A 142522-nucleotide genomic window follows, 5' to 3' on the forward strand; every position below is an offset into this window, starting at 1 on the left:
GCTTCATTTAGTATTGATTCAGATTTGTTGCCGTGCTTCATTTAGTGCATTTTATTCATCACATCCGGTGTTTTAAGCGTGTGTTTTAAATTACATCCAGAAGCCATGTTCCCTTACAAAGCATTTCAAAACCGCGATTGAACCATGTGCATTTTCCAACAAGCACACACGGTAGTACCAGACGTAACCAGCTCCGAATGTCTGCTGCAAAGAGGCGGACGAAGGGAGTTTTTTTAGGAGACGTCCATCTGAACATCCACTAAACGTTACAACCAAAATATCCACTTACCATACATACAAAATATCCACTACACATAGAATCGCTATAAAGATGCCCCTAACTAACATGTCCGGTTCAACAAAAGGGTCGAAAACAAGCGATTAATAACACCGTGTTTGTCAATGGATTTGCAGCTATTCGCATGACACCACCTCACCCCTCCACTTCTTCAATCCCGATTAAAACATGTTCTATCTAGAGCACATCCACATACCAACGAAAGCCAACACAGCAAGAACTTGTTTTTATGTCGACGACACATAGACGGTTCTGTACCCAGATGAAACGGAGACAATATTCTGTGTACGGCTACAGCCTACCGGAGAATGTGAATGGATTCGACCAACCTACCGTTGCAATACACAGTGGTGATGACTGTAGGCCGCCTTTGCTCAATCGGTGAGAGACATGACAGGCCCGGACGTGTTGGTCCCAGCGAAGTCGCTGTTAGCAAACCCAGCCTGCGTGTCACTATCGGAGCATTAGAACGAAGGAATCTCGGCGGTCGCATACACATCGCCGGATTGGTTATCATAGAGCTGACACCAATGCGAAAAACAAATGATTAGAACCATTTAACAGGGCAGAAAACTTAACTAGATCATCTATAAAGTGACTAACCCACCATGTTAGTGTCCATCGAATCCATGTCATCTGCAACTGCACTGGATGACTCCATCGTGCGGCGGACTGGACAAGTCGTCCTGTTGTGTCCCACCTCCCAGCACAAACGACATCGCTGGGTTTTCTTTCCACCATGAGCACCGTTACCCTTTGTATTGCGCCTGGGTGGATTCCGCGCCGGGCCTCTGCCATCCTCAGTAGGTGGCCCCTCAGGTGGAAAACGGGTGTCCCGTGCATCTTCGTTCTCGAAGTGCTTCAGCATCAGCATGGCAATGTCTCTTACAAACTGGAACTTTTCAGTGTTGTGACATGCAATCTTGCACACTTTCCGGTACCAATCCATCAGGCACCAGTGTTGCGTCAGTTGCACAGAATCCCAAATCACGCCCATCGACTGCACCGCCACAAGTTTTGCATCCTTGGTCCATCTCTGCAATATCAGAGACCTCGGGATCTCATGAACATTGTTAAGAACAAGCACCGCAATTATATGTTCGCAGGGGACCCCGAAACATTCCATTCTCATGCACGTGCATCGGACCTCCCTCGTATCAGACGTTGCAATAACACGCCAATCCTTCCCCGGAGTGCCGTATCGAGAGACGGTGTGGATAAAATAAGAACCGTTGTCTTCAGAGTCAACCACCCTCATTGCACAGGCCCTGTCAAGAATGGGAACAAACAAATAGAATATCGCATGAGTGTAGTTCTCGGCTGCACTCCGCTCCAGCTGTTTCAGGTTGGTGGTCATAACAGGGTCACCCTTTGCACACTCGACATCAGCCTCCACCTCCTTTGCACGCACGAACATCAAGCATCGATGGAAATGACGTAAAAACTCAGTGTAGCTGTATCGAGACTTAACATACCGTGATATCACAGCGTGCAAGCCCTCGCACCTTGATGTTGTTCGAAATCCGGCAAAGAACTTTCCCCGTATGTGTGCTGTGGCCCAACTGTGCCTTCTCTCGTACATGTCCTGTACCCATCTTTTATCGGCGACGCCAAATTTCTCAACCATCTCAAACCACTTTCTCTGGAATGTTCGGACCTCGTAGTCGCCAAGCATGCAATCCCTAAGCATCCTAGTGAATTTGGGCTTTCCGATGTTGCTCGTGGCGTTTCGGAGTAGATGCCAAGCACAGAGTCGATGGTGAGCCTCCGGAAAAACTTGCTCGATCGCAGACTTCATTTGCCTGTCACCGTCGGTTATTATGGACACCGGAGCCTTCCCTTTCATTGAAGTTTGCAACTGTTGAAGCAGCCAGACATAGGTCTCTTCTTTCTCGTCTGCCACCAGTGCAGCGGCAAATATAACCGTTTGGTTGTGGTGATTCACACCGGAGAATACTACAAGAGGCGAAAGGTAAACGTTTTTCTTGTACGTTGCATCAAATGCAACCACGTCTCCAAACACCTGGTAATTAATTTGGCTGGTGCCGTCACACCAAAACAAATATTGCAACACGCCCTCACCGTCAACAACTTCCTTGTAGTACAGTGCTGGATCATTTGTCTTGCACTGTCGGAGATACCTTAGGCACGATTCCGCATCTAGGACACCCTCCCTTCGTTGCTTCGCATTTACATGGTGCATGTCCCTTGTTGTGTACGGGACATTATGATACCCGCCGGCTAGGCTCGCCATAAAACCGTGGATTCGGGAGACGCCAATGCCCCCTTTGCGCATGTCGTTCATCTGCTCGATGTCCGCTTCGCTCATCCTCCGATGGCCTGGAAGCATGGAAGAAAATCGCAGCTCAAGAACGTGGTGGTTATGCGCGTCTGAAAAGTACGCAACGTGCCAATGTCTTGATTCATCGTCCATGCGGAGTAGCATCCTTGCAGGGCATCCACAACGTGTCTCGGCCCTCGGCCTCTTTTGCCGGTTAGGCATCGAGTAGAACTTCGGGGATCGGTACCCTTGTCGGTGGCACACGAACTCCTGCCGTATCCTTACTTCACCGCGTTTTTCGCTTCTGGAACGTCTCGCCCCGAAGCCATGGTGCTTTGCATATTTCTGGTAGAACTCAAATGCAATGTCAACGTCGGCAAAATTAAACCAGAAAACATCCTCCTCGCTCAAGTTCAAAAAATCAATCCAACCTATCGACTCCACAGAATTAACAGCGTAAAACTCGTCTTCCGCATAATTGTCAGACATTCCTCCGGCGCCGTCTAAACTGTCTTCCAATTCAACCGCATCCCTGTTGTCGACATCGGCCTCTGCATGATGGTCGTGTTCTGTTTCATCTTCCTGAAAGTCGTACTCGTCCGACTCCATCCCTGCAGAGCCTTCGCCCTCAAACGATCCAACTCCGTGCTCTGCGCCGTCAGACATGACTGGTTCATCGGCAACGCGCACGCCCCCAGTGGTATCTTCATCCCCGGCAACCCTGTGCCAAAACAGCAACAATGCGGTAATTTAGCGAAACACGCAAAATTGGGGGGATGTCCTCCAAAGAAAATTGCAGTCCTATGTCGAAGAAAAAGGGGGATATTTGTAAATCAAGTGAAGGGTGATAATACAACGGGTACCTTCTTTCCGTTGATGGAGACGGCGAAGCCATCAACTGCCGAAGACAACCGACAATGCAGATCAGGCTCCGTGGTCGTCAGAGCTGAGGCTATTTGTCGGGGGGAGAAGAAGTTAGCTGAGTTGGGAGGTTTCAGTCGTTCACGGTGGTGGAGATAGGAAGGGACGGTGCGATTGCGACGGAGGAGAAGGGGAGGAAGAGGGTGCGATTGCGATGGAGGTAAAGGGGAGGAAGAGGGTGTAGTTGCGACGGAGGGGAAGATGAGGAAGAGAGTGCGATTGCGACGGAGTGAAAGGGGAGGAGAAACGAAGGAATACGGCGGCAGTAATAGTTGACTAATTCTAACAATTAAATTAAGTGTATTCATTTTAAAAAACTAAAAAGTGACCCATATAGTTTATATAAAATTGCGAAAAGAACCCACCAAAAACATGCATTTTAATTCTGGTCTCACATGGCTGACCGGTGCGCCAAACAATAAAATAGCGTTTCAGTGCGCTATCTTACCCTGCGTACCGAATCCGTGCCCCTCTTTCACTCTCGTCTCACTCTTTTCTCATTCACTTCCAAGTCCCTAACTTCACCTTCAACTCCACTCATTTTACTCTCCATTGTTGAAGAAATCGGACCTTGAGAGATAAAAAAAAATTAGACCACCAGCCTTTAATAATGCCAAAAACAAAAAAAAAAATAAAAGACATCAATCATTTGAAATTCCACATTACTAATTATCTTGATTATCTTGTAAGTTTTAATTTTTAAATATTTTGATTTAATTAAAATAATAATAATATTAGAAATCAGTAGAAATAGATAGTTTAGTAATAATTTTTATTAAGATTATAGGTGTATGATAATAAATTAATTATTATTAATTGTGATTAATAAATTGATTGTAGTAATAATTTTTATTAAGATGTAGGTATGATAATAAAAATATTATTATTAATTGTTTTTAATAAATTTATTGTCGTAATAATTTTTAGGGTAAAGTATATTTTTTGTTATTGAAGTTTGATAAAAATTTTAAAAATATCCTTAAATTTTATTTTGTTTCAATTTTGTTCCAAAAATTTTCGATTTGCATTAAATATACCCCTGACAGCTAATTTTTCAAAAAATTTAAGACCGATTCAAGAACAATTTTATAAGAACAACCCTCAACACAAGTAAATCAGGCATAATTTTTTGTAGAGATAATACTCAATTTGGTCCCTGAACTTACACGCGAGTCTCAATTTAGTCTATGAGGTTTCAATTGCCTCTATTTAGTCCCCGAAGTTTATAAACGTGCCTCGTATTAGTCCCTGAGACCATTTTTAGTATAAAAACGTTAATAGAGCGCTGTTATAGACTATCACATGTCACGTTAAAACTTGTAAAATGATGCAATTTTGGTTTTGATATTTAAATAGCTCAAAAAGGGCATCGTATTACTTATTTTGTTAGGTAAAATTTTAATAAACACCATTTAGGATGTTGTTTTTGGGTTATTTGAGTACCAAAACCAAAACGATATCATTTTACAAAGTTTAGTGTGGCATCCGGCTGTTACGACAGTGTTCCGTTAACGTTTGTACGTTGAAAATTGTTTCAAGGACTAACATGAGTTATGTTCACAATGTTTAGGGATCAAATAGAGGCAATTGAAACTTTAAGGACTAAATTGAGACTCGCGTGTAAGTTCAGGGACCAAATTGAGTATTATCTTTTTTGTATTATTGTTAGATATGGTCTTAAATTTTTTGAAAATTTAGTCGTCGAGAATATATTTGATGCAAATCGAAATTTTTTGGGACAAAATTGAAACAAAATAAAATTTAAGAGTATTGTTAAAATTTTTGTCAAATTTCAAGTAAAAAAATATATTTTACCCTAATTTTTATTAAGATTATACATGTTATAATAAATTAATTATTATAATTGTTATTAATAAATTTATTGTAGTAATAATTTTTATTAAGATTGTAGGTATGATAATAAATAAATTAATTAATTAGTATTAATTGTTAGTAATAAATTGATTGTAGTAATAATTTATATTAAGATCTAAGTATGATAATAAAATAATTATTATTAATTGTTATTAATAAATTTATTGTACGTAGTAATAATTTTTATTAAGATTATAGGTGTGATAATAAATTAATTATTATTTGTGTGTATAAAATTAGTGGGTCTAATTTCATTGTCTAAATTTTTTTTTGTAAAAAATGCAAGAAATTTTGTCAATTATCTGTCGTTACAACACTGTAAAACATCCCTAACTTCTATAACGCGGCATTACACCAACTTATGTCATATCGAAAAAAATTAGTCGGGCAATTTGCTTAAATAAAACAAATGAAACAAATGTTTACCCAAATATAACAATTGAGAATTGATTACTTACCTGTGCTATTTACATTATATGTAAACCGTGGAACCCCTTCCACTTGTTTAAAAAAACACATAAACAGTACTACCCCTTCTACGGTTTATGAACAAGGCAAAAACACATAAATTGTGGTACCTCTTCCACGATTTATGAATAGTAGCCATGCATACATAATCCTCTCTTCTCCTACTACTGTTTATGAGGAGTAAAAAGTATATATATATATATATACGGTAAAAGCAGTTGTGTAGAAGAGGATCATTTTTATAATGGCAAGTGAGGAAGAGAGTTTCCTAGTACTAGTGCATTGTTCTGGAAAAATTCATAGAAGCAAAAAATATGGCGTGAAGTTCATTGACAGAGAACTCTTGAGTGTATTTATCAGTTCATCGAATACCTTGTTAGATCTAAAGAACAGCATATTGCAAAAGTTTGGAGTGTTTAGGAACAAGTGGGTAAAGAAGTTATTTTATAAGATCTCTATCACAGTTGTGTCAACCGGTGTGAAATATAATATGTTTGTGATAGCGTCTGATGAAGATCTTTGAGTTCTGTTTCATTGTCATAGGAGTTTTCTAGAGGTCAGAACGCGAGCTGTATACTAAGTTGGACGTCGGTGTCGACAGTTTTGGGGCATCAGCTCCGATTCCTCACTCGACTGCCATGGGCAGTGCTTCTAGTTTAATGGCTGCGGTTGCACCAGCTCATCCGTACGTTGCATCTCTTTCGTTTGCGGCCGATTTAGACCGTACGGTGGCAGTTGATTTTGTACCATTCGAGAGCTGTTTGGTTCGGCAGCAAACATATAAGGTGGCTAGTGGTCCTGCAGAGTGATGGTACATTCTCCAAACAGCACGTGGAAGGTGTGCGTCTCAGAACGCCACCTCTCAATGAATGCACTAAGTAGAGGCTCATCAACCTAGAACCAGCGATTGTTCAGTCCAGCCAAGTGATACAAACCTGCAATTTTTAAATACGGTATAATCTGTTTATGTAGAGACATATTTTGTTGTCTCCTAACACAAGAAATACACCTAGTCAGCTGCAATATGTAGAAGACAATATTATTTCGACACTCTTCCACTTTTAAAAACATACGATTCACTAATGAAAAGATTAATTCCACACTTCAAATTTAAAAAAATTACGGTTCATTAACGAAAAAATTAATTCGACACATATAAAATTATTACAAAATATGATTTACTAACAAAAAAATTAATTCGCAAAAAATAAAATTTTAAAAAGAATATGGTTCTTTAACAAAAAAATTAATTCCACACATCAAATTTTTAAAAAAATTTGGTTCAGTAATATAGAAAATTAATTCGCAAAAAATCAAATTTTTAAAAAATATGATTTATTAACAAAAAAATTAATTTGATACTAATAAAAATTTAATGTTCAAATCATTACAATGTAAATTACTTACGAATTACACAAAGCACACATAACATTCTAATATATAAATTAAAAAAAAATTAACTCCTTACTAATAAAATTTTAACATATAAAAAACTAACCTCTTGGTCTTTCATGGTTCCACCACTTCGGAGTCTTGCTGTCCCAAATTCTCTCCCAAATGCTCACCTTCAATAATTCCAACCTTTAACTATGTAATCCGTCACTTGATCTCGCGGCTTATGTATATATATATATAGTTATTCATAAATCGTAGAAGGGGTACTATGATTTATGTCCACAACATTTTCTTCTAAAACCGTAAAAGAGTCCCATAATTTATGCCTACATATTTTTTTTATAAATTGTAGAAGAGATATTACAGTTCATATATTTTTTCAAAAAAATGGAAGAAATTTCACAGTCTATATATAATATAAATAGAACAAGTAAGTAACTAATTTTCAATTATGTATTTGCATAACATTTGCTTCATTTATTTTATTTGAATAAATTGTTTAAATTAACCCTTAGTCAACACTCTTTTATTTTCTTAAAAAAATTTTCTATTATCCTTAAATCTTAAGTTAGTGCAATTCAAAAATCCCCAATTATCTTTCTATCTTAATTTGTAGAGACATTCAAAAAACATGACGGCCAGAGCATCAACATCAAAATGGGACTCATGAAAAGTTATAATTTTAATAAAGAAATGTTAACATTTATGAAATGAAATTCACCAAGAATCTGAAATACAGGAAACATTGCATTGTTTTATTTTAAAATAGATATTATCCTTGTACCCAAAATATTTTCAAGAAAACACTGCAAGAGTAGCTAATGATCACTTAGAGCCAAGGAAAAAGTTTGTCTCTCAAAAATTCTCTAGTGATCAGACACTTTAATTCTTAAAAATTTAAAATATATAAATCAATTGTAAAAAGTTATCGTTACGATAAAAAATTGACATAACTAATCATAGATATAATTAAAAATTAATTTATGTATTTTAAATTTTTAGAGACTAATATATTCAATTTAAAACTTGTGAGATTTGGGGTATTAGTCATTCTTTAAAGCTGAATAGAGATAATGCTAACAATACAACATGATATAATTATAGTGAATAAGAATCTCAGCATTTTAAATGTTAATAGAGTTAAATATTAAAATAATTTTTGAAATTCACGAAATGTACTAATTTAATTCCTAATTTTTTAATTATACTATTTATATTTTCGAGATTAAAAAAATACACTTATTTAATTTTTTTTATTTTTTCATCCAAACTGCTTTCTAACGACAGTAATGTGGCAATAGATTACCACGCTAGTACGCAACGGTGCCGTTCTCCCATAAACTACTAAATTTATTCAAAAGCAACCTCCACCAGACTGCTGCAGCAATTCTCTCATGACTTTTATGTTTTTCTGCTGCTTTTTAGAACGTTTTCTTTTTATTGCTTCCAACCTTTTCACTGTAACTCTTTTTTTTTCCTTCACTCCTTCTCTGTTTCCATTGGAAGAGAATATGTTTTTATCAGATTCGTTGTACAAGGTATTGGCATGCTATTAAAGTAACTCCCAATATTTTGATTATTATTATTGCTGTTGTTATTATCTTCATTTTTGGTGAGGGATTTTGAGAATGAGAATTCGGATATTGATGTTCTCTTGATCTTCTTCGTTGTTGAGTCCACACCAAAACGACTGTTTATTGAAAGACAAAGGCTCAGCTCAATCTCTTGTTCTGCATCTCCATCACCATGGCGATGTTGTTGTTGTTGTAGTTCATGATGGTAATGATGGTTCACGGACATGAACCTTTTTAGCAGATCTCTTAGGAAATTGCTCATGCGAGTTCTGCTGTTCTTTTTTTCTTAACAATTTGTGCTATTGAAGAATTTGGGATTGAAACAACAACAAAAAAGAAAGGTTACCTTTTTTAAGAAAGTAAGAATATCCAGATGGCTCATAATTCACGAGGACTTGAAAATTAAAGTTTGGTTTTAGTAAGTAATTAAAAATTGATGATGATCCAGAAGAAAAATAAAGTCGAATTAAATGATTTTTATATCCATGCAGTGAGTAAAAATTAGGGTAAAAAACCATAATAAGCCAACTGGCTCAAAAAATTACGTAAATACGCCAAAGCAAAAATCGTTTCAGCAATAAGCCAGATCGCATTTTTATATAATTCGAACCAGGTTGGTTCGAACTCTAGTTGTTAGTAAATCGAACCAGGTGAGTTCGAATTAGGATTTTTTGTTGGTACTAAATCGAACCAGCCTGGTTCGAATTAGGAATGAAGGTAATTCGAACCAAGATGGTTCGAATTATAGAGAGAGAATGTTTGCATGTAATTCGAACCGGGCTGGTTCGAATTACACCAATCATAGTTCGAACCAGGCCGGTTCGAACTATGTGTGAGACTGAGCTGTATATATATGGTTCCAAACGTGAGTTAGTATCATTAGAGGGAGTAGGATGGCTAGTGAGGAGAGTTTTGTGGTTTTGGTGCACCACAGAGGATCTGTTAATAGAAAAACTCGTTCCGGAGTAAAGTTCACAGATAAGAATCCTCTATGTATTGTCATAACATCAACGACGAGTTACGATGACCTTGTTAGCGCTGTACTAATGAAGCTCGGTCTGGAGGGTGCGAAGCGGGTAAAGAAGTTTTTCTATCGCATTCCAGTCACGGTGCTACAGAATACGGTGAAGTATGATTGCTTCACAATTAATAATGATGCGGACTTGCAAGTAATGTTTCTCTGTCGGCGGCAGTTTCCGGAGGTGAGGACACCGGAGTTGTTGGCCCGGCTGGTTGATGTTGTATCCAGCTCCGGCGGTTCGAACAGGAATACGAACACTATAGCGAATGCAGCAGGTTCTAGTTCCCGGCCTGCCGTTGCTTCCTCGTCCGTCCCTGTGTACGAACCAGTGGTCCAACATGTCGCCTCCCCATCTTTCGCTGTTGACCTCAATGCCACCGAAGGCGACGAGGTAGTGGAAAGGGAAAACTTGCCGAACGCTTTAGTGGGAGTTGCACCTGTTGGCGTAGGAGACGGTTTTTTGGACGATGAAGACGAGGATGACGTCGAGCCGGATATGATTGACGATGATAGCGCTGATGATATTGGAGCGACTGGGCCTGCGTTGGAGGTAGGTGGTTCTAGCTCTGGCACACAGCAGTATCCACCACATTTTTCCTCGTTGGACTTGGACGCCATGAGACATGAGGGGGTTTTAGGGCACGCTGTTGGATTCGGAGCTAGAGATGCGGAATGGACTACTGGTCTGACAGAGTTCCAGGTGGGTTAGCAATTCCAGGATAAAGATGAGGCCCTTTTAAGTGTGAAGACTTACAGCATCAGGCGAGGGGTACAGTACAAGGTGGTGGAGTCCGATCACCGCCGGTATGTGGGCAAGTGTTCCGAGTTTGGGAACGGGTGCACATGGTTGATTCGACTGAGTCTCCGGAAGCGCAAGGGCATTTGGGAGGTCAAACGGTACAATGGACCTCACACCTGCCTGGCCACATCCATCTCGAGTGACCACAGGAGTTTGGATTATCATGTGATTTCGGCGTTCATTATGCCAATGGTTAGGGCCGATGCATCCGTGAGCATCAAGGTGCTCCTGAACGCCACGGCAGCGCACTTTGGTTTTAGGCCGACTTACCGGAGGGTTTGGATGGCGAAGCAGAAATCTATTGCCCTCATATACGGTGACTGGGATGAGTCCTACAACGACCTGCCTAGGTGGGTCTTGGGTATCCAGCTGACGATGCCTGGGAGTGTTGCGGTACTGAAGACGAGCCCGGTTCGAGTTGGAGGACAGGTGGACGAATCTCAAGCGTACTTCCACAGACTTTTCTGGACTTTCCCGCCCTGCATCGAGGCATTCCGTCATTGCAAGCCGCTAATCAGCATTGACGGCACACATTTGTATGGGAAGTATGGGGGAACGTTGCTCATCGCGATTGCACAGGATGGGAACTCCAACATTCTACCTGTAGCATTCGCACTAGTAGAGGGTGAGAATGCGGAATCCTGGACATTCTTTCTCTCGCACCTTCGACAGCACGTGACCCCGCAGCCCGGTCTGCTGGTTATATCGGACAGGCACAACGGCATCAAGGATGCGCTTGAGGCTCCTGACAGCGGTTGGCTACCGCCATCTGCGTACCGTGCATTCTGCATACGACACGTAGCGGCTAATTTTGCCCTAACCTTCAAGGGCAAAGACGCTAGGAGGCTACTAGTCAACGCGGCGTATGCGAAGACCGAGGTTGAATTTGATTACTGGTTTGATATCCTGCGATCTGAAGATCCGGCGATGTGTGAGTGGGCGAACCGGATTGATTACTCGTTGTGGACTCAGCATCGTGATGAGGGGCGGAGATTTGGTCACATGACGACAAACATCTCCGAGTGTGTGAACTCTATCCTGAAGGGGGTCAGAAATCTCCCTGTAGCATCCCTGGTGAAGGCAACATATTGTAGGCTTGCGGAACTGTTTGTTCGCAAGGGGAGAGAGGCTGAGGCCCAGATGGGAACAGGACAACAATTCAGTCAGCATTTGGTGAAGTGTATTGAGGCCAACATGAAGACGGCCAGGTGCTTCACGGTGACGCTGTATGACCGGGATAACTCCGAGTTCACTGTAGTAGAGACCACTCCGACTGGTTCTTTCTCCTTGGGTACTTACAGAGTATCACTTGCCTCTCGGACATGTGACTGCGGCTACTTCCAGGCTCTTCATTTCCCGTGTCAGCACGCACTTGCATGCTGTGCATACTCACGGGTCACCTGGACCTCTTACGTTCACAGCGTCTATCAGATTAGCTCGGTGTTCAATGTGTATCGGATGGGATTCACACCTCCGATCCCGGAGGGCTTCTGGCCACCTTACGACGGACCCACGGTGATTCCAGACCCTGACAAGAGGCGTGCCAGAGAGGGTCGTCCTAGATCCACTAGGATACGGACGAATATGGACCAGGCGGATCCGAATCGGCCAAAGAGGTGCGGCCTATGTCGCCAACCCGGACACACACGACGTAGTTGCCCACAGGTTGCAGGCTCGTCTCAGACAGGACACCATTAGGATGCATGTTGTTAGTGTTAGCATTATCTACATTAGTGCGCATCTTACTAGTCTTAGAGTTATTTAGATTATTTCCCATGTTGTTAGTCTCAGTATTATTTACATTAGTGCACATGACTTTTAGTTTGATTGTTGCGAGTAGTAATGAATATGGCTTCTTTAATTATGTATTTTTTTCTTTAAAGTTCAATCAAGTATCATAGTGGTTTGTACTTTTTTTTGTTATTTTATAGTCTGTTTACCTATGTTTTTTTTTTTATTTGTGTTCTGGGACATTCATTTTGTATGATCAATGAATCTTGAAACAGTTTAGTGTTTATTTTTTCTTATTAAATTGTGTCCGGGTTGGCGACATAGGCCGCATCTCTTTGGCCGATTCGGATCTGCCTCCTCCATAGATACATAGCTAGCTCAGTCTCACACTAATTCGAACCGGCCTGGTTCGAACTATGATTGGTGTAATTCGAACCAACCCGGTTCGAATTACATGGGAACCTTCTCTCTATAATTCGAACCAACCTGGTTCGAATTACCTTCATTCCTAATTCGAACCAGGCTGGTTCGATTTATTAACAACAGAAAACCCTAATTCGAACTCACCTGGTTCGATTTACTAACAAATAGAGTTCGAACCAACCTGGTTCGAATTATATAAAAATGCGATCTGGCTTATTGCTGAAACGATTTTTGCTTTAGCGTATTTACGTAATTTTCTGAGCCAGTTGACTTATTATGGTTTTTTACCCTAAAAATTATTAGACATTTCAGCGAGACAATCTATTGCCACATCACTATCACCTATCGCCGAGAAGTAATTTGAACCAAAAAACGAGAAATGACTAAATAGATATATTTTTTAAATCTTGAGGACATAAATAATGCATTTCGTGAATCCCAGAAATTACTTTGGGTTTAACTCGATGTTAATATGTTATATCAGCGTGAAATGGAACGTAATTCGCCATGATTATCTTCGCCGAAGTGCAGCAAACCAGTGTCTGAGATTTTATGTGGAATAGAATTGTATTGAAATAAGACACTTGAAACAAAATTAAGGAAGAACTGGAATATTTATCAATACATAATGGAATGAAGAGTGAACAACTTACAATCACAACTCACAAGGTTGTTTCTTCACGGAGCTTCACACCATATTCCCAGATACAAGCATATACACCACAAAATGTCAAAATCCCATGATTCAAGGGCTTGAATCAGTGTAGAAAGAGTACCAAATTGAGATTGCTGAAGAAAGCAAAGATGAAAGAAACGCACAGAACTTTATGGAATTCAATTCAAACCGTTTAAAATGGAATTCAAATCTACGAAATTACCGTTGTCTCTTTCACGGAACACAAAGCCGCCACGTTCCTCCGCCAAAAAGCGCCATCGCGATCTCTGTTATATGAATGACAGTTAGTGTTCGCGTTGGGACAAAATTGTCATTTCATAATCCTAATTGTTAATACTAATTAATTTAGTTAATTTAATTTATTAATTTATTATTTGTTTGAGGAGAATTTCAATTTTGCAATTGCGTTTGTCTGAATTATCTATCCTTCGGTAGAGTCATATTCAGACACAAATGGAGAGGAGAGGAGAGTAGAGGAGAAGAGTCTTACTCAGAATAAACAAGGTTGGTTACCTTTACCTCACTCACTTCCCTTTTCTTCACTTCATTCTTTCTAGGGTTTTCCTTCCAATTCTTTCACAACTCTTTTCAATGCTCTTTTTCTTCCCCTTCCCCAAACACATTTTTGCATTTCATTTCACTTCATTTATACGTTACGATTACCCCAATTTCCACCTCCTTATCCTCGATATTTTTTTGTCTTGAGTTTTGATGTTATTTCCTCAATTTGCATTTTTTCAAAAAAGAATATTGACTTCTTTTTTCTTTGGTTCCAATTTTCTCAAGAGGGAATCTAAGTTTGGATAGCAAAGGTTCGAGCTTTTGTTTTTCAGTTATTTGAGTAAACTGAAGCCAGCTTGTTCTACTGTCTTAGTTAATGCTGTTCGTTTCTTTTTCCCCCTTCTAGATTCTACATTCATGAGCTTGGTCTTATAGGTTCATCCTCACCATGTTGTTATGTAGTGGTAATCAATTATAGTGTTAAATTGAGCTTATTTTGTTCTCAGTTGAGGGGTGAAGAGAAAGATATTCATTTATTCAGCTTATTACTTGTCTGAATAAGACCTAGAGTTTTAACTGGAAGCTAAACCATTTCTTACTTATGATTATGTGTACTGACTTTGGATATTAGTCTGAACAAAGTTTAGAGTTCTAGCTATAAATCAATCATTGCTCTACCTTATTCTTAATTTCAGACCTTGTAGTTTGCATTTTGTAGTATATAGCATGCAATTTAATCTGTTTAATGTTTATGTACTTCTCATGCAATGAGTTTGAGTTTGAGTTGAATTTATTTTAGCATGAAAAAGTATTGGGGCCTTGTATGGTTTACAAACTTTTATGGTTGGCTTGCAGTTACAGACTTCCATATGTAAGACAGACGGTGAAGATAGGATTTATTTGTGCTGTCAAATTACCTCCTTTTGTGGTTTATGATTTTGTTGAGTCTTCACTATGAGTGGTGTACCTAAGAGACCTCATGATGAGACTGTTCATCAATCTTCAAAGCACCCACATGAAGATTCTGGTGCATATTCAAAGTTAATTCCATCAGTTTCCGGTGAGCACCATGTTCCTTATGATATAGGTCAAGATTCCCGTGCGGCAAAGACACTTCGTGCTGAACCGCGTGATGCAGATAGAAGATCACCTCTTCACTCAGTGTATCGGATGCCATCATCTTTCAATGATTTCCATGCAGATCATGCCACTGGAACTGAGAATAGGATAGAATCAAAGGATCTAAAGGATAGTAGAGATCTCCGGTTTGAGAATCGTGATACAAAGGCAGAGAAGGAGTTGCCTGGTGAAGCAAGAAGGGATTCTCAGATTGCTAAGAGTGAGAAGGATGTGCGTGTTGAAGGTAGATCAGATGACAACAAGGATACTAGACATGATCAGGATATTTATAATGATTCAACCAGTGACATTAAAAAAGACAAGGATGGCTTTGGTGTGGTAAGCAGCCACTTGAATTGGAAAGAATCAAAAGAATACAGGGGGAAAAGATATCCTGATGTTCCAAGTGGAAGTTTGGACCCTTGGCATACTTCACGGGGGAATACACCAATTGAAGTTGGGAAGCAGAGGATGGACAGCTCGACAGCAGAAGAAAGGGACTATTTGGAAGCTCATGAGGCTGTTGGGGAAAACAAAATTGACTCTAAAAGCGAAGATAGATTCAAAGACAGAAAGAGAAGGGATGTAAAGCATCGCGAGTTGGGGGACAAGGAAAAAGAAAGAAGTGATCACAGAAATATTATGCAGGTTAACAATACTAGTGGTGAAAGCAAAGAACCCTCCAAAGAAGAGAGAGATGTAGAAAAGTGGGACAAGGAGAGGAAAGATCTTCCAAAAGAAAGAGATAATTCAAAAGATAGAGAAAAAGATAATCTCAAAAGGGAATCATGGAATGGAATGGAGAAAGAAGTTTCAAATAATGAGAAGGAGCTTGGTGATGGATCCGCAAAAATCACAGAGCAAGAACCAGAACAGAAGAAACTAAAAGATGCTGACAGCTGGAAAAATGTTGACAGAGAAGGTAGAGAGAGGAGGAAAGAAAGGGATGGTGATGTGGAGGGAGATAGGCCTGAAAAGCGCAGTAAATTTGACAAGCAATCAGAAGATGGGAGTGCTGATGGGGAAGGGACAGGAGATAAGGAGAGGGAAGTCCACAACTATAATGTTCAACATCGTAAGAGGATACAAAGATCAAGGGGAAGCCCTCAGTTGGTCAATCGCGAGCCTCGTTTTAGATCCCATGGCCAACATGATGACGAGTATTTTTCTTCCTCCATTTTTCCTTGTTACTCATTGTTTGGAATTATGTATATTTTCTCTTCCAATATAGAGTTTCTACACACGTGTTTTCCCTGGATGTAAAAAGTGGAGCCTCAGAGTCCTACTAGAAATTTAGAATGATTTGATAATTTTTTCAATCCTTTATTTAGTTAAATTTTTTAATTTCATTTGGGAGGATGCCAAATGCCTCCCATTTTAAGAGTTAGTAGTATCTTTTTGGGAGTAGCATAGTTGTAGTCAACAATTGATCATCGTTATTTCACTGGCTTAACTTTTCCGGTTAATCTTTTATTTTATTTTTGATAGAATTCTAGCCTAAATTTTGTAGGGATAACAAGTAGATTTCAGCAATAATTAATCTATGGCAGGTAACCAGCTTAAAATGAATGAGTTACATGACAATAAGGTTATATTTTACAAAGGTTTTTTGTCCAGTTTTTCTTTTGTTGTGTTACTAGTCATTGTTATATATGGACATTCGAAGGAAAAGCGTTGTCCATTTGATCTACAGTTATGTGCATTCTTCTATATAACAAAATCTTCAATTTCGTTTTTGAGGGGGAAATCTAGTTACAGACCAATAGTATGCCATCAAACATGCATATGACCTTTATAGAAATTCAAGTTGTTGATGTAATAGTCGATTTTCAACTGAAGAGTTTCATTCTTAGAGGATGTGGTTGTTATCGAACTTGTAACGAACTTAATTTCGTGTTGTTTTTATTATTTTGTTGAACCAACATTTCAGTCCTTTGCTAATGCTTTATTAATCCTTTGTGCTTTACTGCACCATGGTTATTGAATTAATGTCTTCTGTTTGATATTTGATTTAACCCAACCATTTTTTATTTTACGACATTATTTCTTTAGGTAACTACTTTCTGTTTCATTATTTTGCAGGTCTCAAGGTATTCTGTGGTATTTGTTTCACTGGTGCTCAAAGTCATTTGGCTTCTTATAGATTTTATTGGAGTGGAGAAACTTAGAGCCCGATATCTCTTTTTTTCCCCCTTCAGTTGCATGTGCATTAAATAATTTCTGGTATTTCAGGTAAAACAGAAGTAACTTCTGTAGTTTATAGAGCTGGTGAAAGCATGCAAGAGCTGATAAAGTTGTGGGATGATTATGCATCATCTCAATCTCAAGTGGAGAAAAATGGTGAATGCTCTAATAGTGGCCCTACTCTTGAGATCCGGATACCAGCTGAGAATGTTACTGCTACAAACCGCCAAGTAAGATGAAGTTATTGATGTCACTTTGATATTGTAATTGATAAATTAATTAGTTATTTGAGAGGCAGTTTGCTGGCTTACTTTCCCATCCCTATTTTTGATTGATGACTTTTATTATGCTTCTTGTTGCTGGTAAAAGTAATAATTTATTTTGTGTTCTGTTAGTTTATTTCTTCTTGCTTATTCTGATGTTGTAATGTGTAACTTGTTATTTATTGAGAGAACTTTAAGATTTTTAGTTTGATTCATTATGGCTGCTTGCTATCCTTGCAGTCAATGCAATGTTTACATTCCGTTTGCCAATGTTTTATGTGATTTTAATGCATACTTTTCACTAATGCTTCCTTGATGCTGGCACGAATTTTTTTTTTTTTTTTTTTACATTAATCCAGTTAATAAAATGATTTAATGAGATGAGATGAAAATGTTCATTTGTTCACTTTGCTATTAGAAAAGTGTACCTATATTTTTTATTTGGAACCCAATGTATGAAATTAAAATATGCCTTTAGCCTCTAGTATCTGAATTCTGATGCTATACCAAGTCTTGAGAGTTAATATTAATATGTTCAGGTCAGAGGTGGCCAGCTATGGGGAACTGATGTCTACACATATGACTCAGATCTTGTTGCAGGTAGGTATTATTATAAGAAGGGGGATACTAGTTTTGATTACTAAGTGACAAATTTGACATGCTTGAAATTAGTACTGATTTTGCAATTTGTTATATAGTTCTCATGCATACAGGTTACTGTCGCCCAACAGCTTCTCCGCCTCCAACGGCTATACAAGAGTTGCGTGCAACCATTCGTGTGCTACCAAGACAGGATTGTATGTAATGTAGACAGAAAGATGAAATTTTGCTTGACTTCTTAATTACACCTTTGCAATGTTATATTTGATAACATATAATTGCATTTAACTAGTCTTAAAAGTAATAATCGAAAATGAATTTAAAGCATAATTCATAATTTACATGTATGATGAAATAAAAATAAAAAGTTTGTTTAGTTGTGCTTCTCGGAGAAACAAGGTACTTCTCCCTTTTTTTTTAAAAAAAAAATATTGGACTTGTTTTGCTTGTGCTTTTAAAGAAAGACAGAAACAAAAATAAGTAGTTTTTTCTGTTTATTTATTTTGAAAAAGCACGTAAGGACTTGCTTCTTCCAAAAGCAAATGCAAAAGAAGTGAGAGAATTAAAGTTTTTGTTTTTAATATTATTAAGGTCTAGTATAAAGTTAATTGCTTCTGTTACAAACAGATATGCTTACTATGTGAATCCCTTGGTTTGGAAATTTATTAGTCGGTTATGTTGATTTATCTTGCTCATTTACAGTTACTGATATCATTTTTACCCTTGAAGCCATTCATGGATAAAATCTAAAGACATTGTTTGTGCAATAAATATCAGGCTATATTTCTACCCTAAGAAACAATGTACGTTCCCGTGCCTGGGGTGCTGCAACAATTGGTTGTAGTTATAAAGTTGAGCGGTGTTGCATAGTGAAGGTAGTATCTAAGTCCTTATCTACTATAGATTCTTGTCACATGATTTATTTCACTATTATGCTTTTTAAACGAGATGTCCTCTTTCCTTTTGAGAGTAAACCACCATTTTATCCCCCTCCCAAATGATTCAGTTTCCGGAAAGAAGACAAAATGCATTCAAACTTTTGGGGGACCATTTTGTCATAAATTGAATCTTGTGGGAGCCAAAATGGTAGTCTACTCTCCTTTTGATGATCTTATGTCCTTCTGGAGAAGTTGCTGACTATTTTTCACATAAATGCTTCAGTTTTGATATTTAGATAACATGAAAACTCTATAATGTGGGCATATATCTTGGATGGAAATTGTGATTAAGAACTTAATAATGGTGCTGAGTACTGACTGTTTTCTAATTTATGGTCTTCAGAGAGGAGGTGGAACGATTGATCTTGAACCGTGCCTTACGCATACATCAACCATCGAGCCAACCCTTGCACCAGCAGCTGTTGAGCGGACAATGACCACCAGGGCTGCAGCTTCGGTTTGTCTAGCTTCTAATAAACAAACTCCTTTTCATCCTAAATTGAATTGATAGTTTTTTTTTTTTTTGGTAAGTTGAATTGATAGTTATCTCATGTTTTATGTTACCATCTTACTTATGTGGACCTTTTCAGAATGCATTGCGGCAGCAAAGATTTGTTAGGGAAGTCACAATACAGTACAACCTATGCAATGAACCTTGGTATGCTACTTGTAGTTACCAAAGAACATAGATTCATAGTTTGCAGCATTTTTTTTTCTAGTTTTTTAAAGTATCTTAGCTTCTAAAATTGCATTGCAGCTTTGCTTAAGATATTTCTGGAGTGTACCCCTTTAGACAGATGCCATACTTCTTTCTGCAGTTTATCTTGTTCTTAGTATTTACTGTTTGTAATCATCACAGGATTAAATATAGTATAAGCATTGTTGCTGACAAGGGTCTCAAAAAGGCACTTTATACATCTGCTCGGTTGAAGAAGGGGGAAGTTTTGTATCTAGAGACGCACTCATGCAGGTACATTCGACACATATTATGTGTGAATTGTAACAGGTTTTATTTATGATTTCTTTGTCTGAAAAGTAGTATGCACTAGCTAGCAAATGCTGCATGCAAGTGGAATATTATTATAATTATGAAACCATGTTTGTCCATCTGCTTCTTTTAGTAGTTGCTTCTTAATATCCGTAGTATTATTTCCTTCTGTAGTCATTGTTTTTCAATCAAAGTTTGCTCACTTAATCCATGGAACTCAAAGGATTCATGATGACAGCCTTCAAAAGAATTGTCTTTTTTCATGGCCATCTTAGAGTCCGAAATATCGTTTCAATGTTTAAGTCAGGAAGTCGCTATAATTTTGTTAATTTCTTTGCAGATATGAACTTGGTTTTGCCGGAGAGAAAATGGTCAAGACTACACCCAGCAGTCAGTTGCATAACCCAGATGCAGAAAAATCTCAAAATCACCATCATTCTGCAAATGGGGACAAAGCTGATTCTGATAGCATCATGATTGATGTGTTTCGCTGGTCTCGGTGTAAGAAGCCTTTACCCCAGAAAGTTATGCGCACCATTGGCATCCCTCTGCCTCCTGAACATATAGAGGTATAGCCAGTGTGCCTATACTTTTACTCTTATTTCATCAAATTAAACTCTGCTTCAGTTTCACCATAATTGAAAATTTGCATTTTCCAATATAGGTACTGGAGGAGAACCTAGACTGGGAAGACGTACAATGGTCGCAAACTGGTGTTTGGATTGCTGGAAAGGAGTATACACTAGCACGGGTCCATTTCTTGTCAATGAATTAATTAACCTCAGGTGGAAAAGTGGTGTCAAAATGGTGAGGGGTGATAGAATAGTCTTTTTTATTTATTTGGTGGGTGTGGGGAGAAGTAATACGTCGACATAACACTAACACTTGCATGTAATTAAGTTATAAAAAGAAAAAGAACAAGACAGATATAGTCAGTTCATGTAACTAGAACATGTTTGTTTCCAATAAAAATGCTTTGCATTGTTTATTTTCGTAGCTATGAATCTATGATTATGTCCCATTGTTGGGAATGCCGTATTCTGACACCACTTTCGTTGCATGCCTTCAATTTAGTTAAAATGGAAAGCTAAGGAATGTGATGTGTTAAGGATGGTTCTATGATGAAGCTCCATGGCAAGCTAACAATGTGATTATGCCCATAGCAGTGTCTGCATTTAAGTAACCCAAGCAACCTCCATAATCTCATTTAGTAAAAATATAAGGGCCTATACAAAATTTCATGTTAATAAAATATGTTGAGTATTGGCCTAACTATCAAATCTATTGTCAGTGGTCTGTGGTCATCAGTATTGACCTAAAGTCCAAAAAAGAATCATTCACAAGGTTGTGAAATTTGGGTGGCTAAGAATCACCACTCGTCCCATTTATTAAGGAAATCATCCCACATAGCTGCAGCAATTGAATCCCTTAACGAGTACGCAAACTGTTCTTGCATTGAAGAGAGAAACTGGACATCAGGTAGATCATCGGGGTCTGACGGTTCATCCACTGGTGCTGCTCCAACGCTATCAAATAACCACTCATTCCTTTCCTCGCGGCGGATGAAGTTGTGCAGAACACATCCAGCAATGACTATGTCCCGCTGAATCTGAAAGGAATACTGAGGAGCAAGTTTAAGGATAGGGAATCTAGCCTTCAACACATTGAATGATCTCAGGATAGCATTCCTCAGAAAACAGTGCCTATGGTTGAACAGCTCCTTTGCATTTCTGGGTAGCTGATTCGCACCTCTGAACTCGTATTGCTGGTATCGAACACCTTCAAAAGGAGCAATAAACCCTCCTGTATTGAGGTATCCCGAGTCTACAAGGTAGTACTTTCCTACAAGACCAATACAAAGGATATAAATAAACTCAGCAAGTTATTACAAATGTAATAATACATTGCATTAACAGATACTGAACCTGAAAATACAGATCACATACTGTCAAACCTTCAGGTATTTGCGGGAAATTCTGATCTGGGTTGTCAAGGACTGCCCTTAACACATGCGAGTCTGTGACAGAGCCTTCCCAACCAGGATAAATGAATATAAACTGCAGGTCAAATGTGCAGGCTGCCAGTACATTTTGAGATAGGATACCTTTCTTATTTCGAAATCGAGATTGATCTTTGGCTGGAACATGAGCAGGAATGCTCATCCCATCAATTACTCCTATGCAATCCTGAAATCATAGAGGAGTAAGGGGAAAAGGTCAGTCAACTATCACAAGTAGTAAATAAAGGAGTCAATTTGAATTGAAGAGAGGATACCAAAGTGAAGAAGCAAAAAGGTCATTGGAAAACCTTGAAATACGGGAAAAACCTAGCGCTGTTGATAACTTCTGGAGGTGTAGTGAGCTGAGGAGGCTGCAAGACTTCACGAGATAGTGATTTAATAGCCTTCAATACATTATTAAAATGGCGGCTAATGGTTTCACCAGAGTGATGAAACCGCTCTTGAATCACTCTATTACGTTCATTGTGGCCAATGATGTTTAAAAATATTGCTAATTGCTCCTCTATCATTACACCTGCAGTATCACGTAGCATGGCTCGTTGACGGAGAATGTCACACAACTTGTGAAATACATGCTTGTCCATCCGCAACATTTCCCGGCAGTAGTCATCATGACCATTCAGCACTTCTGACACAAATTCGCATCTCCTAGGAGATAGACAACGAGAAGGTTGCTTGGTTAGACAGCTGTAGTAATAGTAGCCAGCAGCAGCCGCAACTAGTTCCATCTCATCCAATTCTAGATCAATGTCTTCCATGCTTATTGGTGCATCTGTAAAGATAGAGTTCAAGGGTTCGAATGGTGCAAGATAATATATCTTTCTCATCTATTGAGTTCAGAGCTCTATAAAGCATTCTAATCATGCATAATACAAGTAAAAAAGTAGTTTGAAAGAAAACTGCTCTGTTTTTGTTTGCATTCAGAACTTCAAATTGATAAACTTGGAAACACAGGCATTACCCTTGTAATCTACTTAAACTGTACAAAAGTATTGATCATTTAAACCAAAAACAAAAAGTTTTCTCAAACAATTTGTGCAGAGGAAACCCCACATTTGCCCTGCAACCATGGCAATCTTTTCTCATCCTTAAGAGAGATGAAAACCTCACGGGCATTGGGGTGGTCCTCAAACAAATCCAAAGCAAGAAAGTATATCCGATCATCAACACCTTGCGTCTCATCCAACAATTTGATGCACTTGCTTACGGAGAATCTGTCCTCACTCTTCATAATTGCACTTGCCCTCATCTTCGAAGCAGCAGCTATCTCCAGCATGGCATCCACTATAGCACCACCAGCAGCTTTCCTTCCTCTCTTCCGGCTGGCACCGGAACTAGATGGCACGCCAGCATGGCGTTTGTGTCCATCCAACATGATTGCATCGTCTCCAGAGCCCGAAGAGCCATCCTCATCCGCATAAGTCATGGCCACTGCAACACCAAAATGCACACAGCTCAGGTCTCTATATCACAATGTATGGCATTGCAGAAAGGAAAAAAATACACATAAATTCGAAATCACAATAAAGGGAAGGCTCCTGAAACATCAATAATCTCAGAACTCAAATTCGTCCCCACCCAGAAAAAAAAAATTCAAAAAGCCAGTTCCATAGTAGCAAAATTTCAATTTTCAACAACATTTTTTTTAATATGGCAAAAACGAAAAGGTTTTCTTCAGTAGCCCCAATTATTAGGAAATTTGGAAAATTTAGCAGTTAGTAACCAATATTAAGAGAGAAGTTATACTTGCTTCCTTTCCTTTTCTTTTTTTTAAAGAACAAAAAAGATTTTTTTTCATAGCTAAAGAGAAAGTTATTCGACCTCGGCATGCAAAATATTTAGAAAAAATCGACCTTTTGCATTGGATTGGCATGCTATTTGACAAATGAGAAAGGAAGAAAAGCTTCGTACCTTTTGACAGAGCGAAAGGAGCGCGGGGTTCTTTCGATTTCTGAATGAAGGAAATCGGTACAGTGGGAATAATGTGGGGTTTGGAAGAAGCGCGATTCGAATAAGAGCGGTGAAATCAATAATAACTGCTGAAAACCCTAACACAATGGAAATCGTAGAAGAAGACAACGACGAAGATTACAGAATCCCCAAAACCTCCGCCATTTAAGTTTAATCGCATTCGTTTCACTCCCTTGTACACTCGATGCCAGTGTACTCTTTTGGTTTTTGACTCTTGACTATTGAATCCAATGTTAATAGGGTTTAATTTTGATGCATAATCTAAAATATTTTGTACAATTGTATAATTATAATTATTTTTTAATAATTATTTATATAATTAATATAAAAATAAATTATTTTTATTAATTAAATATTATATAATTAAGTGTACATATAAAATAATTATCTTAAAATTAAATTCTATTTATTAAAGTGAAAATTCTGTGTAAATATCAAATATTTTGGTATTAAGACACATGAGTTTCCATCTTTTATTAATAAGAAATTTTGCATTCATTGTGCGATCATTTATACAAATAAAACATCAAGTTATATATGTATATAGGTTTTACAATTTTATAAACCATTAGAAAAAAAATTAAATAAAATTTTTTTAAATGTGTTTAATTGAAATTAAAAAGAACGGATTTTTATTTAAATTAAATAATTATATAATTTGTCAATATATATAAATTATTAAATAATTACTTAAATAAATAATATATCATATTTCGAGTGTTGTGACTTAATTTCTATTTTGATTATATCTCAGGTGTTAAGACTTAAATCATATTTTAAATGTATTTTAGTTTTTGAGTGTTTAGTATCTGTTTTTTAACTTATCAGGTACGTTCAGAATATCATAGCTTATAATCTTAGTATTATTAGACTCATAATATCTAAGATGTAGTATGTTATTTACTTAGATAATTATTCTATAGTTTATGTATATCGATAAATTATATAATTATTTAAAATTTAAATAAAAAATCCCTAAAAAAAACCCATTTTATCATGTTTTGAAAGCCATGAAAATTTATTTAACATTTTAAAACAAATAAACATGGTTGATTTAATTAATTTATAAACCACTTTGTTAGAGTTCAATTTTCAGCACGAAGAATAGTACTACTTAAGTAAGGTCATATTTTTAACATAAAAATGCTTTCAAGTTGAACAAATTATTTTTAATAAGGATAAACCTATAAATTTTTACTAGAAAATACCTTCATAAACTTTATACAAAAATAAAATTCTACACTATTTTATTTTATAAAATATAATAATTTTGATTTCTTTCTAAAAAAAAATTAATGCTAACAAAATATGTATCAGTAATTTCATATTAAAAAAATTAGGAGGCAAAACAATATTTTATAAATATTTAATCATATGTTATCAAATTAACTAATTTTTTAAGATGTTATGTGCTCAACAGTCAACACACACCAAGCGAGTTTCTCTTTCAAGTTTGAACTGTAAGCCTGTAACGCAGTCCATTCAATACGATGTCGTTTCACTCAAAACTACTCAACAAAACCCTCTTTTATTCCCTCTTTACCCTCCGTCGATTCACTACCACCGCCACCACCACCGCCAAGCAATTTCCCGCTAACCCAACCTCCACCTCTTACGACGAACTCACCAATGCTGCTGGAAGCTCCGGCGACTTCCATGCTCTTCGCGATGCCCTCAACAAGCGCATCCAAGACAACTGCTTCAACACCAAGTCCACCTTCAACTTCGTCACCGACGAAACCTTCTCCTCTTCCCTCCTCAACCACCTCCTTCAAACCCTATCCGCCCTCAACCGCGGCGTCACGCGCAAGAACGCGTTCGATTCCCTCATCACGCGCCTCTGCAAGCTCCAGCGCGTCGATGACGCGCTCCACGTCATCGAATATATGGTACGTATCGACGCCGGGGGCTGCCGCCCCAGTGCGACCACCTTCTACCCCGTCCTGAACCTCCTAACGCGCCAGAAAGCCATAGACCACGCGCGGCGCGTGGTAGATTTCATGTCCACGCTTGGCCTGAATCTGGATCTGACGGGACACAACTACTTCCTCGTTGCGCACTGCTACGCCGGAGACGTGGCTGCCGCCGCCGGAGTTTTGAAGAAGATGGAGGAAGATGGGATTGATGCGGACGCGCGTACGTTCGACGCGCTTGTGTTGGGCGCGTGTAAAGTTAAGAAGGTGGACGGTGGTATGATGCTTGTGAAAAGGATGGTGGATGATGGAGTTCCTATTTTGTATTCAACGCACATGTTTGTGATTAGGGGTTTGTTGCAGATGAAATGCTATGAACAAGCTTTGAGGTATGTGAAGGGTTTTGGTGGAAAAGATAAAGCTTTGGATGCTGAACTTTTTGGGTATTTGGCTAGCCAGCTTGTAGGGTTGAAGAGGATTAAGGAGGCAGTGATTGTTTTGGAGGAAATGGACCAAAGGGGTTTGCCAATGGGTCACAAATTGAGAATCTTTTATGAGAAGAATGCTGGAAATGAGGATAAAGGGGAGAAGAAGAAGGAGAAGAAGAGGAGTGGTTGATGGGGTTGAAATTTTCAGAGTGAATGTGAAAGTGTTGGTAATTACTACAATTTTTTTTTATATTGTGAAAATGAGGGGCTTATAGTTTGTTTAGTGCAATGATTGTTTTTTAGTGAGAATTCATATTTTTGAGAGTTCAACATTGGGGAGGGAATTTGAAACATGACAATCAAACAATTTATTAGGAAATACTTGCATGCTAGTATTAGTATTTATTACTTGTAGTTGTAGGAGAAATCATAGGATATAAACTGATGTAGTGTTGTTATTGTTAAAGTTGAGAGAAAAAAAAAATTGAAAATTTTGTCTCTGCAATAGTTTGGATTGCATATCAATTCATGTTAGTAGTAGATAGAATAACTGAATCTAGACTTCTAGGGTGAAATGGGTTAACATGAGTAGAATTATGGGTATAAGGAAAATTTTGCTGTGTTCGTTATAGTTTTACCAATATGCTGCTTTTGACTTGAAATTGAAACTTGAAAGTATTAGCTCGCTAATTACAAACTACTTTTGTATGTGGTGAAAATTCCTCCATTTTCTTAGTTTTAAGTAAGTGTTTGTGATGATACGTGGCAGGTTAAGGAAGTTTATTGTGTAAATTAAGAGTTTCGTTTTATTTTGGATTAACTATTGTTCTTACTATTTACTGATTTAAAGATGATGTGAATTAACCAAAACAAAAGAAGAAAAAGAATGACAAAAGATAATTCCTCTTTGTAACTCTCTGTTGGTTCTGTCTTTGATTTTTATGCTCCTTGATTTGCTTTAACTTATAGCAGGTTAGACAATGCTTTAGTATAGCATTTGCATATTATGAGCTTTGAATGTCAAAGTCCTTAGCAACATGGATCAAGTTTAGAAATGCTGATGAGGTTTTCTGTTTTAGCTATAATTCTAGGAATTATTTGCAAGAAAATTTTCTACTTATTTTATGGTAATTGCTATAGATTTTCAGTCTTTTATGTGTGGATTAGATAAGTTGTTAGGTTTTACCATGGTTATAGAAATCACATGCTATGAATATAGAATTAAAACCCTAAAATGGTTCTTGAGATTGGTATTGTGCACTAAAATCGTCCCTGAGAATCCAATTGTATCAATTACATTATTGAGATTGACAAAAATGCACCACGTTAGTCCCTGACCCATTTTCCATTAACGACGTGATGACATGGTTTGATGAAATGGGCTGATAGAGACACGTGTCACTATGATTTGACCACGTGTAATGGTATAATGATGTATTGACCAGTGACATGTGGCATGCTGATGTGGATGGTTGTGCCATGAGTCACATGTCTGTTTGTGCCACATATCGCAACAGTATTTGTCCATGTGTCATGCATTATGTCATCATTGTAACTGCACTAAATTAGCCCCTCACTTTGTTTTGGAAATGAAAGGGACATGAGAGGCTGAAAGTTTTCATGTGGAGAGCTGCTCACGGGCGACTATTCACAGCAGTAAGAAAAGCTAGAGTGTTCGGCTCAAATTCAAAGTGCCCCCTTTGTAAGGATGTAGAGGAAACAACCTTATATGCACTTAGGGACTGCTCAAGAACCGCTTGGATTTGATTTCAATTCATTCTACCTAGTGTGATTCCCATATTCTTCTCTATGGAGTTTTAAGACTGGATCAACTTAAATCTGAGGAATAACATGGGAAGAAGATCTCAAACATGGCGAGAGGAGTTTATTACTACATGTTGATGGATTTGGTATTGGAGAAACAAGAAAGTTTTTAATCCACCTTTCACCAGACCACCAAATGCTGTCAAGGTTATAAAAGAGGCGATCAAAAGAAGCAAAAAAGCTTTTGACAAAAAAAAGTGGTATCCAGTGAAAGATGACATACTATCCTAGTAAGATGGAAGCCGCCAAAATTGGAATGGGTAAAGCTTAATGTAGATGGAGCAAGAAAGGAGGAGGAACGTGCTGTTGGGTGTGGGGGTTTGATTAGAAATAATAAGGGAGAATGGATTGGAGGATTTGAGGCCAGAATAGAAGAGCAAGGCAGCATCACCCATGTTGAAATTTGGGGAATACTCAAAGGAATGAAAATGGCATGGGATCTCGGTATACGGAGGATAATAATTGAAACAGACTCGAAAGAAGCTTATGATTGTATTAACATGGCTGAAGAAGAAGGACGATATCAAAATGCCCTCATTCGGGACATTTTCAACCATTAGATACATGTATCTTATTCTTGGACATTCCACCTGTGTTTTTTTTTTTTTTTTTTGTTGGTCAAGTGGATTGGACAACTTCCAATTCTAGGTTTCACAACACACACCCACGCATCTACACTTTGAGGTTTTATCAAACCTTATCTTAGTCTCAGCTGGAGTTCAAACTTGGTGCAGCTTGTTTAAGGGTAAGGATGTACATGGTCCGATGTAGCTCAAATATCCGTGTTGGACATGAATATTTTAGGTATTATTTTAGTGTGATTTTACTAGGTTTAAGATTAAATAAAAATCTAAAAAATAGATTCGATTATTATTTAGGTTTGGGTTCGGGTTAAAATGAACCCAATTTTATTCAACTTATGTGCACTTTAAAAAAAACTAAAAAAATAAAAAATATATATTTTAAATTAATTTTAATATTATATTATATTATATTAATTATAATTTTATTATTTTATTTTTAATCATATTTATTGAATTAGAAAATAGATAAAAGAAGCATCAAATTAGAATTTATGGACAAATTTAAATATATATATATATATATATATATATATATATATATATATATGAAAAAAGCTTAGTATACAAGCGATTAGGGCTTGTAACTATTACAAGTTCATTAACGCCTAATCCACTAAAACGCGCTGCAACTCCTACGTCACTTACACGCGCTATACAAAGATCCCGCGTTTGTATAACTACCAAATTTAAAAGATTTGTTTCCTTCTTTGTTTTCTTTCTTTTTAAATTTCATCGTTCTTCTTCTCGCGTGTCTTCCCCTGGTTTTTCGATCGTTCTTTTCCTCTCCTTTCTCATTGGTTTGTTCTTCGTCATTGACGTTAGTTTTTCTCTCTATAACTCCAGCTTCGTTTTGACATGGTGTATTTATAGTTTTTGACATGGTGTATTCTGTAACCTCTCTGTTGTTGATGACCAGTTTGTTCCGAAGGTTCGAATGACATTTACCACCCTTGAAGATGTTGGAAAATTTTACAGGAACTATACCAAGGTTGCAGGTTTTTCTACAAGAGTTCGGAGTACAAATAGAAAGGAAAACGAGATTAAGAATCAATTGATTACATGTAGCAGAGAGGGAAAATGAAACTCTCATAGCAAAAACTCATTTGATAGGAATTGGAATGATTTTCTGCTAAACTTTGGTCTTGTGGACAACAAGTGGTTTTCATGTAGTGTTGGGTTAAAATCTGCAGCAGAGGTGTAAATTTAATTTTTTATCAGATGTATTTATAGTCTGTGTTTGGGTGTATTATGCAAATCTCTATGCAGACCGTCATATACGGGTTTCAATCTATCTGATCACCACTTCATATTATAGTACCTGTAAATCAGACATTTTGAATACATCAGAGAGAGTTTAATTAATTTTGGTCTTGTGGACAACAAGTGGCTTTCAGGTAGTGTTGGGTTAAAATCTGCAGCAGGGGTGTAAATTTAATTTTTTATCGGGTGTATTTATAGTCTGTGTTTGGGTGTATTATGCAGATCTCTATGCAGACCGTCATATATGGGTTCCAATCTATCTGGATCACCACTTCATATTATAGTACCTGTAAATCAGACATTTGAATACACCAGAGAGAGTTTAATTAATTTTGGTCTTGTGGACAACAAGTGGCTTTCAGGTAGTGTTGGGTTAAAATCTGCAGCAGAGGTGTAAATTTAATTTTTTATCGGGTGTATTTATAGTCTGTGTTTGGGTGTATTATGCAGATCTCTATGCAGACCGTCATATATGGGTTCCAATCTATCTGGATCACCACTTCATATTATAGTACCTGTAAATCAGACATTTTGAATACACTAGAGAGAGTTTAATTAATTTTGATCTTGTGGACAACAAGTAGCTTTCAGGTAGTGTTGGGTTAAAATCTGCAGCAGGGGTGTAAATTTAATTTTTTATCGGGTGTATTTATAGTCTGTGTTTGGGTGTATTATGCAGATCTCTATGCAGACCGTCATATATGGGTTCCAATCTATCTGGATCACCACTTCATATTATAGTACCTGTAAATCAGACATTTTGAATACACCAGAGAGAGTTTAATTAATTTTGGTCTTGTGGACAACAAGTGGCTTTCAGGTAGTGTTGGGTTAAAATCTGCAGCAGAGGTGTAAATTTAATTTTTTATCGGGTGTATTTATAGTCTGTGTTTGGGTGTATTATGCAGATCTCTATGCAGACTGTCATATATGGGTTCCAATCTATCTGGATCACCACTTCATATTATAATACCTGTAAATCAGACATTTTGAATACACTAGAGAGAGTTTAATTAATTTTGGACTTGTGGACAACAAGTAGCTTTCAGATAGTGTTGGGTTAAAATCTGCAGGAGAGGTGTAAATTTAATTTTTTATCGGGTGTATTTATAGTCTGTGTTTGGGTGTATTATGCAGATCTCTATGCAGACCTTCATATATGGGTTCCAATCTATCTGGATCACCACTTCATATTATAGTACCTGTAAATCAGACATTTTGAATACACCAGAGAGAGTTTAATTATGGAAAAAAAATTTACTTATAATTGGATCAAATATATTTACATCATGTGTTCAATTTCTTAGAACAAGAAGATCAATAAAACCTAGAAGAACATATAAGAACAGTAAAACATAGTTCTTCGATTTCGAAATCAGAAACAGAAATATGGAAAATGTACAAGATGAGTAAAACAATAACGTACCTTGAATAATATTTTGTTGATGGTTTCTGCTATTATTCGCGACGAGTTCAAATGTCTCTTCAGTTTGGAATGTTGCTCGAAACTTGAGGATTTGTGTTATCTTTGAAGGAGAAGAGGAAGAGTGAGCCATAACGAGCGTTTTTTCGAAGCGTAATCGTTCGAGTGACGCACGTGAAATTGACGCTTCATTTAAAGGGAGGGAGTGCGCGTGGATTAAACATGAGTTGGGCCAACTTGTAAGGATTGTATGCGTTATTTGCTTGTATGTGTAGCGAGGCCCTATATATATATATATATATATATATATATATATATATATATATATATATATATATATATATATATATATATATATATATCAATTTTTCAGTAATAAATTTCTTTTTTATAAATAAGAACATCATAAATAAATTTATTTATAAATTATTGTTAAAACTTTAAAGGTCTAATTTTTATTCGATTTAAATTCGATATAATTGTGGTTTAAAAATATTTAAGTTTCATCATGTCTAAGATCGAGTTATAATCTAAAAATTAAAGTCGATATATATTTAGAACTGGATATATATTAGGACAAACCCAATTTTAATTGGCCCATGTCCAGTCCTATCTATTAGGGGTGTAGCACATATTTCAATTAAATCCAGTCTTAATTAAAACTGAGGACAATTTACCTAATTAAATAAATTGTGTGAATCGTTTACCTGTATACACAAAATAGAAATTTCTTACGTGCATGTGCAATTTTATTTTTATGTAAACCGTGAAAATCTACCACAGTTTCTAGTTTCAATGTAAACCGTTGGAGGCTAAAAGGGTTTATGGTTAGAAGAGATTGGGCATAATCCGTGGCTACCTACCACAGATTAGAAAGAAAAAAACTTAGGCATAAACCGTGGTTGCTTCCTACTGTTTATGAAGAGGAGGTTTTGAACGTAAACCATTATTCCAACTCTCATTTTTGTTTATCACTTTGATCCATAATTACTATTGTGTTAATTTTCGAGTTATTAAAAATTTGCTATAGGAATTTTTTTTCTTCTTTGATTTAGATATCTAGATGTATACCTATTATATAGATCTTTATTATTTTTCAGACTTACTTGTTAAGTCATATTTTATTACTTTCAGACAAAATTTAAGATATCAAATATTCATATTTTTTGTTAATCAAATTATAAAATTTGCCAACAATTATAAAAAAATAATATCAAATATTTTATATCTTCTTAAAAGAGTAATATTATATGGACACTACTATTTTAGCTACTATTAACATGTACAATTGAATATAAAAATATTATATTGTTGTTGAATATCTTTCCTATTCTTAACACTTATTTATAATAATTCTTAATATTTCTCTAGATCTAATATGTCAACTTCTATGTCTCTAATTAATAAAATTATTAAAATTTTCTTAAAATTTTATTTAATTTCAAAACAAAATTGTAATTTTGTATTTTTTATTTTTTTCTAATATTTTTAGGAAATTAATTTTTATGTTTTTTAAATTATAAATTTGAGATAAAAAATAAAAATTTTAATAAATAATAAATTATTAATAAATATAAATAAAAATAAAAATCTTATAAGTTATTTATTTTTTAATGTATAGAATAATAAAATTTAAATTAATTTAAGTATAATACTAAAATTATTATATTGTTATTATATGTAACAATTAAGATAAAAATTTATAAATATTTATAAATTTATTTATTTTTTTAATTTTATTTAATTTGAAGCAGATATAAAAATTTAAATTTAAATAACTATTTTTTTGTATAATTTTAATTGCTAATTTTTTTAATTTTATATTTAATATGTTAAATCATATTTTGTTTCATTATTTTTTTAAAAATTTTCATTTTTATTTTTATTATTTTTTACTATTCTCCATACACATATTTATCATTATTTTTTTAATTAAGTAAAATAAAAATAAGTAAAGAATACTACATGTACTCCATAGAACAGAGAAAAAGACAACATGAGTAGAAGTTATATGTAGAATAAAAAAAAGTAACTTTACAAAGAATACAAAAAAATTAACTAATAATTACATTTTTGACCAAATTTTAAGACGACAATTATATTAAACACTATTTATCAATAAGATTAAGGTGGAAAAATGGAAATTGGACACCAAATTCTCCTATTCACTTTTATATATTGTTATAGATTGTTATTGTTAGTAGAATTATTCCTGTTGGTATCGTTGTTATTTCTATTGTGACAATAATCTCTTCACCAACTTGAATCTCACTCACATATATATAGAATTTCTCTTCTCATAAACCGTTGCAGCTATGCCTACTCAAACTCCTTCATAAACCGTTGTTGCTTACCATGTTTTTGGTGCATTTGCCTCTCTTAGTAAACCGTGATAGCTTGCCACGGTTTATGATACATTCCATTCACAAGTAAACCGTGTCTAGTAGCCACGGTTTATGTAATAAATTGAAATCGTGGTTGACTCTAACGATTTACATAAACATAAAAATGCACATGCAGATAAGAAGTTTCTATTTTGTGTATATAAGTTAAGGATTCACTCAATTTATTTAATTAGGTAAATTGTCCTAAAACTAAATGATCTCAATAAAAAATTGGTTAAAGTTAGTCTGAGTAAATTAAATCTTACTCTTACTAAAAATAGATTAAATCTAAAGTGAGCATAAAATAAAATTTTTTTGATGAAATTCTCTCTGGAAATATTTCTGGAGTCTCTAACGGAATTATTATTAAATTTTTCTTTAATTAGATTTAGTTTTTATAAGAGATGACATTTTATGTATGTATGACTGTATGTAAACGATGATAAGTAACAATATTTTAAATAAGGGAAAGTATGAAGAGTTAATGGAATATTTATACAATGTGTATAATAGAAGTTTATGGAGTATTAGAGATAGGAAAAGTCTAGGGGACAACAATTTTATTACATTTTGGCCAGTATGAAATCTCACACCAATCTCACACCATCAAATCATCATTGATGGCTAATTGATGGCTACTAATCACAAATGTTGCTAGTCCCCTAGCATTGCTCTTAGAGATATAATCATTAGTGTTACCTTTTTTCATCAGTTAAAACTTTTGAGATGAGTGGTATCATGACATGGTATTAGAGCGTTAGATCTGAAAGGTTGTATATTATCTCAATATTCATTTTATCAATAGCTCATTGTACACATTATACAAATAATCCATTGTCTCCCGGGATCCAATAAATAATTATTAGATTCAAGCCTATTTTATTCATTTAAAACAATATATTATAATATTTTTAATGAATTTATGTATACCAAAGAAGTTATTTTAATGTTTCATGACACTTATTCTATTGACTTAAATTATTGTTAATTTTATTTTTGTAGCAAATTTAAAATATATGTTAGTTAAAAATATTGATATATTAATGTTTTAGTATATTTGGATAGATATTATATGTAGGTCAAATTTTGAAAATACCAGAAATTTTAAAATGAAAAAGATTTAATCCGAATTTTGCTTTCAAAATATGAAAATCATTATTACTTGAAGGTTGTTAAGATTCGTAAATTGAAAATTAATAGTTGAATATATTATGGAGAGGATACTCCCATAAAAATGCTCTAAACATCTTTTTTTTAAATTGTTGATATATTACATTTTAATTGATTGTATTTAAAAAATCGATTAATAAATTATTCTTTAAATTCGATTTTAAAATCCAATTTGACTCTGTTCAGTTTACATAAACCGAACCAGGTCATGCTTAATTTTTAAAAAAAAATTACTTATACGACATCGTTCAGGAATCCTAAACTCTACCTTCTCCTCGCTCAACGTCAGTCTTCACTGAAGCTCTCGAGCTCTCTCATCTCTCTCGCTCGCACCCAAGCTCTCTCCTTCTCTCGTCTCCGGTCTCCCTCACTGTCTCCGGACTGGCACTCAAGCTCGTCGTCGCTCTCTCGGCTCCGGTCTCTCTCACGGTCTCTGGTCTCTCACTCAATCTCGCTCGCTCGCCTTAGAAGATCCCGGGACTGGTCGTAATCGTCTCTCCCTGTCTCGTCACCGTCTCATCATATCGCATCATCACATTAACGAAGTCTAGGCCAAGTAAATATCTCTTTGAATATTGCAATGAAGATCAGATATAGTTGTGTTTGGTTTTTACAATTTACTGTGTTTGTATGCAAAGGATGCTAGTTCGCTGGGTTCCACCGTCTGAAGGGGCTATCAAACTCAACGTCGATGGAAGTTCAAGAGGAAACCCTGGAAGAGCCGGATGTGGTGGCTTGCTTAGAGATCAAGATGGCAACTGCATTGCCGGATTCGTCAGTCATATTGGTTTCGCCGGCAGCGTCGCAGCGGAACTAGTAGCTATTCGCCATGGTTTGTGGTTGGCGTGGCAGTTTGGGTACAGAAAGGTGGAATGTGAAAGTGATTGCATGGTGGCTCTCGAGATTATTCATCACAATGCCGGAGATGTTCCGGAATTCGCAGACATTGTGGAAGAAATTCATCAGTTCATGCTTCTTGAGTGGGATGTCACTATCTACCATGTCATGAGAGAAGCAAATTCTTGTGCTGATTTTCTGGCAAAAGTAGGTTCTTTTTCGAGTTCTGCGTTTTCTCTTTTGAATAGGCCTCCGCCGGAACTCACTCACCTTCTTCTTGCCGACTCCAAGAGTGTTCTTTATTCTAGGGCTTAGTTGTACGAGGTTATAAAAATTGTTGAGCTTTTTTTTCATTATTCCTTAAATTATGCATGGTTGATGTACTCTTTTTCCTCTATTGGATTTTTTCCCAAGCTCCAGGGGTTTTGTCCATAGGGGTTTTTTAAGGAGGCATAACCTACATAAGCCAAGTATTCATATAGTCGATACCAATCTTGGTGGAACAATGTACTATTCAGAACTATGTAACATATTCAATTTCAATGAAATTACAAAATTTCTGGAGAAATTATTCAATTCTATATTAACTTTTAATAATTGTCAATTATGTTCCTCAATGCTAATGTAATATTTATCAAACCATAGATATATAAATACATAGATCATTTATTTGTTTTAAATAAGGCATAGCTAGATCCTCCAATTCAATTTATCTTGCGGCAATTATCTCTAATTTGACCCTTAGAACCTTCTTTGATATCAAGCAAGCTCATTTTGACCATGGCTTGTTGGAAATCCAAGAAGAACAAGGCTTGGTTCTGTGCATAAGAGTTGACAAAATTCCTAGTTCTTGGACTAGTGAACAATGTTTGATCGGATGTGAGAACCCCATTGCCGGAGACCAAAGCGTCGAAGTACAAGTTGTCGAAATCATCCCTTGTTTCATCGAACGGCTGCTCAGCATTGTCACCGGCACTGCATGTTCTAGACAGTGTGTTTGCAAATTCTGAGTTTAAATTTGGATCCACTTTTGTTAGCCTGTTCTTGAAAGAAGAACACCTAGCTACTCCTATTGTGTGAGCCCCTGAAGATTCAAAACCACAAAACATTATTAAAAATGTTTCCTTGTTGCATAATCTCTATCAACTATTCTATCTGAAAATTATATGCATTAATAGTTTAATATATAGATATTTTGTAACAGAAGGAATGACATAGTGAAAGCTAGTAAATTATGAATTTAGAAGCCTTTGTCAAAAAGTGAAGTTTCACTTAATTATGATATTCATTTTTCATGAAGAAGCATGTATAGATAGAAATAGAAGCATAGGGACATATATGTATATTAATTACCAGAGAGAGCCACCATCTCTTGTGCTGAAAAGCCATGTTGGGCAAACATCTTGATGAGATCAGAAGCATTGAAGTTGGGAGATGGCAGATTAATGGTATCCTCAATTTTGGACCTTGTTCCATCTTTTCTTCCCTTTGGTATGTCATAAACTGGTCCCCCTGCCTGCTCATTGTGCCATTCATAATGTATATTAGTATAAAATTAATGGTAAATAGAAAAATATATAAATAGGTTGATCTTACAAAGAAAACTGCATCTCTAGCAGCTAAAGCAAGAATATCAGCACATGAAACTACTCCAGGACATTGTCTTTCAAGCTCTTCTTTGATGTCATCTATGATTTCATAGCCTCTCAAACTCAAATTTGCTGGTGAATCCTTTTCTGCTTTGTTACCCTTTGTGGAATCAATCAAAATTGATCCATCACATCCCTAGTAGCAGATCACACAACCATACATATATGTTACAATATTTATAATCTGCAATATATGTTCAATTTTATGGCAGAAAAATGGATACAACATGCATGACATTTTTTTGGTGAGTTACTTATTTACTATACCAATTGATAATAATGACACTTTTTTTTTATGCATTATTCCAATTCATATATAGATACCCTATCCACTTTAAAGTATGTAAATTTAGCTTTATGTATATAACTACATCTATTCTTATCAGTTATCACTACTTTTTTTTATTTCTGCACTCTGTCTTTCATTGTTTTAGAACATTCAAGTTCTTGTTCACTCATTCCATTCAATTCTCAAAGAAAATCAAAACATGTTAGTATATTAAGTTTCTCAATTAAAATGATAACATATGTTCGATTTTTTTTAAATATATAATTTATTGATCACTTACACTCACAAAAAAAGAAGCATGTTTGTTTTGCAGTAAAAAACCCTTCAAAAAACAATGATTTATATTAATAGGGCAATATTTCTAATTTTTATAACAAATTTGATATTTATTCCAAAAGCATTTATAATTACCAACTCAATAACGTTATTCTTCAACATTAAAAAAATGAAGAATTATAAATATTTTTAAAATAAAACGTACATTAAATATGTTTTAAGAACATGCAAGTATTTCTCTCTCACTTAATATATTACTCACAGAAACTCCAAAACAAAATCTCCGAACATGATACTGAGATCCTAACAACAAACTCAACTAAGTAATTTCGCCATACAACAACATGATCATTATTAATTACCACAAACTTAATCAAAATAGAAATGAAATTAAGAACCTGAATGAAACAATCATGGAAGTGCATTCTAAGAAGAGGAGCAGCAAGTGAAGGATCATCTTCCAATGCCCTATTGACAATGTCCTTAACAATAGATTCAACAAAAGGGCAACTAAACAAATAGTAATTCATGTTCAAACCATCTGCTCCAATTCTGAAACCACTCACTATAATTCCCATCACAACAAACACTGTCACCAAATTAGCCATCACTATCCTCAAACACTTCAATGGCCTTTTGTACACCATATTAATCAATGATACAACACAACTACTATATATATCAATATATATATATATGTGTGTGTAGCACTAAATTAAAGAACACACTTTACTTAGTGGGAAAAAGCTGGCAGAACAATACATTCATTGTAGAGTGGGGAAACTGCAATATACTTATGTGCTATATATATAATGATTGAAAATATATAAAGTAAGCACACAATTAGATCAAGATGAGATTGAAAAGGATAAAAATAAAGTAAATAAAAACAATAAATATCTGGATAGTGGTTTATCGTTTACTTTTGTTTTCTAAATTTCTTGAATCCTACGTAATCACATTGGTCAATATGAATGCTATATATGTATGTGTATATGGATGCATGGTGATTGCATGTAAGTTGACACGTAATAAGGGTGTTCACCATTCCATCACTTGAATCTACCTTGTATGTATAATTTTATTGAGTTTAGTTTTGATGTAAGTAAATAATTCTATAATTATTTAATTATAATAAAATTTATTTTGAAAATTAGTTATTTCGTTATAATTTTTTGAAATTACATATCTAATATAAGAGGTCGCATTCAATACAATCATATAAGTTTATCAAAATTTTTAGAATAATGCTGATCTGTCAGAAACTAAAATTTCATAAAATAAGTAAAATTGTTGAAATTCAGAAAATAATTGTAAATTATTTTTACAGTAGAAAAAATGAAATTGTGGAACACTAATTAAGGGTTGACAACCAAATTAATTTAATCAATTAATAGGGTTTAATCAAGTAGTACTTTGACTATGAAACCTCCATAATACAGTGCAAATTGACTTGCATGTTATTTGGAATTGGATGAATTGTAAGAAAGTGGGAAGTGGGGTGGTTGTGCGTGTATATATATATATATATATATATATATATATATATATATATATATATATATATATATATATATAGAGAGAGAGAGAGAGAGAGAGAGAGAGAGAGAGAGAGAGAGAGAGAGAGAGAGCATTATAGCTGGCTGCCATTCAAGTAATGTTAATGTATGTGGCATGTTATTGTTATTGTGTGAGTTAGTAAAGTGGTTCATACGCGTCTAAGTTACATGTGGGAGAGGTCTTTTATTCCGTATGTATATGTTATGAGCATCAGCATGCTACTCACTTTTTTAATTTGTATCAAATGAAATGAAATAATATGTTGAATTTATGCATAGTTATATAATCAGATTTGTTCCATTCAAGTGTATATGTAAAGGTAGGATTATATACTATTCATAACTTTGAATTAGAATATAGTTTATATATAATATATGAGTAAGGATCAAATAACGTAATTTTTTTAAAAACTAACCATTGGATTTGAAATTATACCTCATAAATCATCTTTAGGAAATTTTATATCAATTCAAGATATATACATGATAATTAACATAATATATTTATTCAAAATATAAATAAACAAGAATTTTTAATTACATGCTTATTAATGTCTATTTCCAAAAAAAATTGGTATAAATATTATTCACCATATATTATTATGATTCAAGGGTTAGATAGATACTCATAAGTTTATGGTATAATTTTTTGGCATTTTTTGAAGGTGTCTAAATTGCGATGGTAATAAAAGAAAAATGGGGAACTGCTTAATATTAACTCCAGTAAAGAGCAAATATAAAAAAAAAATTATGAATCACTTAACATTTCTCAAAATTTATTTGAACTCTAAGTGCCATTATCCAACTAGAATGTAAATTCAAAGATGGTCCCATATTCAAATCATTGGCCAACAATTGGGTCAAGGGTCATTGTCATTCAAACATATGGATGTCGCATTTAAAACCAAGAACATACGACAAATTTTAAAAAGATTATCACTTCTATCATGTGTAAACATCATAAAAATCATTTGCGCTAAAAGTCACAATTATTGTTTTAGTTTCACACTATTATTAAAGCATCAATGGATTTGTTCTTGCATTCCAAGATCAACAAATTACATGTTATCCCAAGTTTTGTACATCCAACTCATAATCCATAAATTTTGCCAAATAATGTCGCAGTGGAAACAACAAAATTTAACACTAAAAATGGATCTCCATAAATTCAACAAAAATGAATACAAAAATACATGCTAAGCACAACACTGATGTGCCTTCTCTTTATTGACATAAGCCTGCTTGCATTCACTATAGGAAACCCCCTGATATTTCATCACAAATTTTAAGATCTTTGAATCAAAGAACTAATGGATACAAAAAAGAAAGAAAAATCATAGACTTGATACAACAATTGTGCAAATCCAAGGTAAGGTTACAAGATGAATTTTCACTTTATAGTACAATCAAGATTTGCAGAGACAAAATATCTCTAGTAGTAACAACAATCTTCTAGGTTGGCGAGATACATCTTGTTCGGATGCCGGATGGAAACCAAAACAGCTTATTAATGCCTTCAATCAGAAACAATGATCTAGTCTAGGTATTAAGCTTTCTATCCGAATGAATTTTCAGAGCGTTAGCAACTCCAAGAATTATGTACATGAAATGAAAGAATAATGCCTCCATTTTCACTAGTTTTCACCTACACACCTGAAACACAGTTATAGCAATCTTAGGAGGAATTTGGCTTAAGGAATAACACACAAAGGAACACCACACATTTCCTTTTCATTTTCAGAATTTAGCAGAAATAAGTAAGGAATAATTGAAATGAACTTAATTCCCTTCACGCAAAGTTGTCAAACTCGCGAGTCTAGGTAAACTCGTAGAGTTGACCTAGACTCGACTCGTAGACTCGTACGAGTTTACCTGTTATAAATTTTTTGTAAAAAATATATATATCGTGTATAATATATATGTTTACTCAAATATACGCATTCAAACTCAACAATTTCAACATCAAAACACATAATAAATTTACATAATACTACAATTATAACAAATACTCTAAAACACACATTCAAATCCTTCACAAGTATGCATCTAGTTCAACACAAAACACATCACACAATCAAAGCTTCATATAATACAATTGAAAAAAACAACAAAGCAAAAATTAAATGTTCTAATAAACTAAAAGTCTAAAACTGAAATCCTCTAATATTTTCATCTTCCATGGCATCAACATCATCTTTACCATCTTACCTGAACCAACATTCTCAAACATTTTGTATTTTTGTCCCTGAATCAACAAATCAACAAACCAAATAATTGATGTAGCAAAGTTATCCACTTATTTTTATCCATCTCTAAATAATGATTAGAAATTATTTCAGAATTATCCACTATATTACAGAGTTTCATATTCAGTTGCAAAGTTATCCACTAAACTAAATAGTTGCAAAGTTAGTTATTATATAGTTATCCACTAACAATTACAAAGTTATCCACTATCAAAGTTGATAAATTCAGATTTGAGATTTCAGAGTTTTAGACATTCAAATTCAGTAACAAGCAACAATTGACTATAACTAACAAGTAACAACTATAACATCTACAACATGCAACAATTCAGTAACTATTTTTTTTTTTTAAAACATACCTGAATCTGAATGGCTGAATGGAGTAGGCTCAGTTGAGGAACCAAGCGTTGTTGTGCTGTGCAGGCAGACAAGAACGAATGGTGGCAGTGTACACGATGAACCAGCAGAGGACGCGACAAACGACGGCAGCGTGTTGACGGCAGAGGCTCCACGAGTCCATGAGCTTTGATGCAGAACAGAGTCAACAGTAGAGCAGAATGAGAGAATTGAGAGTGAGAGAACGGCAGAAAGGGAGACAGTGACGAGCTGTTTGGGGAATGGCAAACGGCGGCGAGGGACGGACGACGGCAAGGGATGAACGAAACGCGAAGAGAGCTTGGAGAAGAGAGTGACTGAGTGAGTGCGGCGAGCAAAGTGAGGGATTTAGCTGTTTAGGGTTACGTTCATACGTTGCTCCCTTTCTTCCTGTTTTTTTTGTTGGGCCTAAAACGACGCCGTTTTGGCGAAAAAGACCAAACAAATCAAACTCGCTGACTCACCCGTAAACTCGTGAATTTGACCGAGTTTATGCGAGTTTACCCGAGTCTACCCAGAAACAAGTTTGTGTCCAAGTTAACTCGATTCCACTACCTAAACTCGTACGAGTTTACGAGTTAACTCACGAGTTTGACAACAATGCCTTCACGTGCTTTTTCCTATTTATATATATAAAAATAAATGAAAATACAGAGGGATTAGCTATAGCCCTGTTTCTTGTTTCCTACAATGACAAGAAAATTATCACAGCAGGAACAATGACACTAATCGCAATTCTGTTAGCTTAGAATCCTCATCTAGAATGGAAAATACTGCTCATCAAAGCATGCATTCAGGGTGGGTTTGGTAAAATTAGCTTTCAGTAAGCATACTCTATAACAATTATGTTCGGTAAAATTGTTTAAAAACTTCAAATGACTTTAATATACATAAAAGTAAATGTAAAGAGTAAAGCATAAATCTAGAAAATCATTAATATATAATAAGATTATGTTAGACTTGAAAAGAATAAGCTAGATTTAAAAAATATCTTCATAGGTGTTTTAAAAGCACCTATTGCTTTTAAAAACTAAAAACAAGCACATGATCTTTTTGAATTATCAAACACAATAAGCTTTACTAAACCCACCCTCAATGCGAAGAACATCCTTCAAAAGTAGCCAAGGGAGACAAATAAAAAAAAAACAGCATAGTAATCAAAATCAACGCCTAAGGCGTCAATCTATCATAACAAGCACATAATCAGGAAGAAACACTACTAGTGTCACAGAGATAAATACTGAAAAAATACTAACAAGGAAGTAAGTGGTAGTGCAGCAGTCAAAAGTAATTGCACCACAAACTAGTGAGTTCCCAATCTTCTTTAGACATGTCAAAAATTTCAACACAGCCATCTTCAAACAGGATCTGCAAAAATTTATTGATACATGAGCACAACGTTGATCTAAGCTTTTAAAGCCCAACCAAAGTTTCTCTCACCAAGTGTTTTCGGGAATATTTGTTAAACCATTTAATAAGCCCAAACCTGTAACATAATAAGAACACATAAGAGTTGAAGTTGAATTCTACACATAATGTGGATAAAGTGAACTTGTTGATTAAATACACAAATATCAAAAGCATATAATTCAGAGGCAGAGTATCTAGTACCTCACATGTTCAAGGTGTTTTATCCTAATAACTTCCCCAATGCAAACTTTTAAGCTTTTTGATTGCGCAAAAACTTGAGAACTGCCTGAAATTAAAGCACAAAAGGAAAACTAAATGGATATGACAGCTAATTTTAAGCATAAATCAAATAGTATTTTAACATGTTTGGTTTAGTTTTCTGGAACCACAAAACCATGGCTTGAGGCATTCCAAAAGCTTAACTAAACATGCTATATAACTCAAATGTAATAAAGAGTAAGAAAGACACAAGCTTACCAATTTGCAAACCTCCATTCTGATATACCTTTAAAAAATTGAAAAAAGAGAGTTAACATTAGTCAACCAGGCATATCTTACTATTTGATACACATGTAGTACATAACAAATGCAATTCAAGAAATACACAAGGTTTAACATAGTAGGATACTACGACATTATGACCCATGTAGCCAACTTTGCCAATAGGATAAGACCTGATTGTTGTTGAGGCTATACTTATAGTATGATTGAATGAAATGAGGATCAGATGGAATAAGAATGAGAAGGAATTTAGAGTCTTGAAAGTTAGGTAGCACATTTCTAGTCGGAACAATTCCATCAAAATGAAGGAATGATTATTCTCTGAGAAAATGGATTGGGTAGGAGGAACTAGAAATCTACCTAATATCAGAAATAAAAACTCCCAACTCAATCATACTTTCCCTTAATGCCCTACATTTGAGTTTACCCTGAAACTTGTTATACGAGATAAGAAATGGAAAAACTTAGAAAATTATGTTTCTACCTATATGCTGTAGCGCTATATTCAGCACTACAGAGCTATAGTGCAGCTTTCCTAAAACAATGAGAATCCTGTTGCATTGTGGATTTCATGTAGCAACCATGGCGGCTGCTATTCCCTGCCACTACTGATTACACTACTGATCATTATAGGAGGTTAGAAAGGGAAAACCTTAGATAAATATGTTTCTACCTATAAGTAATATTGGTGCATGAAGGAATTTTAGATACCCATCGGTTCAGTGTTATCAAATAGCCATATCAGCGCACATTTTCTGAAAAACACAATGAGAATCTGTTGAGTTGTGGATTTCAGGTCACAGCCGTAACGACCGCTTTCTCTGTTGCCAGTCGCAGGAATGGCGACAGGATTCCTTTCGTTTTTTCTTTTAAAGAAGGGAAGATTTGTGAATTTATGTTTATTAAAAAAAACCCTACCCTTCCCTAATTAAATATGCCCTCCCTCTGCCTTTTCTGCTATGGCGACAAGCTCCACCAATTTCAGTCCGCCAGCGAGCAGCTGTACCCTCCCTGCACTATAATTCTATCTTTATTTAATTAGTGATGTATTTGATGAATTTAATTTCCTAGAATTTTTAATATATCTCTAATCTTGTTGTTCCTAATTTATGTTAGACTTTTTATGAGATTTATGTTAGACCCTATCTGCTAGTAATTACACAGCATAAGGGAAATTAGTAATTGTAAGGGGGACACATTTTGTGATGATTTCGTTGCTCAAATTACATAACGGAAATATATATATTGCCAAATTATTCTTCCTAAATTGGCAAAAAAAGATACCTCTTCAAAATGGAGATTCGGTCAGTATATGAATTTCCATCCTAGACATATAAATAAAATAACTTTTGTATGGTAAAACTTAGGTAAGAAACTCGTCCTTAGCGACAAACGTTAGGGCATACCTTTAGACTCAACAAGAGCTCATAAAGGTACTTTCATACGATCCACCTACAGGAGAATAAAAATTCAAATCTAGGGCATGACAGTACATAAACAACAGGCTGACCTAGCTAGCAATTGTTTATTTTTTATTTTCAAAGTGAGATATAAGCTTAATTAATAAGTTATATATATATATATATATATATATATATATATATATATATATATATATATATATATATATATATAGCAACTAATTACTTAAATATTGGAAGCTTTTTAAGAAATGATGGCACCCTACAGAAACACACTCCTCTGAAAAGTGAAAACTTGATGATACATCGGGTTTGGTTCAGAAGATGACAAAAGGAAACAGGGAAAATTTACCAAAAAGGATTATTAAACAATGATTAACTCATAAGTAGTTAATAAACACTATGTGGACATCTTGACCACTATTAGTTCCTAACGCATAAATTTTTTATGCTGATGCTCGTTTGCACGAAATTGATTTCGTGAATCGATGCATAAATTGAAATTTAATGCAGGTGTGTGACTTGGTTCCCATGCGATAGTTGGCAACTATTTTTCTCTGGATTACAGTTATGCCACATCATTTGTGGAACAATTTCATGAAAAGCTTTTTGTATGATTTAGCAATGCTCATGTTTTCATCAAGAATTTCAGCTTTGTGATATTCCTAAATGTAGATAAATAAATGTGGTATAATCAATCCACTGTCCCAGCTACTTTTTAAGCCTATGGCTGCGTGAAATCTACATTTACCGTATTTAATTTGAAAGATACAGATTATAAATATCTAAGATTGTTAAATTAATTCATTATGTTTTATTTAAACAAAGTGTTCCAAGCTTTTATCTTTTGTCAAATTCACTCCTCTTTTACAAGACAAGGATTATGGACATTCCTTTCCCACATTCCAAAAAGAATTACCAAAGATGCAGAATAAATGAGTAAGCTAACATAAAGGTAAATGAACAAAAGCATTAAGCATTAAATATCAGTTGTCAATATTAAGAATCCAAATAGAATCAAGAAGTAAATAAATATAGATGAAAGCACTCAATTGATGTGTATGTCATTTTATCTCAGGCAGGCAAATAAAAGCCCCTTTAAACTAATTTACACACACAAGGTGGGGTATAGGAAGTGCCAATGAACAAACTCCTCATGATGAGGTGGTTGTTTTCATCACTAGAACCCATGACCGCCATGGCACGAGCATCAACCTTAACGCTATACATTCGACCTCTAAAAACAATATTCATATAGATTTTTGAGATTTGATCGATTTATATATTCTAAACACATTTTAGCCAGTTTTGAGGAAATTCAGAACCAAATTCAAGAATTTAAAATCCTTTCACTAATGTTCCAAACATTTTGGAACAGTCCATCCATTTAGACCAATTTTAGCTAAAAAGTAGAAATTAAAAAAACATGTTGACAAGGTCCACATCAGGTAAGGTATTTCAAGAAATTCTTAGATGCTCTCAAAGTGGGAAAAGAATTAAAAGAAAATAGCAAATAGGACTAAAATGGTTCTCTAATCCATTAAAAGTTTAACACCTCAGCTATTGTGGGTTAGTGTTTCTTATTTTTATTCCTATATCTGAGCTGTTTAACAAGGAATGGATCAGAGCTCAACTCTTTTTCTTGCTCGAAAAGGCATCTATTCTCAAGTAGTCCACCTTGGTCTTGATTTTAAGCACCATTTTTCTAACTTCCCTTGGAACAACCACGTCTCAATTTTACTGAGAAGAGTGGCTATCATGTTATATTCCCCACACCCCAATTTTTTATTTAATGAAATAGCCACTCAAGGGTAGTTACTCTCTTGTGAGGTATGTGTATCTTGTAAGTGTTTGTATTTAGAAATCCCAAACTGATGAGTTTTTCATCAACTGTTGAGATTGTGTATTTACCTTCTAAGTGCACCATGCACTTCAAAGGAGCCAAATTTATTCTGAATGTAAATGCAGCACTAACCTGCGTATATGGAAACGTATTTATACTTCTATAATAAATGTAAACACAGCATCAAAATGGAATCATGTGCCTAATGAGGGATCCATTAGTACTTCTACAATAAAAAGAAGGATCACGATAGTCTATGGGACCAGTGCCTATTGGGCTGTACAATTCTAAAATGTGAGGTGTGGCAGCACCAACCCATTGACCACAACGTGCTATCTCTGGGAATACAATCCACAGACAACTAGACTGATCTAAACGAATACATTTATACTCTTAAGATAATCAGCATCTTCATATTTTAATTAAAGAATAACAAATACAACCATCAAACATGAAAATACATTTAAGGGTATACACACATTTTTCTTTTCTCTTTACTTCAGTGGTACCTTGAAATCTTCAATGTATTTGCATTCTTCATTATACTCAATAAGTCATTGAATGGATATGTAAGCTAAAGTTACATATCCTTTGCCAGAAAAAATATATACAAGAACTAGATCTTATTCCACCAAGTGGAGTTGGCTACATAAATCAGATGACTCCAGCGTCACCAAGAAACCAAGGAAAGAATGACTTCAGAAAAAACCTATAATCATGAAATGTGAAGTAGCAACGTTCTATACATTGCAAGGCTAATTAAAAGTTGAGAGAGTTTATTCCCCTGATTCAGATCGCATTGTTTTGCAATAAAATAAAGATGACGAAATTTAAGTTTGGTTCTGTGCTTAAAGAGAAGATGAAGCCACCTGACATTTAACTGACATTTTAGGCTTTGTAGGTTGGACACCAAGCTTACGCCTGCAGGCAACAGCACCGCAGTGACATTCTTGGTCTGCGCCAAATTGGACAAACCTGCTATATTGTTAGAATCCACCATCACTAACATAGAGATATGAGTATCATTCTGGTTTCTGGAGACACCCAAACTTTCCACAGGAGTGTATACTACTAGTAATATATTAGAAATAGTGATATAGGCAAGTGCTCATACCGGTAATCGTAGGTGAGTTGTTCACCCTTTTGAATGTCTCGTGTAGCAAAAATGGCTATTCTGGTTTCACCATCTGCTATCCTTAAGATAGAAAGAAGAGAAAGTGTGTTAGACTGAGTAATTAACTTAGCTGCTAAATGTCAGATACCTAACACTAACAAAACAATTCATAGCCAACCATTTCTGCATCTCTGTATTGGGACAGCAACTATGATTGATATATCTAGATTTGTTTCCCTTATATGTGGCATCAATCACAGTATCTCGATTGATTTCACATAAGTAAAAGTTTGAATCCCCACGATGCTTCATGTTCCAAAGTCTTTCTTCACATGTTTTGTCATCAATTACTGATAAGACAGGTAATCTATAAGTGGCTTTTAAAAAACAAATAAACTATCAATAACCTTTTCTCAAAATTTTATAATGCATACAAGCGAAACTAATTGCTTATCACCTTCTCCAACATATTCTATAACAAACTCCCCAAGCTTAATATCTTCAGCAGCTACAATACCAGAGCCACATTTCTCAGTCTACAAGCAACATATTTACACAGAATGTTAAGTGCGAAAAATATGGGGGATATCCATGAACAAAAAGTTAATAAGGCAGAGGTAATTGAATGATAGAGAAGTGGCACAGATAAATAAAGGGGAGAAAATTGATTTTCCAAAGCAAAAGAAAATCCTGGAATAATTTGTAAGAAACACAGAACTCATTTCAAACATTAGGCGGACGAAGAATCGATAAAAATAATAAAACAGATAAAATGATGCAAGAAACTGAAATTATAACATTGCAAATTACCAACAAAATAATCTTGAGGAGTAAATCATCAAAACAGTATCTAAAAGACTTAGCAAACAAAAAAGAATCTGAGAATAAGTCTCCTATGGCCTCCAAAACATTACATATGTTTGACAAATTTTGATCCAACCATGAGTAAATTCAAGGCTAAATTCATGGTTGGACCATTTTGTCAAACGTCCATAATCTTTTGGAGACTATTTTTCCAACAGCAAAATCTTTCTAGTATTGCTTTCGTGGTTTACTCTCATCCTGAGCCAAAAGTTGTACCTGAACTAATTTCATCTTTTTCACCCGACGATGCTGAAATGGTTTGTTGAGACAGGAGCTCCCACATTTACAGGCTGAAGAACAGCAAGATAAAAGCACCCTATAGGGATAGAAAACAAAAGGAACAATGAGCATGGCTGCACATAATGTAATAGCATCTACAATTAAATGATAAAAGACAGCATACCCCAGGCGCCATATAAGAATACTTACCCACAGTGGCAATCAATACCACACACATTCGGAGATTCAGGTGAAGGAGTACAAGAACAGAATATGCCATCATCAAACCGTCTCTTAAACTTCTTTGAAGTATATATATCTTAGATTGGATACATAAGAACAAACAAAGGAAGCTTTTCTAAAGCAATAGGACAGCCAAAAGAAAAATAAAGATAAACAGAAAAACAAATTTAAAAGTGTAAAATACTTCAAAACAAGTATGGAAATTGTGATTTATGAACAACTTAAGATTTTAATGTTAGCTGGGTCCACAGAAAATGCCGCTTTCAACGCAAACACTGCTATTGAGAACATTTGATCAACATCTATAAAGGATACTGCGCTTTATGGATCTATACTGCACAGGTTTATTCTTGGTAAACGAATCTGGAAGCTCAAAGTCAACAGGTTCCTCAAGCTGCTTAGCCAAGTTGTTGAATACAGATCCAATCTCACTAAGGTCAGAATTCTGTTAAAAAGAAAAATCAAGGAACTCACTCAGCAGCTCAAACGCTATTCCAAAATTGCATCAAAATTAATTTCGAAGATACACACCCACATCCACAACATGTAATCTCAAAGGAATCTAAAAACTAAAGATAACATCAAGCCACCTTTTTCATCGTATGCATGAAATCTGATGAAGGACTAGATATTTCAATGTGATAGCTCCCAATCTCAGATTCTCAATAGAGGCTCCTAATTGAATATTGAAAATAATATCACAAAATCCACATACAAGACTTGTTCAATTTCTTCATATAAGACTTGTTCAATTTCTTCAATAACACGCTTTGCCTACACATGAACAATTTGTCAACTATAAGACAAAAAATTTAAGACATCAAACCTATATCTCTATTGAGGTTCCGAAATCAATAAAATCAAAATCAACATGCTCAATTGGATTTGACAGACAGAAATCAAACAGGCTGATTGATTAGTGGACAGATGGTACACTTTGCCTTTGGATTGTCAACGAAAAAAAAAAATAATTCACAATTAGGCCAAATTTGTCCCATAAAAAAGGTATAAAAATAATCCAATCTTTAATGACCTTATATAAAGTCCATACAGTGCCCTCACGTATCTCAACCATTTCAACTCACTTACTTTGAAAATATTATGACTGTTTCTTATTAACCACTTTATTCTGTTCATCCATTTAACAGTTTTGAATGCAGAAACAACTTAAGAGATGTCAGCACTGGAGGACAGTAATGTAATTTAAATATGTGGATAGGAGTAAAAAATAAAGGGGATATTGGCACATAACAGGGTTCAGTTCAAACATCGACTGAAATTTAAAAGATCAAGTCCACAACTTTCAGAAATCTTGTCAACCTCAATTCTTAACAAAACTTCTCTGTAAATATCTATTCTAATCTAGAAGAAAATCCCCAATGCACAAAGTTTCCGGCTTTCAGTGTAAGTCCTTCTGACCAATACCACTTTAATTAAGACTCCAAGAATTCCAACTTCTCTTCCCACAGTTCCTCCTGTTAAAGATATAAACCATTCATGTGTTTATCCGCTTACTAGCTTAAGCTTTTGAAATAAATAGTTTAATGATACGTCCTCCTCTTACTAAATACTTCAAATTCTTGCTAACAAAACAGCGTTCTTCGATTATTTCCAAATAATGCACTTCATTACAGCATCATGACGATGACGATGATGAAAACAACTAGAATGTGCATATCATTCCCAAATCCATAAATAAACAGCAGGTATTTTAAATTTAAAACCCCAATTCTATCACTTTCTGTCTGCATAGAACAAAAAGGACAAAAATAAAAGAGGAAACAAAGTTCTAGGATTTCTACAATGATTGAAGAAGATTTCAGAATCATACAATTTCGAAACAAAAAATTCCCATTGAATCCAATTCCAAACACCAGAAAAAACTTCACATCAAACAACAAAGAAGCGAAAGAAAAGAATTGAAAAATTTCATTTCTCTCCACCTTTGACTCATAAGTCAAAAACACTAGTGTGAGAAAACCAGTGAATAAATTATAATTATTAAAAAAAGAAAAAATAGACATACGTCGGTAAAAATCCAAAATCTCATCAAAGATTGTGCGGAATGAATTGGCTACATTGAAGAGTGAAGACACAAGCGATGGAAAAAAAATTCGAAATGTAATCTGTGAGAATCCACAAAAGGGAAATCGTCAAAGCAGAACAAAAGAAGCGCAATCACAGAGCAAAGATAGTGAAAGAGAGAGGGCAAATCGGTCACATTTGTAATAATAATCTGAAGAAGAAACACAGAGAGCAAGCAAACCTGGAAACGAAGTTGGAGTAAGAAGAAGAGAATGAATGAATGAGGCAATGAAATGGGAAAAACGGATTACGATAGAAATTTTGATATATATAGTGGCGGTAGCCGCTTATAACCAACTCAAACTGACGTCAGAATTTTCTTTTTAATATTTTCTATTCACTAATGTTATTTTGTATTAATTATTTTTCAAAAAAGGAAATTTTGAATTTTACCTGAATAACGCCACCTTAATAAAATACTCAGAAATTAAACTGTTTGTTGTTATAAGTAAATACTTAATATTTTATTGTTCAGAAAACTGTAGATTTTGAAGAAACAAAAATACCGTTGACTTTGACTTGTGAATGGAAAAACAGTGAAAAGAAGGAGAACTAACCACGTGTCACTTTCATGTCAAAGTAAACACCAGTTCTGTCTTTTTTTCGGCGGAAAATCACACGTCAGTTTCAGTTGGTTGATACACGTGTGGCAATTTCTGCTTTTCCCCAAAGTCCAATCCTAACCCCAACAAATAAAACAAAAAAATTCAAATTATTTTCATGTGAAATTAAAGATTGAGAAAGAACAACCATTAGATGATGATTTAATTAAGTTTATTAAATTATTTAATAATTTTTAAATATAGAAAATAGTTATATGCAAGTTTTTTTCAAAAAGAAAAAAAAGAAAATTATTTCATGTTAACACTGAAGATTTGGTTTATATGTATTATCACTGTAAATTTTTCTATCAAAATATCTAATAATGTATTATTAGTCGACTCCATCTAATAGGAAGACTTTCTTTCTTATATCCAATATGTATTGTTGTATTAACAAATGTGTTTTCTTTTTATTTAAATTTCAGTTTTTCATAAGTCTTCAAAATGTAATTGTACAATTGAATGACAATTAAAATGAAAACTATTTTACACTATAGTTACTTATTACTAATATAAAAATATATAGGGATAAATAAGCTTTTAGTGCCTATAAAATATCCATTTCTATTTTGGTCCCTATAAAATTTTCCTCGAGTTTGGTATGTAAAATTTAGTGTTTTTCTTTTAATCCTTAATTTACTCCATTAAATACAGACATAATATATTAAATATTGATGACACGTCTTTGTCATATTAATCCTTAACCTGTCGAACTAAAAAACACCATGAAAGACAAAAGAGTATATATATTTCAGCTTACTACATCAGTATTTAATATAGTATTTCACAGAACAAATTAATGATGGAAAAAAACACCTTTAAATTTTACTAGACTAAAATAAAAACTATATATTTTATACAGAACACCAAAATAGGGGTACATCATAGAAACCAAAAGCTTATTTAGTTAGATATTTCATTCTAACAACATATTAAAATTAAGTTCAATGTGTAAATTTCAAGTGGCAATTCATTATAAAGGTTTTGTTAAGGATTATGGAACGACAAACGTTTGATAGAAAAAGTATTTTATAATTTTCAATGCATTTTGAATCAAATTTCATAATTATAACCTCCTAACAAGTGATATAAAGGCATTCATTTGCAAAAATCCTTTTAATAAACTCTAAGTCATTTTATTTCAATATCTGCATCTAAAATATGTGCATACAGTAGATTAATAAAGGGATTAGGGTATTAATAAAGACTTGTCCTGATTTTGTAACACAATGGAGTGAGACTCCTACTAACACAATTGGATAAAAGATGGAAATTTTAAAAATATAATTTTCAAAACCTAAACAAATTCTTGTGAACTTTTGGTACCAATCTACAAGTTAATGAAACTCTAGTGGATGTTCTTGATATATCCTTACTCTCTTCCTTCCCCATTGTTTCCACTGATTCCTCTGAGCCAAAATAGGGTCTATCTGATTCATTGTGTTTCAAAGCTTCCATTTCATTTACAGCCTAAAAATGACGAAGTTTAATTTAAAGCATGAGATACAATGAAACAAGTATCACATCTTTTCTTTTTTCTTTAGGGCGATTATTCAATCAGCGAAAGTGAAAAGTGGTTATTTTTTTCTTATTTGACAATACATGATTGAATGTGTGTGTTACTATTAAAATATTTTTACACTAACAGTACATATAAAGTTAAAAATCAAGGTAGCTTACCCCATCATAGCATTGTACCGCACAATCTTTAATACCATGCAAATAATCTGAAATGATCAATTAGTGAATGTTACTAAAATTTTAGGAAGATTAAAAGAAGATATCACAAATTCAAGGGTTAACCATAGTTCATAGCAGTTGAGAATAACAACCTGAGTATGCCTTATCCTTGAATATCAGTAGACTGCGAGGCATCAATAGAACAGAGAATGGGAGGTAATCATCATCAAGCCTTTTATCTTCTCCTCCATCAGAATCTTTGCCATTAACATCTTGCGGATCTAGTTTAAATCTAGCATGAGGTGTAAAATCCATGACGACAGGCGATCCGAGTGAAAGAATAGCTACAACTGGAAAGTAAGCTGGACCATCTTGATGTGGCTGTAGAATTTGAAAAAATAAAATAAAATAATAAAACCAGAGTACATTTGAAAAATATTAATGAACAGGAATTGCAAATTCCATAGTTAAGCATTTCCGCCAATATCTATATAGTAATGCTAGAAGGAAACAAACAGGAAGTGCAAATGAATATGGCTAGAAGCAAGCACAGAGGTGAAGGACAAACCATTATGCCTTGGTTAGGTAAGTACTCATTGATGAGAACATGATTGATTGCTGATGGAAATAGTCTTGATTCTTCTGATATCTTTTGTGTAAGATTTGTTAACCATGGAGGCACTGCAAGACAGATACAGGTATACTTAAATGTTTGAAGCATATTAAAAACAAAAATATCTTAAGAAAGAGTGGTAGAAGGAGTTCAATGTTACATTTTTATTCATTAAATTAGATCCATAAGTATTATGATATATTCTCCTCATTCCATGATTAGGTCAGTTTCAAAACCAATCAGTATAGATCAACAATAACAATGGTTCAACAATCCTCATATTTGAAAGTCACCCTCACAAATTCAGACCTCACAGTGTATGCAAGACAACAACATAAGAATTCAAATTCAATCCACATCCACTTATGAAGCAACAGGTATCTAATAACATAATGTCTGAAGCAATTGCCATCAAATCAAAAAATGCTACAGGAATAAACCTACTGTTTCAGGTGTGCGACCGTTAAAGCAATATTTAAAGGTGGTAAAACCTTTAAGTGCATTGCAGGAGTTACTATACTAGTTATTTCAAGAGAAAACCGGCCTAAAATCAAATTGAAGATGGACAAGAATAACTTCTATAACATCGAGACCTTTCAGTTGCAATAACTAGCATCATGCGTAATCATGCAGACTGTAGATTTGGATTGTGGAAGGAGAGATATTTTCCAACTTACATGGTTGAGGTAGAAGGCCCTTCTCATGGACAACGCCACCTGCCAATGAACAATATTAATGAGAAAGAAATTTTTCGTGTCATTTCTGCGGTTCTGCTAAATACTATTAATTTGATTGGCTGTATGAACGAAGCAAGAAAGAAACATCATTGACATGGGCATGTTGAAAATTTGAAATTACTTAACAAACAAGACTCTCCTTAACCCACCCAAAGGAAAAAAGGGATCTAGTGAGATTTACTGTACTCATAAAACATGTTCAGTTCCTCAATTAAATTCTTTTGTATCATGTTTCACTTTCTGTCAATTCAAACATTCCGAAAATTTGAGGATTTGATAGTGCAACTCAGAATCAATTCTACATTTCGAATCAATTTTGACTATAAGTTTGGTTACTAGTTTGCAAAACCAACTCTTGCTTCTAGAATTGATTCATGCAGACTAGAAAATATCTGACCAAATATACATCACTTTACATCAAAATCAAATCTAAACTGAACCAATTCTGTCAGAAGTAATTCTAGCTAAAATCAGTTCTACAAAAGCAAAACCAAACACTCAAATGGTTTCTGAATTGACTTACAATCTACACAGTTAGCACACGGAAACCGGATATATAAAAAGTAAAAGGCCATCGTACCCCAATTCTGTAACCTCCTATTCTTCAACAACTTCCACTTCGATGCAGGGGCTCCATATATCTAATAACCATCAGAAAAACCAATTTAGAATACCCAAAACACTAAATGAACACAACAGTGAAAAGAAAAGAAATAGGAAGTGTTACATTGCTAAGAAGAAAGTTTTGTTCACTATCTGTGATGAAATCAGGTATATATATTACAGTAGGCAAAGATCCAACTTTGTAACTATCTAATTTCTCTTTCTCTTCCATCATTCTGCAAAATCAGGGTTTTAAACATTAGTTTGCATTGCATTATGTATCAAAGCATCCCAATCAACAGAACATACTAAAAGGTATAACGCACTACTCTCCTTCTAACATAATCAGCTGACCTAAATTTACTTCTTTTTTTCGAATAACTGAATTGATTGGAACTTAGTTCGGAATAGAAAATTAACAATGAAAATAGTCTATAGAAGAAAAGAAAAAAGCTGAAAGGAATAAAACATACTACCAATGGTGTTGTATTATGTGAAAGTTGCAAGCTTTTTAACAAAAGTCTGATGAAGAATGGTGGGGAGGGGTTAAGGGTTTGAAGTAAGAGAGAGAAGGTGTTCTGCAGCGGAGCTCTGGAAGAACCTAGCCAGCTACCACTATGGGGTATAAGTATAACATTAATATTTTAATATTATTAATACAAGAATAAAATGACAATTAGGTTATAATTGGTTTGTATTTTTATTTTTCGTTTTTATTTTTAGTAATTTCTATTTTTTGAATTCTGCAAAGAAAAAGTAAAATCAGCAGAAAATAAGATTTAATTACTATTACTTTTACTATTTTTAAAATCTAAAAAATAAAAAACAATGAAAATAAAAATACAAACTAAAAGCACCTTTGAATTCTCAAAAATTTTAATTTTGAATTAATTAGTCTTGAAGAAAAAAAATATCAATTTAGTTATCATCATAGTAAATAATAGATATTTTATGTCATTCTATCAATTTATCACGTAAAATTTAAATATAATGTTTATATGTTTAACGTGTCTATTTATAAAAAATTGTTATGTAGATAATAATTTTTAGAATGAAACTTCACCAATTTTAATAAAATTTGTGATAAATAAAGAGTAGATGATAAATATTATATAAATATATCTTTTTTTTATATTCATGTGATAACAATAACCATGTATCTATAGACAACTAGTATATGTTCCCGTATCTTGTACGGAATAATACATAAAATTATATTAAAAAATTATTAAAAATTAAATAATATATATAGTAATTATTATTATAAATATTTTATAAAGTTATAATTAAAATCAAACTCTCAAAATTTTTAATATTAAAATATTAAAAATAATTAGTATTTATCTTAATCAAATTGAGTTTGTTAAGTGATCATCTCACTCGTCCGCTTAAACAACTATTAGGAGTTAGAATCTCGCCTTGTGTATATAGCAATTCATTAGCTAGCGATAAACCCTTAATAAAAGGAGTATCAATACGTGATTAGACTTGGCAGGAGTTTTCGAATACGCAGATACCCGACCTGTCCATACTCGAATGAAAGAGTAATAACTTGACCCGAGTCGGGGCAGATTTTGCTCAAGATAGGTATCGTCGGGTTTAGGGTGTACCCGCCCTGAATATATACATATAAACACTTTTTAGGAATTAAGATTCGTCTCACATCACACATAATTCATAGCTTCAGTCTATACTCTATAGCTATGCAAGATAAACTCAATCATCCTCACCTAAAATCTTCTTCTTCTCGACTTCTTCACAAAAAACCGCATAGTTCCTATCATGTTGTTGTTGAGTCCGTCACCGCTTACCTATTCACAACTCCCATCTTCCTTCACAGCCGGAGACGGACCCACGTTTAATATAGAGGGGGCATTTGTCCCACAAATTTTTTTTAAAAAAATTAATACTTATATACATATATACCACTTATTATATTATATTTGTCTCAAAATAAAATATAAATAATTCTTTTGTATTTTATGTTAAAAAATATTTTGTTAAATTTAACACATAATAATAATTATATTGTTAAATTTGATTTAATACGAAAAATAAATAAATACACTCAAAAATTAGTGATAATTAATTATATTATATTAGTTAATTAATTAATAATTAAATTAAAACTTAGTTTCTAATTAAATATAACTTAAATTATTAGTAATTTTTTAAAAATTGTTTAAGATATAAAAATATATTATCTATGTATTAATATACTGTAATTATTTTTGTTAAAAAATTTATTTATACTATAAAAATTATAATAAATAGATTTGACAAATAAGTAAAATAATTGTTTAAAAATATATATAAAAAAATAATATTTAATCATGTTAAAAATAAAAAAGGTCCTTATAAATATTTTTTTTTATTTTAAATATTATATTATGCGTATGAAATTATATTTTTATTATTTTAAATATTATAATAATGATCGTGTGTATATTTTTAGTTCTTATCAATATGTATTAGATAGTTCTAATTTTAAATTTTGAATATATCTAAACCAATTTAGATTGATCAAGTGATCGATTTAGTCGTCAGCTTAAATAAGTATTGAGAGTTCGAATTCTGTCTCGTATGTATAGCAACTCGTTGTCGGCCAATTGTAGATTCTTAAATGGAATTCAAATTCATGACGGATTAGTCCTTAACTTTTGAATATCGTGGGAAGCAAAAAAAAAATATCTATACCTAAATTTTATTATATTTTTGTCTCCATTACTAAATTTTTCTGGGTCCGTCACTTTTCACAGCTTATGTCATCATCGCTACTCATCCCGTTACCGTTGTTGTTGAGCCCGTCACCACCATTCTCATGCGAGTTTTTTTTTTCTCTAGGTAAATTTCTCTTTCTCTCTCGTCTGTTAAGTTCTTCTATTCAAATATTGATATTTAAATTATAAAAAAATTGATTTTCATATTTTATAAAATATCATACTGGCGGTAATTGTAAATATGACGCTACTTAAAATTAAATAAAGTAACATAAATAAAACAAATAAAAAAATAATTTAATTTTGTATAAAATTTACCTATAAAATTCGGTACCAAAAAATGAATTTAATTTTAGTATATTAATAATATAAAATATTTTATATAATCATTCAATTCAATTAGATTTATCTATTTAGGTCATTATTGAAAATAAATTTAAGATACCAATATACAATTACTTTAAATTAAGCAACAATTATCAATACTATATAAGAGACACACTATTCCACTAAGAATGATTGTCATAAGGAATGATTTTCTAATTTTCTATACTAATATTAGAAAGTTTATATAATACTATATAATAATATTATCATGATCAATACTATATGATATCAAAACAAAAATAAAAACACTGTGCTAATATAATATTATTAATATTATATAAATCATCTTTGTATTTATTTTTCTGTGCGTATATAATATTTAATTAACACATTAAGACGTATATAATATTTTGTTAATACATATATAATATAAAGTGATTTACAATTTATTATTGATTCGTATATAATGTATAATTAAATTTAATAAATTCAATTAGAATAAACAATAAATTATTTATTTTATTTCAGATTTTATAAATGAATAAATTAATTAACTAATATAACAAATTACAATTAATGTAATAAATTTAATTAAGTAATATATATTATAATAAATTATATTAATATTTAAATATCTAATCAAATTAATTAGCTAATATAATTAAGTCATGGTAATAAATTGTATTGAATGAGTTAAAATAATTAAATTGGGAAACACTCTCCAGAACTTGCCACGTCAACTCCATCATTAAGTGCAGACATCCGATTTTTATATAATAGAATAGATAGATTCCATCTGGTCTGACATTATCTATAGAAAGATATATATGTTTACTGTCTAAGTCAACATCTTTAAAAATTTAATTGGCACTTTATTCTTAATACAATAAACAAATTATTAAGTAGGTTATGGTTTGATTTTTAGTTGAGAACCGTTAGATAAAAATTTAGTTAAATCAATCAAATCATTTAACGGCTATGCGTTATTAACTTTACGTGAAGTCGATTGCACCTAACTTTCGACCGATTTTCTTTTTCATTTACAAATTTGCCGCTATTCAATAGGTCACATGCACAAAACCAATTTTTAATACTTGCTTAAGCATGGGAGCTACTGACAAAGAATATTTAAGGTTATGTTTAATTGAAAAGAAAAAAATAAAAAAAATAGAAAAAAAAAAAAAAAATTGAATAGATTTTTATTTCTTTAGATGTGTTTGAATAAAAAAAATAAAAAAAAAGAAATGTTATAAAAAAATAATTTTATTCTTGTATTATAAAATATATTAAAAAAATAAAAAGATAATATTAAAAATAATAAAAAAAATAAATTTTTCCTTTTTTTTTTACATTAAAAAAATAAATTTTCTATTTCTTTTCTTTTCTCTCTAATTTCTCTTTACAACCAAACAATAAAAACTAATCAATTTTTTCTTCCTCTTTTCTTTTCTCTCTTTTTTTTTCCTTTCATTTTCTCATCAAATAAACATAGCCCAAGTTCAAGAGTTAAACATTGGTAGTTGGTAACCCCATATATATATATATATAAATGATAAAGCGAAACCAATGCTCCTTCTTCTTCTTCTTAATATGAATGGCTCACAGAATGTTATTATTCATATGCAAACCAATTTTCCTTCTTCCTCTTAGAATCTTCGCTTCACACTCTTATTCTCTTCCATTTTCTCAATCACAATCACTGTTACCGCCGTTAACAACAACACCTTATTCTCTTCCATTTTCTCAATCAAAATCACTGCTACCACCGTTAACAACAGCAACTAGAAACAGAATCAACAACCGACTGTGGTGCTCCACCACCGTTGATGCCACCACCGAAGATGTTTCCAAACGCTACCTTGAGCTCACTGACGACGAGCTCATGCGCCAGTGCGAAATGGGAACTTTCAGGACCTCCGGCCCCGGCGGCCAGCACCGCAACAAACGCGACACCGCCGTCCGCCTTAAGCACCTCCCTACCGGCATCGTCGCTCAGGTATGTCATTTTACCCTTTTGCCCCTTCTCAAAATCTCGTCTTGCTTGGTTTATTCCTCAATTTCGGTGTTGTTCTTGTTTTGCATAGGCTTCCGAGGATCGCTCTCAGCACAAGAATCGCGCTTCCGCTTTGAAACGCCTTCGTGCTCGTATTGCTCTCAAACGTAAGCTCTATTATTTATTTGCTGTTCCAAGCTCTGGAATTTGATTGCTTGTTTCATTGGGTAGGAAAACATGTTTAGATAAATATATGAAATTGATTGAATTTACCAAGGGAGTCTCTGTATGTGTGTGTTTGGAGTGTTGGTGATCGAAATGTGTCTGACACATGGATACACGTGGATACGGCAACTCAAGGAAGCATCTGTTCTTCACAGTGAAAACAAGAGCATTTTTTCTTTAAAGAAAATTGAACCCTAACTGGCCTCAAGCTTAATAGTACAACTTAAAAGAATCAGCACTGGATAACTAGCTTCGTAAATAAACTAGCAAGTAGTGGATAAATATATTTAATTTCACAAAGTTGATCTAGGACTCTAGAGAAGGTTTTTTTTTTTTTTTTTCTCCATTACATTCTTAGATGAGATTGAAAATATATATTAACTAATAGCAAGCAATGTACACAGATTTTTTTTTCTCCTGATAGATAAGATAGCATTTCTTTTGTTGGGCTAGTTAGGAAGACAGTGGATCTTGAAGCTTATTCGCCACCAAGGGAGCTTCTTCAGATACTTCCTCCCAAGTCATCCATTAGAGGTTCAGATTGTGGTCCACAAATTGGACCCAATAACCCCAAGTTTTTGCTGGTATGTTTATCTCTGCTCCTTGTGCCAATGTCTTTTGCTTTTCATTCTGTTCTTCATTATCTCCAGGCATTTTACAGAATTTAAAAACTGATTGTGTCCTTTCCAACAGGGAATGCAAGCTCTATTGGATCTCATTTTTGCAGTTGAGGGTTCCGTCTCAGATGCTGCAAAATATCTTGGGTACTTCGCTCATATTTTCTGTCAGATTTTTGTTTTCCCATGTTCTGAGCATGTGAAACTTCATCAAATGAGATATGGAATATTTTACCAGCTGATGGATGTATAGAATACCCACAAATCTAATTGAAATTTGATATGAAACTAATGAAGGAAATATAGGCTAGTTTCACTCATCTCATGAAGCAATTTCTCGTTTAAGCTGGACTGTTGTGATAACCGATATCATTTATTTATTTATTAGACAATATCTATATTGTTATTGTAACTACTGACTTACCTTTTATATTTATGTGAAAAGTTTATAATTGTTTTGGCTTTTATTAAACATATTGCAGGTTAAGTACTGGGGCACTGTCTCGGTTAATTCTATCAGATGATTCACTTAGAATGGAAGTAAATGAACTGCGGGCATCAAAGGTATGCTTTTTTATGTTTTCTCTGGAATAGAATAGTTGTATTTTATCCATCACTTCAAGTTTTGTATAATTAGTTAATAGCATAAAAAGAAACAGAATGAACAGATAAGACATGTTTTATTCATGTTTTATCTAACAAATAGTAATTTGGAGTCTGCTTTTTGGTGCTTGAGCAGGGTATGAAGCCTCTCAAGTAGAATCTCTGAATTTTCACTCCATATGCAGGTACAATTTATTCTATCTGCTGCTCATAGTATACAACCCACCAATTTGAGTCAACATTTTGGGTATATATATGCAGTTGAATAGAGAAAACCTCCAATATGCATGGAATTTGGTTAAATAATGGAAAATAAGTTGTTATACATTGTTATTTTAAGTGGTACTTGACACAAGAAAAATGGGACATTGTCAATAGGAGTTTATTCTGAAATTTAACTACAGTTATGAAGATCAACAGTTCGACCCATCATTCACTACAAGAATTTATAGAAAACAAACTACTTAATTTCTACAACAATTTGGTTGGTAAACTTGGTGCAGAAGAAAGGACAGTTTATGAACTTTACTCTTTAATTTCCACCACAAATGAAAACCAAATTTGAAGAACATATAGTATTCGTAGTTTTATTGAAATTAGTTATGATATATTCCTTAATTTTTACTATATTTTTCTTTCAGATGTCTCAGTTTGTGTCATGGATACATATATCTACAGAAGGAAATTCTTTGAGCCCATAACAAGGTATTTTTCTCCAGTGAAGAATCAAGGTTACAAATGAATGCGGAATCAGAATTTCTGCTTGTAATTAAGACCTTATTCACCAGACTCCGTGTGTAGAGTTGAATGAAACTGGTTTTGTATGATATGTTGAAGGTGAAGCCTGAAGCAGCATCAAGACAGCAACCTCAAATACATGATGCATTCCTGTGTACACCTTGTTAAAACATTGACAGCTACTTTTGTAATTTTTTTCCCCCTTTTTTTAGTTTTTTTTTTCCTGGTTGTATTTGATTATTTTAATTTTAGTTGTTTCTAGTGAACATCAAGTTGGCAACCTGATATACAAGATGCAGATCTTTGTAGATTTTATAGACAATGATTATAATTTTTAACTATTCATTTCTTGATTTTTCTGGAAGGTATGTGCTTACTGCTTTTTTATTTTTTTATTTGTTTCTAGTGCATGATTATCAGAATAATCAAATTATTCTTGTAACTAATGATTATAATCATAGTTCTTCACTCAATGGAATCCACTCATAGGATGATTATACAGCACCAATTCATTGGATATGAAACACAATCCATGCTCATCTAGATTTATGTCTTCCAATTTTACTATGGTGCTTGCTGTTTATGAAGTCATGAACTCCACTTATATCTTAAACCACTTTTTTTTTATGTTTTGACAATCATAATGTTTTGTTTTTAAAATGATTAAAATGCTTTTAGCTTTTTGGTTTTTGGAACTTCTAAAAGAACAAGGGTGTAACTGTTGCAAATATGGAATTAAAGCTCATCGGAAATAAACCTCATTTAATTATTTATTTTGGCCTTTTAGTTAAGGATTTATATTCTAGAAAATGATATGGATGTTGATATCATGAAATAATTTTGTGACATCAATTAGTAGAAATTCAGTTTTGTCATCTAAACTCTTGTTAAATTAAGTACATGTAACTATCTAACATAATTTGACAATTTTCTTAACTTTTTTATTCTATGTGTGATTCTCTTGATCTCTTCACTATTTTATTATCCATAAATTAGCATCTTTTACCTTTCTCAGGGGTCAAATTCCCACCATGTGGTTTATAAATTCCAGAAACAGTGGCTGATGACTGACCTCTTCTTCTGGTTTAAGCCCTGATATATTTTTTTTTCTTAAAAAGAAAAAAAAATGTTAAGAGTCATGTAGAGTACAGAAATCCTGAATGGCTGAAAATCCTTTCTTTTCAATTCCTCTGTTAATGGTCATGAAGATTCTTCCTTTCTTGACTTGACTTTGTCAAAGAGAGATACACAAAGAAAGTATGCAAATTGTAACATGGACCATTAGATAATGGAACTGTGTTGGAGTCATTGTGAAAAATCTTTGCTATTTAGCTTTGTCCATTAGAATTAGTACCTAATAACCATAGTCAGCTTTGAAATTGATGCCACAATAAAACAATTATAGTGAGTGCTGTTTTAGATTAGGCATCCTTCAGAATACCAAGGATATTCCCAGCCGCCAACAGCATATACATCACATATGACTGGATGCTTTAATTTCTTTTCTACTAATAACATTCTTTTTTGTGTCTGATGTAGGATATTGTTATAACATATTTTAAAATTATTATATTTTTTTATGAAAAATAATAATTTTTTTTTATACATATTGGGGCATAAAGCCTAAAAAGAAAGAAAACTAGACAAATATTATTCTAGAGAAAACAGTTCCAACGAAGTCTGCATGAAAACTTAAAGAAATACATAGAGAGAACAGAAAAAAAAAAATGACATCCCAACTAAAACTCATGTCTTTCTCATGCCAATCTATCTACACAAGCATTCGCTTCTTGAACGATATTCCAATTACTTAGCCTATTGCAACAATCTTTAATAGCTAAAACTAATATTCTTGTAGAGTGCAAGTCGATGGTTTCTTAAAGTCACTGTACAACTACCCATTAATAAAGATCTAATTATAAATTTTTATCTTATATAAGGACTTAATTATAAATTTTTAAATTGTTTGATACCTAAGGGAAAGTAATTAAGAAATAGTTTCAATTTAAATTCTTTCGAGTAAACTATGCTTTTTTTTTCCCCTTTTGCTATTCTAATTTTGTATATCTTTATACTACCTTGTTTTCCCCCTTTTGTTACTACCATAACAAGGCATATTCTTTGTGCAAGGTTGCAACAAAAACTTTGTGCAAGGTTGCAACAAAAACTATAGTTCTCTTGCACTAAAAAGTTACCTTTTTATGCCCAGTTTAGAGTTTAGAGTTTAGACTACTCCTTTACAACCTTACTTTTAATTTGGTAGTGCTTTATTTTCATTTGTCATCTTCAACCAACAGGATTCATCAACAGGGAACTATAAAAAAGTCATCAATTTTTTATAATCTAAAAAAAAGTTGTTATTTTGTTTATAATCCCCCCCACCCAACATAACAAACAGTGAAAAATCCTAGATGCTTACATACTATAAGAAAAGTTATTCCATCAACTTTTTATAATCTAACACGAATTATTGTATTACACATGTAGCAAATGCATGAATAAATCATAATGTACAAAAATGACGTGTTCAAATATAAATGGTATAAGGCAACTTTTTTCTTATTCTATGAATTAAAAAAAAAAGATTTATAGACGCTTATTGCAATCCAATATTAAAAAAAAGCATATGTATTAAAATATAAGTCATACTAAAATCTAAAAATAATGAAGTGGATGTGAACATGAAATACAAGAATTTATGTAAAAAAATCTATTTTCTATATGCATTACCTTGGTGTAGAAACATCTTGGTTTATTATTGGTAGAATAGAATATAGCAACAACATACAACACTTTTTTGTCTTTGAATCTCTGTGGCAGTGGGTGGGGCTTCAACTTCCCCACCAAAATCAAAGTTTATATATATATAGAACCTGTGGAGGAGAAGAAAGATTTGCCAAAGTCAAATTATTTTGTATTTTTGTGAATGGCAAGAGAGTTAGATGCTACAAAGAATCATATGCTTGTGGAATGAGGTTCTTTCTCACCTTCCACTTTTTTTTCCTCCCACCGTTGACTCTCTTAGAATGACATAAAAAGTCTTAATTAACCTTGAAAAGCCTTCTAAGGCAAACTTTATTATTCCATGTTGGTTATGATATTGATGTGTATCAATCAATTACACCTTTAATAAATGGTAACCTTGATGACTATCCTTTAATTTGATAATCCCTTAGTGCTTTTTGACCTTTGGTTTACTTCAAGCTTATCTAAATAATTGCTACTTCAATTCTAGTAGGAAACAGAAAGTTCCTAAAACTAGAGTGAGGTAAAGCTGGTGTAAGATAAAATAACCTTTAATAGGAAAGTTAGGCAATAGCTAGAAAAGGAACAATAAGACTTTAAGAGGAAAAGAAAAACCGAAAAACAAAAACAAATATTCTCATGTGCATGACATCAAAGATAAAAATGAAAATTAAATCCTAGCCCCCAGGTAAATTGTGTTGTATGTTATCTTCCTAATAGAAAATATTTCTGTGACCCTTTTTTGTGGTAAATTTGTTAAATAAGAATATATGCAGATAAGAGGTAGAAAAGTATTTTTATATCAAACCAAAGTCACAAGACTAATTACTTTATTACCATATGATGGAATGTGGTTTATTCTTTAAAAATTTAAGAAGATAAGTCTAAAATGAATACTAGTTAAAATTACATCATTCTCCTCCATTCATTCTAGTAGTTAGATCATGGCTAAAACAAGAGGCTTACTATACAAAACAAAATCTTTTGCATTTTCATTGATCTTGCAATTCAGTCACTTTAAAAGGACCAAAAGAAAAGGAAGCTTGTTGATTATGTACTCGTTGACTTTGCATGTAGGTTATTGCCTTTTTTTCCCCTATAGGACATATTGCAGTGCTGTTGGGTGCGTAGACTGCTAATCCATCACAAGAATATATATATAAATCCAATTTACTATTCTACATGATGAATGTTCTTGTCCACATTACAATTCTCAGTATATAAAAAAATGAAAGATTTGATTCTATGATTTGTAATTACACCCCAATATTTTAAGGACCTCACTTTTATTTTTCTCACTCTTCTCCCTACTCACCTTTATATGTTTATACTCTTTCAACTTCTTACCTCTAGTTCTCTACACACACCAAATTATTCCATATTAGTCTTAGCTTCTTCTAATCATAATTGAAGTTCTTCATTCTTTTTTGATTCAACGAGAAGCTAAGAAGAATATGGGTGTTGTAGATATACAAGGCAAGCTCAAATTGGCTATTGGCTCTATGAAAGATCATGCATCTATTGGTAAGGCCTTGATGAACCATCACCAATATAATGGCTTTACAAGCATAAATATAGCAGTTCTGCGTGCCACCGGTCATGACAATGGCACCATTGATGACAAATACATGCATGAGATCCTCTTCCTTGTCTCAAACTCTCCGAATTCCATCCCCTTTCTTGCCGAGAGGATCTCTTGCCGCCTTGCCAAAACTAAGGACAGCCTTGTTGCCCTCAAGACCCTTGTCCTGATCCACCGCCTCCTCCGAGGCGGAAACAGGTCATTTGAAAAGGAATTATGCAAGGCACATGTTTCTGGCCATTTACAAATCAGTACAAGGCCATGTTTCACAAAGAATGGTTATGATCGTTCACTTGGATTCCTACAAAAATATGCTTCTTACATTGAAGAAAGGATGAGTTGGCTAATCAACCAAGCGGGGAAGCTTGAACCAGCAATTGTTTCAAAAGGGTTAGAGTTTAGGAGCTATGATGAGAAATCCATTGACATGGTATTCAGAACATTGCCAAAATGCCAAGTTCTCATTGATAAGGTTTTGGAATTCTCATCAAATGATATGTTGGGGTCAGATCATAGCCTTGTTGCTCAAGTTGCCATGAGCAACACCTTGAGGGAAAGCTTCCAAGTTTATGTGACATTCTCTGAGGGGATCGCAGCACTTGTCAACATGCTCTTTGATCTAACACCATCGGCAAGAGGACTGGCATGTGAGATTCTGAAGAAAGCTTCATTGCAGAGCCAAAGGCTCCATGATCTCTATGCAAGTTGCAAGAAAATTGTTAGAAACAAAAGTTTGGATTATCCGTTTGTCCAATTAATCAGCATGGATCATATAATTGCATTGGATCAATATGGTAGTCCAAAAGTTCAACCTTTTGCTTCACAGTCACATGTCTCTTTATCAAGAAGAATGGGAATCTCAAACCCACCTCAGATTTCAAACCAATTCAAAGGATCATCACCAGAAAGGGAAAAGAAGGAAGAGAAAATTGAGATAAATTTGTCACCACCTACTACTCATTTTTCATGGACACTAGAGACTAAAATAAGCAAGGTATGGGTGCTATTTGAAGATGAACCTACCAATGAATCACAAGTGTAGTGCTGAATCCATTTTCACCTATTGCTGATACAAGAATGTTCTCCAAAGTTTGAACCTGAAATCAACTATATAGGTTTGGGTGAGTTTCTTCAATAGTTTTGGTAAACTAATAATGCTGTGAATCCCTTTCACTGTGGTGTGCCAAATATATTATTAATTGGAGAGTAATTTGGTAAAGAAGAATGTAATTTTTTTTAGGGGAAAAAAACAATGTTGCTGTGGAAAATATAGGACACAAATGTTATAAAAGTGCACAACAATAGAATAGGTTATTTTCAGTTATATATAAGGTTATGTTCATAGTTTTAATTCATTATTGTATACAAAGCTTTTGGTCATTCAACATACATAGACGGAAATGTTATTATTGATTGGTATTTGTTATTGTTTCAAAATTTGGTGAAACCATATATATTGGATTATTTGAACTTTCCAAAAGACTAATTCTGATTGTAGTATAAGAATTATTTTATTGTACAAATTTTCTTGATAACAAGATCTTTGGTACATGGTTTTATTTAAAAAAATAAATAAAAAGGGGGTATTTAGTATTGACTATTGAGCTTTGGTTGGTATATGAAGAATAGGCCAACCTTCTCCAAAAGGGTGGCTCTTGCTCCACTGTGTCCACTATAAAACACATAACAGCAATCAAGAAACAATTCCAATTCAATGGTCACAAACCATGATATCCTATGTTTTACCTTGCTCAGTAAAAATCCACATGAATAAAACTTAAAAGGAACTAGATGACTGGAATAACACAAAGCATAACCTTCTCAAGTAGGAGATTCTCGCTCTGCTGTGGGAAATTTGAAAACAAAGAACAGCATGGAAGGATCAATTTCATAGGCTTCAGCAAGTTGAGACAAAATTATCCCAATCTAAAGCCTCAAAATTCGACAACCGAGTAATATAGAATATATGCCACACAACAGCTAAAACATCAAACCATCAATTCAAAGAATGAAACAGGAGGTTATATTCAAACAATTTTCTGCACAAATTCTTGAAAAGCATTATCTCCTTTGTGGGCAGAAAAGTAATCTAAAAGCAATTCTGTGGTGGTAGCATCTCCTGTAAAACCTTTGTCTCTCATAATCTGAAGATATTTTATTGACCTCGGAACATCGTTTCTTCGCAGTAATCCTTGGACAAAGACATTATATGTGCACGAATTTGGTAGGCAGCCAACCTCTTCCATATTCATCAGTAACTCTTCAGCATCAAGCAAAAGTCCTTCATTACATAGACCTTTGATCATTATTGTATAAACATAGTCATTAGGTTTTAAGCCTTTTCCTGGCAGAGAAGAGAAGAGTTCTCGTGCATCATCTAGTTTTCCAGCATGGCACATCCCATCGAGCACAATACAGTAAATTACAATATTAAGATCCAAATTGTTCTCCATTTCTCTAAATAATGATATTGCATCAGAAAACAAATGACATCTAAATAGGCCATCCAATATAGTTCCACATGTCTGTAGATTAGGATGCTGGCCAAATTCGTGCATTGTAAGAAACAATTCTTTAGCAAGTAACGGTTTCCCCACTTTGCAAAATCCATCAATAAGAGCAGTCCAAGTCACAACATCTAGATTTAATCCTTTATTGATCATTTCATTCAAGAGATAAATAGCCTTATTAATGCTTTTGATCTTGCACCACCCATGTATTAATGAAGTGTAAGTGTTAGAGTCAAGCTGGCATCCTTTGTGAACCATCAAATCAAATACTTCCATGGCCTTCTCCATTTGATTTTGGGAACAATAACTAGCAATTATTGAGTTATAGGTGACAACATCAGGCTCCTCTCCCACTCGAACCATTTGACCAAGTACAGCTCTAGCACTTGAAATCTTTCCTTCTTTATAAAGAGCATCCATTAAAATATTAAAAGTATGCATATCCGGCATAATGCCCTTTAGCTTCCTCTCACTCAGAAAAGATGCAGCCTCTTGCCATCTGCTGAAAGTACAAAGTCCTTGGATTAAACAATTGTAAGTGATAGTATCGGGTTGTATACCTTTTGTCGTCATTTCCAAGAACAGACTCAAAGCCTCATCTACTAGCCCATCCTTACAAAGGGCATCCAAAACTATGTTGTAAACGAAAACTTGTGGTATGAAATTTCTTGCTTCCATCTTCCTTAGAATCTCAATAGCAGCAGGCGTGTTGCCTTTCTTGCACAATCCAAGTAAGATTGGTCTAAAAGTGTGGCTGTTGGGTTGATACCCCATGTTATCCATGTGGTCAGCTAACCACATAGCATGATCCACATTGCCTTCAATACAAAGGCCATTAACAATGGTGTTAAACGTGCACAGATCGGGCTCCACACCGATTTTGAACATCATCCCCACCACAGAGAACCCAAAGGCTGTGTGGTTCAAGTGGCAGAAACAATTGACAACAATATTGAGAATAAAGATATCAGATTTGACTCCTAAGGAGAACAAGTATTTGATTAAAGAAATGGCAACTGTGTAATGCTTCATCTTAACAATAGAGCTAAACAATAAGGTAAAGTCGCTCATACATGGCAAACAGTTCATGGAAACCATTCTGTTAAAGAAACGCAAAGCAGAATCAACGTTTTTCAGATTCCTAATGCAACTTACACGGTATGATTTGTGTTTCATTGCCTCAATCTCAATGGTGGAACAATATGGATGAGAGTGAAGAAGAAAGGAGGGTTTAGGGTTAAAGATACCAACTTGAATCTGTTGAAGATGGTGATAGCGTAAGAAACGCAGAGAAGCACATGTTCTTCCTCGAAACATCTCACCTCAAATGAAAATGAATCCAAGACAGCATTGAAATCATTGAGAATCCTGAATGTTTGGGATTAAAAATGCTACTAAGTTATGATTGATAAAGATAAAGATGAAGCACTTGTTCTTCGGAACTTCGCAGTGATTCAGAGTGTGGTGGGTACTGGCAACAAATTAAGTTGATTCAGTTAGAAAAAAATAGAAAAAAATAGGTACTTCTTCACATAAAAGTTGTTACTTTTGAGTTAGTTGAAATAATTTTATTACAAATTTAATTAAGTTATTATTGTGAAAAAAATTAAAAAATAGAATATTCATAAATATATATTTATGGGTCTAAGCAAAAAAGTATAAATAATAAAAACTTAATTATATTATTGCATATCTGTTTTTTATTATTACAAAACTTCTAATTGTTCATTCAAGATAATAAAAAGTTTAATAAAAGATAATAGTATTTAATTTTAATATATTGATAGTGCTCGATTTAAAAATATAGTATTTAGTTTTGATACTCAGTCATTTAATTGCATTCATTTGTTTAAATGATCATTTACACAATGATGGTAAAAGATTATTTTTTTAGGTTTAATTATTCTATTGGTCTTTATAGTTTCGCAAAATTTTTAATTAGGTCCTTGTAATTTTTTCCTTTTAATTGAATCTTTGCACCAATTTATTTTTAACTGGGTCTCTACACTTTTTTTTTCTTTTATTTGGGTCCTTACACCAATTTTTTTTAGTTGGGTTCCTATAAAATTAAGCGAATTATTGCTAAGAAGGATCTAATTAAAAAAAAATATAATGACTTAATTGAAAATTTCGCAAAACTATAAGAACCATAAGAATAATTAAACCTTTTTTTATATGACGATAAGTAATTGAATGTATATGTAAAATTCCTTTACATTATCAGTGTATTAAAATTAAATATTTTAAAAATAAAAACAAATGCATATGTAAATTTAAATATATTATCATTCATTAATATTATGAAAAAATAGATGAATAAAAACATTTTACTTTTACTTGTGTATAAAAATAATAAAGATTAAATTAATTGAGATAATAAATAATTTATATTTTAATCGAGATAATAAATAATTTATAATTTAACTAAAAAATCTTGGGTTCAAATCTTAAAAATAATTATTTTTTATGAATTATATAATAAACATTTTAAGAAAATAATTTTAACACTAAATTGCACGTATCCCCTTTATATATAATAAAAGAAATAAAAGATAAAAGATAAAAGATAAAAAGATAAAAGAATAGATAGATGTGAAATCTAAGTTTGAATGTTTACAAAATTTGCCAATTAAGTTCCCATAAAAATATATCTAGAAATATTCAGTTTAATTTAAATATGAGGGGTATTTTAAAAGTGACATAAAATAGCATGAATTAGAATAAAATAATTATTCCATGTTTACATAACCTGGAATATTGCACATATTTTGCTGAGAATAACATGATCTATGAATCTATGATAAATATCACTTGTTCACTCTCTACTCTTGAATCAGATGAAATCTAAATATAACATATATACAGTGTCAATTTTTTGCTCGTACAAGAACAAAGCCAACCTTCTGTATAGGGAGATTCTTAATCTGGTGATCTGTGATCATAAGACAAAAGAATGTTGGAATTTGAAGTCAAATTTCACCATTCAAACCAATGTTCATATGGTTTATATTGCTCGGTAAATTATGTCTATAAAAACACAATGGTTGAATGCTATAGCACACAGCCAGCCTTCTGCAAAAGGAGATTCTTGCTCTGTTGTGGCAATCTGAAAACAAGGAAAACCACCATTGTACTATCACCAACACATCAATCAATATTTTAGGCATCACAATGCTTCTGTTCCACATTAAATACATACTCATGATGCCTAGGAAAACAATGAGATATCTGCCAAGCTGTAATCACAACCTAAATTGAATTATTCTTAAGCAAATCGAATATGTTTCTAGTCTAGGTGCTTTGACACATACCTGCATATAGGAATTTTTCAGGTTATAGAAACACAGCCTCTTGTAGCCATTGATAATGTCATAGCAAAACATGCCTGCTTCTCTGAACTCTTTGGATGCATTACCATTTACCAACCCACTACCTTTATCTTAATTCAGGATGGAATTTCTTAGATGCACACTATTCAGTCTTGCTCTTCCTCTTTAATTTCCACTCATTACTTTCAATCATCCGATTTTGAATGTTTTCGGATATTGAACCCACAACATGTTCAAGGAAGACTCCAACCATTTGGGGCAGCAGGAATACCTTGGTCCTATTAAACAATGAAAAGAGAGATTAAATACAATCTTCAGTTCTGCAGCAACTCTTGCAATGCATTGTCTCCTTTATTAGCTGAGAAGGCGCAGATAAGCAATTCTACAGTGGTAGCATCTAAGGGAAAGCCCTTGTTTTTCATTCTTTGAAGGTATTTTCTTGACCTTGAAATGTCATATCTTTGCAGCAACCCTTGGACAAATACATTATAAGAACATCTATTAGGTGGGCAACCATTCTCTTCCATTTTCATGAGCAAGTCTTCAGCATCATCCAACAATCCTTCTTTGCATAGACCTCTAATCATTATGTTATAAGTATACGCATCAATTTTCATCCCTTTAGCTAGAACACAAGAAAGAAGCTTCTGTGCATCATTGAATTTTCCACCTTTGCACAATCCGTCAAGCATGATATTGTAAATTGCAATATCAAGATCCAGATTACTGTGCTCCATTGCCTTAAACAACAAAAATGCTTCAGAATGGAAATGACAATTGAATAGGCCATCCAATATAACAGCACAGGTCTGGAGATTGGGAACTTGTCCATGTTTGTTCATTGCAAGAAACAATTCCTTTGCAGCTAGTGGTTTACCTGCTTTGCAAAACCCACCTATAAGAGTGGTCCAAGTTACAACACCTGGATGTAATCCTTTGTTAACCATTTCTCCTAAGAGACACATGGCCTTATCGATGTCTTTAACTTTGCACCATCCATGGATTAAAGAGTTATAAGTCACAATGGTTGGCAAGCAGTTCTTATGAATCATCAAATCAAATAATTTGATAGCCTCCTCCATTTGACTTTGCAAACAATATCCATCAATCAAAGAGTTATAGGTAACAACATTAGGCTCCTCTCCCATCTGCAGCATGAAACTTAGCACACTTTTCGCCCCCAAAATCATGCCCTCCTTGCAGAAAGCATCCACCAAGATTGTAAAAGTGTGCACATCTGGCATAATTCCCCCCTGCATCATCTCATTCAGTAAAGAAGCAGCCTCTTTCCATCTACCGAAGTTACACAAGCCATGAATCAAGCAATTATAAGTGATAACGGTAGGCCGAATACCATTGTTGGTCATTTCAGAGAACAATCTCAAAGCATGAGATAGCAACCTATCCTTGCATAGACCATCCAAAATTGTGTTGTAAACAACAACATTCGGCTTGCAATCCCTTTCATTCATCTTCTTCAACCACTCAACTGCAGCATTTGTGTCTCCAATCTTACACAAACCATTAATAATTGCTCCAAAGGTGACACCATTGGGTTGATAACCAATGTTTTCCATGTGCTCGACCAACCATATAGCACTATCCACATTCCCTTCAACACAAAGTCCATTAACAATGGTGTTAAGTGTCACCATTGTAGGCTCCAAACCAATTTTGAACATCATCCCCATCACAGAGAAACCAAATGCCGTGTTCTCCAAACGGCATAGACAATTGATAACAATATTGAGAGTACAGACATTAACACAAACACCTAATGAGCACATGTGCTTAATCAAAGAAATTGCAGTTGTGTAATCCTTCATCCTCACAATGAAACCAAACAGCAAGTTGAAGTCCTTCTCAGATGGTAAAGGATTCATTGAAACCATTTTGCGAAACAAATTGAAAGCAGAATCAACGTTTTTGAGGTTCCTAATAGAATTCAAGAGTTGAGTTCTGTTCACCGTTTTATGAACACCTATGCGACTATCATGGGTACAATAATTTGAAGAAGAAAAAGCCAAATTATAAGAAATTATGGGATTCAAAAGTGCAACAAGCCTTTGAAGGCGTAGCAAACAAGACTTGGAATTTGTTTTTCGTAAACCCAGCATTGTCTAATGTCTATGGATTCTGGAGCGACTAGTGAGAGTAAGGGACTGAGCCAGAGAGCGAGTTGAGTTGAGTTTCAGTTTCAACTGTCAACTCGGACCGAGAATTGGGCTCAATGAGTCCAGTCATGTTTGGCCCAATATTCGTAAGCCATAGGAATCTCAATATTTATCTTACACTGAGCAACTTTGGGCTTCGGCCCAGCTTTCAAAAATATAAAGTCAAATAACATTAAAGTGTATTACCAAAAAAACAAAATTGTGTGTTTTCATAGAATATTTTAAAATTCAAAAATTTTAAAATGTTCTATAATTAAATTTTTTAAGTTCAAATACATAGAGCTTTAAAATACATTAAATTTAACTATTAGTAAAAATTTTAAACTTTTTTACTTTAATAAAATAAGCAATAAATATATTAAAAATTTAAATTTTATATTTTTATATTTTTTATTTGGTAACATTAACATGTGACATTAGGACATGTAATTGATAAACTTATTTAATTACTAAATTGTGAGCTTAGTTGCTCACTTGCTCTTGCTCGTACCTCCTCCTGTTTCATATTAGTATCACTTTGCTTTTTAGGTTCATTAAAAAATTATGTAGTTTTAGTTTTTTCTCTTTTGAGTTTTGATTGCTTAAACTTTCAATATGATCTAATAATTGTCTTAATACTTATGCAAAATTAAACAGAGATACTTATTTTAAAACGGAAAATGTAAGTAAAAATTAATTAATAGCTTATTGAAATTAAAAATGACACTTAATTTGCAACAAAAACAAAAATAGAGTTTAGCAAATATATATCTTTAATTAGAACACAAATTAAGATTATTATTCCTAAAAAATGTTAAATATTTTATTTTAATAGATACACAATAATTATATTAAAAAATAAACTTTACATAATTTTCTATAATAATTTTTTATTAATAACTTTAACAACTCCTCTTATGATGATATATATAGAAAAGTGGTAAGGGGCAGTAATTTTTGTGATTTGTAGTCATTAAGTAGTCATTAATGATATTTTTAATAGTGTGAGATTGCTTACTTTTCTTTTGCTGATTACATGCTTGCCATAATTTAATAAAGTTGCTGAACCCTACATTTTTCTATATAGAGTACGTGTATGTTATGGCATAATATTCTCAGTATAATAAATATAATTGTGAAGAAATCCTAGCAGAGAAAGAGTACGTACGTACTCAGAGAGAATGAGAGAAGGAGAGAGCGGGAACGAGTGTTTGAGGGCAAAACACAATGAGGATGGCGGCCATGCCGTCGGAAGAGATAAGGGGGAGAGTGTGGGTGAGGGTGCATTCGGTGCCAAGGAGGATTTTTCACGGGAGGGTTTTTCAAAGTCTACAAAAATCTCCTTTAAAGATAAAGTCATTGGTCCAGAGAAATCGAAAGCCTTTGCACTTGCAGGATCTCTATCTGGGATAGTATAGCGACAGTGGTGGGCAAGCAGGGCGAACTGAAGAAGCCAAGCTTTGTTTGGCAGAGCCTTATCGAGAAGCTTTGGTGACAAAGGTTCTTGATAAAAATTATAGTTACACAGCTCTTTCACACAAGTTTCGGATGGTTTGGCGCATCAAAGGTGGCTTTGATCTGCTTGATGTGGGATTTGGGTACTTCATGGTAAAATTCGATGCAGGTGAAGATCGTGAGAAGGTCATGCTTGGTGGCCCGTGGTTGATTGAGGGACACTATGTTGCTGTAAAACTGTGGGATATAGATTTTTGGCCATGTGAGAAATCCTTCGGGTCTACACTTGTATGGGTTCAGATTTCGGGGCTCCCAATCTGGTGCTATCAGGAACAGGCCATGATGCGTATTGCTTCTGCAATAGGAGTTCCCATCAAGGTGGACTTAGCCACTAAGTTGGCTGAGAGAGGACGATATGCCCGAGTATGTGTTCAAATAAATTTAGGACTGCCAGTGATCAAGCATATCATTGTGGAAGGCGTAACTCATGTAGTAGAGTATGAAAGTTTAAATTTAATTTGTAACTATTGTGCACGTTATGGTCACGATATGACACAGTGCTTGGGTAGAGACTCTAGGAAAGGAAAGAGTGCTGATTCCGATGCCACCAAGCCACAGGACGGTACAAAGGCAGTGCCACATCCTGAGACCAAAATTCACAATTCAAATGAAGTAGAACCTGAGGTGGTAGGTGGCGTTACTGGCGAGAATCCTACACCGAGTTTGCAAGAGCATTTAGAGGCTAATAATTTGGAAGGAAATAATGTTGAGGAGGCTTGCATGCATGATGAACCAGGCTGGGAGCAAGTTGTGAGGAAAGGTAAAACCAAGCTGGGCCAGAAGCAATCTAACAAGGTCCAAAGAGGCACTCAATATAGAACTGATTTTGGTAGAGTAATCAGGCCCACCATCTACTTCTCTCACACGAATGGATCCAGCTCTTATCGCGCCAGGGTCGGGTCACGAGTCAAGGCTGGACACAGCGCTTCTCGTGTTGGTGAGACGTCGATCTCCTCAACCCGACACACCCAAGTGCCTTGCGGGTCCTCTCTCCGGAAACGACCAAGGCCGGGTTCCCTACAGAGCTCGCCACTTGAGAAGAATGGAGGCACGGTGGTGGAAGCATTGTCATGTCTTCCTACAACCGTGAAGGAGGATGTTGCCGTGGCGGTTCCATTGGAGAAGGAAGGCACGTTGCCGGCTGTTATTGCGTCAGTAGGCGGGAATAAGGAGATATTCCATGGAGATCCGGAAAACCTGAAGGTCACGGGAGTCACTTCTACTAGGCAAGCCCGGTTTGAGGTTGGTGAAGCACTTTTATTTGCTTGTTTTATAATTTTATATTTTATATTATGGATAGTTTAAATATAATAGCTTGGAATATTAGGGGTGCTTCTAATAAGTTAGCTCGGGTGAATTGCAAAGAGCTGGTTAGGAAATTTAAACCTGTAATTTTTATTGTGGTTGAAACTCATTGTCCTTTTCAACACTTGAAACTGTTCTGGAAAGACTTGGTTATCACCCTATTGGTATAGTAGAGTCGTCAGGACATAAGGGGGGTATCTGGTTCCTTTCTGCAATGCAGGGTGTTCACTGTAAATGGGTTGATGCTTTCGATCAGTGTGTTATAGTTGAGGTTCAGGTAAATAATGTGATTTGGAGGTGCAGTGGTATCTATGGCAGTCCTCAATTTAATACCAGAGTTCTGCTATGGGATTATCTTTTTACTCAGTCTTCATCTTTCTACGGGCTATGGATTGTTCTTGGTGATTTTAATGGAGTACTATTCTCTCATGAATCTAAGGGTTGCCTCTTCTCGAGTCGTCATGCAGATCGGCTTGCTGCATCTCTAGGGGATAGTAATCTGTTTAACTTGAAGACTATTGGAAGACGGTTTTCTTGGTACAAAAGGGTTAAAAATGGTGTTGAGGTGGCAAAAAAACTTGACCGGGTTTGTATCAATAGTGGCTGGCTATCTCTCTTTCCAGAGACTTACGTAGAAATTTTAAATAGGCTTCAGTTTGATCATTTTCCTATCCTAGTGCGCTGTGCATATTGTCCCAAACCGAAAAAGAATAGACCTTTTCGGTTTATTGCGGCTTGGGCAACTCATCTGGAGTACAGAGATATTGTGAATCAGTCATGGCAGACTGGCTACAAAGAGATGCATGGCAAGCTTTCCGAAGTGTAGAAGAACTCTTTGGAGTTTAATTCTAAAGTGTTCGGCAACATTTTTGTTAGGAAATGCAAATTAGAGAGACAGATTAATTTCCTTTAGAAGCGACTTGAAGTAATAGAAGATTTGTCTATGCGGCAAAAAGAAAAACAACTGATTGAGGAATTTAATAACACGCTTGTGCAGGAGGAACTTCTATGGTTTCAAAAATCCAGAGAGCAGTGGGGTAAAATTTGGGGATAGAAATACCAAATTCTTTCATGCCCAGACTCTTGTGCGAAGAAAGCATAATAAGATTCATGGTCTTTTTCTTCAAGATGGGGTATGGGAAACGGACCTGGATGTCCTTAGAAGGGAAGCTGAATCCTTTTATAAACGCCTATTCTACCAGTCGGAGGATGTAGACTTAGGTTGTCTTGGTGATGTGCCGCTACCTTCCCTAAATGATGAAGCCTGTTGTAGCCTCACAGCGCCAATTACTTTGGAAGAAGTTAAGTCGGCCGTTTTCAGTATACATTCTTTTAAGGCGCCAGGCCCTGATGGGTTTCAAGCTTTATTCTTTAAAGAATACTGGGAGATTGTTGGTTTTGATGTTTGGACTATGATTCGTCATGCGTTCTCTGGTTTGGATATGGATCCAAGGATGATGGAAACTCTTGTGGTTCTTATTCCGAAGGTACAAAACCCGGTTTCCATGAAGGATTTCTGACTAATTAGTCTCTGTAATGTGGTTTACAAAGTTATAACAAAGGTCCTGGTCAATAGACTTTGTCCCCATCTCAAATAGATTATTAGGCCCTTTCAAGGAGGTATTATCACGGGAAGAGGAACCCCAGACAACATCATTGTAGCACAAGAGGTTCTCCATTTCATGAAAAAGACAAAGTCAAAGAAAGGCACCCTGGCCTTTAAGATTGATCTAAAAAAAGCGTACGATAGAGTGGATTGGGGATTTCTGAAACAAACCCTGGTGAGTTTTGGCTTTTCTCCTTCGACAGTTAATCTGATTATGCGTTGTGTCACTGCTTTCTCACTGTCTATCCTCTGGAATGGGGATAGATTAAATAGCTTCACTCCAAGCAAGGGTCTTAGGCAAGGAGATCCTATATCACCGTATCTGTTTGTGTTGTGTATGGAGAGATTGTCTTGTTCTATCAATCAGCAAGTTGATAAGGGCTTGTGGAAGCCGGTTGCGGTTTCTAGAGGGGTCCTAGAATTTCTCATTTGATGTTTACTGATGATTTGTTTCTTTTCTGTAAAGCTAATAAACAGCAAGTTCAAACTGTAATGGTAGCTTTGAAAAATTTTTGCAGAGGCTCTGAGATGAAGGTTAATGTGGAGAAATCTAAAGCATTATGCTATAGGAATGTTTCAGCGACAATAAAAGAGATTTTCACTGGAGTCTCCTCCATCAGATTCGTCAAGAACTTGGGCAAGTATTTAGGGGTGAATCTTAATCACTCTCGGGTGACACGTGCAACTTTCAATGATGTTCTGGACAATATTCGGGGAAGGCTAGCCAGCTCGAAAGGGAGATTGCTTAATAAGGCAGGTAGACTCTGTTTGCTCAACTCGGTAGTGACTGCGATTCCTACTTATCGCATGCAAGTATCTCTCTTCCCTAAAGGGGTAACTAATAAGATAGAATCCATGATGTCAAACTTTCTATGGAAGGGTCAAGCTGATGGTAGAGGCCTGAATCTAGTTAACTGGAAAATGTTGGTCACCCCTAAGAAGTTTGGAGGTCTAGAAATTAGAGATCCTTTTTGTGCCAATATTGCTCTTCTTGGAAAACTAGTTTGGCAACTTTTTCACCATCCCGATAAGCTACGGGTTCAACTGTTGACGGAGAAATACCATTCTTCTAAAGATGATTGTCTTAGTCAGTCTTGAGAAAGGGGATCTTATGTTTGGAAGAGTATATGTCGAGCTTGGGATATCCTGAAGGAAGGTTTTATTTGGTGCATTGGGGATTTAGAACAGAACTTTTGGTTTTCTAAATAGAAAAGAGAGGGGCGACTGTGTCAGGAGATGGATTATGTTCACATTTCTGATTCGGATCTCAGGATCTTAGACTTTTGGTCATCTGGACAGTGGAACCTTGAAAATATATATTCTCCTCTGAATCAGTCTCTGTAGAGCAACATTAACTCTTACAACCCAGATGTTCAAGCTGGTTCAGAGGTCGGTTGGTGTTGGACTGGTGCAACTTCAAAGGTTTATGATGCACATAGTGGTTATTTGTGGCTCAGTAAGAAGATGTTTAGTTGGGAGGATAGGGGTAATTGGCTTTGGCTTTGGCGTCAACATGTTCCAGAAAAGCACAAATTTTTGGCCTGGCTATGTCTTCGGGAGGCTCTTCCTACTGCTGCATTTCGTTTTAGGAGGGGCATTTCGCACACGGATAGCTGTCCACGATGTTTCTCAGGTCAGGAATCGGTATTACATTGTATTTGGGATTTTCCAAAAGCCCAACTTGTTTGGCAAGCTTTAGGGATCTCCGATCAACCAGTGGATTTGATGAGTTGGTTCTTACATAATAGCAAACAATGCTCCTTTAGATTCTTTTCTGGTCTCTGGTGGATTTGGCGTTCGAGGAACAACGAGATCTTTCATCATCACGAGCATTGCACCACAGACAATGTGATTGGTATGGCTTTGTCCTTGGAAAAGGAGCTCCGAAATATTTTTGAGTTGCAACGACTGTCTATCCCCTCAACTATTAGTGACTCTTGGATTCTCCCCTCAGTGGGTATCTTTAAGATTAATTGTGATGCTAGCTATCCTGGCAGTGGTGCTTGAGTTGGTTTTGCTTGTGTTAGCAGATATTGGAAGGGAAGGTGGCAACGAGACTATCTGGGAACAATTGAGAGTCGTAGCATTTTGCAAGGAGAGTTGTTTGCTATTTGGAGAGGCTTTCTTTTAGCATGGGACCCGGGACAAAGAGACATTATATGTGAGACAGATTGTGTGGAGGCTTTTACTATTGTCAATAATTTACAAGATTGCTCTGAGTTTATTGATCCTTTGGTGTTAAAAATCTGAGATATCATGTCTTGGAAATGGCGTGTTGATCTTCGGTTGATCTAGAGAGATGCAAATATATGGCAAAGACTACAATGAAGACCCTTTATCCCCAAGTGGAACTTCCGTTGCCTTAGAAAGAATTTGAGAATAATATTCAACGGAACTGCCTTTCTTAAGCAGTTTCTTGTTTTTTTCTCTCTCTTAGCTTTTGTTTATTTTCTTTTAAGTCACCAAAAATAATATTCATTCTTAACAAAAGAGCGCGTTTCTTAATTCGTATAATAAGACAAGAAGAAACCCTTAATTTGTTAGGCTAGCTTGACAGTGAAAGTATGCATAGGAACCAATAAGTAGGATGTCAAATGGGCTAAGCACTACAAAAAAACAGGGTTAAAACGGCGGTTATTTTTGGTAATTACGGCGGTTAGAACCACCATTATTACCGAAAATGGCGCCTCCAAGAAACGCCGTTATTCTGGGCACCATTCTGGTTATTACGGCGGTTTTCAGAAAACCACCACAATTACCTGAGGTTAATACGGTGGTTTTTTTAGGGTTAAAATGGCGGTTTAGAACCGCCATTATTTCCGTATAAAATGGCGGTTTTTGAATTGTTTAAAATGGCGGCTATAACTGCCATTTTTACCAGGATGTTGTGGCATCATTTTTGTTTAAAATGGCGGTTTTTAACCGCCGTTTTTACCATTATAACCGCCATTTTTACCAGGTTATAATGGCATCTTGTGTGTTTAAAATGGCATCATTTTCGTTTAAAATGGCAGTTTTTAACCGCCGTTTTTTCCAACGTATAATAGCATCGTCTTCATTTAAAATGAGGGTTTCTAACCACCGTTTGTACTTAATTATGATGACAATTTTATGCTTTTTAAAATAAGATTGAAACCACCAATTTAAAGTGATATTTTCGAAACTCACTTAAAAATCTCATAATAACCAAAAAAGGCATAACCATAAATCAAACATCAAGTAGTTGTATATATGCAAATTAATAGAATATTGTTAAACACACCACAATTGAAGAATTACAATGGTGTATGTCACTGACTCCACAATACAAATTCATAGGTTTTAAGACAGTAGCTATTGAATCATAGTAGTGTGTTATTGTTAAACTTGATTGTCGTGTTAAAATCATGGTTTGTCTTTACTAAGAGAAGCTTGTGAATCTCTCTCAGAGGGGATATTTGGGTTGATGTTCTTGGTTGGCATCTCGTGATTGTGCTTTCCCTCATATGTAGTGACAAATGCTCTTGGATCATCTATTGCTCTCTCCACGTGCTTTCGAACATTACACTTCACATTTGTACATCTGTAGTAACTTCTGCAATATATGTCAGTTTCTGTTATCAGAATAAAATTAATGAGAAAAGAAAAAGAACAAGATGCTAGTTAGTAGTCATATGAGTATGATTTTAAACTTTCTTGAGTCCTTAGTTTTAACTTACATTTTAGAAGCAGGAAGTAAAACTTGTAATCACCAACCTTTCAGGGATCATTTTATTAGCAAATTAATCTTTGGAGAGTATACGGTGAAGAGATGGTGGGAAATCTCACATCCACCATCTACATTACAGCCATATAGCAATACAAAGAAATGAAGAGATCATTAAAGCACTACAAAGCAGAACCGAAAATTCATTTTTTTTCAAAGATTTATTCTGATAGTGTATGCAACTTTAATTATCAGTACTAAAGAACAATCAATAAGTACAAACCGGGGATATGGATTGTCCTTCACCACCTTCAAGATTTATTCTGTTTGATCATGTTATGCCTTTCCAATATTGTCCACATGGATCATCACCACTCGCTTGCCAACCTAGTTGTGAAGGTGAGTTCATAGATTGAAATAAAATCCTTAATAAAATCCTTATAGCGGCCGCTGCATCAAACATCAGAAAAGAGATTGATATTCATCTAATTGGTGGCCTATATATGATATGATAAAGCTATGAATGTACTTATGTACATATATATAGATTCTAATTGGTGTCCTATCTCTTATCAAATTTTCAAACCATTTCCCGTACTAATGAAAGTAACAACTAACAAGTATGGCATATTTATGCTTCCCCATAATGGACCAATTTTTCCTTTAGTCTTGTAGGGGTATTAAGAGACGAGAAGGGAAGGAAATTAATGATCACAAAAATCTTATAATGTTAAATAGGAAGCATCCTTTTTTTTATGCTTCACATTAATATTAACAGCACAATAATAAAAAGTTGAGTTTGCAGTTAAAGAAACCTTAATGAAGTAAGAGATTCTTGTTCTGTAGAGAATGATAGAAGCCATCAAGATGGTCTTTTCTTCTTGTTCTCTCTGCAGCTAAGGGAAATGGAGGGCTCTCAAATGGTTCTGCTGCAATTTCAAACCCAATATACCTCTCTCAACCATGACAGATATATTTAGGAAAGACTAGACTACACTTTCAGAGTTCAATCATGCAAGAGGAAAAAATTACAACAGTAAAATACCTACCTCAACCCCTTTTTTTCTCCATAAATAATATTGATGGAAGGGAGATTGTATAGTCTTTTCTCATGATCCTTCTCCCTCTATTTCCTTCACTCTTCTTCAACAGCCTTCTCTTTGGCAGCCTGATATTTAAGATCAACCTTTATTTTTATTTTCCCACACAGGAACAAGATACACACACTAAATTCATCAACTTGGAAGCATCAAATATCGAATTTTTATTTTCCTCGGTTTAGAAACAATGAGGAAGTAAATGATTTGGGGAATGAGAGAATAAAATTACAAAGATAGCACAGAAGAATAAAACTATTTTGCTTCTATACTTCTATTATGTGTACAAATTATGACTAAATCTAACAATAAAAACATGTCAAATTTCAGCAGATACTCTATACCTCTTCCTTGAGTCTATTCTCAACATGGAAACTAGACAATTGCTACATGCTGAACTAACACACTAGCCTCTGACTAGTTCTTGTTGCGGCACCAACTTGGATAGCAGATTCTACCCTTTTTGAAAAGTACTAAGGTTGACAATGGCGATCGCTCGGACCATAGCAGAAGCTTTAATAGTTTCTGAGAAAAAGAAAACACAACAACAATAAATAAATAGTAATCAGTGTTGTTTGATGAGAGGTCTTCCTTATAGGAAGTTCCTAGCTCTCTAATTATATATAAATAGATTCAGATAGAGATCTGCAGAAGTTGATATATATCGCAAAACACAAGAAACAGAAACAACACATGTATCATTGTAATTTTAGTGATTATTTCCAATGCAGCAATTATATTTGAGATGACAATTTCATACAGTTCCAATAGAAACAGCGGATTCAATATTTGAGGATCCATCCAAAGGATCAAATACAATGATGTATCTGCAAAATGGATAAGGAAATTGTTACTTGAAAATGGTGAATAATGGGTATTAGTTATTTCTAAAGCTCCAGAACTCACTTTCCCTGCTGTTTTGGCTTCACAAAAATAACATCTTCAAGCTCTTCTGAAACAAGAAGGCATTGAAAAGAAAACAAATTGCAGTAATTTATATGTAATAGGTAGATTAGACTTGGAGCATTTGACAGTTACAGAGATAGAGAGACTTACAGTGAACAAGGAAAGATAGGGGGAGAAAACTCTAACTTGCTGTCTTTACTTGTTCCAATTTCGCTATCAACAACTCTCAATTTTTGCATGTGTGGCTTTGCCATACTGATTAGATAATCACATTCCTCTTTGATCTGCTCAGATTAAAAAGCTAAATTTCAGTATTTGAAAAGTGATGACAATACAATCCATCAAATTAATGCTCCTAAAAAACATGAACATCAACCAGGATTTAAACACAATGTCATTGCATCATGTAAAGCTCACAAGAAAATTGTAAATACTAATTTAAATGCTACGATTAATCATCATGCAGCCAAAGAAAACAGAAACACAATTTGCACAATTTATTATCCTAATCTTTGAATTGAAAATATAACAAAAGAAAGGAGGATTCATCAACATGAGCTACCAGTAACTAGAGATCAAATCATAATACCACCAATTTTATTGAACAACATTCAAGGTATTACGCATTGTCACAAACAAGAAAAACAGAATCACTAGTGATAGGAAACAGAGCATATATCAATATAGTTAAGCTAGTTTGGATTTGTTATCAAATCAGTCCAAAATTATAAGTTAATATAACTAAATGATAAACATCAAAGCTAATTATAAGTCCAATTTCTAAGTTAATAACCCCCTGGCCAAAATCCTACCTAAAAACCCTACCTCGTAAAACCTAAGAATCTCGACGGAAGGAAAAACTTGAAGCATAGTAGCTCGATGAAGGAGGCTGTAGTCGGAGGAGAACACCACCAAAGGAGATCGTCACCGGAGGAGAATATCGTTGGAAGAGATCTTTGTTTCAACCTTGCTCTCACATAGTGACATCGTTTCAGTTCGCGGCACGGTAGCTCAATCGAGTATATTGTAGCCGGAGGAGAACGCGTCGCCGGAGGAAAACGCGCCATCGGAGGAGAACATTGCCAGAGGAGATCGTCGCTGGAGAGATCGTCACTAGAGGAGACAACAAGGAGAGCGTCTCAGTTCATAGCACACAATCTCGATGGAGGAGTTTCTAGTCGATCAAGGGTGAACGCCGCTGAGAATGAAGACTGTTGCTGGAGCAGATCGTCGCCGGAACAGAGCACAGTGGTAGCATCATTTTTGGGTTTCAGTGGTGGCAGCGTTAGTTTCGGTGCGTAGTTTTAGGGTTTTCATCGTTGGAGAAGAGTTTTAGGCCATTTTAGTGTGAAGTTTTAGGGATTTTGTCGTTGGAGAAAAAATTTGAACCTTTTATTTTTTAAAATCATGGATCTAGTTAACGGCGGCTTAAAACCGCCGAAATCACCAAAAACCGCCATTTTATGCAAATAAATTATGGCAACACCATAAAATGCCATAATACTCAAATATTATGACAGTTTTTTAAAACCGCCATAATATAAATGCGGTTTTAAACAAGTTTTTTTGTAGTGAAATTCGTCGAACTCTTCTATTTAACTACTTGAACTAGCTAGGTGGATATTTTGCTCCAAAAATAGACTTGTGAAAACGAGACCTTAACAAGCTTGAACTGGTTAACCTATAATTAAAGGAGTTGGTTTGTTTAACCTGATTAAAATTTTCTCTATCTTTTTTCTATTTTTTAATGTTTTCAATAACAATTCAACCTAAATATATCAAATTCTACTAAAATATTCCAAGACTTAATCTAATAATAATAAGATATTAAAAAGACAAAACATTTGATTCAAATTTTATATTTTTGTTTACAAATTATTTTTTATTTTTTTATTAAAACTATCTACTTAAACAAAAAAAAAAATACTAACTCATTTAATTCGATAAACTTTTCTTAAATAAGTTGAACTCAAACGAGTGGAACTAAACGGATCAGATGAACCTATTAAACATTCTTACTAATAAGTCCTATATATATATATATATATATATAAGATAATAAAAATCAGCTGAAATTATTTTAAAGTTATTTTATTTTATATTTATTAATTATTTTTAAAATAAATACATAATATTAAATATAATAAATATATAATTTTAGATATTATATATATTAAATTATAAATATTTTAAATTAAATAAAGTAATTTTAATTTTTTTTCTAATATTACTTATATATATATATATATTTTTTTTTTTTATGTTCCACTTTTTTCGATCAATGGGTTTATAGTTCCTTTATTATTTTCAATGATATAAAAACCGCACGGAACATACTCTGCCAACTCATGGGCGGCTAGCTCCCACTTGGAACAAATAGATAGAGAGTTTTGAAATTTTAGGGTATTTTTTATTTGAAAAAAGTTTGATAACAAAAAAATTTCAGTCATAATTATCTAACACTTTTTATAATATACTTTATTTATATTATTTAATAACAGTTTTATTTTTTAGTCCACTCTTTTATCATTTTATTTATCATATTCTTATCAACTACACTTATTAATAATATTAATTATAATATCATATCCCTTACTATTAGGTATTCTTGTAATCAATACTTAATATTCTCTTTTATAATTTGATTTTTATATTTAAGAATAAAATAAAAATGATTATAAGACATTAATTGTCCTAAGACACACTAATAGCATATATAGTTCCTTTGGTATGTTCATATAAAGATTAATAATAATAATAATTAATAACAATTATGATTTATCATTATAATTAATTTTTGTTTTATTCTTTTGTCTAATAAAAATACGATAATATCACATAAAATTCAATAATTGTAATTGATTATTATCATACATGCTTTTTTATTTTATTATTATTATCATTATCGTTTTTTATTGTAATTAATTTTTTATTTTTGTTAAGTCATTTATCATCATTCAATGAAAAAATACAAAATCTGCTACCCTAATATAATTTTGTTTCCATTAATTCAATTATTTTCATTCAAAATTCACAACTCTAATACCATTGCAAGCATAATTAGAATAGGTCAAGGAATTTTATAAGAAATCATCTTTATCATTACAAATAGTATGACATTTGAATTCGACCTTAATACGGTACCTATGGTAAAAAATGTTAAAGAATTTGAACAACAGATGGACTCACGTGACGAGATTATTGCCGGTCAATCAATTTTCGAGAATATCAAAAACTACACTAGTTTTGATGATGTATGATAATAAACTGTTTTAATTTTTTTTGTGTTTTTATGTGTATTTATAATTATATTATACTAACTAAGTTTATACACATAACATTCATATGTTTATATACATAACATCCATAATTACATACAACTAACATCTATAAATTAAATTCATGTTTATTAGATATTATATCCATACACATATCATTTTCTAGTTATTGTATAAGTAACTATAAAATTAACACAGATGTTTTTAAATTTTATCATAATTGAATTTAAAAAAATATCAAATTCTTAAATTAATTTATTCAATTGATAAATTTATTCATAACATTCATAGATTCATACACATAACATCCATTATTTCATGTTAATAACATCCATAATTTGTACTCATAATATTCATAATTCCATACCTATATGATGTCTATGATTAATAAATTTTTATAATTAATATTATCAAATTTTAAACTATACGTCTTATTGTATTTTTCAAATTATCTCATATATATGTGCACTAATAGGTCATGATTTCAATTATTTTAATATTTTTATTTAATATTTATATGTATGCTTATTTATTGATTTTAATATAACGAGTTAATAATTATTTTTAAAAATTTATTTTTAAATTTTTGTTTATATTTTATGTTTTATTTTTTAATAGTCTATATGTAAAATATAAGTTGTATAGTAGAAGTTGTTTAAAATTTTTAATTTAATTTTTATAATTTTTACAGAAAATTATTGTATTTTAATGGATAATAATGTGATTGAGAGATGTTAGAGATTTGATTTGGGAGAAACTGAAATTAATTTTAGAAAGAACATTAATGACTCCAAATATATAGTAAAATAGTAGGTGATAAAAAAAATACTTGATAAAAAAATGTATATTACTTACTTATCAAGAGAATGAGAATTTTTATGTGACATTTCTATATTATAATTATTTATAGTTACCTAGCATCACCCTTTCTATTTATCATCATATAGTATTTCTATTACAAGTATTATTTTCTTACATAAAAACACAATATATATCAAATGAAATACCTACTACCACTACTCCTCCTACTACTACTACTACTACTACTACTACTACTACTACTAATAATAATAATAATAATAATAATAATAATAATAATAATAATAATAATAATAATAATAATAATTTTGTATGAAGAAGTGTTTTAACCAAGTCTTATATCAAAATTTAAAAGTATACTATTTCAATCCTAAATGAGCTAAAACAAATGAGACAAAATTATCCTCTGTACTAGAATTTTTTGCATTAGTCACAATACGAAGAGTGTTAGGAGCGAGTAACTTTTGTGATTTATAGTTATTAAATAGTCATTAATAATATTTTTAATGGTATAAAATTTTATCTAATGTGTGTGATTATTCTATGCATGCATCCGATGTTTTAGATTCACACGCACTAGGTACTCTCAAACATGTAACTCTTGTAACTCTATAAATAGAGGTTAAGACCTTAAGTGCATGAACACAAATAAATATAACAAAGCTTTCTTCTTGATATATAAATCATGAAGCCAACATTACTCATAACTCTTTCTTTTCTCTTTGCTCTAATCACCTACATTCAACCATCCTTCTCTTACGCTGCAGTTGAACAAGTGGTAGATTCAAATGGAAACCCTATTTTCCCAGGGCAAAGTCTCTATATCTATCAAACCAGCTATCTTTGGCGCGGCGGGCGGAGGAGTTAGGCTTGGAAGGACCGGAAACTTAACGTGTCCAGTCACTGTCTTGCAAGATTATTCTGAAGTTATAAATGGCATGTCTGTGGAATTTACGATCCTGGTACCATCTTCACAGACACCACGTCACTAGACATATCATTTGAAGAGAGGCCCGAGTGTGCGGAATCTTCAAAGTGGTTGGTGGTTGATGAGCGGATAATTTATACGCTTTTTGGCATTGTTTTCATATAGTTTTTAGTAAGTTTAAGCTACTTTTAGGGATGTTTTCATTAGTTTTTATGTTAAATTCACATTTCTGGACTTTACTATGAGTTTGTGTGTTTTTCTGTGATTTCAGGTAAATTCTGACTGAAATTGAGGGATTTGAGCAAAACTCTGAAGAAGGCTGACAAAAGGACTGCTGATGCTGTTGGAATCTGACCTCCCTGCACTCGAAATGGATTTTCTGGAGCTACAAAACTCCAATTGGCGCGCTCTCAATGGCGTTGGAAAGTAGACATCCAGGGCTTTCCAGCAATATATAATAGTCCATACTTTATTCGAAGAATGACGACGTAACTTGGCGTTAAACGCCAAGTTCATGCTGCTGTCTGGAGTTAAACGCCAGAAAAACGTCATGATCCGGAGTTAAACGCCCAAAACACGTCATAACTCAAAGTTTAACTCCAAGAGAAGCCTCAGCTCGTGAATTCATCAAGCTCAGCCCAAGCACACACCAAGTGGGCCCCGGAAGTGGATTTATGCATCAATTACTTACTCATGTAAACCCTAGGAGCTAGTTTATTATAAATAGAACATTTAACTATTGTATTAGTAGTCTTTTGACCACGTTCATCTTTGATCTCAGTTTTGTTTTATTCTTCATCTTAGGGGATCATTGATCACGTTTAGAGGGGCTGGCCATTCGGCCATGCCTGAACTTTTTGCTTATGTATTTTCAACGGTGGAGTTTCTGCACACCATAGATTAAGGGTGTGGAGCTCTGCTGTACCTCAAGTATTAATGAAATTCTATCTTCTTTTATTCAAATCTCTCTTATTCTTATTCCAAGATATTCATTCGTACCCAAGAACATGATGAATGTGATGAGTCAGATTACCCTCATTACCATTCTCACTTATGAATGCGCGTGATTGACAACCATGTCCGTTCTACATGCAACAGAGCTTGAATGTGTATCTCTTAGATTCCCTAACAGAATCTTCGTGGTATAAGTTAGATAGTTGGCGGCATTTATGAGGGTCCGGAAAGTCTCACCTTGTCTGTGGTATTCCGAGTAGGATCCTGGGAATCCGGAAAGTCCAACCTTGTCTGTGGTGTTCCGAGTAGGATTCTGGTAATGAATGACCGTGACGTGCTTCAAACTTTAACCTGCTGGGCGTTGGTGACAGACGCAAAAGAGGGATTCTATTCCAGTAGGAGCGGGAACCAACCGGTGATTAGCCGTACTGTGACAGAGTGCGTTAGCATAGTTTTCACTGCGAGGATGGGATGTAGCCATCAGCCATGGGTGATGCCTCCAGACTGGTTAGCTGTGCGAGTGACAGCCGCACAGGTTATTTCCCCGTGAGGAATGAAAGTAGCCACAGTTGATGGTGAACCCCTATACAAAGCTTGCCATGGAAAGGAGTAAGAAGGACTGAGTAGAAGGAGTAGGAGAACAGGCGTCCAAGAGCTCTACAGCATCTCCATCCGCTTATCTGAAATTCCTACCAATGAATCTGCATAAGTGTTCTATCCTTTTTATTATTTCTTCTTTTTATTATTAATTATTCGAAAACCCATAAACCATTTTTAATCTGCCTAACTGAGATTTGCAAGGTGACCATAGCTTGCTTCATACCAACAATCTCTGTGGATTCGACCCTTACTCACGTAAGGTTTATTACTTGGATGACCCAGTACACTTGCTGGTTAGTTGAACGAGATTGTGAAGGAAATAAACAATGCCCTCAGAGTATACATCCTTTATAAACAAAAGAACAAGTGATCACAATTTCGTCCACCAAGTTTTTGGCGCCGCTGCCGGGGATTGTTCGAGTATGGACAACTGACGGTTCATCTTGTTGTTCAGATTAGGTAATTTTCTTTTCAAAAATCTTTTTCAAAAAATTTTCTTTTATTTTTCGTTTTTCTAAACTTTATTTTCGAAGAAAAATCAATAAAAATACAAAAAAATTAGAAAATCATAAAAATCAAAAATATTTTGTGTTTCTTGTTTGAATCTTGTGTTAATTTTTAAGTTTGGTGTCAATTGCATGCTTTTAAAATTTTTCTTGCATTTTTCGAAAATCTCATGCATTCATAGTGTTCTTCATGATCTTCAAGTTGTTCTTGACAAGTCTTCTTGTTTGATCTTGATGATTTCTTGTTTGGTGTCTTTTGTTGTTTTTCATGTGCATTTTTGCATTCATATTTTCCATGCACTAAAAATTTCTAAGTTTGGTGTCTTGCATGTTTTCTTTGCATCAAAATTTTTCAAAATTATGTTCTTGATGTTCATCATGATCTTCAAAGTGTTCTTGGTGTTCATCTTGACATTCATAGCATTCTTGCATGCATCTTGTGTCTTGATCCAAAATTTTCATGTTTTGGGTCATTTTTGTGTTTTTCTTTAAAATTCAAAAATCAAAAAATATCTTTTCCTTATTTCCCTCCAAAATTTCGAAATTTTGGGTTGACTTGGTCAAAAATTTTTAAAATTAGTTGTTTCTTACAAGTCAAGTCAAAATTTCAATTTTAAAAATCTTATCTCTTCAAAATCTTTTTCAAAAATCATATCTTTTTCATTTTTTTTATAATTTTCAAAAATTTCAAAATTATTTTTCAAAATATTTTCAAAATCTTTTTCTTATCTTTTTATCCAATTTTCGAAAATTAGCTAACAATTAATGTGATTGGTTCAAAAATTTGGAGTTTGTTACTTTCTTGTTAAGAAAGGTTCAATCTTTAAGTTCTAGAATCTTATCTTGTAGTTTCTTGTTAGTTAAGTAATTTTAAAATTAAATCTTTTTCAAAATATCTTTTTCAAAAATATCTTTTTATCTTTTATCTTATCTTTTTCAAAATTTTATCTTTTTCAAAATTTGATTTCAAAATATCTTATCTAACTTCTTATCTTCTTATCTTTTTAAAATTTTGATTTCAAATCTTTTTCAATCAACTAACTAACTTTTTGTTTATTTCTTATCTTTTTCAAAACTACCTAACTACCTATCTCTCTCTAATTTTCGAAAATTCTCCCTCTCTTTTTCAAAAATTCTTTGTGTTTTAAATTTTATTTTTAATTATATTTCATATTTAATTTTCGAAAATTACTAACTTCTTTTTCAAAAATTATTTTCGAAAATTCTCTTCTCTTTTCTTCTTCTATTTAATTAATTAATCACTAACACTTCTCTTCACCTCTCTTCATCCACAAATCCGAACCCTCTTCTTCTTTCTTCTACCCCTTTCTTCTTCTACTAACATAAAGGAATCTCTATACTAAGACATAGAGGATTCCTTTTTCTTTTCTTGTTTTCTTCTCTTTCTTATGAGCAGGAACAAGGATAAAGGCACTCTTGTTGAAGCTGATCCAGAACCTGAAAGGACTCTGAAGAGAAAATTAAGAGAAGCTAAATTACAACAATCCAGAAATAACCTTTCAAAAATTTTCGAACAAGAAAAAAACATGGCAGCCGAAAATAATAATAATAATGCAAGGAGAATGCTTGGTGACTTCACAAAGCCAACATCCAAGTTTGATGGAAGAAGCATCTCCATTCCTGCCATTGGAGCCAATAACTTTGAGCTTAAGCCTCAACTAGTTGCATTAATGCAACAAAACTGCAAGTTTTATGGACTTCCATCTGAAGATCCTTATCAGTTCTTAACTGAGTTCTTGCAGGTCTGTGATACTGTAAAGACGAATGGAGTTAATCCTGAAGTCTACAGACTCATGCTTTTCCCTTTTGCTGTAAGAGACAGAGCTAGAATATGGTTGGATTCACAACCTAAGGATAGCCTGGACTCTTGGGATAAGCTGGACACTGCCTTCTTGGATAAATTCTTTCCTCCTCAAAAGCTGAGCAAGCTGAGAGTGGATGTTCAAACCTTCAAACAAAAAGATGGTGAATCCCTCTATGAAGCTTGGGAAAGATACAAGCAGCTGACCAAGAGATGTCCATCTGACATGTTCTCAGAATGGACCCTATTAGATATATTCTATTATGGTCTCTCTGAATTTTCGAAAATGTCACTGGACCATTCTGCAGGTGGATCTATCCACCTGAAGAAAACGCCTGAAGAGGCTCAAGAACTCATTGACATGGTTGCAAACAACCAGTTCATGTACACCTCTGAGAGGAATTCCGTGAATAATGGGGTCCCTCAGAAGAAAGGAGTTCTTGAAAATTGATGCTCTGAATGCCATACTGGCTCAGAACAAAGTGTTGACTCAACAGGTCAACATGATCTCTCAAAATCTGAATGGATTGCAACATGCATCCAACAGTACTAGAGAGGTAGCTTCTGAAGAAGCTTATGATCCTGAGAACCCTGCCATGGCAGAGGTTAATTACTAGGGTGAACCTTATGGAAACACCTATAACTCATCATGGAGAAATCATCCAAATTTCTCATGGAAGGATCAACAAAAACCTCAACAAGGTTTTAACAATGGTGGACGCAATAGGCTGAGTAATAGTAAGCCATATCCATCATCTTCTCAGCAACAGACAGAGAATGCTGAACAAAATAATTCTAATTTAGCCAATATAGTCTCTGATCTGTCAAAGGCCACTTTCAGTTTCATGAATGAAACAAGATCCTCCATTAGGAATTTGGAGGCACAAGTAGGCCAGCTGAGTAAGAAAGTTATTGAAACTCCTCCCAGTACTCTCCCAAGCAATACAGAAGAAAATCCAAAAGGAGAGTGCAAAGCCATTGACTTAGTCAACATGGCCGAATGCACAAAGGAGGAGGAGGACGAAAATCCCAGTGAGGAAGACCTCCTGGGACGTCCTCCAAGCAAGAAGGAGTTTTCTAATAAGGATCCTGAGGAATCTGAGGCTCACACAGAGACCATAGAGATTCCACTAAATCTCCTTCTGCCATTCATGAGCTCTGACTATTATTCATCCTCTGAAGAGGATGAAGATGTGACTGGAGAGCAAGTTGCTCAATACTTAGGAGCTATCATGAAGCTAAATGCCAAGCTGTTTGGTAATGAGACTTGGGAAAGTGAACCTCCCTTGCTCATTAGTGAATTAGAGACTTGGATTCAGGAAACTCTACCTCAAAAGAAACAAGATCCTGGCAAGTTCTTAATACCTTGCACCATTGGCACCATGAGCTTTGAGAAAGCTCTATGTGATCTTGGATCAGGAATAAACCTTATGCCACTCTCTGTAATGGAGAAGCTAGGGATCATTGAGGTACAACCTGCCTTGTTCTCATTACAATTGGCAGACAAGTCCATGAGAGAAGCTCATGGGATAGTAGAGGACGTGCTAGTAAAGGTTGAAGGCCTTTACATCCCTACTGATTTCATAATCCTAAATACTAGGAAGGAAGATGATGAATGCATCATCCTAGGAAGACCTTTCCTAGCCACAGCAGGAGCTGTGATAGATGTCAACAGAGGAGAGTAGTCCTTCAATTGAATGGAGAATATCTTGTGTTTCAAGCACATGGCCATCCCTCTGTGACAAAAGAGAGTAAGCATGAAGAGCTTCTCTCAGTTCAAGGTCAAGAAGAGCCCACACAGTCAGACTCTAAGTTTGGTGTTGTGAAGCCACAACCAAACTCTAAGTTTGGTGTTCAAACCCCATATCCAAACTCTAAGTTTGGTGTTGGGACTAGACAACATTGACTTGATTGCTCTGTGGCTCCATGAGAGCCACTGTCAAGCTATTGACATTAAAGAAGCACTTGTTGGGAGGCAACCCAATTTTATTTATCTAATTTTATTTTATTTTGTTTTGGTGTTATTTTTGTGTTGAATTAGGTACATGATCATGAGGAGTCATGAAAAAAAAATCAAAAAATTAAGAACAGAGTCAAAAACAGAAGAAAAAAATTTTTCACCCTGGAGGACGCACGGGCTGGCGTTCAACGCCCAGAAGATGCATCTGGCTGGCGTTCAACGCCAGAACAGAGCATCTTTCTGGCGCTGAACGCCCAAAACAAGCTACATCCTGGCGTTTAACGCCAGGATGCGCACACAGAGGGCAATCTGGCGCTGAACGCCAGAAACAAGCTTGAAACTGGCGTTCAACACCAGAAACAAGCATCACATGGGCGTTTAACGCCCAGAACATGCACCAATGGGCGTTTGAACGCCAGAATGGTGCATGAAGGCAATTTACATGCCTATAGGGGGAAGGAATGGTATTTCTTTTCACCTCAGGACCTGTGGACCCCACAGGATTCCCACCTCAGGATCTGTGGACCCCACAGGATCCCCACCTACCTTTTCTTTTAATCCTATTCACACTCTCCTAATCCAAATCTCATTTTCAATGTCACCCTTCCCAAAAAAAAAAACCTTCACCAATCACATCAATTTCTCTTCCCAATTACCCCATGCACCATTCACATCAACCTCCTCTTCCCCATAAACCCCACCAACCTCCATTACATTCAAATTCAATTTCCCACCCTTTCCCACCCAAAATGGCCGAATCCTAACCCTCCCCCCTCCCTATAAATACCTCTCCTTTCTTCTTCATTTTCACACAACACTACCCATTCTTCTCTCATATAGCCGAACCCACTCTTCTCCCTCTCTACTCAAATTTTCTTCTTCTTCTTCTACTCTTCTTTTCTTTTTGCTCGAGGACGAGCAAATTTTAAGTTTGGTGTGGTAAAAAGCCTAAGCTTTTTATTTTTCATTCACTATCAATGGCACCCAAGACCGGAGTTTCCTCAAGAAAAGGAAAAGGGAAGGCAAAAGCTTCCACTTCCGAGTCATGGGAGAAGGAGAGATTCATCTCCAAGAGCCACCAAGACCACTTCTATGATGTTGTGGCAAAGAAGAAGGTGATCCCTGAGGTCCCCTTCAAGCTCAAAAAGAATGAGTATCCGGAAATCCGACATGAGATCCAAAGAAGAGGGTGGGAAGTCATAACCAACCCCATGCAACAAGTCGGATTACTGATGGTTCAAGAGTTCTATGCTAATGCATGGATCACAAGGAACCATGATCAAAGTATGAACCCGAATCCAAAGAACTATCTCACAATGGTTCGGGGGAAATACTTAGATTTCAGTCCGGAAAATGTGAGGTTGGCGTTTCATCTACCCATGATGCAAGGTGATGAACACCCCTACACAAGGAGGGTCAACTTCAATCAAAGGTTGGACCAAGTCCTAATGGACATTTGTGTGGAAGGCGCCCAATGGAGAGTAGACTCCAAAGGCAAACCAGTCCAACTAAGAAGACTGGACCTCAAGCCTGTAGCTAGAGGATGGCTGGAGTTCATCCAAAGATCCATCATCCCTACAAGCAACCGATCTGAAGTTACTGTGGATCGGGCCATCATGATTCATAGCATCATGATTGGAGAGGAAGTAGAGGTTCATGAAGTCATAGCCAATGAACTCTACAAAATAGCTGACAAGCCTTCATACATGGCACGGCTAGCCTTCCCCCACCTCATATGCCATTTATGCTACTCAGCTGGAGTTATCATAGATGGAGATGTCTCCATTGAAGAAGACAAGCCCATCACCAAGAAAAGGATGGAGCAAACAAGGGAAGTTCCTCACGGCCCCCAAGGAGAACATGAGGAAGTTCATCAACAAATGCCTCATGGAATGCACTTTCCTCCTAACAACTATTGGGAGCAACTCAGTACCTCCTTAGAAGACTTGAGCCAAAACGTGGAACAACTAAGGGTGGAACACCATGAACACGCCCTCACTCTTCAAGAAATAAGAGAAGATCAAAGAGCCATGAGGGAAGAGCAACAAAGGCAAGGAAGGGACATAGAAGAGTTGAAGAACATCATTGGTCCTTCAAGAAGAAGACGCCACTAGAGGTGGATTCATTCCTTGTTCTTTATTTTCTTTCTGTTTTCGGTTTTTAAGTATTATGTTTGGCTATGTTTTTATGTTTCTACTTCATGATCATTAGTGTGTAACCATGCCTTAAAGCTATGAATAAAATCCATTAGTCCTTCACCTCTCTTAAAAGAAAAATGTTTTAATTCAAAAGAACAAGAAGTACATAATTTTCGAAATTATTAGTGAATTTAATTTAATTATATTGATGTGGTGGCAATAATTTTTGTTTTCTGAATGAATGCTTGAACAGTGCATATTTTTGATCTTGTTGTTTATGAGTGTTAAAATTGTTGGCTCTTGAAAGAATGATGAACAAAGAGAAATGTTATTGATGAACTGAAAAATTCATGAATTGATTCTTGAAGCAAGAAAAAGCAGTGAAAAAGCAAAAGCTTGTGAAAAAAAAATGGCGAAAAATTGAGAAAAAAATAGAAAGAAAAAGAAGGAGCAGTAGAAAAAGCCAATAGCCCTTAAAACCAAAAGGCAAGGGTAAAAAGGATCCAAGGCTTTGAGCATCAATGGATAGGAGGGCCCAAGGAAATTAAATCCAGGCCTAAGCGGCTAAATCAAGCTGTCCCTAACCATGTGCTTGTGTCATGAAGGTCCAAGTGAAAAGCTTGAGACTGAGTGGTTAAAGTCGTGATCCAAAGCAAAAAAGAGTGTGCTTAAGAGCTCTGGACACCACTAACTGGGGACTCTAGCAAAGCTGAGTCACAATCTGAAAAGGTTCACCCAGTTATGTGTCTGTGGCATTTGTGTATCCGGTGGTAATACTGGAAGACAAAGTGCTTAGGGCCACAGCCAAGACTCATAAGAAGCTGTGTTCAAGAATCAACATGCTTAACTAGGAAAGTCAATAACACTATCTGAAATTCTAAGTTCCTAGAGACGCCAATCACTCTGAACTACAAAGGAAAAAGTGAGATGCCAAAACTATTCAGAAGCTAAAAGCTACAAGTCCCGCTCATCTAATTAAATTAATATTCATTGATATTCTAGAATTTATAGTATATTCTCTTCTTTTTATCCTAATTGATTTTCAGTTGCTTGGGGACAAGCAACAATTTAAGTTTGGTGTTGTGATGAGCGGATAATTTATACGCTTTTTGGCATTGTTTTCATATAGTTTTTAGTAAGTTTAAGCTACTTTTAGGGATGTTTTCATTAGTTTTTATGTTAAATTCACATTTCTGGACTTTACTATGAGTTTGTGTGTTTTTCTGTGATTTCAGGTAAATTCTGACTGAAATTGAGGGATTTGAGCAAAACTCTGAAGAAGGCTGACAAAAGGACTGCTGATGCTGTTGGAATCTGACCTCCCTGCACTCGAAATGGATTTTCTGGAGCTACAAAACTCCAATTGGCGCGCTCTCAACGGCGTTGGAAAGTAGACATCCAGGGCTTTCCAGCAATATATAATAGTCCATACTTTATTCGAAGAATGACGACGTAACTTGGCGTTAAACGCCAAGTTCATGCTGCTGTCTGGAGTTAAACGCCAGAAAAACGTCATGATCCGGAGTTAAACGCCCAAAACACGTCATAACTCAAAGTTTAACTCCAAGAGAAGCCTCAGCTCGTGAATTCATCAAGCTCAGCCCAAGCACACACCAAGTGGGCTCCGGAAGTGGATTTATGCATCAATTACTTACTCATGTAAACCCTAGGAGCTAGTTTATTATAAATAGAACATTTAACTATTGTATTAGTAGTCTTTTGACCACGTTCATCTTTGATCTCAGTTTTGTTTTATTCTTCATCTTAGGGGATCATTGATCACGTTTAGAGGGGCTGGCCATTCGGCCATGCCTGAACTTTTTGCTTATGTATTTTCAACGGTGGAGTTTCTGCACACCATAGATTAAGGGTGTGGAGCTCTGCTGTACCTCAAGTATTAATGAAATTCTATCTTCTTTTATTCAAATCTCTCTTATTCTTATTCCAAGATATTCATTCGTACCCAAGAACATGATGAATGTGATGAGTCAGATTACCCTCATTACCATTCTCACTTATGAATGCGCGTGATTGACAACCATGTCCGTTCTACATGCAACAGAGCTTGAATGTGTATCTCTTAGATTCCCTAACAGAATCTTCGTGGTATAAGTTAGATAGTTGGCGGCATTTATGAGGGTCCGGAAAGTCTCACCTTGTCTGTGGTATTCCGAGTAGGATCCTGGGAATCCGGAAAGTCCAACCTTGTCTGTGGTGTTCCGAGTAGGATTCTGGTAATGAATGACCGTGACGTGCTTCAAACTTTAACCTGCTGGGCGTTGGTGACAGACGCAAAAGAGGGATTCTATTCCAGTAGGAGCGGGAACCAACCGGTGATTAGCCGTACTGTGACAGAGTGCGTTAGCATAGTTTTCACTGCGAGGATGGGATGTAGCCATCAGCCATGGGTGATGCCTCCAGACTGGTTAGCTGTGCGAGTGACAGCCGCACAGGTTATTTCCCCGTGAGGAATGAAAGTAGCCACAGTTGATGGTGAACCCCTATACAAAGCTTGCCATGGAAAGGAGTAAGAAGGACTGAGTAGAAGGAGTAGGAGAACAGGCGTCCAAGAGCTCTACAGCATCTCCATCCGCTTATCTGAAATTCCTACCAATGAATCTGCATAAGTGTTCTATCCTTTTTATTATTTCTTCTTTTTATTATTAATTATTCGAAAACCTATAAACCATTTTTAATCTGCCTAACTGAGATTTGCAAGGTGACCATAGCTTGCTTCATACCAACAATCTCTGTGGATTCGACCCTTACTCACGTAAGGTTTATTACTTGGACGACCCAGTACACTTGCTGGTTAGTTGAACGAGATTGTGAAGGAAATAAACAATGCCCTCAGAGTATACATCCTTTATAAACAAAAGAACAAGTGATCACAATTTCGTCCACCAGTGGTTGCCGGAGATGGCGAATTCCCAAGAGATTGGATTGGTATTGTTGGTGTTGGGGATCATGAGGGCAAGAAATTGATCAATGGTAGGTTTATCATTGAGAGACATGATGATTTGAGTTACAAGCTTGTGTTTTGTCCCAATATAAGTGGTGCTACTTGCTCTGATGTTGGAAGATACGATGATGAAGATGGAAGGCGTTTGGTTTTGACTAATAATAATGATCCTTTTCAAATTGTGTTTGTAGATGCCACCAATGTTGATGATGCCACCATATAGTTTCAATGAAATATATAATGTCCATTAGTCATGTATTTAAGTGCCAGGGTCGTTAACTTTTATGATTTGTAACCAATAAATAATCATCAATGATGTTTTTAATGATATGAGATTTCATCCGATGGTGTAGATTACTCATTTTTAGTTTACTAATTACATGCTGGCTAGAATTTAACAAATTTGTTGGTCTTTAGACTTTTCCTTAATTATATATAGGGTAAAAAACCCAAATGAGCCAAGGAGAGCTCAAAATTACCTAATTCAGCCAAATGAAAATTCAATACGTGAATCAACCCGGACGAGTTATTATATAATTCGAATCAATATGATTCGAATTTGATTTGAATGTAATTCGAATTGATATGATTCGAATTACTAGGAAGCCAAGAATTGAATGAAGTTCGAAACAACTTGTTTCGAATTACACCATGATAATTCGAATTTAGTTAATTCGAATTACTATGAAGGCACATTGTTTAGTAATTCGAATCAAGTTGATTCGAATTACTAGGTTAGGTTGTGACATTAGATAATTCGAAACATATAGATTCGAATTATATATATATAGTGTGACCCAGGTCTCTATATATATGCTGTGAACTCATGTTGCTCTCAACAAAGATCTGAGATGGCTAGTGAGGAGAGTTTCCTAGTTCTGGTACATTACAGAGGGTCGATTAAAAGAAAAACTCGGTCCGGCGTGAAGTTCACTGATAAGGATCCCCTATGTATTATCGTGACGCCGACAACCACCTACGATGCACTTGTTAGCTCTGTGCTGGAGAAGCTGGGTGTTGAAGGCGTTAAACGGGTCAAGAAGTTTTTCTACCGCATTCCAACAGCGGTGCTCCATGACACCGTGAAGTTTGATTGTTTCACAATCGGTAGTGACGAGGACTTGCAGGTTATGTTTCTTTCTCGTAGGCAGTTTCCCGAGGTAAGGACACCAGAGCTGTTGGCAAAGTTGGTTGATGTGGTATCTAGCTCGGGTGGTTCGAACCGGAATGCCACAACCATAGCCGCGGTTGCCGGCTCGAGCTCGAGACCTGCTGTTGCTTCATCCTCTGCTCCTGTGTATGAGCCACCGATGCAGCCTGTTGCGTCCCCTTCGTTTGCCGTTGATCTGAGCGGCAATGTTGGAGATGAGGTTCGGTATGGGGAACATATTCCCACCGAGGTACATTGTCCCACACCGGCTGGTGTTGGTGATGGTCTGTTCGATGATCCAGATGACGATGACGTGGAGCCGGATATGATCGCTGATGAAAGCGGCGATGATGTTGGAACTACTATTCCGACAAGGGCTATAGGTGGATCTAGTTCTGGCACACAGCAGTATCCACCCCATTTTTCCTCATTGGACCTGGATGCCATGCGGCAAGACGACAATGATCTGCAGGCCTCAGGATTTGGTGCTAGAGATACCGAGGGGTCTGCCGGTATGAACGAGTTCCAGGTTGGCCAACAATTTCAAGATAAAGATGAGGCGCTGTTGAGTGTGAAGACGTACAGTATCCGCCGAGGGGTCCAGTACAAGGTCGTTGAGTCTGACTACCGCAGGTATGTGGAAAAGTGTTCTGAGTTTGGGAATGGGTGCACATGGCTAATTCGGTTGAGTCTCCGACAGCGGAAGGGTATCTGGGAAGTGAAGCGATACAACGGACCGCATACATGTCTTGCCAGCTCCATCTCCAGCGACCATAGGAGTCTGGACTACCATGTCATATCCACCTTCGTTATGCCGATGGTTAGGGCTGATGCAGGTGTGAACATCAAGGTGCTCCAAAATGCCACGGCCGCACACTTTGGGTTCAGGCCTACGTACAGAAGGGTATAGATGGCGAAGCAGAAGGCCGTTGCCGTGATATATGGGGACTGGGACGAGTCGTACAATGAGCTCCCTAGGTGGGTTTTAGGAGTGCAGCTGACGATGCCTGGCACTGTAGCCGTCCTCAGGACTTGCCCTGTTCGAGTTGGGGGACAGGTTGACGATTCTCAGGTTTATTTTCATAGGCTGTTCTGGACTTTCCCCCCTTGTATCCAGGCATTCCGTCATTGCAAGCCTTTGGTGAGTATTGATGGCACCCATTTATATGGGAAGTATGGGGGAACACTGCTAGTCGCCATTGCACAAGACGGAAACGCGAACATCCTCCCCGTGGCATTTGCACTAGTTGAGGGTGAGAATGCTGAGTCATGGTCTTTCTTTCTTTCCCACCTCCGTGAGCACGTGACACCTCAGCCGGGTCTGTTAGTTATTTCAGATAGGCATAACGGCATAAAGGCAGCCCTCGAGGCTCCGGATGGGGGATGGCTACCGCCTGCTGCGTACCGGGCGTTCTGCATTCGACACGTTGCAGCGAATTTTGCCTTGACGTTCAAGGGAAAAGATGCCCGGAGGCTTCTTGTTAACGCCGCATATGCCAAGACCGAGGTGGAGTTCGACTACTGGTTTGACATTCTGCGCTCTGAGAATCCGGCAATGTGTGACTGGGCGAACCGAATCGAGTATTCGTTGTGGACACAGCACTGTGATGAGGGTCGGAGATTCGGGCACATGACGACCAATATTTCGGAGTGTGTCAACTCAATCCTGAAGGGGGTTAGAAACCTACCTGTTTGCTCCCTGGTGAAGGCCACATACGGAAGGCTTGCTGAGCTATTTGTCCGTAAGGGGAGGGAGGCCGAGGCTCAGATGGGTACTGGACAACAATTCAGTCAATACCTAGTAAAGTGTATCGAGGCCAACCTGAGAACAGCCAGGCATTTCACGGTGACTGTTTACGACAGGGATAACTCGGAGTACACCGTTGCTGAGACGACTCCGACAGGCTCATTCTCTCTTGGTACGTACAGGGTCTCATTAGGGTCCAAGACTTGTGATTGTGGATACTTCCAAGCACTTCATTTTCCCTGTCCGCATGCACTGGCATGCTGTGCTTATTCACGGCTTACATGGCAGCCTTACGTCCACGAGGTATATCGGCTTAGCTCCGTTTTCGGTGTCTATCAGATGGGATTTGCCCCTCCCATTCCGGAGGGTTTCTGGCCACCTTATGCCGGGCCTACAGTTATACCGGATCCGAGTATGAGGCGTGCGAGGGAGGGTCGTCCTAGATCCACAAGAATTCGAACCAACATGGATGAAGCAGATCCGAACCGGCCAAAGAGATGTGGCCTCTGCAGGCAGCCAGGTCACACCAGGCGTAGTTGTCCACAAGCCGCAGGCCCAAGCGGGACTGCTAGAAATCAGTAGGCGATTTGCTATGTATGTGTTTCTTTCTTATTGTAGTAGCACTTGTCCTGTATTTGTTTATAACTTTTAATGTATTACAACTTGTATGGAACAACTTTGTTTCGTTTGTGTAATGAAACTTGTTAATTGTACCAAATATTTGTGTTTAAAGCTTTTTACATCATTGAAATTTATAACTAGAACAAACAACATTATAAAGCGGTAAAAGGATAACGAATAACATAACATGAAACTATAAATCGTAACAGAAAAGTAGAATACATCGACGTAAATGAGACTACATAACATAAATTCAAGTAACATAATAAGAAAGTACATACCATAACAACGATAACAAACCAACAAAGTACAGAATATAAAAATGACAACAAATACCATTAACAAAAACCATCAACAATAAACCATTAACAAAAACCATTAACAAAAACCATTAACAAAAACCATTAACAATAAACCGCTAAAACAAAACCATTCACAAAAACCATTAACAAAAACCATCAACAATAAACCATTAACAAATACCATTAACAAAAACCATCAACAATAAACCGCTAAAACAAAGTCATTAACAAAAAACATCAACAAAAACCACTACCCTACACTAATTTCCTAAACCACTATCCAAAAACCATTTACAATAAACCGCTAAAACAAAACCATTAACAAAAACCATTAACAAAAACCATCAACAAAAACCACTAGCCTACACTACTTTCCTAAACCACTATCCTAAACCACTAACAATAACATAAACCATTCTAAAAAACCATTAACAAATACCATTATCATAAACCGCTTTCATAAACCACTAACCTCGTCGTTGATAACACCGGCGATATGAGCTACTCCATCCAAACGATAAAGCCTTCCCGGATCGTCCCCCATCGACAGAAACAGCCGCTCTGGTCAAGCTCGTACTGAACGTTGGTCTTTTTCTCTGGGATTTGGTGGGGTTGGAGAATGAGAAAGTGATTCGAATGAACTTGGCTCGAACTCCTTTTATAGCCGATTCCCTTGTAATTCGAATCAACTTGATTCGAATTACTATGCAAGTCCGTTTTCAACTAATTCGAATCCAATTGATTCGAACTCCTCTAACATGCGCTTCTCCTAGTAATTCGAATTAACTTCATTCGAATTATATAGGTCTAATTCGAAACAAGTTGTTTCGAACTTCATTGAATTCTGGCGTTCCTAGTAATTCGAATCATATCAATTCGAATTACATGCAAACATAATTCGAATCATATTGATTCGAATTATATAGTAATTCGTCCTGGTTGATTCATGTATTGATTTTTCATTTGGCTGATTTAGGTAATTTTGAGGTCTCCTTGGCTCATTTCAGTTTTTTACCCTTATATATAGATTGAAAAATAATGGCGTCATACTTATAACTATGGTTCTAATTATTAGCTTATCTTGTACTATCACCCTCTTTTTCAACTAATAATGTAAAGCATTGAATACATGCAGCATGAACAATAATATACATACAAAATGTGAATATTGATCCCTTTTTCTTCGAAAAAATAGATTTTTTCAATTTTTTTAATTGTGGACATAAATTAAAAATTTTAATTCTTAATTTTTTATATATATTTCTTTTTAATTCTATCTATAAAATATGTATAAAAATTTATATTTTATCCTCTTAAATAAAAAATTAAAAAAATCAATCTCATCCTATTAAGAGCAATGCTAGGGGCCAGCAATTTTTGTGATTGTTAGCCATCAACTAGCCATCAATGATGATTTGATGGTGTGAGATTGGTATGAGATTTCATCCAATGGCTCACTTTCCCCTGCTGGTTACATGCTGGCCAAAATTCAATAAAACTGCTGGCCCTAGACTTTTCCTATATTAAATTATCTAATAATTTTTAGGGCAATTTACCAATTTAAAATGATTGGTTGAATCCTTTACCAGATTACAACATTTGGAAATTGCATACCAATTTGTCTTGTTTAAGTTTATATAGAAACCGTAGGAGCCAACCACGGATTCCAAATGTACATAAACCGTGGGAGGTAGCAAGGTTTTATGAGTTGGAAATGCACAATGTAAACCGTGGTAGGCAGCCACGGTTTACACTTTATCAATGAAAAGCAGAAACCGCTGGAGGTAGCCACGGTTTATGAAGAAGAAAAAGCATAAAACCTGGCTGGCAACCACGGTTTATGAAGGCCATTCAATGAGCATAAAACCCTGTAACCTAGCACGGTTTATGTATAATGAAAATCTATATATATTCGAGTGAGAATGTAGTTGCTGAGGAGATCATTATCACAATGTCAAGTGAGGAAGAGTGTGTTCTTGTCTTAGTGCATTGCTCTGCAAAAATTAAAAAAAGCAAAAAATATGGTGTGAAGTTCACTGATAGAGAACCGTTGAGTGTATTTGTTAGTTCGTCAAACAGTTTGTCAGATTTGAAGAGCACCATCTTGCAGAAGCTTGGGGTTTTTGGGAGCAAGGTTGTGAAGAAGATCTTCTACAAGATTCCGATCGCTGTAGTTTCCAGCGGTGTGATGTATGATACATTCGTGTTAGGGGCTGACGAAGATATTAGGGTTCTATTTCATTGCGTGAGGAGTTTTCCTGAGGTCAGAATACACGAGTTGTATGCGAAGTTGGAGGTAACTCTGGATAGTTCTGGGGCATCGGCTCCTGTTCATAGCTCGACTGCCGCAGGCGGTGCGTCTTGCTCGGCGCCAGCAAACCGGTTTTCTGTTCCGCAGGTTGCCTCTCCTTCGTTTGCGGCTGATCTGGTACCAGCGGTTGCAGTTCCTACTGCACGTTCCCCTAATGAAGGGGTCCTGCAACAGGCATTTCTGGGGGAATCAGGTCGTGCCACAGATGATGAACATCAAGAATTCGGGGAACCTGATCGAGTAGAGAATGCAATGCGGGACGATGACTCTGACCAGGAGCCTGTAAATATATTTGGGGACAGCGACGATGACACCGGTGCCAATCCACAAGCACAAGAAGGTCCTTCAAGTTCCGGCACACAGCATTACCCTCCACACTTCTCGACGTTAAACTTGGAGGCTCTGGGTGAACATACGGCCGGAGTTGCTACAGTAGGTGGTTCGTCAACCGAATTTCAGATTGGGCAATCCTTCCAGAGTAAAGAAGAAGCTGTTCTTAGTGTGAAGGACTATATCATCCGTCGAGGTGTTGAGTACCGAGTGTTGGAATCGGACCATTTGAAGTATCATGGAAGGTGCAAGGATTTCGGCAAAAGTTGTAGTTGGCTGATTCGGATTTCGCTCCGTGCACGGAAGGGAACTTGGGAGGTTAGGAGGTACAACGGTCCCCACACTTGCTTAGCAACATCTGTTTCCAGTGATCACCGTCAGCTTGATTACCACGTTATCTGTGCGAGGATTTTTCCGTTGGTTAGTGCGGATGCTGCAGTACCGATCAAGGTGTTGCAACAAGCGACTGAAGCTGATTACGGCTTCAAGCCCAGTTACCGGAAGGTTTGGAAAGCAAAACAGAAGGCAGTTGCACAAATATATGGAGACTGGGAAGAGTCTTATGCCGAATTGCCACGTTGGATGCTAGGCGTGGAGTTGACGATGCCCGGGACAGTTACTGTGTTGCAGACGTCTCCTGTTAGAGTTGGGGACCAGATTGATGAGTCAACAGTGTACTTTCACCGTCTGTTCTGGACATTTCCACCTTGCGTTGAGGCCTTCCAACATTGCAAGCCGCTTGTGAGTATTGATGGTACCCACTTGTACGGCAAATATGGAGGCACCTTACTGCTGGCGATTGCACAGGATGGGAACTCAAACATCCTCCCGATAGCATTCGCCCTTGTGGAGGGAGAAAATGCCGAGTCATGGGCATTTTTCTTGTCCAACTTGAGAAGGCATGTGACTCCACAGGAGGGTATCCTTGTTATCTCGGATAGGCATAACGGTATCAAGTCTGCACTAGAGGATCCCGTGAATGGTTGGCTGCCCCAACGTGCCTATCGGGCGTACTGTATCCGTCATGTGGCAGCAAATTTCAGCCTTTCTTTCAAAGGTAAAGATGCGAGAAGAATGCTGGTTAATGCTGCGTACGCAAAAACTGAGGCGGAGTTCTATTACTGGTTCGACATCATGCGTACAGAGAATCCGGCAATGTGTGATTGGGCGAACCGGATGGAGTATGAGAAGTGGACGCAACACCAGGATAGCGGTAGACGGTTCGGGCACATGACAACAAACATCAGTGAATGTGTGAACTCCGTCTTGAAGGGAACTCGCAACCTCCCGGTCACGTCGTTGGTTAAGTCCACATACGGAAGGCTTGCTGAGCTATTCGTTATCCGGGGACAAACAGCAGAGGCGCAACTTGGAGCTGGACAAGAGTTTTGTCAGGCATTGGTCAAGGGTATTGAAAGGAACATAAGAGAGTCAAGGTGCTTCACCGTCACGTTGTACGACAGGCACCAGTCGGAGTACACGGTTGCTGAGACGACACCGACTGGAAACTTCTCCTTGGGTAGCTACAGAGTCTCGCTGAAGGATCACACATGTGATTGTGGGTACTTTCAGGCCCTCCATTATCCATGCTGTCACGCGATTGCTTGTTGCGCCCACTCCCGGCTTAATTGGGCAGCATATGTGCATGAGGTGTATCGTATGAGTGAGGTGTTCAACGTTTACAGTAACGGGTTTGTTCCGCCCATACCAGAAGGGCTATGGCCACCATATGCCGGGCCTACTATCATTCCTGATCCTAACATGAGGCGAGCCAGGGAAGGTCGGCCGAAGGCAACTAGGATCCGTGGTCCCATGGATCGATCTGCTGAGAACCAGCCCAAGCGCTGTGGCCTCTGTCGACAGCCAGGTCACACGCGGAGGAACTGTGGCCACACGACACCACCAGTCCAGGTACTCAGCTGATGGCCCAGGATCAGCAACTCGGTCAACGGGTAAAACTGAGGCATGCCGATCCTGCCAATGCTCATGCCACTCCCGATAATATGAGGGGAACCACCTATCTCCACCCCTGCCGTCCTTCGCATGAAGCCAGTCTATGTTAAGAGCCAAACGAGGGAGATGCTGAACCCCGCCGAACTGAGGCATAACCCTATCCACCTGGTGCCACTCAATCGCAGCAAAATAAATGAGACTGGTAACTGCCGTCCATAGCCTGCGGTGCTGGTCTAGTAGTATCTCTGGATGAACAACAGCTGCGACATCCGGAGTGGAATAGGGCTCCCACACGATCTACATCACGTAATGAAACTTTACGTAAAACAAATTCTATAACAGGCAAAACATAACTGAATGAACTATAAATAAATTACTCACATCATGCACACGCAATCTATCCAAACAAAGGCGTGCAGCCACCACTCTTTGATCTACTGCATCGTTCCTCGGTAGATACTGAGCGCACCTACAAGTTCAATTAAAAGAATGTCATAACATCTAATGGGACATGTAAATGAACAATTTCAAACTCTAGCATCATATTTCTTTACCTGGATGCAAGTGGAAACCCGAATCTGTTGAAATCACTTGGCCTCAGACAAGGAAATCTCCAGAAGATCCAAGACTGTAGAAGCTGTAGTGGCCCAGCCAAGTTGACAACATTTCTGTTTGTTCCACGACAAAGACATCTGTACAACCACGCCAGCGCGGCCGAGCCCCAGCTATATCTACCCAAGTCATCCAACGATGCCACATAAGGCAACCAGCGAAGGTGGACACGGTTGGCGTTCTTGTCCGCAAACAGCTGAGATGACAACAGCATCATAATATAGGCCCTCGCGTATATACGCACGATGTCCTCAGTAGCATCTGCTGGCAAAACCCGAAACCGCTCATGGAACCATGTGTAGCACACTGTCATCTGCTTCACTTTATTCTGCGGAGGTAACTCCCCAAACAGCTCACGGAACCACACCCATGCCGGTCTTCCATTTTCCATGAAATTCTCAAACTCACTAAGGCACCCACTCACAGGCTCACCATCAATCGGTAAACCCAGCTGATAGGCCACGTCCTCCAAGGTGACCGTACACTCCCCAAAGGGCATGTGAAATGTGTGGGTCTCAGGACGCCACCTCTCAATGAATGCGCTAAGTAGAGGCTCATCAACCCAGAACCACTGACTGTTCAGCCTAGCCAAGTGATATAAGCCCGCCGTCTCTAGATACGGTATGATACGCTCGTGTAAAGGCATATTCTGCTGTCTTCTCACACCACTAATAACCCTAGCAGGCTGTAAAAAGATAGATAGCGAACTCTCAACAGACAACAATAGCAACAATTTACAGTAATATCAATAAAAAACCCTAAGCATAACAACAATAGAGAAAATAACACTAACAATATTACTAACACGTAAACCTAAAAAATTAATTCTACCAATAATATAAATTACAAATTCAATAAATATAAAATACTCACTATCATGATAACAGCAAAAAATTCTATTATAACTGTTAAAATATTAATTTAACATTTACCATTAATGATAAGAACATTAAACAAAAAATAATAATAAAAAGCCGGTTTAACCAACCTCTTGGTCGATAAATCCAGCCACATGCGCAACGCGGTTTAACCGGTACATCCGGTCTTCTTCTTCCATCGGTTCTCCACTAAACCGGTTCAACTTCTCAAACCAGCAACTTAACAAAAAAATTTTTTTTCCCTCTCTCACCCACCAACCTTCTCCTCACTCACAAATCTCACAAATGATCCGCCCTCACCAGCCACGGCTTTGCTATTTATACTACTCACTCATAAACCGTGGCTGCCTCTAGGGTTTTATGTTCGAAAGCATTTACTCATAAACCGTGGCTGCCTACCACGGTTTATGCTTTACATTCTCTTCACGTAAATCGTGGCTGCCTACCACGGTTTACATACAACATGATTTGATCATAAAACCTTCCTACCTCCCACGGTTTATGTACATTTGGAATCCGTGGTTGCCTCCCACGGTTTCTATATAAATTGATTCAAGACAAAATGGTAACCAAATTTCAAATGTTGTAATTTGGTAAAACTTTCAACCAATTGTTTTAAATTGGTAAATTGCCCTAATTTTTAATTATTATTTTTAGATAAAATTATTTTTATGTGAATAATTATCTTGTGTACGAAGCCGAATAATTTTTACTTTATGCGCGGAAGCAACGGCCCAAGGGGTAGGGGTATTGGATCATTTTTTTTATATGAAAATTGAAAAGGTATCAGAATCTATTTACCAAAATTCCACAACAAATAATTTCCGTCAACTAATGGGGTTTATAGTGAGCATAATTTAAACTAATCATATAATTTCCGTCAAGTAATGGACTTGGATAGTTACCATATAATCTAAACTGATCTAGACTAATATTTAACCTACACGGATAATTATAAAGTGTGTGTTTGGATTGTGATTTGTCAGATTAGAATTTGAATAAAAGTAATTTTATAGAATTGATTTTAAATAGAAATAAGTTTGTGTTGATATTATTTATGTTTGATAACTCTTTACTAAAATTGATTTTGATAAAATAAATATTGTTTAGATAATATTAGTTAAAATTACTTTTAGATAAATAATTACTTAAAAAAACATGACATTAAATTATAATATTATTTTTTATATATGTATAATTTTTTATACTTTTTTATATTTTTTTATATAATATATTTTTAATACTCTTAGTACTCTTTTTTAATACATTATAATTTTTAACTATTATTATTATTTATGGCTAATTTTTTTGTTTAATTTATTTTACCTAATGGGATCAATAAATTTTATTATAAAAAGATAATAATAAATATAATACACAAAAATTATAACTATAAAAATATATAAAGTCAAATAAAAAATTAATAAAAAATATAAATAATAAATAATAAAAAATACTCATATAGAGAGAAATAATAAGAATTTTATAAATAATGTAATAACATGTATAAAGGATAAAATTGATAAAAGAAAAATAAATGTTGAAAATAGTGGCTAAAAGCACGTTAGTGCAATGGACAAGTTAGAAATGATTGCTTTTTGTCAATGTGGTTTTATGAACAAAATCACTCCTGCATTTGTAGAGAAAAAAATTAGTCAAACAAAAAATTAAAGCTTTCAAGAAGTCTAACGTGCTTTTTCCCTTTAAACGTGGTTATCAAACACAATCTAGGTTGGTTTAATTTTTCTGTTGATTTCTATAGTTTCGCAAAAATTTTTAATTAGGTTCCTATACTTTTCTCCTTTTAATTGAGTCATTACACCAATTTTTTTTAATCGAGTTTTTACATTTTTTTTATTTGGATCTCTGCATCAAATTTTTTTTTAGTTAGATCCTTATAAAATTAAGTCAATTACTGCTAAGAGGTATCTAATTGAAAAAAAATTAGTGCATGAATCCAACTAAAAAAATATAAAAACCTAATTGAAAATTTCACAAAATATAAAGATTAATAGAATAATTAAACCTATTAAATTTAAAGTACCGTAGAAAACCAAAAAAAAAACTATTAAGTTTAAAGTCTAATAACATGATGAACCCATAATAATTTCTTTAAAAATTATCAAATTATATATTTATATTTTTTTTTGTCCAATAATATATCTAGTTCAGCAAATTAAAATTTTTTATTATAAATTAAAATTTTATTTAAAAATTTATTATTGACTAATAAAAATTATATATATATATATAAATTAAAGCATAATTTAAATTTTAATATTTATTTAAACAGACAATAAATAAAATATTTGATGACTAAACCAAATTGGTTCTATTCAATTTTTTTAATATAAAATTAAGAACTCATTAGTTAATAGAAGCCCAATAATGTTTAAAGAAGTTCAAAGAACTTGAGAGTTCGCTGAAACTCAGTCTTAATATTTAACTATATAAATTAAATAATATTGATTATACCATAATATCCCCTTCAATATTAAATAATTATATATTTAAACAACGTAATATATTAGTAGAAAGAAATGTATCTAAGCACAATTTACCGGAACAGAAGGACGTGACGATTTTTCTTGTTTGTCAATCCTGTTGCATGTTATTGGCAATTCCATTAGGTAACTAATAAAAATTTAATCAATAATAAATTAATAAATATTTTTAAATTATATTATATACTAATTAATTATTTTTAATTAGTGATTATTTTAATTTTATTTTTTAAAAAATATAAAATTAATGATAATTATTAATTATAGTTATTTAAAATTGATTGATTACAAATTGTTTATCTTTATTTTTTTATTAGTTAAATCTTAATTAATTTTTTATTTTCTCAAATTGTATAGCTTGCATATACAATTTATAAAATATATTTAATTATAAATAAAAAAGCCAATCTCGTGCACCACGTTTAGGACTAATTTCGTACTATCTACTATTATTTCTCCCGTATGGTTCCAATTTTATCGGATGACTCCGAAGGGACAACTATCTACTATATATTATTTTACCCAAAAAAAAAAAAAAGAATTGCATTATGACTATGATTAAGACTTTTGAGAGGGTCCAAAACGTTTATTAAATCTGGTTCGATCCAGTTGGTTACATTGAAAACTCAGCCATTTAGATTGGATTTTGAATCGATTAAATAATTAATTCGGTCAAATTTAGTCGAACTTGATAAAATTCGATCAAATTAATTTAAAATCGATTTAAATCGACCCGCTAAATTCGAAGTTAAGTTAAAAAAATATTATTTTTTTATTAAATATATTATTTAAATAAAATTAAATTATATTTATAAATTTAAAGAAAAAACAATATTTTAACTACAATAAACTTTGTATATTGTCATATTTATTTTTTATAAATATTTAAAGAATATAATAAATTTAAATTTTTAAATATTTAAAAATATAATAAATATAAACTAATTGATAAGTTATTAAAATTTAAAAATAATAATTAATTAAATATAAAATAGAATTAAAAAAAATATTTATTATGAAAATAAAAAAATTTGTGTAATTATTTAATTATGATCAAATTAAATCAACCAGTTTAATCTGTGATATGCTGATTAAACTACTATTCTAATAATTCAATAATCTGAACAGATTCGATTATAATAATAATGTTAAAAAATATTGCCACACATTATTTTTTACTGCTTCATTTAATTTGTGTATGTACTAAGACATAGACATTAAGATATAGATACTTGAGATATAAACATAAAATATTTGTATTTATGTATGATGTTTGGATATAATAGACATGACAGTAGTGTAGTGTCTAATATTATGTTTGGTTAATAAGACACCAGAACACTACATAATTAAAATGACTATTTTATCTTTCTAATTTAAATTGAAAATTCAATCATTTTAAAATAATAAAAAAAAGACTAGAGAGAGGCAGAGACCCCAAATTGAATCGAGGCTTTCTTCTCCTCACCTCAAGCCCCCAAAAATCTCCCTTCTCCCTAGTTGGTGTCATCCTTCTTCGCTATTCTATGCAGTCTCCTTCTTCTTCTTCTTCTGTGCGATCCCCTTCTTCTTTTGTGTGGTGTCATTCTTCTTCTTAATTGTTGGTTTTAATTGTTGCGAGTGTATTTGCTAGGTTCAGTTTAACACAAAGAAGAGGAAAGGCATGGCTCATCGATGAAAAACACCGTGTGTAGAATTAGCATAGAAGAAAAAGCCAATGCCAAAAAGCATCTCCTTCGCACTTGGCAGGTATCTACCATACCATTCCTAATATTTACAGCTTCAACTATGTTTAAGAGTTATAATTTTGTAATTTAGGGTTTAAGGTTTACCGCATTTTGAAAATATGGTGCTTGATATGTGTAGCTACGCCAAACCAAGTTCATAATTTTAACAATTTACATAATGTAATTATATCCCCAATTTTATAACTTTAATGGTTTAACTAAGTATTGATGAATGAAATTGAAAACTGCATGTGTTATAGAAGTATGGATTAAGAATTAAAAGAGTAGTAATTGAAAAGATGAAAATTAGCCATGTTCTTTCATTGATTTTGGGATTAAGAAGAACATATATATTCATATAAATGTTTCTTAGTTACTTTGTACAAAGCATATAATGATTTTTTAGTGGTATGGAAGTGAATTAGTTACAAAGGTAATAATTTTACATTGGTTCTCATAAATGATTCATTATAATTGTATGATTTTGGAACTGGTTCTATATTATTTTAGCGCTTTTACATGTATGCATTCAATGTGTTTGTGACTTGTTTGTATGTGAACAAACGATATGCTTACTTTAGATATATTTGAACGATGTTTGTTACAATGTATGTTTCAATGTAGATCTTTTTGTATTTTTTTAAATATTTTGAAGCAAATGGAACTTTTTTGGAATATACACCTACCAAATGTGATGTAAAAAAATTTGTATTTTTCTAAAGGAGCAAGCTTATAAGCTAAATTTCTTTGTGGACCAACCTGCCTTTATGGATCTTCATTGGGTATGCTTTAGTTTCTTGTGTGCTTACATTGTTAAAAAATTTACTTAAGAATAGAACTAGTGTAAAGTGCTGAAGTTATGAATTTCAAAGGAATATAGTGTGTGTCGTAAGAACAAAGCATATTTTGCTTCTACTAAAGTTTTGTTATTGAAATTTTTTTACAGGAAATGTTTGTGCAATTTTTTTTCAAAACATTCAAATAAGCTTTATATAATCACCATAACAAATCCAAAAGAAGCAGAGCTAGCAACACTAGAGCGGGCTGGGATCGAACTGTCGTCCAAGAAATTTAATATCTACTACCCTATAGTTACCATCAAAGTCTTTTTCCACAAATCAATACTCTAAATTATAAAAAACAAAATAAAAAAACTTGAATTCAATACTTTAAACTTCAAACTCCACAAAATAAAAGATTCATGACCCACACCGAATTCATACTTATATAAAAACTTCTGAATTTTCTCATTAATATCTCAAAACTTTCAAATTCAGAAGAGACTACAACTTGAATTTCAAATCTAATGCAGTTTTAAGTTTAAACTCATAAATTTTTTTGGGAAAGATGAAAGACACCTAAATTATGTGCTTTTCATTAAATAATACATTTTGAAAATTACTTGCTACTCATACAACATAAATAATTTTCTTGCTATTTGAAAATACAAAAAAGACAACCAGACCATGACAAATATTATTGAGTTATTGGTTGAATCTTTATAGGCATTCCTTATACTAACCCTTACAATAGTCAGATAATAGCTCCAAATATTAAATAAACAACAATAAAACCCAATACTTCTAATTTGCTCATCATCCCACATTAATCCCCAAAACAAATTTCAATAATCACAATACTTTACAGCCTACCAATCTTATTTGTTCTTTTATTCACACATCACTATTTTTTTTAAAACTAAATGTATTAAACTTCATGATAAAAGAGTAAGGGAAGACAAAAATTAAAATCTTGAGATAATAAAAGAGAGAGATAGCATAATTACAAACCTTTAGTGGAGTTTTCAAGAACAAAAAAAGGTTAGAGAAGTTCCACAAAAGTAGCCATCAATGAAGAAGTTCTATAGAAAATTTTAAAACTTGTTAGGGTTTGTCAAAGGTAGAAGAAAAAGAAGTCTGGTAAGTTAAAATTTTAATAAGGGTAAAATAGTAAAAAAATAACTTAGATCAGTGTCCATCGCTTTTCGTCCGTGTCTCATCATTTATTGAGACATGAAATACGTGTATTATGTGTGCTCCTGTGTGTAAGTGTGTCTTTCATTTTTTGTCTCAGAAACCAAACAAAAGACACGTTCTGCTGTGACTATGTCGTAGCCTGACATACACACAAACCAAACGGTGTGTACCTTCTTAATTCTTTTCGCACGCGTTTGTTTTCTCCCCCAAATTAGGCTACGTTTATCCGTGATGGCAGTATGGCACACTTCTAAATTGTAGTTAGATTTTTCTCTTGTTTGTAATCTTTCTTGCTATATTGACGAGATTCAAACTTTAGAGGTAAATTTTCAACCATTATCGCACCACCACCATATGAGTTAAATTCCCTTTATTGGAACACTTTATGAACAGGTTTTTTATTTAAATAAAATAAAGAGTAAGTAATATTATCTTATTTTCTTAAACTAATTTTAAAAACGTAAATTCTATATTCTTAATAATATATAAAACATTTTAGAGATGTGTATTTTAAATTATATGTTAATTAACCGTTATACCCTAAGACAATTTATATTTTAAAGTGCTTTCAAAAAATACACATAAATCGTTTTGAGATATTGAGATTTCAAAATCAACATAAATCATCCCAGGGTATGATGATTTAGACGTTTTACACCTAAAACACAATGGGGGAGGACAATTTATATACAAAAACTAATCCTTACTAACCTAGAACGATTTATGTGCAACTTTCAAATGCACAATGGGGTGTGATAATTTACATTGATAATGATAAAGCTCAAGACTCCCGCATGATTTATGCAGACAATGAGTCTATAAATAAACGAGTATGGTGTATATGACTCAAATGTTAAGTTAGAGAGTTTTGGGAGAGATGGCAGATAGTGTGTTTTTGCTAGTTCATTACTGAAAAAAAATTGATGAAAACACAAGTGAGGGTAACACTTCTCTAGTATAAAGCATATTGGTGTGTTTGTAAATCTCTCAATAAGTTTGATGGATTTACAAAATAGTATATTAGATAAGTTAGGAAAGTGCAGCAAAAAACGTGTAAAGCAAGTATTTTTTTGGATTCCTATCTCACTCAAGCAAGTTTATATTAAGTTTGGAAAATATGAGATGCTAGGCGATAATGACATGCGAGTTATATTTCACAGTCAAGCTAGATTTTTAGATTTGGGCGCTATGGAATTGTTTGCGAGAATGGTTGATGTAGATGGTAGCTATGGTGGATCTATTCCGAATCCGCCAACCAGTGTAATAGAAGGGAGTTTTAGCACCATTCTAACAGGTCAACAGGTTACTGCCTATGTTTCGTCTCCATCATTTGCAGCAGATTTGTCTGTTCAGGCAGATAATGCAGACGACTTGGGTGATTTGCCCACCTTTGGAGAGCTTGCAGCAACAATGAGTAGCACATGTATTGGATGGTACGCCGGCACTCATGGAGGTCAGGGATACAGATCCACTTGCCGAGGCTATAGACGATGATGGGTCGGATTTGGAACCACCCATATTGGTGATGATACCAATGGCAAGGAAGACATAACACGTATCGGGAGATTGCAAGTTCAGTCAAGCTCTCAGACACAACAATACCCTCCACACTTCTTTAACTTGAATCTTGAGGTAATGAATCAATCATTATTTCTAGATCAACAGCTATCTGCTATTCATAGAGACGGGTCTGGTATGCTTGGCATAGATGAGTTTCAAATCACCAGCGGTTCCAAAGCAAAAACAAAGCTGTGTTGACAGTGAAGAGTTATAATATTCATCGGGGTATTGAGTATAAAGTGTTCGAGTTCGATCAATTAAAGTATCATAAAAAGTGTGTGCAGTTTGGAAATGGATGTAATTGGCTAATACGTGTGACTATGCGGCAGAGAAAAAGCTACTGGAAAGTTAGAAAGTACAACGGGTCGTACATATGTCTTGCAACAGAGATATCCACCTATCACAGGCAGCTCAATTATCATGTCATCTGTGCATCAATTCTAACCTGGTCATGGAGGATGCATTAATCTTTGTGGAAGTATTGCAGAATGCGATCTCATCAAAATTTGGTTTCAAGCCCAGTTACAGAAAGGTGTGAATGGCTTAGCAGAAGGTGATTGCACAGATATATGGTGATTAAGAGTAGTCTTACAACCTGATTTCGAGGTAGATCATCAAGGTTTAGATATATATGCCTGGCACTATAGCACTGTTGCGTACATCACCTGTTAGGGCTGGTAATACGGTCGATGGAACGAGGGTATTTTTCATCGATTATTTTGGACGTTTCTTCCATGTGTTGAGGCCTTCAAGTATTGCAAGCCACTGATATCTATCGATGGTACTCATTTATATGGCAAGTATGGAGGTACTTTACTAATGTTAATTGCATAAGATGAAAACTCAAACATTCTCCCACTTGCGTTTGGGTTAGTCAAGGGCGAGAACATAGATTCGTGGAAGTTTTTTCTAAGTCACCTTCGTCAGCACGTCACTCTGCAGCCCAGCATTCTAGTTATATCTTACCGCCACAACAAAATCAAGGTTGCGTTGGTTGCCAAACATAGTGGATGGCTCTCACCGACCGCATATCGTGAATTCTATGCAAAACATGTAGCTGCTAATTTTGCGCTAAACTTCAAATCTAAGAATGCACGAAAGATTCTTGTGAATACAGCATATGCAAAGACTTAACAGGAACATCAATATTACATGAATATCTTGAAGCAGGAAGACCCAGAAATGGTTGATTGGTGCAACAGGATCGAATTAGAGTTGCGGACCTAACATCTGGATGGCAGTTGCATCTACTTGTGTCGTGCACCATACTCGGCTGTGCCTTGCTCCGATAATAAAACCCCAAGCCATCTTCGTTCGCCACCGTAGACCCTCTTCTTTCCTAACTTTCCTTATCTCCGAAACCTTTCTCTCCATCAACAATGGGGTAGTTCTCTTTGGAAAACTTAGCTCGTGGGAATCTATTGAGGGTTTCATTATCAACGTAAATTATCACACCCCATTGTACATTTGGAAGCTGCACATAAATTATCCTTCCCCAATGTATTTTAAGTATAAAATATGTAATCATCACAGCTTAGGATGATTTACGTTGATTTTGAAAGCTCGGTACCTTAGAAAGGTTTATGTGTATTTTTTAAGAGCACTTCAAAGCATAAATTGTCCTAGAATATAACGGTTAACATATAATTCAAAACACACCTTCCTGGAATGATTTATATATTATTAGAAATGGAGTATTCATGTTTTAAAAATTAGTTTAGAAAATCAGGTAATATTGATATCTCTTTATTTTATTTAAATAAAAAAACCTCGTGAACACTTTAAAATTTTGTGATTTGTCTTAAATGCTTTACTTATATTAGAAAGTATCTTTTTCTGGGATAGTTTTCTGTGTTTTGTTTTTTGAATTTTAGTTTCGTTGATTATAAAAAAAATTAAAATTTTATTTTATATATTAAAAATAAAATTAATACAAATTAATTATTAAGAATGTTTTTCAAATTTTTTGTCATTGTTAAATATATTTTATTTAAAATATGTGCATATATACTAAAATTAGTTATCCTGTATTTATGTATAAATACATGTTTAGTTTAATTTTTTTTAATATATATTTTTGTATTTCAATATATATTCTATACAGATGACTGATTGGTCTCCAAAATTTTTTTTAATCAAGTTCGTCTTTTAAAGATTAAAAGTTGGTCATATATTGCTAGAATCTCGATTTAACTCTTAAAATCTTCTGATATTATGATTTTAAATGAGTCAATTGATTTTACAAAATTTGTACTAGGTCTGACGATTTTACGATTTAAATCTTGTTAAGATTTTATATTTTACGTACTTAATTTACTTTTTTTATTTTATGTAAAATCTCGATTTTCTCTACCTCATATTAGTCTTTCCGTCATTTTCATTCTTGATCGTGTCAGAATTTACTGAGATGGCAGTGAAGTGACATCATAGTGACTAACAGTCTTAATTGACTGCTAACATAATAAGTTTATGAAATTATATCAAATCAACTTCAAAATAAGAAATTTCAATGCCTCAAGGTCTCTCTCAATTTGGAGTTGATTTAATCTAATTTTGTAAACTTATCATATTAACAGTTAATTAAAATTGTTAAATGTGTGCTGTGATAAGTGTAGTGTCACTTAACGTATCACATCGACAAATTTTAGCGCAATCAATAACAAAAATGATGGAGAAACTTGTTAGGCAATTAGAATGAATTAAAGTCTGATTATAATAGTTTAGAGTTAGTTATAAAATATCCAATCAGATTCAAGTTTCAGTTCTATGGCAACTTCTTTTTTTTTTTAAAATAAGAAGAGCTCAACACTGACGTGGAATATTTGATACATAAATAAACAATAAAATAACACCTATTGTTACGATTTAAATTACTCAACAAATACGTGTCCTCATGTCATCTTTGACATTGCCATTAACAACAAAAGGGATCCTCGCTCCTCCACTGTTTGTAATTATGCATAGTCATGTTGATAACCTCGCCAGCACATTTACCCTATTCTGAAACAATCTCCAGTTTCTTTTCAACCAGACGTTCTAAATAATCGCAAAGAAGCTTATGAACTATTTTTTACTTTCCTTCTTTCTAGTTGTGACATCTATCCAATTTTTAAAGTGTTCCTTTAAAATACCCGAAATGGACCATTTAATGTCAAAATTAGATAATCAAGCACACGCACACCTAGGTGTGGCAAACAGGCCTAAATCCGCCGGGCCGGCCCGCGTAACCCACCAAAAAAGGCGGATTGGGCTGAAAAATTGGGATCACCAAATAGCAAAAGCCCGCTTAACCCGCATCGCTTAAACTGCGGGCTTTGGTGGGGCGGGGCGGGCTTCCCCACCGGGCTTAGTATTTTTTAGCAAGGGAGTATTTTTACAATTTCTTTTACCAAAACCCAACTTCTCCCAACCCAACTTACAAGAGAATGAAGATGAAAATTGAGTGTTTTGGATTATGTTTATTTTGTTTTAGAGACAATATTTATAATTATGTTTTGGATTATGTTTATTTTGCTTTGGGAATAATATTTATAATTATATTTTGGATAAAAACTTGGTTTATAATTATGTTTATTAGATATTTATAATTACAAATACCTTAATGTTTGTGAATATAAAAATTATAATTTGTTTATACTTTTAAAAATTATAATAGTTAAAAGTAAAAAAACAAAAGAGATTTTTTTATGTCGTTATATATATTATTTAATAGTTAAAAGTAAAAAAAAAAAGAATATTTGGCGGGCTTGGCCCGCCGGCCCGCCAGCCCGCCGTTAGGCAGGACGGGCTAGAATTTTGGGACTGCTTCACTAGGCAGGGCGGAGCGGACTTCTGGCGGGGTGGGGCGGACTTCCCCGCCTGCCACCCCTAAACACACCACACCTGCTATGTAAATTCACTTCTATAAATAACAATCTGTTATAACAAACTAGTTAGTTTTGTCATTTGCAGTAAAATTCTATTTCTTCAGTTTCTTATACATCACATCACTCTTTTTCGCTCAATTTCTTCAATTATCTTTCTTTGCCTTTTCAATTCTCATTTGGCTTTATCTACTAGTCTGTTAGTCCCTCCTTGCCACGCAAATATTGAGTTCGTGAAGGGAGCTTGAGTTTAAATTGTGTTCACAAGTATGCCAAACTGCACCAAAACTTTAATTTAGACATTACTTGGGCTTTTTTTATATAAATAAATAAGAAAAAAATATTAATTACCAAAATGCGCATCAAACAAAATTCTTCCAAAAATACGCATGGCCAATTTATGGATGGCGCATGTGAAATAGAGTTTCACTCCATTACAGGCCCGACGTCTACAAAATGGAGTAGACAGCAGTAGAAAGTACGTCAGGAACGGCGTCCACGAAATGGAGTCCATCTAATGACTGGCGTCAGCGAATTGGCATATCAGGGACATCGACAAATTGGTTCCCTAACCCAGTGATACTGCACGCGAAATGGTGCAGCTCAAGTGAATCCTTATTGTTATAGTACTCTATTTTAGTATATTAGAATTTTTTACTATTATAATAAAAATTAATATTTATTTATAAAATTAAAAATAACATATTTTAGTACTCTTTTTAAGTATTCTTAATGATCTTATTTTTATTATTATTTTAGGTTCTAATTTTTTACTAATTATATTTTTATTATTATTTATAATTAATTTTTTATTTAGTTTATCATTTCTAATAGGAACAATAATATGTATTATTAAGAATTAGAATAATAAATAATGCACAAAAATTAGAATACTTATTTTAATACTCTCAATATTTTTAATTTTTAAAAAAATTACGGAGAAAACTAATAATGATTAGTAATGTACGTTGAGTGAATCCAGAAGCTATAATTTCTCACTTCAAGTGAACGCGCTTTTGGATACAAAATCACATCTGCGTTTAGAGAAGAAAAGTTGCAAAACATCAAAGAACAACGTTCAAAATATTTAAACGCCCTTTTTCCAAACACACCCTTAAACTCACCTTATATAGAGCAAATATGCGCAAATATGAAATTCATGTAACCGATTGAGGTTCTCCTCCACGTTAACCCCACTCCCAGGAGGTGTCCAATTCGCGGACGCCGCCGGCGAGATGGGCCAATTCATTGCCGCTGTCCCTGGGTTGGACTAACTCGTGTGCGCCGGGTGACTTGTCCATTTCGTGCTTGCCAACGTGGGGGACCTGCATGATTTCTGCTGCTGTCTACTCCATTTCGTGGACGCTGAACCTGTAATGAAGTGAAATTTCACTTTGCGTGCGCTATCTATAAATTGGCCATGCGTAATTTTGGAAAAATTTTGTCTGGTGCGCACTTTGATAATTAATATTTTTTTATTTATTTATATAAAAAAGTCCATTACTTGGGAACAACATGTAATATGTCGGTATTCACCACCTGATAACTTAAAGTACGTTTGGTTTGTGTTTTTATTTTTAATTTTTATTTTTAGTGTTTTTAATATTTTAAATTTTATAAAAAAAGTAAAAATAAAATTTTTTTATAATTTTTACTGTTTTTATTTTATTTTTTATAAAATATAAAAAAAAATTATAAAAATTAAAAATAGAAAATAAAAATGCAACTCAATCGATCTTTAATTTCTTTAAATTTTCATTTGGCGGCAATTATACGCTGTTGTATTACTTTTCATCTTATATTCGTAATATATGAAATTGTCAGAGCATTGCCAGGGGTGACCACGCTGATAAGGTTCTACCTTTGGTTGGGACTAAAAATGATGAGAACACTTTTCTATTTCAGCCCATAAAGACTGATTCAGACATGAGAATTAGAACTGTGGTTTGAAATGAACAATAAATCGGAGTATCATGATTAATTAGGTGGCTTAAAGTAAAGAGAGCCACTTAGATAAATATGTTTAAAATATGTTTTTTTAAAAATAATTTTTAGTAATTAAAATTTTATATATATAATTGATTAAATTATATTATTTTTGTCAAAATTAGATAAGATAAATTGATTTTACCAAAATCGGTAAATCAAATATTAAATTGGTTTAAATTAATATATTTTTATATAAAAAATTATTACAATAATCCTATTATAAAAAATGACTATAATATTAATATTAATATATATATATATATATATATATATATTAATTTAAAAAATCTTAAATCCTAATCTTATGATGACACAGAGAGAAGAGAAAGGTTAGAATTTAAAATTCTCAATATATATATATATATATAAAAGAGTATTTTAGTCATTTTTTATAATAGAGATATTATAATTATTTTTTATAAAAAATATTAATTTAGATCGATCTAAAATATAATTTACCTATTTTTTGGCCAAATTAATTTCTTCTGATATGATTTTAACAAAAATAATACAAATTAATAATTAATGTATTAAATTTTAATTACTAAAAAATATCTTAAAAAAATGTTTTAAATATCTTTATTTAAGTAACTCCCTTAAGTGAATTGTGTAATAATGCAAGAATTTTATTATCATGGCATGCAAGAATCTCAAAATATTCCTTCAATATGTCTCGAAAAAATAAAATCTTTCTAAAATTAGATAATCATAATCATATCTACTAAGTAAATTCACAAATAAAAAAATAATTAGTGAATATATTTAACATTTTTTATATAATACACAAATATTATTTTTAAGTGAATAATTCTCAGCCTACTCAATTTTTTCTCGGTATTAATTCTGTTTATCAAGACAATTAAACAAACAACTTTACTCTAAGTGAAATCAAGGCTCTCCAAATAATTCTAATGAAGTTGTAACTTGTGACGTCTGATCCTCTAAAAACGTTTTTACGTCCTGTAATTTCTATACAAAAGAGTTAATAAAAAATACTTATTCTTTATCAAATTTTTAATGATTCTATCTCTCTCTGTCGTTTGATAGTTTAACTGACAAATTATAATAAATTGTATTGATTTTATCTAATAAATCATTTTAAATGATATTGTAAATATATATATATATATATATATATATATTATTTATAGTGTAAATAAACTAAATAATAAAATTATGTAAACGTAATATATGTATATCTATCACCCACTTAATATAAACTAGATAAAGAATAGAGTATAGAAATATAAACAATTTGAAAAAGCATATATAAGTGTAAATATAAAATTTAATTTATAAAAAAAATTCCTTCTCCATTTTCATGAAACATCTCTCTCCTAAATTCTCTCATAAAATTATTCTCCTATAACATGAATTTCCTTTTTTATGTATCACAAACAATAAAGCTTGTTACGAGGGTTACCTAAAACATTGATTTCGCCATGAACGTGAGGTCTAGATTCCTTGTGAGGTAGTGTCAAACTTGTTTGGTGTCGAGTTGCTGCCGTCCAAGTTTCTCATGAGGAGGTTAGGGATGAGGCAGCATCAAACTTGTTTGGTGCCGAGGTGCCGCTGTCCGAATTTCTCGTGAGGAGGCGAGGGTGGTACCTGCAAGAGACTCTAATGCTTACATCAACAAGGATTTTAGGCAAGTTTTTAATAGATTAGAACGTAAATTATACCTGAGGGATGTCAGTGTATATATAGTAAAGTGTTAATGATGAGCGGATAATTTATACGCTTTTTGGCATTGTTTTTAGGTAGTTTTTAGTAAGTTTGAGCTACTTTTAGGGATGTTTTCATTAGTTTTTATGTTAAATTCACATTTCTGGACTTTACTATGAGTTTGTGTGTTTTTCTGTGATTTCAGGTAAATTCTGGCTGAAATTGAGGGACTTGAGCAAAACTCTGAAGAAGGCTGACAAAAGGACTGCTGATGCTGTTGGAATCTGACCTCCCTGCACTCGAAATAGATTTTCTGGAGCTACAGAACTCCAATTGGCGCGCTCTCAACGGCGTTGGAAAGTAGACATCCAGGACTTTCCAGCAATATATAATAGTTCATACTTTATTTGGAGATTGACGACGTAACTTGGCGTTGAACGCCAAGTACATGCTGCTGTCTGGAGTTAAACGCCAGAAAAACGTCATGATCCGGAGTTGAACGCCCAAAACACGTCATAACTCGGAGTTCAACTCCAAGAGAAGCCTCAGCTCGTGGATTGATCAAGCTCAACCCAAACATACACCAAGTGGGCCCCGGAAGTGGATTTATGCATCAATTACTTACTCACGTAAACCCTAGGAGCTAGTTTATTATAAATAGAACATTTAACTAATGTATTAGATATCTTTTGATCACTTTGAATCCTTTGATCATTCGGTCACTTGATCATGGAGAGGGCTGGCCATTCGGCCATGTCTGAACCTTTTACTTATGTATTTTCAACGGTGGAGTTTCTGCACACCATAGATTAAGGGTGTGGAGCTCTGCTGTACCTCAAGTATTAATGCAATTCTATTGTCTTTTATTCAATTCTCTCTTATTCTTATTCCAAGATATTCATTCGTACCCAAGAACATGATGAATGTGATGATAAGTAACCCTCATTATCATTCTCACTTATGAACGCACGTGATTGACAACCACTTCCGTTCTACATGCAACAAGAGCTTGAATGTGTATCTCTTAGATTCCCCAACAGAATCTTCGTGGTATAAGTTAGATAGATGGCGGCATTCATGAGGATCCGGAAGGTCTAAACCTTGTCTGTGGTATTCCGAGTAGGACTCTATGATTGAATGACTGTGACGAGCTTCAAACTCCTGAAGGCTGGGCGTGATGACAAGCGCAAAAGAATCAAGGGATTCTATTCCAACCTGATTGAGAACCGACAGATGATTAGCCATGCTGTGACAGAGCATAGGAACGTTTTCACTGAGAGGATGGGATGTAGCCACTGACAACGGTGATGCCCTACATACAGCTTGCCATGGAAAGGAGTAAGAAGGATTGAGTTGAAGCAGTGGGAGAGCAGGCGTCCTTGAGCCATACAGTATCTCCATTCGCTTATCTGAAATTCCCACCAATGAATCTGCATAAGTATTCTATCCCTTTTATTATATATTTTCTTATTTCTATTTTCAAAAACCCATAAACCAATTTAATCTTCCTAACTGAGATTTACAAGGTGACCATAGCTTGCTTCATACCAACAATCTCTGTGGGATCGACCCTTACTCACGTAAGGTGTATTACTTGGACGACCCAGTACACTTGCTGGTTAGTTGAACGGAGTTGTGAGCTTCTCTAACAGTGCCTGAAATTCTTTTATCACAATTTCGTCCACCAAATTTTTGGCGCCGTTGCCGGGGATTGTTCGAGTATGGACAACTGACGGTTCATCTTGTTGCTCAGATTAGGTAACTTTCTTTTCAAAAATCTTTTTCAAAAATTTTTCTTTTATTTTTCGTTTTTCCAAAAATGTTTTTCGAAAAAAAAAATTTAATAAAAAAACAAAAAAATTATAAAATCATAAAAATAAAAAATATTTTGTGTTCTTGTTTGAGTCTTGTGTTAATTTTTAAGTTTGGTGTCAATTGCATGCTTTTAAAATTTTTCTTGCATTTTTTCGAAAATCCCATGCATTCATAGTGTTCTTCATGATCTTCAAGTTGTTCTTGACAAGTCTTCTTGTTTGATCTTGATGATTTCTTGTTTTGTGTCTTTTGTTGTTTTTCATGTGCATTTTTGCATTCATATTTTTCATGCATTAAAGATTTCTAAGTTTGGTGTCTTGCATGTTTTCTTTGCATCAAAAATTTTTCAAAAATATGTTCTTGATGTTCATCATGATCTTCAAAGTGTTCTTGGTGTTCATCTTGACATTCATAGCATTCTTGCATGCATTCATTGTTTTGATCTAAAAATTTCATGCATTAAGTATTTTTGTTGTTTTTCTCTCTCTTAATTAAAAATTCAAAAATCAAAAAAATTATCTTTTCCTTATTTCCCTCCAAAATTTCGAAATTTTGGGTTGACTTGGTCAAAAATTTTTAAAATTAGTTGTTTCTTACAAGTCAAGTCAAAATTTCAATTTTAAAAATCTTATCTTTTCAAAATCTTTTTCAAAAATCATATCTTTTTCATTTTTTATATAATTTTCGAAAATTTCAAAAATTATTTTTCAAAATATTTTTCAAAATCTTTTTCTTATCTTTTTATCAAATTTTCGAAAATTAAGCTAACAATTAATGTGATTGGTTCAAAAATTTGAAGTTTGTTACTTTCTTGTTAAGAAAGGTTCAATCTTTAAATTCTAGAATCTTATCTTGTAGTTTCTTGTTAGTTAAGTAATTTTTAAAATTAAATCTTTTTCAAAATATCTTTTTCTTAAAACTCTTATTTTATCTTTTATCTTATCTTTTTCAAAATTTTATCTTTTTCAAAATTTGATTTCAAAATATCTTATCTAACTTCTTATCTTCTTATCTTTTTTCAAAAATTATTTTCGAAATCTTCTTTCTCTTTTCTTCTTCTATTTAATTATTTAATTACTAACACTTCTCTTCACCTCTCCTCTTCCAAAAATCCGAATCCATCCTTCTTCTTTCTTTATACCCCTTTCTTCTTCTACTAACATAAGGGAATCTCTATACTGTGACATAGAGGATTCCTCTTTCTTTTCTTGTTTTCTTCTCTTTCATATGAGCAGGAACAGGGAAAAGGGCACTCTTGTTGAAGTTGATCCAGAACCTGGAAGGACTCTGAAGAGAAAATTAAGAGAAGCTAAATTACAACAATCCAGAAATAACCTTTCAGAAATTTTTGAACAAGAGAAGGAGATGGCAGCCGAAAATAATAATAATAATAATGCAAGGAGAATGCTTGGTGACTTCACAAAGCCAACATCCAAGTTTGATGGAAGAAGCATCTCCATTCCTGCCATTGGAGCCAATAACTTTGAGCTGAAACCTCAGCTAGTTGCCTTGATGCAACAAAACTGCAAGTTTTATGGACTTCCATCTGAAGATCCTTATCAGTTTTTAACTGAGTTCTTGCAGATCTGTGAGACTGTAAAGACGAATGGAGTTGATCCTGAAGTCTACAGACTCATGCTTTTCCCTTTTGCTGTAAGAGACAGAGCTAGAATATGGTTGGATTCACAACCTAAGGATAGCCTGGACTCCTGGGATAAGCTGGTCACTGCCTTCTTGGATAAATTCTTTCCTCCTCAAAAGCTGAGCAAGCTGAGAGTGGATGTTCAAACCTTCAAACAAAAAGATGGTGAATCCCTCTATGAAGCTTGGGAAAGATACAAGCAGCTGACCAAAAGATGTCCATCTGACATGTTTTCAGAATGGACCCTATTAGATATATTCTATTATGGTCTCTCTGAATTTTCGAAAATGTCATTGGACCATTCTGCAGGCGGATCTATTCACCTGAAGAAAACGCCTGAAGAGGCTCAAGAACTCATTGACATGGTTGCAAACAACCAATTCATGTACACCTCTGAGAGGAATTCCGTGAATAATGGGATACCTCAGAAGAAAGGAGTTCTTGAAATTGATGCTCTGAATGCCATATTGGCTCAGAACAAAATGTTGACTCAACAGGTCAACATAATCTCTCAAAATCTGAATGGATTGCAACATGCATCCAACAGTACTAGAGAGGTAGCTTCTGAAGAAGCTTATGATCCTGAGAACCCTGCTATGGCAGAGGTTAATTACATGGGTGAACCTTATGGAAACACCTATAACCCATCATGGAGAAATCACCCAAATTTCTCCTGGAAGGATCAACAAAAGCCTCAACAAGGCTTTAACAATGGTGGACGCAATAGGCTGAGTAATAGTAAGCCATATCCATCATCTTCTCAGCAACAGACAGAGAATTCTGAACAAAACACTTCTAATCTAGCCAATATAGTCTCTGATCTGTCAAAGGCCACTTTTAGTTTCATGAATGAAACAAGATCCTCCATTAGAAATTTGGAGGCACAAGTGGGCCAGCTGAGTAAGAAAGTCATTGAAACTCTTCCCAGTATTCTCCCAAGCAATATAGAAGAGAATCCAAAAGGAGAGTGCAAGGCCATTGATTTGATCAAAGTGGCCGAATGCACTAGGGAGGAGGAGGACGAAAATCCTAGTGAGGAAGACCTCCTGGGACGTCCTTCAAGCAAGAAGGAGTTTCCTATTAAGGATCCAGAAGAATCTGAGGCTCATCTAGAGACCATAGAGATTCCATTAAATCTCCTTCTGCCATTCATGAGCTCTGAAGACTATTCTTCCTCTGAAGAGGATGAAGATGTGACTGGAGAGCAAGTTGCTCAATATTTAGGAGCTATCACGAAGCTGAATGCCAAGCTGTTTGGTAATGAGACTTGGGAAAGTGAACCTCCCTTGCTCATTAGTGAACTGGATACTTGGATTCAGAAAACTCTACCTCAAAAGAAACAAGATCCTGGCAAGTTCTTAATACCTTGTACCATTGGCACCATGAGCTTTGAAAAAGCTCTATGTGATCTGGGGTCAGGGATAAATCTTATGCCACTCTCTGTAATGGAGAAGCTGGGAATCATTGAGGTACAGCCTGCCTTGTTCTCATTGCAATTGGCAGATAAGTCATTGAGACAAGCTTATGGAATAGTAGAGGACGTGCTAGTAAAGGTTGAAGGCCTTTACATCCCTGCTGATTTCATAATCCTAGACACTAGGAAGGAAGATGATGAATGCATCATCCTAGGAAGACCTTTCCTAGCCACAGCAGAAGCTGTGATAGATGTCAACAGAGGAGAATTAGTCCTTCAATTGAATGGGGACTACCTTGTGTTTAAGGCACATGGCCATCCCTCTGTGACAAAAGAGAGTAAGCAGGAAGAGCTTCTCTCAGTTCAGAGTCAAGAAGAGCCCACACAGTCAAACTCTAAGTTTGGTGTTGTGAGGCCACAACCAAACTCTAAGTTTGGTGTTCAGACCCCATATCCAAACTCTAAGTTTGGTGTTGGGACTACACTAACATTGACCTGATCACCTTGTGGCTCCATGAGAGCCACTGTCAAGCTATTGACATTAAAGAAGCGCTTGTTGGGAAGCAATCCAATTTTATTTATCTAACTTTTATTTTATTTTATTTTATTGTTATTTTGTGTTTTATTAGGTACATGATCATGAGGAGTCACAAAAAAATCAAAAAAATTAAAAACAGAGTAAAAAATAGAAGAAAAAAATTTTTCACCCTGGAGGACGCACGGGCTGGCGTTCAACGCCAGTAAGGTGCATCTGGCCGGCGTTCAACGCCATAACAGAGCACCATTCTGGCGCTGAACGCCAGAAACAAGCAACATCCTGGCGCTGAACGCCAGGAATGTGCCCAGAGAGGAAAAGCTGGCGCTGAACGCCAGTAACAAGCATGAAACTGGCGTTCAACGCCAGAAACATGCTTTACATGGGCGTTGAACGCCCAGAATGTGCACCAATGGGCGTTTAAACGCCAGAATGGTGTGCCAAGGCATTTTACATGCCTATTTGGTGCAGGGATGGAATTTTTTGACACCTCAGGATCTGTGGACCTCACAGGATCCCCACCTACCTCGCCCTCTCTCTTTCCATTCATGATCATCCCTTCTATTTTTCATTCACCACCTACATCTATCCACTCTTCCCCATACACCCCACCTACCTTTACAATTCAACTTCTCTTTCCCACCCAATCCCACCCATATAGCCGAATCCATCTCCCCTCACTCACCTCCATTTTCTTCTTCTTCTTCTTCTTCTCTTCTTTCTTCCCTTGCTCGAGGGCGAGCAATATTTTAAGTTTGGTGTGGTAAAAGCATAGCTTTTTTTTGCTTTTCCATTACCATTAATGGCACCTAAGGCCAGAGAAACCTCAAAGGGAAGACAAAAGCTTCAACCTCTGAGTCTTGGGAGATGGAAAGACTAATATAAGCCGTCATAGCTCAGTGGTAGAACATGTGGCTGCAAATCAAGAGATCCCTGAGATACCTCAGGGGATAAGTTGTCCTCCGCACAAATATTGGGAGCAACTAAGGGTAGAAACACCAAAATTACTAGGAATCATTCAACAGAAGCAAGGAAGAGACATAGAGGAGCTCAAAGAGCACCATTGGACCTTCAAGAAGGCGCCACCCTCACTCAGGTGGATTCATTCCTTGTTCTTTATTTCTTTCTGTTTTCGGTTTTTAAATGTTGTGTTTATCTATGTTTTGTGTCTTTATTTCATGATCATTAGTATGTAACCATGCCTTAAAGCTATGAATAAAATCCATTAATCCTTCACCTCTCTTAAATGAAAAATGTTTTAATTCAAAAGAACAAGAAGTACATGAATTTCGAAAATAGCTCTTGAATTTAATTTAATTATATTGATGTGGTGACAATACTTTTGTTTTCTGAATGAATGATTGAACAGTGCATATGTCTTTTGATATTGTTGTTTATGAGTGTTAAAATTGTTGGCTCTTGAAAGAATGATGAACAAAGAGAAATGTTATTGATGATCTGAAAAATCATGAAATTGATTCTTGAAGCAAGAAAAAGCAGTGAAAAAGGAAGCTTGCGAAAAAAAAATAAATGGCGAAAAAAATAGAAAGAAAAAGAAGGAGCAGTAGAAAAGGCCAATAGCCCTTAAAACCAAAAGGCAAGGGTAAAAAGGATCCAAGGCTTTGAGCATCAATGGATAGGAGGGCCCAAGGAAATTAAATCCAGGCCTAACCGGCTAAATCAAGCTGTCCCTAACCATGTGCTTGTGTCATGAAGGTCCAAGTGAAAAGCTTGAGACTGAGTGGTTAAAGTCGTGATCCAAAGCAAAAAGAGTGTGCTTAAGAGCTCTGGACACCTCTAACTGGGGACTCTAGCAAAGCTGAGTCACAATCTGAAAAGGTTCACCCAGTCATGTGTCTGTGGCATTTATGTATCCGGTGGTAATACTGGAAAACAAAATGCTTAGGGCCACGGCCAAGACTCATAAGTAGCTGTGTTCAAGAATCAACATGCTTAACTAGGAAAATCAATAACACTATCCCAAATTCTGAGTTCCCAGAGACGCCAATCACTCTGAACTACAAAGGAAAAAGTGAGATGCCAAAACTATTCAGAAGCAAAAAGCTACAAGTCCCGCTCATCTAATTAAAATAATATTCATTGATATTTTAGAATTTATAGTATATTCTCTTCTTTTTATCCTAATTGATTTTCAGTTGCTTGGGGACAAGCAACAATTTAAGTTTGGTGTTGTGATGAGCGGATAATTTATACGCTTTTTGGCATTGTTTTTAGGTAGTTTTTAGTAAGTTTGAGCTACTTTTAGGGATGTTTTCATTAGTTTTTATGTTAAATTCACATTTCTGGACTTTACTATGAGTTTGTGTGTTTTTTTGTGATTTCAGGTAAATTCTGGCTGAAATTGAGGGACTTGAGCAAAACTCTGAAGAAGGCTGACAAAAGGACTGCTGATGCTGTTGGAATCTGACCTCCCTGCACTCGAAATGGATTTTCTGGAGCTACAGAACTCCAATTGGCGCGCCCTCAACGGCGTTGGAAAGTAGACATCCAGGGCTTTCCAGCAATATATAATAGTCCATACTTTATTTGTAGATTGACGACGTAACTTGGCGTTGAACGCCAAGTACATGCTGCTGTCTGGAGTTAAACGCCAGAAAAACGTCATGATCCGGAGTTGAACGCCCAAAACACGTCATAACTCGGAGTTCAACTCCAAGAGAAGCCTCAGCTCGTGGATTGATCAAGCTCAACCCAAACATACACCAAGTGGGCCCTGGAAGTGGATTTATGCATCAATTACTTACTCACGTAAACCCTAGGAGCTAGTTTATTATAAATAGAACATTTAACTAATGTATTAGATATCTTTTGATCACTTTGAATCCTTTGATCATTCGGTCACTTGATCATGGAGAGGGCTGGCCATTTGGCCATGCCTGAACCTTTTACTTATGTATTTTCAACGGTGGAGTTTCTGCACACCATAGATTAAGGGTGTGGAGCTCTGCTGTACCTCAAGTATTAATGCAATTCTATTGTCTTTTATTCAATTCTCTCTTATTCTTATTCCAAGATATTCATTCGTACCCAAGAACATGATGAATGTGATGATAAGTAACCCTCATTATCATTCTCACTTATGAACGCACGTGATTGACAACCACTTCCGTTCTACATGCAACAAGAGCTTGAATGTGTATCTCTTAGATTCCCCAACAGAATCTTCGTGGTATAAGTTAGATAGATGGCGGCATTCATGAGGATCCGGAAGGTCTAAACCTTGTCTGTGGTATTCCGAGTAGGACTCTATGATTGAATGACTGTGACGAGCTTCAAACTCCTGAAGGCTGGGCGTGATGACAAGCGCAAAAGAATCAAGGGATTCTATTCCAACCTGATTGAGAACCGACAGATGATTAGCCGTGCTGTGACAGAGCATAGGAACGTTTTCACTGAGAGGATGGGATGTAGCCACTGACAACGGTGATGCCCTACATACAGCTTGCCATGGAAAGGAGTAAGAAGGATTGAGTTGAAGCAGTGGGAGAGCAGGCGTCCTTGAGCCATACAGTATCTCCATTCGCTTATCTGAAATTCCCACCAATGAATCTGCATAAGTATTCTATCCCTTTTATTATATATTTTCTTATTTCTATTTTCAAAAACCCATAAACCAATTTAATCTGCCTAACTGAGATTTACAAGGTGACCATAGCTTGCTTCATACCAACAATCTCTGTGGGATCGACCCTTACTCACGTAAGGTGTATTACTTGGACGACCCAGTACACTTGCTGGTTAGTTGAACGGAGTTGTGAGCTTCTCTAACAGTGCCTGAAATTCTTTTATCACAATTTCGTCCACCAGTTAACCACCTTTGTTAGAATAGTTCCACCTTTATTGGGGGGATGGTCATTCCCTTTATCTTGGAAATTGTTGTGATCTATCTTCTAAAGGAGATAGAAATAAGTGGAGAGATTTAGAGAGAGGATTACTCACTTGGATAAGTAAACCAGTCCTTTGTTAGTGCGTCCGACCTTTTTATAGAGGTCAGATACGGATTGGAGGCCCCTTTATAGATTGGTCCCTTTATCCTTGTTGGGCCTGGCTTTAGTTGTTTGGGTCAGGGTATGAACAGTGTCCCTACTTGAGTCCGAGCTTTGTATTAGGTCGGGCTCGAGCATTTAGTGCCTTCAGTTTCTTTGTCGGGTACGATGCCTTTAGAAGGTAGGACACTCGATGTGTTTTTTGAAAATTTGAACGTTGCCTCCTTAAATGAGGGGCGAATATTACACGGCAATTTCTCTGGGATTCGCACATGTCTTTAAGAGGGGTTTGAAAAGGCCATTTTGCCCCTTTTATCTTATAAAAGCACTTTTGGCTCTTCCTCTTCTTCTTTTTCACATTTCTGAAAGTCTTTCATCTCTTTTTCTTTGCAGAGATCCTTCTATTTCTCTTTTTTACTATAAGAATTCTCTTTCTTACCTTCTGGATTTTCAATAGCTCTTGCTTCCAATATTTCTTCGTCTTGGATCTTCTGAAGGCTTTAGCATGTTATTGTGGAGATGAATGTTCATGGTTTTTCCGTTTGACGTGACCTCCTTCTTCAATGTTTCAAAGTTGGTGCTTCTATTTATAAGTAGCTTTGTGTTCTATTTGTCTTACAACTGTCTTGAATAGCTTTCAAATAGTAATGCTAACGATGGGCTTATTTGTTTTGTTGATTCTTGATCTTGGCGGTGGTCTTAGTTGTTTTCTTTGAAACTTTTCTTTGGGAAAGTCGTTGACTACTGCTGCTTAGTCTGAAAACTTCTTTTGAAACCAATTTTGTTGATTGAATCATAAATAATTTTTGTTGATTGAATCGTTGTTGGTTATTTGAAGGTTTTCCGAGTTTTTGTGGAACTGTATTTGTAACCGTTTTGCTGTTTGTTGTCGTATTGTCCCCAATGGTGTCACTACTATGTAATGATGTCGTTACTAATAGCATAGGAGAGACATTATTTTTTACGCTTTTTGTATGTAGAAGGAATTTGAAACTGCATTGATGTGTTTTGTTTGTTTTTACCCAATTTGCTTTGGATGTCATCCGAGCCAAGGTAGCTTTCCGACCTTTAGCTCCCACGGTTTTCTAGTTGTACTTTGTTTTCTAATGGGCTTTTATTTTTACCTTGTAAATACCATGGCTCCTAAGAATGCGGCGATAAAACATCTGCATCAAACCCAGAAGATAGTCGCGGCCCGAAGTATTTAAGATAAAGAAGCCGGGGGTACTTCTTCCGAATCTTCCCCTAAGAAATCGAATTCAGGCCATTCGGCTCAAAAAAAGGTCATTTCTACCTCGAGAAGTCGGCTGATCCCGCTTGACCTTCCTCCAGAGAGTCCTGTTGCTCCGTGGCCTCCTCCATCTTCGGAACCTCCTTTCAAGAAGTAAAAGACTTCTGGGGAGGTGAGTATCTACGACAAAGGATTTGATGATTTTGCCTGGAGTGAGAAGAATATCCTTCCTTACACTTATATCAGTATGGATGACTGACAAACCCCATTTTGACGGTTTATCTTGTATTGATTTTAGGGGATTTTATAACCTTTTACCCACATTTATTCAATGAAATAGCATGGTTTTGTATATTCTCCTTTAATTGTGCTTAAGAGTGAAAACATGCTTTTTAGGACTTAAAATAGCTAAATCTAATTCTCCTTGATTCCATTAGATGCCTTGATATGTTTGTTAAGTGATTTCAGATTTAGGAGGCAAAGATTAGATCAAGGGAATGAAGAAAGAAAGCATGAAAAGTTGGAGAACTCATGAAGAAATGAAAGAACCGGAAAGCTGTCAAGCCGACCTCTTCGCACTTAAACGACCATAACTTGATCTACAGAGGTCCAAATGATGCAGTTCCAGTTGGGTTAGAAAGCTAACATCCGGGGCTTCGAAACGATATAAGCCATAGTTGCTACAAGTATGGTGGCGCGCACGCGCATAGTACGCGCATGCGCCGTTGCTGCCACCTAGTCCACTTGAAGCAAAACGTGGCCAGCGATTTTAGAAGCCTTGTGGGCCCAATCCAACTCATTTCTGATGCTATTTAACCCAAGGAGTGAAGAGGGAAACACATGTTAGTTACCATTAGCATAGTTTAGTAGTTAGAATTAGTTTCTAGAGAGAGAAACTCTCACTTCTCTCTAGAATTAGGATTAGGATTAGGTTTAGTTCTTAGATCTAGATTTGGATTTATCTTCTTCTACTTCTATCTTCTCAATTCCTTGTAGTTACATTCACTCTTCTTCCATTCTTTTATTGTAATTTCCTTTATGTTGTTCTTATACTTTGTTGTAGATCTACTATTGTTCCTTCCATTTTCTTTCAATTCAATAAGAGGTAATTCATAATAATTGTTCTTCTTTGCTTTTCTATTGTTGATCTCTTTCCTTTGTAGTTAGATCTCTCTTTAATTCTTGCAATTTATGTTGTTTACTTTTATTGCCTTTTATGTGTTTGTTGAAATGTCTCTTTTAGTTTTAGTGTAGATTTTGTTCCTCTTGGCCTAGGTAGAGTAATTAGTGACACTTGAGTTATCTAATTCCTTTGTTGATTGATAATTGGAGAGATTGCTAATTGGTTTGGAGTGCACTAAAGCTAGTCTTTCCTTGGGAGTTGGCTAGGACTTGTGGCTCAAGTCAATTCATCCACTTGACTTTCCTTTATTAGCAAGGGTTAACTAAGTGGTAGCAATGAACAATTCTCATCACAATTGAGAAGGATAACTAGGATAGAACTTCTAGTTCTCATACCTTGCCAAGAGTCTTTTATAGTTGTTAGTTTATTTTCTTGCCATTTACTTTCATGTTTCTTATCCAAAACCCCAAAACACATCACAACCAATAACAAGACACTTTATTGTAATTCCTAGGGAGAACGACCCGAGGTTTGAATACTTCGGTTTATAAATTTTAGGGGTTTGTTTTAGTGACAAACAACTTTTTGTATGAAAGGATTAGTGATTGGTTTAGAAACTATACTTGCAACGAGAATCCATTTGTGAAATTCTATACCATCAAAAATCCAATCGTCAAAATGGCGCCGTTGCCGGGGAATTGCAATGGTGTTATGTTATTGGTTATTGTATATATGTGAATATTGTGAATAGCTTGATTTTTGCTTTATTTGCTAGTTGTAGAGTTGTTTCTCTTGTTTTCTATTAGCTTTTGATTTTTATTTCCTCTTGCTACCATGAATTCTCATTTTGGCTATGAGTGTGATTACAATTATGTTGTAGGTGATGAGGACTATAATAGAGATATGTATCAAGGATGGGACAACCAAAGGTGGGAGGAGCCATATGCATATGATCAATCCTCATGGCAACAACCCCCACCAATGCACTATGAAGAAGAGCCATTCTATGATGCATACCAATCAAATGGCTATGGTGAATCTCCTTGTGATTTTCAAGAACCACCACCATATGCCTATGATCCATATCCTCAACATGACCCTCAACCACACTCACAAGCCTATTTTCAACAAACACCTCCATATGACCATGATCCTTACCCACCATACCAACCTCCTTTTGAACCATATGAGCCATACATGGAACCACAATTCCAAGATTACTCCCAAGAACCACCTCAATACACACCACCACCTTACCAAGAAGAACCACCTTCCTATAATGAACCCTTTCTCCAAGACAATGAACCCTCTTATCCACCCCAATCTCTAATGGATGAAACCATTGATGTTCTTCTTCAAGGGCAAGATGAAATGAAAAGGGATGTGCAACAATTTGTAGCTACCATGACCAAGGTAGTAAATCACTTAGCCTCCCAATGCTTGAATATTCAAGGAACTTCTATAGCTACATGTGAAGGATCCAAGGAAGAGCATAGCATGAAGGAGAGATTGGAGACTCCGGTGGAGAAGGAGGAAGGCTACTTTGTGTTAGAACAATTGGAGAAGCCTATGATTATTGAAGAAAAGGAAGAAGTGGTTGAAGACTTAGGAGATGCGGAACCTCCATGGGAAGCTAAAATCAAAGAAAATCCCTCCAAGAAGAGTAAATTTGATGTTGAGGAGGAATGTGCACAACCTCCAAGGCATATTCCATATGAAGACTTGGAGAGAATGAAGCAAGAATTGAGTTCCCTTAGTGATGAAGATCATGCATCCAATCTTCTTGGTGAAGAATCCTTTGAATTTGAAGAACCTTCTTCCAATGAATTTGAAAGTGATATGGAGGTAGATTTCTCTCAACCTCCCATTTATGACTTGAGTGATGGAGAAGAGTTAGATGAAGTTGATGAACAAAGGATTGAAAGTGAAAAAGTTTTTGAAAAGGTGGAGGCAATCAAGGAAGAAAACAAGGGAGTGGAGTTTACTAGCACATTGGAAATACCTCTCCCCAAGCCACCACCATCCACTCTCTTATTCAAGTGGGTAAATTCCTTATACTCAAGCTTTATTATTCCCCTTGAATATGGTTTGCTTGAAACGGATGGTCAACTTAGATATATTTGTGGCTTTAAGAGTAAAAAGGAGATGGTTAGTGGTTGGAAGCATCATTCTAGGTTCACTATGGTCACATGTCCAAAGCTTGATAGCAAAGGTTGGTGTATAACTAAAGTACATGGGTCTAGAAGGATGTTTGGTCACTTTGTTGAGAATTCACCTTACTCACCACCCACATGGATTAATGATAATCAACTTGGAGATGGGTGTGAAGACAAAATATGGGATCCGGGAACACATGAGGATCAACATTGGGAGCCCATGGTTTGTGAAGAACTCCATCAAAGCTTGGAGATATTAATCTTGAATGATGGAGCTTATTGGAAGTCAAGCATTGGTGGAAGTTCCAAGATGAGTACAAGCACAAGCCACCTTAAGAGGAGCTCCCCATAAGTCCAACTTAAGGACAATAAATAAAAGTGCTAGGTGGGAGACACCCCACCATGGTAAAATCTTTTCATTTTCTCTTTTGAATATATGGGTAGAATTAGTTTAATTTCATGTTTTGGTAGTTTGTTAAGTGCATTTGATAGTTTAGTATGTTAAATAAGGTTTTATGGTGTTTTGGTAGCTATTTGGAAGTTTGGAATGCTTGGATTGGTGTAAAAACATACCAAAAAAAAAAATTTTTTGAAAAACAGAGCACCATCCACGCGTACGCGTACATTGAGCATTTTCGACCATCCACGCGAGCGCGCCATGCACGCGTACGCGTGGGTTGAGAAGTTCCACCTTCCATGCATTAACCCGAGAGTTAGGCCCGCACTGTGCGCGCGTCGTGCCTTTAGCACAACCCCACTTGCGCGTACGCGCACATGACGCGTACGCGCCATTCTCGAAATAAGCCATCGACGCGGGCGCGCCATGTGCGCGTACGCGTGGATGCCCTTCCTTCACTACATTTCTTTTCTTCTCATTTTTCCATTTCTTTCCTTCTCCTTTCTTCTTTCCTTCTTCTACCCTCATCCAACACTTCCAAACACCATGGATAACCATTTATTTTAGTTGGTTAACTAGTTAGTCGGTTAGTTTGTTAGTTAGTTTTAGTTTAGTTTTCATTTTATTTTCTCTCTTTTCATCATAAGTGTTGGATTATTGACTTTGTTTACTATGCATTGCTTCCCCCTTATTGCCTAAATGCTAATTTAGCATTAATGTTTTTAGATAATCTTTGTTGGATCCTATGATTGAGGTTATATTTTGCTACTTGGTCTTGAGTTTTTCATGCTTATCTTTTGAAAAATACCAAGTGATGAGAATTGCCTTCGAGCTTGTAACTCTTCTTGAATTACATGATTTGGCCACCATGTGATTTGAGCCTTATTTTGTGATTAGGCAACCTCTTGATGATGGATGATGATGTGCATTTACCTTAATGCATGGTATTTCATGATCATATGCATCCATATGTGTTTGACTTGAATGCTTTCATGCTTCTTTAATGCTTGTTTTACCTTACAAGTTCATTTAAAGCATCTCAAGCATAGTAGAATGAGTAAAGTGCATGCTTCTTTTGTGACATAACTTTTATGCTAATGTGTGTTCTAAACCGCGCAATTTAGAATTCACACACCTAATTGTCATTAATGTCACACTAATTCACTCACTCAATTCTAGTGATTTACCTCATT

The 142522-nt window shown here is 35.0% G+C and overlaps 14 protein-coding genes, 3 long non-coding RNA genes and 1 pseudogene across 66 annotated transcripts; 8 read left to right on the forward strand and 10 right to left on the reverse strand.

Annotated features, from left to right (window-relative positions):
• Window positions 1-762: 762 nt before the first annotated feature.
• On the reverse strand, window positions 763-3245 carry LOC112803667 (protein FAR1-RELATED SEQUENCE 5-like). The gene is made up of 2 exons (XM_025847149.1): window positions 906-3245; window positions 763-819 (listed from the first exon to the last, which is right to left on the reverse strand). The coding sequence occupies exons 1-2, from the start codon at window positions 3243-3245 to the stop codon at window positions 763-765; spliced, it is 2397 nt and encodes a 798-aa protein (XP_025702934.1).
• A 2819-nt stretch (window positions 3246-6064) lies between these two features.
• On the reverse strand, window positions 6065-13750 carry LOC140184714 (uncharacterized). The gene is made up of 4 exons (XR_011882214.1): window positions 13665-13750; window positions 13440-13575; window positions 7342-7408; window positions 6065-6778 (listed from the first exon to the last, which is right to left on the reverse strand). It is a non-coding gene; the product is annotated as an uncharacterized lncRNA (long non-coding RNA).
• Window positions 13234-21043, forward strand: LOC112801770 (uncharacterized). Its single transcript, XM_072237379.1, has 11 exons — window positions 13234-13966; window positions 14819-16239; window positions 17304-17496; window positions 18069-18129; window positions 18228-18326; window positions 18907-19004; window positions 19411-19524; window positions 19658-19725; window positions 19927-20037; window positions 20396-20624; window positions 20720-21043. The coding sequence occupies exons 2-11, from the start codon at window positions 14918-14920 to the stop codon at window positions 20828-20830; spliced, it is 2406 nt and encodes an 801-aa protein (XP_072093480.1). The 5' UTR covers window positions 13234-13966; window positions 14819-14917; the 3' UTR covers window positions 20831-21043.
• A 163-nt stretch (window positions 21044-21206) lies between these two features.
• Window positions 21207-24268, reverse strand: LOC112801771 (uncharacterized). Of its 4 annotated transcripts, none has more exons than XM_025844686.2 (5): window positions 23987-24268; window positions 23246-23506; window positions 22363-22847; window positions 22010-22241; window positions 21207-21897 (listed from the first exon to the last, which is right to left on the reverse strand). In XM_025844686.2, exons 2-5 carry the CDS (start codon window positions 23499-23501, stop codon window positions 21425-21427), a joined length of 1446 nt encoding a protein of 481 aa, XP_025700471.1. In that variant the 5' UTR covers window positions 23502-23506; window positions 23987-24268; the 3' UTR covers window positions 21207-21424. The 4 variants fall into 4 exon arrangements, with proteins under 4 accessions (XP_025700471.1, XP_025700472.1, XP_072093479.1 ...); XM_025844687.3 differs by having other exon boundaries at window positions 22160-22241; window positions 23987-24248; XM_072237378.1 differs by having other exon boundaries at window positions 22160-22241; window positions 23129-23506; window positions 23987-24153.
• Window positions 24269-25218: 950 nt separating this feature from the next.
• LOC112801772 (pentatricopeptide repeat-containing protein At2g40240, mitochondrial) lies at window positions 25219-29123 on the forward strand. The gene is made up of 2 exons (XM_025844688.3): window positions 25219-26614; window positions 27984-29123. The coding sequence occupies exon 1, from the start codon at window positions 25537-25539 to the stop codon at window positions 26575-26577; it is 1041 nt and encodes a 346-aa protein (XP_025700473.1). The 5' UTR covers window positions 25219-25536; the 3' UTR covers window positions 26578-26614; window positions 27984-29123.
• A 6179-nt stretch (window positions 29124-35302) lies between these two features.
• On the forward strand, window positions 35303-36437 carry LOC140184715 (uncharacterized). Its single transcript, XR_011882215.1, has 2 exons — window positions 35303-35588; window positions 35671-36437. It is a non-coding gene; the product is annotated as an uncharacterized lncRNA (long non-coding RNA).
• LOC112801773 (peroxidase 47) lies at window positions 36426-38862 on the reverse strand. Its single transcript, XM_025844689.3, has 4 exons — window positions 38482-38862; window positions 37466-37654; window positions 37223-37385; window positions 36426-36953 (listed from the first exon to the last, which is right to left on the reverse strand). The coding sequence occupies exons 1-4, from the start codon at window positions 38728-38730 to the stop codon at window positions 36574-36576; spliced, it is 981 nt and encodes a 326-aa protein (XP_025700474.1). The 5' UTR covers window positions 38731-38862; the 3' UTR covers window positions 36426-36573.
• A 1919-nt stretch (window positions 38863-40781) lies between these two features.
• LOC112801775 (histone-lysine N-methyltransferase ASHH3) lies at window positions 40782-50553 on the reverse strand. 22 transcript variants are annotated; one of them, XM_072237401.1, is made up of 14 exons: window positions 50469-50553; window positions 50194-50323; window positions 49846-49954; window positions 49633-49732; window positions 49010-49088; window positions 48731-48902; window positions 48553-48633; window positions 48324-48413; window positions 44151-44178; window positions 43875-43959; window positions 43704-43749; window positions 43520-43631; window positions 42248-42883; window positions 40782-41295 (listed from the first exon to the last, which is right to left on the reverse strand). In XM_072237401.1, exons 1-10 carry the CDS (start codon window positions 50484-50486, stop codon window positions 43924-43926), a joined length of 843 nt encoding a protein of 280 aa, XP_072093502.1. In that variant the 5' UTR covers window positions 50487-50553; the 3' UTR covers window positions 40782-41295; window positions 42248-42883; window positions 43520-43631; window positions 43704-43749; window positions 43875-43923. The 22 variants fall into 22 exon arrangements, with proteins under 22 accessions (XP_072093502.1, XP_072093497.1, XP_072093484.1 ...); XM_072237396.1 differs by having other exon boundaries at window positions 43875-43955; window positions 48308-48413; XM_072237383.1 differs by having other exon boundaries at window positions 48308-48413.
• On the reverse strand, window positions 50194-56836 carry LOC112801774 (alkylated DNA repair protein ALKBH6 homolog). Of its 21 annotated transcripts, XR_011882217.1 has the most exons (11): window positions 56672-56824; window positions 56323-56434; window positions 56176-56236; window positions 55536-55574; window positions 54814-54926; window positions 54398-54626; window positions 54246-54292; window positions 53942-54035; window positions 52521-52642; window positions 51905-52004; window positions 50513-50652 (listed from the first exon to the last, which is right to left on the reverse strand). XR_011882217.1 is itself a non-coding variant. In XM_072237404.1 (10 exons), the coding sequence occupies exons 2-9, from the start codon at window positions 56431-56433 to the stop codon at window positions 51241-51243; spliced, it is 807 nt and encodes a 268-aa protein (XP_072093505.1). In that variant the 5' UTR covers window position 56434; window positions 56675-56824; the 3' UTR covers window positions 50520-50652; window positions 51199-51240. The 21 variants fall into 21 exon arrangements, 11 of the variants coding, with proteins under 11 accessions (XP_025700479.1, XP_025700478.1, XP_072093507.1 ...); XR_003202090.3 differs by lacking the exons at window positions 50513-50652; window positions 51905-52004 and adding an exon at window positions 50194-50323; XR_003202092.3 differs by lacking the exon at window positions 51905-52004 and having other exon boundaries at window positions 50469-50553.
• Window positions 56837-60666: 3830 nt separating this feature from the next.
• Window positions 60667-63785, forward strand: LOC112801776 (uncharacterized). 4 transcript variants are annotated; one of them, XM_025844701.2, is made up of 7 exons: window positions 60667-61241; window positions 61330-61405; window positions 61917-62047; window positions 62157-62227; window positions 62563-62644; window positions 62820-62868; window positions 63325-63785. In XM_025844701.2, the coding sequence occupies exons 1-6, from the start codon at window positions 60840-60842 to the stop codon at window positions 62838-62840; spliced, it is 783 nt and encodes a 260-aa protein (XP_025700486.1). In that variant the 5' UTR covers window positions 60667-60839; the 3' UTR covers window positions 62841-62868; window positions 63325-63785. The 4 variants fall into 4 exon arrangements, 2 of the variants coding, with proteins under 2 accessions (XP_025700486.1, XP_025700484.1); XR_003202095.3 differs by having other exon boundaries at window positions 60693-61241; window positions 61921-62047; XR_011882222.1 differs by lacking the exon at window positions 62820-62868 and having other exon boundaries at window positions 60693-61241; window positions 61921-62047.
• A 3511-nt stretch (window positions 63786-67296) lies between these two features.
• On the reverse strand, window positions 67297-71769 carry LOC112801777 (uncharacterized). The gene is made up of 2 exons (XM_025844703.3): window positions 68772-71769; window positions 67297-68444 (listed from the first exon to the last, which is right to left on the reverse strand). The coding sequence occupies exon 1, from the start codon at window positions 71573-71575 to the stop codon at window positions 69776-69778; it is 1800 nt and encodes a 599-aa protein (XP_025700488.1). The 5' UTR covers window positions 71576-71769; the 3' UTR covers window positions 67297-68444; window positions 68772-69775.
• On the forward strand, window positions 67621-69167 carry LOC112801778 (putative clathrin assembly protein At1g33340). The gene has a single exon (XM_025844704.3). The coding sequence runs from the start codon at window positions 67621-67623 to the stop codon at window positions 68788-68790; it is 1170 nt and encodes a 389-aa protein (XP_025700489.1). The 3' UTR covers window positions 68791-69167.
• Window positions 71770-72923: 1154 nt separating the features above from the next.
• Window positions 72924-75763, reverse strand: LOC112801779 (uncharacterized). The gene is made up of 2 exons (XM_025844705.3): window positions 73570-75763; window positions 72924-73364 (listed from the first exon to the last, which is right to left on the reverse strand). Exon 1 carries the CDS (start codon window positions 75702-75704, stop codon window positions 73902-73904), a length of 1803 nt encoding a protein of 600 aa, XP_025700490.1. The 5' UTR covers window positions 75705-75763; the 3' UTR covers window positions 72924-73364; window positions 73570-73901.
• Window positions 75764-76973: 1210 nt separating this feature from the next.
• On the forward strand, window positions 76974-79386 carry LOC140173226 (uncharacterized). Its single transcript, XM_072196007.1, has 4 exons — window positions 76974-77057; window positions 77154-78497; window positions 78781-78837; window positions 79000-79386. Exons 1-4 carry the CDS (start codon window positions 76974-76976, stop codon window positions 79384-79386), a joined length of 1872 nt encoding a protein of 623 aa, XP_072052108.1.
• Window positions 79387-83370: 3984 nt separating this feature from the next.
• Window positions 83371-87244, reverse strand: LOC112801780 (uncharacterized). 3 transcript variants are annotated; one of them, XR_003202102.3, is made up of 9 exons: window positions 86680-87244; window positions 86005-86138; window positions 85855-85900; window positions 85709-85775; window positions 85293-85473; window positions 84901-85019; window positions 84667-84747; window positions 84135-84301; window positions 83371-83740 (listed from the first exon to the last, which is right to left on the reverse strand). It is a non-coding gene; the product is annotated as an uncharacterized lncRNA (long non-coding RNA). The 3 variants fall into 3 exon arrangements; XR_011882223.1 differs by having other exon boundaries at window positions 85855-85897; window positions 86680-87239; XR_011882224.1 differs by lacking the exon at window positions 85709-85775.
• Window positions 87245-90636: 3392 nt separating this feature from the next.
• On the forward strand, window positions 90637-102044 carry LOC112803669 (kunitz-type trypsin inhibitor-like 1 protein; annotated as a pseudogene).
• A 1837-nt stretch (window positions 102045-103881) lies between these two features.
• LOC112803671 (uncharacterized) lies at window positions 103882-105300 on the forward strand. The gene has a single exon (XM_025847151.1). The coding sequence runs from the start codon at window positions 103882-103884 to the stop codon at window positions 105298-105300; it is 1419 nt and encodes a 472-aa protein (XP_025702936.1).
• A 4927-nt stretch (window positions 105301-110227) lies between these two features.
• LOC112803672 (serine/threonine-protein phosphatase 7 long form homolog) lies at window positions 110228-111904 on the reverse strand. Its single transcript, XM_025847152.1, has 5 exons — window positions 111836-111904; window positions 110790-111532; window positions 110617-110704; window positions 110310-110532; window positions 110228-110256 (listed from the first exon to the last, which is right to left on the reverse strand). The coding sequence occupies exons 1-5, from the start codon at window positions 111902-111904 to the stop codon at window positions 110228-110230; spliced, it is 1152 nt and encodes a 383-aa protein (XP_025702937.1).
• Window positions 111905-142522: the final 30618 nt, after the last annotated feature.

The sequence above is a fragment of the Arachis hypogaea genome, chromosome 5 (assembly GCF_003086295.3).
Source record: "Arachis hypogaea cultivar Tifrunner chromosome 5, arahy.Tifrunner.gnm2.J5K5, whole genome shotgun sequence".
Classification (NCBI taxonomy): Eukaryota; Viridiplantae; Streptophyta; class Magnoliopsida; order Fabales; family Fabaceae; genus Arachis; species Arachis hypogaea.

Coding starts and splice junctions, on each gene's coding strand:
- LOC140173226 (XM_072196007.1), top strand. CDS start 76,974: ATGGCGGCCATGCCGTCGGAAGAGATAAGGGGGAGAGTGTGGGTGAGG. Junction 77,058..77,153: donor GGAGGATTTTTCACGGGAGG/GTTTTTCAAAGT, acceptor TATCTGGGATAG/TATAGCGACAGTGGTGGGCA. Junction 78,838..78,999: donor GTGTTATAGTTGAGGTTCAG/GTAAATAATGTG, acceptor CATGAATCTAAG/GGTTGCCTCTTCTCGAGTCG.
- LOC112801776 (XM_025844699.3), top strand. CDS start 60,840: ATGGCTCACAGAATGTTATTATTCATATGCAAACCAATTTTCCTTCTT. Junction 61,406..61,916: donor TGCTCGTATTGCTCTCAAAC/GTAAGCTCTATT, acceptor TTGTTGGGCTAG/TTAGGAAGACAGTGGATCTT. Junction 62,645..63,324: donor ATGAACTGCGGGCATCAAAG/GTATGCTTTTTT, acceptor TTTTTCTTTCAG/ATGTCTCAGTTTGTGTCATG.
- LOC112801777 (XM_025844703.3), bottom strand. CDS start 71,575: ATGTTTCGAGGAAGAACATGTGCTTCTCTGCGTTTCTTACGCTATCAC.
- LOC112801774 (XM_072237404.1), bottom strand. CDS start 56,433: ATGATGGAAGAGAAAGAGAAATTAGATAGTTACAAAGTTGGATCTTTG. Junction 55,575..56,175: donor TAGGAGGTTACAGAATTGGG/GTACGATGGCCT, acceptor GTTCATTGGCAG/GTGGCGTTGTCCATGAGAAG. Junction 54,927..55,535: donor GGGCCTTCTACCTCAACCAT/GTAAGTTGGAAA, acceptor TCTGTCTTGCAG/TGCCTCCATGGTTAACAAAT.
- LOC112801778 (XM_025844704.3), top strand. CDS start 67,621: ATGGGTGTTGTAGATATACAAGGCAAGCTCAAATTGGCTATTGGCTCT.
- LOC112803671 (XM_025847151.1), top strand. CDS start 103,882: ATGGCGAAGCAGAAGGCCGTTGCCGTGATATATGGGGACTGGGACGAG.
- LOC112803672 (XM_025847152.1), bottom strand. CDS start 111,904: ATGGAAGAAGAAGACCGGATGTACCGGTTAAACCGCGTTGCGCATGTG. Junction 110,705..110,789: donor GGGTTTCCACTTGCATCCAG/GTAAAGAAATAT, acceptor TTGAACTTGTAG/GTGCGCTCAGTATCTACCGA. Junction 110,257..110,309: donor TCATGCGAAGGACGGCAGGG/GTGGAGATAGGT, acceptor GAGCATTGGCAG/GATCGGCATGCCTCAGTTTT.
- LOC112801779 (XM_025844705.3), bottom strand. CDS start 75,704: ATGCTGGGTTTACGAAAAACAAATTCCAAGTCTTGTTTGCTACGCCTT.
- LOC112801770 (XM_072237379.1), top strand. CDS start 14,918: ATGAGTGGTGTACCTAAGAGACCTCATGATGAGACTGTTCATCAATCT. Junction 19,005..19,410: donor AGCGGTGTTGCATAGTGAAG/GTAGTATCTAAG, acceptor TATGGTCTTCAG/AGAGGAGGTGGAACGATTGA. Junction 19,525..19,657: donor CCACCAGGGCTGCAGCTTCG/GTTTGTCTAGCT, acceptor GGACCTTTTCAG/AATGCATTGCGGCAGCAAAG.
- LOC112803667 (XM_025847149.1), bottom strand. CDS start 3,245: ATGTCTGACGGCGCAGAGCACGGAGTTGGATCGTTTGAGGGCGAAGGC. Junction 820..905: donor ATTCGATGGACACTAACATG/GTGGGTTAGTCA, acceptor CATTGGTGTCAG/CTCTATGATAACCAATCCGG.
- LOC112801772 (XM_025844688.3), top strand. CDS start 25,537: ATGTCGTTTCACTCAAAACTACTCAACAAAACCCTCTTTTATTCCCTC.
- LOC112801773 (XM_025844689.3), bottom strand. CDS start 38,730: ATGGTGTACAAAAGGCCATTGAAGTGTTTGAGGATAGTGATGGCTAAT. Junction 37,655..38,481: donor TCCATGATTGTTTCATTCAG/GTTCTTAATTTC, acceptor ATCTGCTACTAG/GGATGTGATGGATCAATTTT. Junction 36,954..37,222: donor AGAGATGGTGGCTCTCTCTG/GTAATTAATATA, acceptor TTGAATCTTCAG/GGGCTCACACAATAGGAGTA.
- LOC112801771 (XM_072237377.1), bottom strand. CDS start 23,501: ATGACTTATGCGGATGAGGATGGCTCTTCGGGCTCTGGAGACGATGCA. Junction 22,848..23,128: donor GCCATGGTTGCAGGGCAAAT/GTGGGGTTTCCT, acceptor CTATCTTTACAG/ATGCACCAATAAGCATGGAA. Junction 22,242..22,362: donor GGTTTTTCCCGTATTTCAAG/GTTTTCCAATGA, acceptor CTATGATTTCAG/GATTGCATAGGAGTAATTGA.
- LOC112801775 (XM_072237381.1), bottom strand. Junction 49,733..49,845: donor GGTATTGATTGCCACTGTGG/GTAAGTATTCTT, acceptor CTATCCCTATAG/GGTGCTTTTATCTTGCTGTT. Junction 49,089..49,632: donor AAAAGATGAAATTAGTTCAG/GTACAACTTTTG, acceptor TGTTGCTTGTAG/ACTGAGAAATGTGGCTCTGG.